General features: G+C 38.9%; 7 protein-coding genes and 6 pseudogenes across 8 annotated transcripts; 7 read left to right on the top strand and 6 right to left on the bottom strand.

The window, feature by feature from the left end:
- The first annotated feature begins 6,959 nt into the window (after positions 1–6,959).
- On the top strand, positions 6,960–8,232 carry LOC120294538 (annotated as a pseudogene).
- Positions 8,233–11,505: 3,273 nt separating this feature from the next.
- LOC120294611 (transcription factor bHLH79-like) lies at positions 11,506–15,567 on the top strand. Its single transcript, XM_039314894.1, has 6 exons — positions 11,506–12,147; positions 12,857–13,060; positions 13,252–13,317; positions 13,444–13,512; positions 13,592–13,669; positions 14,985–15,567. Exons 1-6 carry the CDS (start codon positions 11,860–11,862, stop codon positions 15,111–15,113), a joined length of 834 nt encoding a protein of 277 aa, XP_039170828.1. The 5' UTR covers positions 11,506–11,859; the 3' UTR covers positions 15,114–15,567.
- A 21,478-nt stretch (positions 15,568–37,045) lies between these two features.
- On the top strand, positions 37,046–41,424 carry LOC120294730 (annotated as a pseudogene).
- A 2,081-nt stretch (positions 41,425–43,505) lies between these two features.
- On the bottom strand, positions 43,506–44,331 carry LOC120294750 (annotated as a pseudogene).
- Positions 44,332–49,510: 5,179 nt separating this feature from the next.
- Positions 49,511–56,321, top strand: LOC104431106 (carboxypeptidase SOL1-like). The gene is made up of 15 exons (XM_018867351.2): positions 49,511–49,694; positions 49,802–49,865; positions 50,000–50,095; positions 50,243–50,273; positions 50,376–50,432; positions 51,502–51,597; positions 52,014–52,136; positions 53,116–53,220; positions 53,440–53,486; positions 53,981–54,106; positions 54,315–54,417; positions 54,813–54,875; positions 55,065–55,148; positions 55,373–55,436; positions 55,660–56,321. The coding sequence occupies exons 1-15, from the start codon at positions 49,589–49,591 to the stop codon at positions 55,968–55,970; spliced, it is 1,476 nt and encodes a 491-aa protein (XP_018722896.2). The 5' UTR covers positions 49,511–49,588; the 3' UTR covers positions 55,971–56,321.
- Positions 56,322–57,779: 1,458 nt separating this feature from the next.
- On the bottom strand, positions 57,780–60,699 carry LOC104431105 (annotated as a pseudogene).
- A 13,794-nt stretch (positions 60,700–74,493) lies between these two features.
- Positions 74,494–78,115, bottom strand: LOC120294537 (tryptophan aminotransferase-related protein 4-like). The gene is made up of 5 exons (XM_039314694.1): positions 78,085–78,115; positions 77,237–77,534; positions 76,153–76,444; positions 75,737–76,031; positions 74,494–74,705 (listed from the first exon to the last, which is right to left on the bottom strand). The coding sequence occupies exons 1-5, from the start codon at positions 78,113–78,115 to the stop codon at positions 74,494–74,496; spliced, it is 1,128 nt and encodes a 375-aa protein (XP_039170628.1).
- A 5,918-nt stretch (positions 78,116–84,033) lies between these two features.
- On the bottom strand, positions 84,034–88,137 carry LOC104430560 (annotated as a pseudogene).
- A 7,176-nt stretch (positions 88,138–95,313) lies between these two features.
- On the bottom strand, positions 95,314–98,638 carry LOC120294665 (annotated as a pseudogene).
- Positions 98,639–101,830: 3,192 nt separating this feature from the next.
- LOC104450818 (hypothetical protein) lies at positions 101,831–104,040 on the top strand. The gene is made up of 4 exons (XM_010065517.3): positions 101,831–102,020; positions 102,620–102,713; positions 103,135–103,207; positions 103,638–104,040. The coding sequence occupies exons 2-4, from the start codon at positions 102,629–102,631 to the stop codon at positions 103,717–103,719; spliced, it is 240 nt and encodes a 79-aa protein (XP_010063819.2). The 5' UTR covers positions 101,831–102,020; positions 102,620–102,628; the 3' UTR covers positions 103,720–104,040.
- A 1,006-nt stretch (positions 104,041–105,046) lies between these two features.
- On the bottom strand, positions 105,047–112,873 carry LOC104450817 (S-adenosylmethionine carrier 1, chloroplastic/mitochondrial). Of its 2 annotated transcripts, XM_010065516.3 has the most exons (12): positions 112,602–112,853; positions 112,292–112,390; positions 111,695–111,777; positions 110,771–110,847; positions 109,005–109,095; positions 108,438–108,491; positions 108,269–108,364; positions 107,913–108,002; positions 107,431–107,482; positions 106,310–106,371; positions 106,114–106,194; positions 105,047–105,511 (listed from the first exon to the last, which is right to left on the bottom strand). In XM_010065516.3, exons 1-12 carry the CDS (start codon positions 112,651–112,653, stop codon positions 105,404–105,406), a joined length of 945 nt encoding a protein of 314 aa, XP_010063818.2. In that variant the 5' UTR covers positions 112,654–112,853; the 3' UTR covers positions 105,047–105,403. The 2 variants fall into 2 exon arrangements, 1 of the variants encoding a protein (XP_010063818.2); XR_005551820.1 differs by lacking the exon at positions 105,047–105,511 and having other exon boundaries at positions 106,122–106,194; positions 106,526–107,482; positions 112,602–112,873.
- Positions 112,874–116,435: 3,562 nt separating this feature from the next.
- Positions 116,436–123,130, top strand: LOC104452301 (probable LRR receptor-like serine/threonine-protein kinase At1g53440). Its single transcript, XM_039314451.1, has 23 exons — positions 116,436–116,715; positions 116,809–116,880; positions 117,214–117,282; positions 117,381–117,449; positions 117,529–117,600; positions 117,876–117,947; positions 118,028–118,099; positions 118,202–118,273; positions 118,357–118,428; positions 118,519–118,595; positions 118,847–118,910; positions 119,040–119,105; positions 119,303–119,362; positions 119,463–119,501; positions 119,593–119,639; positions 119,739–120,118; positions 120,276–120,474; positions 120,574–120,711; positions 121,031–121,132; positions 121,307–121,519; positions 121,608–121,845; positions 121,990–122,140; positions 122,580–123,130. The coding sequence occupies exons 1-23, from the start codon at positions 116,570–116,572 to the stop codon at positions 122,991–122,993; spliced, it is 2,904 nt and encodes a 967-aa protein (XP_039170385.1). The 5' UTR covers positions 116,436–116,569; the 3' UTR covers positions 122,994–123,130.
- Positions 123,131–130,833: 7,703 nt separating this feature from the next.
- Positions 130,834–138,142, top strand: LOC104452300 (probable LRR receptor-like serine/threonine-protein kinase At1g53430). The gene is made up of 24 exons (XM_010066787.3): positions 130,834–131,070; positions 131,287–131,458; positions 131,555–131,626; positions 131,967–132,035; positions 132,132–132,200; positions 132,280–132,351; positions 132,574–132,645; positions 132,726–132,797; positions 132,900–132,971; positions 133,098–133,169; positions 133,262–133,333; positions 133,558–133,623; positions 133,753–133,818; positions 134,017–134,076; positions 134,177–134,215; positions 134,310–134,356; positions 134,457–134,836; positions 134,987–135,185; positions 135,284–135,421; positions 136,061–136,164; positions 136,338–136,548; positions 136,620–136,857; positions 137,002–137,152; positions 137,594–138,142. Exons 1-24 carry the CDS (start codon positions 130,962–130,964, stop codon positions 138,005–138,007), a joined length of 3,036 nt encoding a protein of 1,011 aa, XP_010065089.2. The 5' UTR covers positions 130,834–130,961; the 3' UTR covers positions 138,008–138,142.
- The last annotated feature ends 5,652 nt before the right edge of the window (positions 138,143–143,794 follow it).

Below are 143,794 nucleotides of genomic sequence, written 5' to 3'. Positions count from 1 at the left end.
TGATTAAGGTGGGCCCGGTCACTTTATTCATCTCCTCCTTATGTGGCCGCGGCCTATTTAAAGAGCGGTCAGTTTTTTCTTTTTCTTTTTCTTTTTGTGTTTTGGTGTTAAATATTGAACGATGGTGATCGCATTTTATAATCCAGAAAATGCTTTACCTTCATGCGTAAGTCTCTTGGTTAAATGTATCTTCGATTATACGTGAAAAGAGCAAGGATGGTGGAGTGCAACGTGGATGGAGCACCCCGTCCACTTGAAGATTCGATGCAAACAAAAAACTTATTTTGCATAGTTAGCCAACGAGAAAAAATTGAGCATTAGGATTAATTAGTTTTTATTTTCATTTTTAATTTGTGAAATTTTGTAGGATCATGATGACTACTAACTACGTGAAGTTCTATTAGATTAATACGTGATTTAATATTTAATTATTCTACTATAATTCTTAAAATTCGTCATGTTTAATTGAAAGGAATGCTTTATTCAGAAGTAAAGTGCACCGTTGAACCACATCTGTCTTTCTTTTTTTTTTTTCCAAAACAACCAAACTTATCCTATTAATTTCCAAACTTAGGATATTCCTTACTACATGTCGAATATTATCTGATTTTTGGTCATTTAGTGAGTTTACTTCCGGGATGAGGATTCCTACGCTGGACCATTACTAAGGACCCACGTTGATATTTTCTTGTGCGATGAGTTTTCAGGTCGAGGATATCTTTAACAAATATATCTATTATTGCAAATGTTTAGTCATGATTTTAATGATTAAAAAAAGGGTAATTGCTGCAAATGTTGAGTAAAGGTCTTGTGTTATGGTAGAAAGAGAGAGAGAGAGAGAGAATAGGGTTTGGAAGGAGATGGAACTTACAACTGAGGCAGCGTTATATCAGATTAAGGAGTTGGTATCGCGCAGAGACGACAGGAGTTTAATGCAACCGATCAAATAGTTGCTGCCCTTGCGAAACCGGCAAAGGCCTTCTTCCCCTTGTCCGCTCCCACCCATGCATGCTCTACAACACCTCCACGTGTCCAGCCTTTCTGGCACCTTTGCAAATTGCTAACCCTCTCTTGTTTCCTTCTTTGTCGTTGGCTTTCTGAGATTTCGTTCGGATACGGAAGTCTTTATTCTTATCGATGCACTTATTTTATTTTTTTTCCCGTGTTTATTTAGATCCCATAAGCACTGCCGGATACGAGAAATCTTTTGACAAAATCAACTTTGGTCTTTTGCTCGAAAAGTCAGCGAACTCGCTGAATTCATTCGCGCCCCCTTCGCAATCGCGGAATTCGCAAGAAGGAAAATGAGAGGCGAGATGATAGTGATGCCCAAATGGCCATAGAGCCCCTTGACCCGACGCCCACGACCAGAATTTTTCATTCTATCTGATTGATTTGGCATGTTTTGACTTCACTAATCTTACGACGACACGTAGAATCTTCAATTTATGTAACCGCATTGACCCCCAAGGCTGTAGCTATAATTTATATGCACGTGCGCTCTGATCGCGCAACTCAAACATTGAACGATTCGATTAATTTGCGGCGTTGAACGCCACAGAGAAAGCAAGGTAAATCAAAGAGTTAGGCTGACGTCTCTTTTAGCTGAATTCACGAGGAAAGCGAGGTGCGTTCTAGAGACCTGCCCGAATTTTAGTATGCGCGGGTCGAAATTCCATGGATTATGCGAATTTCTGGGGCTAGATTCGTTGAACACCAGGCGCAGAATCATGCGAGATTTCAGGGGGTTCTGTTCTATTTTCCCGATGCACATGATAGGTGTCTTCTCCATGCGAGGCCATAAGACAGGTGTTGTATCATTTGGGTTCCTCGTCTTTTCATGAACCTTGAAGTCATCGAGCTTCGAATCCTTGTCCTCTGGTGTCTTCTCCTTCACTACCCGTGTTTCATGGTGCGAAAATGTGACGGATCGAATAGAGAAGAAAATAAATGGACATCGGATTTACATTGATTATTCAAGTATTAAAGACTACGTTGCGAAGAGAGATCGAATTTCACTATAGACAAGAATATAAGGATATTACACATTCGAATCACTCAAACACTTGACATGTTTCCTAAATCCTAATTACACCCAATAACGCATGCAATGTTTACCCCCGAAATTCCTCAAGAAATAATGTCTCAATCTCACAAATGAATTACACGCAAATCTTATCACAACTTTAATTGGCTTAAACACTAAACTTTCTTGGATGTAATTCACAAGAAACGACAAAAAAAAAAAAAATCCCTCCCAAGCACTCAACAACGAGACGACGCTTCCAGACCAATTCTTCATAATCAACCTCCTTTCATCCATAGCCAAATCTATATATATAAGCGAGACATTTATTTCTTTGCCAACTTCTCATAGGATTTTGTTTCCTCGCTTGCTATTTTAACCAAAATATATCTCTATATATTTTAAACAAAATCCAAATCCAAGTGAAAGTTAGACTTTCCTATTTCAGTTGCCAAACTCTCCAACGCAAATTCAAACCTTAGGAAGTTGATCTTCGGATTTCTTTACTCAATTTCGAACGTCCGATATATCCAATTCGGAATATTCGGAATTTCATATTGGATTTAAACTTGAGACATATTTTAACATTTCAAATGACGCCCCCATCAAGATCGCCATCTTCATCACACCATGCTCGCTCTTAGAATACGAGAGCGGTGAAACGATTAGCTTTTTCCATTGCCCAAAGACAGAAAAATCATAATTCGATTATTCGCTCATTGGAAATAATGACATAAATAATCTCTGAACTTTGATTTAATATGTAATATAATATCTAAATTGCATCCTAATATGCAATATAATATCTAATTTTTTAATTTTTAAATATGATCATGAATTTTTTGTATTATTCAATTTAATCCATGAATTATATGAAAATATAAACTATTATTCTTCCATTAATTCAAATATAGGAACAACATCAAATATTATCATATAATTTAAAAAATAAATTGAATATATATGAAAAGTTTAAGGATCCAATTGAATAATTTAAAATTTTAAGAATCACATTGTATATTAGATCAAACTTCATAGATAACATTGTGATAAAACTAGCATAAACATCTATAAGGGGTTGAATAGAGGTTAAAATAAAAACATTAAGTCAAGATCAAAGTCTGAACTAAGATCAAAACCGTTATGTGATACAACAACTTTTTGAAATAACCTGAAAGTGTGCAACAAACTTAAGTAAGATAAGTTGAGGAAATAAAAAATTGCACATGAAATTTATAGTAGTTTGGTTTAGATCAGCTTATATCCACACGCTTTCATGTTAACAATCTATTGGCTAAATTCTTTTATAAGATCAACAAGAGATTACAATTATGAGTGCAAATACTAGTTATAGATCGCATTAACTCATTAAGTTACTCTTATTAGTGTTTCTCTTTCGATCACAACTTGTAAAACTCACAAAAGAAGACAGGTAATATTGAAATTAGTTTTAGACTTCGTAATTTTAGGTTTATGTCTCTATTTCTTAACTAATTAATCTCTTAGATACTCATCCATGCTTCACTAGCTGTTTAGCTAGTCATTGGAGAATTTTCTTCTAATCTACCTATTGGATGGAATGATTCAAAGAGATCTTGTGACCCTTGAAGACAAAGAGAGAATCTCCACTTGACTTTGGTAGCTCAAACAATCAGAATCTTTGTTTCCATAAGTGTAACTTTCTCATTTAGCACTTGTCTTTAGGATTGATTTCATCAATCAATATATATTTTTGGAAAGTGAAATCTTTAATTAGATTATTAGCCGTTATTGATTATATTCTGAATTTGTCTCGTTCTATTCCCATCGAGTGACTTATTCACTTGGATTGTATATGTGTCTCTCGGAATATAATAGACTTTGCATAAAGTCCTTGAAAGTTGCTCAGAATGATATATGCTTGTCCCAACACTTGTTCTAACATAAACATTAGAAAATAGAAAGTTTTATCAACTTTAAGATATGAATGGAGTTTTCTCAACACATCGAACAAATTAAAAATTAAGGGAGTATATTGTATATTTAGTTAAAGTTTAGAGATTATTTGTATCATTTTCTCACTAGTGGATCATAAAAATGCACCTATAGTTTTGCGAGAGGTCACAATTTTTAGGAAAATTAGTGATTTTTCGTCGCAATTGAAAAGCTAATTAATTTGCACCATACAGAAGACCGATATAAGAGATCGTAGACAAGCCGAGCACGGGAATTTGGAAGGAGAAAAGTATGAAATCAAGGAAAATTCGAAAACCAAGTCAGAAACGGAATTATAACTCAGGGGGAGAAAAGAGAATATTCAAAGGAAATCCGGGATTTGAATGATTCACTATTAGGTGGGAATTGAAATTAAAGTTTTGAGAAGGTCAATTAAAACGTTCCTCACGTTAATAATTAGGATCCCCGAACGCGGACCGATGACGCCGACTTCCATGCTGCTGAGTGCTGACCACCACCCAAATTTTTCCAAATTTTTATTATTAGGGAAACTATATTATATTATCTTTATATTACTTAAATCAGCTGGATTAAAGATTCCCATTTTCGATTCCAATCTCGATCGTTCCAGTCTTGCTTCCGTGAATAATGCCTCTTTCTTTTTATTCTTTTTGTGTGGTCAAACATTTTACATATAATTTACATTTGACTTTGCCACCATCAAAACTGGTGGATTCTGTTAGTTGATGGCGGAGTTCGACCGACCTTTCTAATGTGAAAACAATTGACCTGTTCAGACATCAATTCTTTAGGCCGCAGTGTAAATTCTCTTTGTCGTCGTTTTATTGAATTAATTTGAATTAACTTGTGCCGGAGCAATAATTCATGATGTGACACGTTGAAAATTCCAGCAACCTGTTGAGCATCTTGTAAATTTACAAGGTACTTTACAAGGGTGTGGTAAAATCCGTAAGATTAGTACTTGCTTTGCTATTGCAATGGGAAATTGATTATCATAATTTCTCTAAAAGAAAAGGAAAATGCCCTTCAAATCAGTCGGACCCATCGAAGAACGATAGACATAGACATGGCCCTAGCATCACCACCAGAATATATGGGACATTAGTTAATTAAATGGTCTAACCATATGGACCCACCATAAATTAATACAGCTCGTGGAATAATAATAATAATATTATATTAATAATAATAATAAATGGAAGTGTCTATAGTTAGAATATGGGGCCAGGTGAAATGTAGTTTGGTTGGATATACCTGTCGCTTACTCTGGAAAAGTCTCAGAATTTATATTATTCCGTAGGGCACAAAAATGTTGGTATTAGCTGTGTACCCACATGTTATGCGAATTCTGCCAACGAGAATAAGCATATGAAAATGACATTTGGTGTAGATCATATTTCTTATTCCACTTATGAACATACTCTAATTGTCAAACTAAGCTTTAATTTCGTCTGCCTCCCTCAATTGGCGCAGCCTTCACAAATCATCTTGATCTGTGTGTAAAGGCCCTAGAATAATGCTAGAAATCCTATGGAGAATGATCAAAGTTTGTTTGTTAAAATGACATGACTATCATTCAATTAAAATACTTAATAGGGAACTCAAGTACTTGGATCCAAAACTGTGGCATTTCCTAAAAAATTACATTTAAGTTATCTAAGTTGCTTTAAAACTAGTTACGATACCAAAAGGGAATTGAACCTCAATTTTGATGCTTCTTAAAACGTGAGATCCAACTTTTTAGTTTTAGGCCCTTATGCACGGTAATGCTGAAATTGAGGAGAGACCCATGATTTTTGAAACTTTATATTATTAAAGTACAACGCATATGAAGGATAAAATGAAAAAAGCCTCTTGGTTCTGTGGCTCTCTCTTGAATGGAAAACTAGAAATTGAGGTGGCAATTCAAGCCAAGACTGCCTTGGAATCTTTTGAGCCAATAGAAGCCAGAAGTGGCAATCTTGTGGGCTTTATTCTATTGTAAAGAGCTTTCACCTACCTGGATGACTTGAGAGCCCGCAAAAGCATCTGTACTTCTCATGTTTCTTCAAACCGGGTGAATCAAATACGCAGTTCTCCAGCCGCTTTAAACTTTTGTGTCCATGACAATGATTCTGATTTTGATTGAACTCATGTGCTGTTCGTAGCTTTATCGCTCCTGCCTGCTGCTCCGATGGCTTCGAATCATTCTGATTAACAATCACAAAAATTCGTGCTTGTGCATCATTGATGAGAATGTTCGATTCTCTTGCTTAAGCATCCGGATCGCTCCAAGGATGTGCATTATGCTTACCCTTGTTTGTGCGTTCCCCCTGTTTCTTTATGCACGAGATTTGACTCCTGGTTTGGTAGTTGACAGTTCAATCGCAACTTAACATGTCACATTTGGAGAGAGAACCGCAAGATCATGTATGATGGGAGAAGATGAACATAACTTCTAATCAAGTCCACTTGTAAAGAGCGCAATGAGCATTTCTTTGGTGTCTCCGATTAGTTAACTATTCTTGTTTAGAATAGTTGTTACTCATCAAAGTTGTGATTTATCAGTAGTTAACTTGAAAGAAAGTCACTTGCTTTGAACAACAAGAACACTTAAATCCAATCTAATGTTCAACCACAGGCATTCACCCGCTTCGAACCTAATCCATCTTCTTGAAAACCATGCACCAGCACCAGCACCAGCAGGAGAAGAAGGGCACACTTTTCGTGCCTCCTTTGCTCTTATACATGTTAGCCTAATCACAAATCAAAGTACCTGCAGGAGAAGAAGGGCACACTTTTCGTGCCTCCTTTGCTCTTATACATGTTAGCCTAATCACAAATCAAACTTTCTCTGAAAGAGCAAAAAGAAGATTGAAGCTTGCATCAACATGCTCTCTATTACTCGTCTATAGATGATTTCATGATACTTTTTGTCGTTTTCATTCTGCTTTTTCCTCCCCTTTTCATCATCAGTATATGTTTTTGGATTTAGCAGATGAGACCCCCTTGCACTGACAAGACGAACAATAGACGGGGTCCTTGGGCTACTGAAGAAGACCCAAGGACGATCGTTCAAGGGACCGGAAATTGGGGCCTTGCCCCCCGAAAAGCAGGTAACGTTGGCATAGTGTTTCGTAACATTAATCAAAAGTTGGATCTAGAGATTGCGGACCCAATTGTGAGACCACTTTTCACGCATCTCACAATGTCTGATTGCTATGCCTGACTAAATTGTGCAGGTCTTAGAAGATGTGGGGAAAAGTTGCAAGCCCAGATGGAGCAATTACCATCAACCAGATTCGAAGCATGAGGTCTTCACACCACAGGAAGAGGAGCTCATAATCAGGCTCCATGTAATCATAGGCAGCAGGTGCATCGCCAAGAATTGAAAATTTGTACTTTGCGAAATTCTCATCAATCTTTGACTGCTATTGAAAATGTTCCAACTATTTTCATTTAACTTGGTTTATGGATGATTTTATAAGATAAAGTTTATTTGAGACTGATTTAAAAGCAGTAAGGTGTCTCTCTTCACAGATATATAAACAATGGTTTGGTTTTAGGTGGTCCATCATCGCCCAGCAACTTCCAGGAGGACTGACAACGATGTGAAGAACCACTGGAATACCAAGCTCCGGAAGAAGCTGAAAGAGATGGGGATTGACCCGGTTACGCACAAGCCTTTCTCTCAAGTCCTGAGAGACTATGGAAACATAGACGGCACCACGAGAGAAAGCCAAATCGGGTCCATGGATCCACCCCAAGCATTTTCAGACCTAAACACCCACCAAACACCACCAAACGTAACAAGTAGAACTGACACAGACACTGCCCAAAACAATCACTCCCTAGACCTTCTTGCCCAGCTTCATGCCATAAAGTTGGTCACAGAAGCCTCAACTTGCTCTGCACATGGCAAAGCGACATTCATGCCTTTGAATACCTCGTCCTTGCCTCCCACTTCTTCCTCTTCCACCCGGTCCGCAGCACTGCAGAGCTTCAGATGGAGTGATTTTCTTATTGAAGACCCAACTTTGCCAGCTGAACTTTCGAAGGAAGGGATCAGGATGAGACCACAGAGTGAGATCAAGAATGAGGGCAGAGAGGAAGGTAATGAGACAGGAGGTTTTCATCAGAATGGCACAAGCAATGGCCATAAAGGGTCATCAATTCCATCCTCAGATGGTTCATTTGTGGAATCCATTTTGAACCAGAACGAGGAGATGTTCATGGAGTTTCCTGAACTATGGGAGGAGCCACTCTACTAATTAAACTAAGGCACTGAACTGCTAAATTTCCTAACTAGAATTGAGATGGGATTTCTGCTAAAGAAGTACAAAATAATGGAGTTCCAAAGTGTTCAGCACCTGCTAAACATCTTCTTATGTGGTGGGTTCATACTTTTGTCATAGACAGAATGGTATGCGCTGATAATGTATTCCAGCACCTGCTAAACATCTTCTTATGTGGTGGGTTCATACTTTTGTCATAGACAGAATGGTATGCGCTGATAATGTATTCCATTTCATAAAGTTGACATCAGAACTGGGGGAATCGGTCTCCACGCTTGAATCGCCAAGAGGAAGCCCATTTCTGCTGCAACATAGAAGCCCAACATTAATTTACTCATCGGCCCTCTCAGCACTACCTGAGCTCATTGCTGTGACCCAAAAGCTCATCAAAATGGGCCTGCTTCATGGGTTTCACTCCAAAATAGTGGGTAGGCAACAGACGCTCTTCTTCCAATGTGAAATAGCACTCATCATACCCAAAAGAGGAAATTCCAAAATAAAAGACGAAAATATGGCATTCTTTTTGGGCTAATGAAAATAGGTAGGCATGCGAGAGGTGTGAGCCATTGCTCTACGCTGCGTAAGAGCAGTTACCTAATTTAGCAATCTTATCCTAGAGGAACCTCAGTTGTCCTTCCTCGAATTGAAAGAGATGCTCTTAACCTTTTGGTAAAAGCTTGTGGGAAAAATTGACATTTCATGCGCACACTTGTCGATCTAGGAAAGGTCAACTTTCATTTTGGTGACTCGATACCTTGGCTTTATAGTGACGAGATTGTTGGGTAATCCCTTTCGTATCATATGTAACATCATTTGCCATATATAATAATAATAATTAATTAATAGAAATAATTAAAATAATCCTATCAATATCAATGAAGTTCGTTTTTAGACATTTCTCGGCTGATAATAAGGAATTAGAAATGCAAACGTAGAATCATTTTCCAAAGCCTCTTTCCTTGTAGTGAACAATCAAGTTTCTTGCTTGACATTATTCTAGTTTAATAAAAACCGGGTAATTGGTTTCTTGATTAATGTCCAAGTTCTTTCACAGAAGAAAATTTTAGTGGGATATAATAAGAAATTTGAAGTTGTAGCAAGTATAAAAATGTGTACAGTGCATGCGACTAGTCCATCCTTGAACGATGAAGTGAGTGTAAACATCTTTGCGTGGAGCCTTTGAAATGTAATCTTCAAGCGCTTGGGGTTTTGACACGTCCTGGAATCCACTGCAGCTCGATAACGTGCACAGGACATCCCTTCATCTTCTTAAGTTCTTTGCTTTCATCAGCTACCACCTTCTTTATCTGGCAAGGCACATACTTTTAAACATCACATGCATCTTGCCCAACAAACCAATAGTCCCATCTCCTTTTCTTTTTTGTTGGGTATGTAACAGTGAAGTGTGATATTGACATGAGGAACATCACTTCATATTCTTATGTAGCATGTGCAGGTTTTAGATGACGTAGGATTGGACACTTGTTAGAGAGAGAGAAAGAGAGAGAGAGGCACATGAAGAAAACAGCCACTTTAGGGACTGTCCAAAGAGACTTTATAGGGCGTATGATGGCTGCTGATCTGCACAGCAGATTTCTGCTAAGCAAGTTAGGCAAGAGCTTGTGGAGGGAGGCCAATACGAACATCGACAGCTTATTCTGACATGCAATAATTCCACCAGACCAACCGAGAAAGAATTGACGAGTAACGAATAGGAATTCTAAATCTAAGATAGCGATTGCGATCTTTCTAAGCCGTTCGGGCGAAGAACGAGCGAGTACTTTTATTTTTTCGTCGTGTTCTTGCTGTGACATATACGAAGTGCAGAAAACATCCGTCCACTCTACTCATATGCGCGAAACGAACACCGCTTTTAAGTATTGGTGTCGAGATATCAGATTCTTCATACTGATTAAAGTAGGTGTCTGATTGTTCTTATCCGCAGCAAAAAAATTTCACGGGTCCACGCAATGTATCTTGGCACATATTTTGCATGTATGGCCCTGTTTCTGAATCCTTGATACTGCAAGAGAGAGAAAAAGGCCGATACCATCCAGGTACCTTCTCTCTCCCGGAGTCCAGAAAGGGCAAGAGCTCAAAGACTAGTTTGACAAATTTTAAGTCTGGAAATATTTGAACTCGGGAGCAACATCACAGCTTTAATGGATCTTCTTTGACTTTTCTTGCTCTGGCCCTTTCTATTTTGTTCCAACTCCTCGTGGAGTGTGTACCCTACAACTTGTGTGGCTTGGCATGACTCACACAAATTAAAAGTGGTCAGGATTACACACTTCTCAGATATATAATTTTTGTCTAGGGTTTACAAGTTCTTGTATGCACACGCCTTTTTTAGTTAACGTGATTCATCTATGTATGTGAACCCGGAAAATAAAGAAGGTCGAATGATATCTTCCATTGCAAGACTAGGGGCCTCCAAAGTGAGGAGATGACTGCACGATGAAGTTTCTCTTCACTTTTGACTCCAACAGGACCCATCGAGATTTTATTTGTCTTATGTCTCCATTCCTTTTACTAGCAAAAGATGACACCTTTTTATTTCAACCTCGCTTAAGTAACTGCTATTCCAATACAAATGCAATTTTTCAAGCTCTATAGATAGAAATCTAGATAAACGAGAGAATATTTAGAATTATTATTAAGTCCATCGTAGTGCAAGTATCTTTTATCTTACATTACATGCGAAATGAGTATATCGCAAGGACCGGATCTTTATCTGTATCCTTTAATATCTCAAAAGAAATGTTCTATCAACAAGGGTAAAAACACGTCGTTGCTTTAACAGAGCTACCTAGAGTATGTTCATTTATTTACATGGGGAAGGAGGGAACATAATGGCTTGACATTCATATCGTTTGGGCAGAAAAAAAAAAAAAACAATTTTCAGCTAAAGAGTGAAAAATTGGTGGGTCAGATTCAGAGGGTAGAAGGCACTAGAGAAATCTCATGCTCAGCTTTACCCGCTGCTGCTTCTGCACCTCTTTCTTCCAGAGTAAATTTCCTCTTCACCCAACTAATGAATGGCAATAATAATTGAAAAAAAAAGCTTGCAGCTTTCACTGCATGCGTAACATCACACAAACATGGGACGCAGTCTCACCAGCTTTCGGGGTCCCCACTCGCTCTCCCTCCCTCCCTCCCTCTCTCTCTCTCTGTCTCTGTGCGTTTCACAGTTCGTTCTCAACGTTAGAAAAGGCAATGTGCGCAGTGCCCACCACTTTCCTCTACCTGCAGGCAGAAACTCTCTCTCTCTCTCTCTAACACATACACACTATGATCACCCACTAATGTCCCTATCTCAACCTCTAGTGTCCACACTCTGTTTCTCCTAATCACTACATAAACAGCCCTGTCAGCCTGCAAAGCTAGACCTCCCCAACCTCCATCACTCACTTGACTCGCTCTCTCACTCCTTCAAAAGCTTCAGAACCAACTCTCATCAGTCATGGCCGAGGGAGAAGATTATAAGCTGTAAAAAAAAGAGAAAAAAGAAAGGATGAAACAAGGAAAGTTTCCGCCTTTTTGTTAGCTGAGCTCTCGGATCAGATTCCTGTACGGCGGTTGATTCTGGGTCCGTGTCAAAAGATGGATCCTCCAATTGTCAATGAATCTTCGTTCTCCGCTGCGAACCCATCTTCCTACAGTTTGGCTGAGATTTGGCCGTTCAATGGGGAGCCGGGTAATGGCGGGTTGGGGCTCCGAATGGGGAATTTGAGCGGGTTCTTGGATGGTCAGATGAACCGGGACGGGTCGGCGGAGGTGTCCACCGTGACGGAGCAAAGCGGTGGTGGAGGAATTGGGAGGAAGAGGAAGGATGTGAGTTCGGAGGACGAGTCCTCCAAAATGGTGTCCACTAGTAGTGCCAATGATCTGGTTCGTTACTCTGTTTTTCTTTTGCTTCTTATATGAAGGTTCTGTCTTGTGCGTGCGTGTTTCCTTTTCCTTCTTTGAAACTGGGAATTCTCTGTTTCGTTGGCGAGAAAATGGAAGGCAGAAAAAAGGGAACATTTTGTCTAGAGTTTGTGGTGTGTTAAATTGGATGTATGACCTTCTGAGCTGCCGCTTTGCTCATCTGGCAAAAAAAAAAAAAAAAAAAAACTGGAAATTCGATAGTCCGGGTGTTATTTTCTTCACTGGTTTAGTTGCTGGAAATGAAGAACTCTGTTAGCTTTGAATTGTGTTCCTTTTGGTTCCATGAATTGGATCATAGATGTGAATTTACTTAAAGCTAGCAAATTATAAAGTCGATGATGTGGCCAGTTCATTGAGATTCGGCTGCTGCAAAAGCACAAATTGTCTTACTCTTGTGATCTTGGGGAGCAAATTCAAAATTCAGTGTCATTGATCAGTAATATCATATTCTTTGCTGGGAATTTCAGTTGTGACACCGCAATATCACTGTCAAAATTCATATTTTTCAGCCAGTTAGAAAATATTGAAGAGGATCAACTTATAGACGGAAGTGTTCAAGGCCCCATCTTCATCCAAAGTGTGTTCAAAGAATTACGGAGTAATTTAACACATCGCAGTTGATCTTTGGGTTATATTTCTGGGAATGATGGTTTGTGCTTTATTTCTATAGAACATGTCAAATGGAAAGCGCATAAAGTCACTGGTTTCAAGGCATGACAATGGTGGATCAAGAGCTGAAGGAGAATCAAGTTCTGCTGCTGGTGATAAGCAGGCTGGACAGATTGCAAAGCCCTCTGAACCACCAAAGAAGGATTATATTCATGTCAGAGCACGAAGAGGCCAAGCTACAGATAGTCATAGCCTAGCTGAGAGAGTAAGTCAAATTCTTCGATTCACTAAAATACTCTCAAAGTTTCAGAGGAGTCAATAAAACTGTGTCATATGTGCTCTATAATTCATTTTCCAATTTCATCTCACATGGTCTATTTGGCTGAGCATAAGGCACAAGCGATTCGGTTTAAGTGCTTTTTACAAGCTCTTTCGGTGTCCCATCTTATTTGGCAGGCAAGGAGAGAAAAGATCAGTGAGCGGATGAAGATTCTTCAAGACTTAGTCCCTGGATGCAACAAGGTGTCTCATGATTTTCAAATTTTATAATGATGTTTTAGTATTTAGATAATTTGCGATTATCACTTGCAAGATTTCCAGCTTTTGATCGGGTCATCCGAGTTGTTCTTAATATTTCCTTTTGATCAGGTTATTGGAAAAGCACTCATCCTTGATGAGATTATCAACTACATTCAGTCACTGCAGAATCAGGTCGAGGTAATTTTCCATCTTAAGCATTTCATCAACACTATGACTTTGGATTTTTTGTGCTAACAAACTGATATGATTGTTGTAGTTCTTATCAATGAAGCTTGAAGCAGTCAATTCAAGGATGAACATCAATCCTACTATTGATGGATTTCCAGCAAAAGATGTGAGTTTTAGTTGAACAACTTCTAAAATATTCAGATAGCCTTTGAACATAAAAGTATGAAGTACCTTCTGAGACTTGATAATGAAGACTGGTGTTCCTGTATGTTGTTTTCATTGTGCTCCAGTTTGCATGATAATTTTAAACGGCTGAATTGGCCAGGTAAGCAAAATTTCTTGCATGATGTGACTTGTGGATGCCATTAGAACTTGGTAGGGTTTTTTTCTAGTCTATCGAGGGGAACCAATAGTGCCATCTGGGGGGCCTGTGAGAGAGGGCAAGCCCTCTCAGAGTAGAGTATACGTGATGCATGCCCTTCAGAATGGAGGAGGACCATGGTAGCTCAGATCTTGGAAAGCATGCGTCACGTTTGGGAACGAGGAGGAGGACTATGGTAGCTCAGATCTTGATATGCGTCGCATTTGGGAATGAGAAGCAACTATCTTTAATGAAGTACCATTTAAGCTTTGTTACTGGTTTAGAAGAATTATGGTGTGATAGAGAAATGTTGTGCCTTAAAATTCAAAACAACTAGGTATAGGTTGAGGTCAAAGAAGCTCGTCTTAGATTTGCTAAAAGCAAGTATTAGAATGATCATATTCACTTTTCTGATGGTATTACCATGGTGAGAAGGTGCATTATTGACCAAATAGGAAAAGCTGTATATTATATTAGATGAGTCAGCCACATTATGAAGGGGTTACATTGAGAGATGAGAGTTAGAGATAGAGAGTTCATGTATGATCTTTGTATCCTTAAAATTGTTGGCACTCTAAAAGCTTTGCCCACAATACCGGAAGATCAATGGGAACGTCTTGAAGTTTGCTCTCATTTTGGACACGCAGAATAACCTAGGCAGAACCACATGCAACAAGCCCAGATGGAGTAACTGCTACTTACGGATGAGGCAGTCTCCAACTCTCCTACTCTATCAAAGCACAAGCTCCTTCCCTACAAATATGGAACTTAGGTTTCTGTTTTAGGGTTTCATCCACTGTTCTCTTTTTGGATCTGCTCATTACAAAGTGGATGTGTGTTTCATTAATGAGTCTTGTATGTCACTATAATGGGTCCAGTCAGTGATCTTCAGTGATTTTCATCTAACACTCACTGATTTTGCCCTCCTGCTTATATTGACAGTCAGTATTTTTGGTGCACTTTTTACTCATTTTTTTTTCCTACTGCTTAATACTGCCTCTCACTTTGGTACCCTGCACGGTAGATCTGTGAATATAGAACAAAATCTCTTGGAAGCTATGCATTAAGTTCAGTAGCAGGTTCCGTGTTCTTCTAAATCAAGTGGCCTTTTGGATTTCAGCTTGGTGGGCAGCCATTTGATGCAACTGGGGTGATGCATGCTTCGCAAGCAGCAAGACAGTACAGTCAAGGATCGCAATCAGAATGGTTGCATATGCAGTTAGGTGGGGGTTTCGAGAGGCCGATGTGATCTCAAGAAGCACGGCACACTGGATCTAAAAGCACTGTGGAATAAGATGGCTGTGAGAGATTATTCACCAAAGAGAAATTACATCCTGCGCATGAATTATTACACACGCCCCATTGATTTATAATGTCGTAGATCCATCTCTTTGTAGAAAGCGCATCTGGTTCCATACAACATCTTAAGTGTATTTAATGTGATTACTTTTTGATTTTCTTTTGCACTCAGAAGGTCAATTTCTAGTGGAAATTCTGAACATCATTAGTTAGATGATTAAAGGATCGTGCTTTGTGAGATCAGTAGTGAAATATAGTTCTGCTAGCTTTCCTCCAATCACTGGTGCCGATAGATGACTTGGAATTACATATGCATATTAAGTGTATTTGATGTGATTACTTTTTGATTTCCTTTTGCACTCAGAAGGTAAATTTCTAGTGGAAATTCTGAACATCATTAGTTAGATGATTAAAGGATCGTGCTTTGTGAGATCAGTAGTGAAATGTAGTTCTGCTAGCTTTCCTCCAATCTCTATTGTGGAACCGACCAAAAAAAAAAATCTCTATCGTGGATCAAGTAATGACTTTCCAGTACAGGTGTTAAATGGGTGGGTCGAGTCGGGTCAGGTTTGGGTTGGATCATTAATGATCCGATCCAAATTGATCCATTAATCCATTTATAATCCATTTATTCTTAATGTAAATTTTCCGACCCATGTCCGACCCATTTAACTAAACTTAAAAAAAACTTACTTCTTATATATATGTTTAAAAAAATGATATTGCTAAAATAGTTTTATACAACACAAATTTAATGGACAATTTTTATAATTTTTAAAATAATTATTTTCAAAAATCGAATTTTAATTATTTTTTAAAATTAAATTTTTAATTATTTTTTTAAATATAATCTTTAATTTTAATTTTCTTTTTTCTTTTTTTGTTCTTCTTCTTCTTCTTTGGCCGGCCATCGGGCCTCGAGCTCGCTAGATCCGGTGAGCTAGAGCCTCTTTAGCCGTAGGCAAGGCCTCCACCTCACCAAATCGGGCGAGCTCAAGGCTCATCGGCATCGGGCGAGCTCGAGCTCCCCTCGTCGGATCGGGCGAGCGAGCTCAAGCTCGCCGGACATCGGTGAGCTCGAGGCTCGCCGGCCATTACCGTGTTGGCGACTGGAGGAAAAAGAAAGAAAAGAAAAGAAAAGAAAATTAAAAAAAATAATTATAATTTTGATTTTTATAAAAAAATATTTTTGTAAAGTTAAATAGAGAAGATAGTCTCTCTCTATAAATTGGTTCACTTTTAATGGGTTGATAAATTGGTCTAAGCAGACCTATTCAAGACTCATATATTTTAAAATAGCCTCTTTATTTTTAAAACCCATTATGAATGCTTTGAGAAATAAGACTTGACCTATTAACGACTCATTTTGACACCTCTCCTTTCTAGCAAGCCACCGCTATATTCATTTCATTAGGATTTGATAACCTTTAATGACATCTTCTATAGGGTGGTTAGTCAAGATGCGAAACAACAATCTAAATTTTGGAAAAACATCATAATTACAATGAACAACGTACAAATATTAGCATATAAAGTCACCGCAAACAATATTCTAATTTTGGCAGAAAAGTCAACTCGGACTTATTAAGAGGATTCTTGCCAACCAAGAAGGCAGGAATTCTAACCTCGAGAGGGGTAAGCAGACACGGACAACTTGGGCAGAAGCACGTTCGACAGATAGAGAATGGCTTAAGCTCCTGGCAACTACTTAAAAATCAAGGATTGAACCCAATAGGGGACCTTCACGCCAGATCGTGAAAAACGACGCCGTCCTTTGAAGATCAACCCGGTCGTCCTTGATCCTATCCGGCTTGTTCAATGCCACATACCTTCCCAAATGCTCTCGTGAAACCTTCTGTCTTAGAGGCACCAAATAGGTTTATGAGGCGAAGAGAACTTCTGGGATTGATTTGTAAGGCCTTAGTCTCTTTGGCGATGGAAAGTAGATTTCTTGCCATAAGGTTAATTTGAGAAATTATTTCAGTAGCTTCCATCACTTCTATCTTTTTCTGTTCCGTATCCACACGAAATACTATTCCATCCACTCATAAAAGTTAAAGTTTCTTGGCAGATCATACCCATATTACTTGCTAGGGTAACCTTAAAATGAAAGATAGGATTACGGTGCATACACTAACATAAATGTAGATCTCCGGACTAACAAATTACGTATGAACAGCATGTAATATGTTTCAATGGACCCTCAATAGAAGTCGATTTATCTCCATTAACCTTAAAGACCATTATAATATGTTTTAATGGACCCTCCACCTTGTATCATTCTAGTCAAACGTCTTTTCAAATCATACATTTGAGAAGTGTTAGTTCCATAAAAAGGAAATTGTTGTAATAAAATCCCATATCATTTTTGCAGTTGGAAAATGAATAAAATTGCTTATCAGGGTCAGGTCCATGGAATTAATCAACTATCCATTCACATCTGCATTCTTAGTTCTCCATTTCCTAAAGGTTGGATCCGTCAATTGAGCATGTGGAAAGTACCCATTGATATATCCCAATCGGTCTTTGTCAAGAATAGACTTCTCAACAACTTGGGACCATAAGGTATAATTGGTGTTGTCCAACTTAACGCCAATCTATGCAGCGAAAGAATCGTTGTTTGATGTTTGGGTTAGAGTGTGATTTTGGGTCAAGACTTGTATCATCTAGGTCGCTAAGTCATTAAGGATGGCAATTGTAGAAAGACTCTCGTCATGTTGTTGGCGCGCAAATCGGCTTTTTCTCACATGGTATTTGATCAGGTCTAGTTACTTCCTTTTTTAGTTCTTGGATCGAGGTTTGTCATAGCAGAAAACCATAGGATCTTTCCTCTGATACTATGATGATTAGAGATGTTTTTCTGTCTTCAATATCTTTTCTGAATAGATACAAAAACATATATAGTTATATAGAGAAATAACTACCAAAAGCTATTTTAGGCTATGCACTATCTTGGTTAAGAATCTACTTAATCCTCAAAATAAGAACATTATACAACACAAATTTAGCAATTTCTCCATTAGTCGTAATTGGCGATTCATGCTTACCCTCCCCCTCAAGTTGGTGTATAGATATCACCAATGCCTAACTTGTCAAATGAGTTGTAGAAAATCTTACCAGGGACAACTTTGGTGAGTATATCTCTCGGTTTTCAGATTTAAATGAGAATCATACTATCTTGGCACCTAGATTTTGTTTGATCAAATGTTAATCCATCTCACTGTGTTTAGTATAGTCATGTTGGACTGAAAAAATATATTGTAACCAGAAAATAATAACTCGAAAAAATGATAACAAAATAAATAAATAAGAGGTGAGGTATGACTAATCTTGAATCTCCTTAAAACAATTACTTCTTACCAATGATGCTACTTAGCATCATGAACTATGCATCCCAAGATAAAATACATTGAACCTGTTTTAATTAGCACTATACAAGTAGAACACACTTAAAGAAAAATTGAAGTGAGAAGAGGCGGGTGATTGAAGGAATGAAGAATAGTTCAAATCTACTAATAGAGTTTGAGAAGTCATGTACTAAAGAGATACATGAATTAATGATGTTAAATAAATACATAAATTCAAGAGATACATGAATTGAAGAGATACATGAATTGGGGAGATTAAGTCCTTACAAAAAGTGTAATCAAGTTGTAGAAATTATCAAATTGGTATGATCGACTCCTTTTGTTAATTTTGTCCAACTTGGCTAACAAAAAATATTGACATGGCTTATTCTTATTATTTTAGCATAAAGCTAGAATGACGTTATTTCAGTCCAAATCTTTTTTTTTTTTTAATCCAAGTTTCATGTAAATTAAATTAGAAAATCATCTAAATTTAAAATAAAAAAAGCCGAGAAACCAAGCTTGATTTTTCCCTATTTATTTTTTAAAAAAGATTAGCTTATTTGTTAATATAATTTAAAAATAAATTCTTATAAAAAATCAAATTTGGATCGAGACAGACATTATTTTAGCCACATCATTCCTAGTTGGATAGAAAAAATAATAAGAACAACCAAGGTTAATCGAGTTAGACAAAATTAATAGAAAAATTTGACTACATAAATCTGAAAATTTTGGTGACTTAATTATAAGTTTTGAGATTTAATTACAATTTCTAAATAAACTTCATGACCTTCCATGCATGCAATCCTTAAAACATTTTCGCAAGACGCAGCCCACATTGTCCTATAAAATAATGGAGTGTGCTTGCATGACGGCACCGTTACTTTTGATAAGTAACGGTGCAACCTAAACCATCCATTTTATCTTATCTACTATGGGCAACCAGAACAAAAAATCACGGTTTTGTATTTGTGTAAGAAACAAATCTAATGACATTATTCAAGAAAAGGAAGTCTAAGAGGTAATTGACTACAAGTTTTAGATGTTGGAATATTGTCCGAAATAAAATAAATGATATTTAATAATTCATAAATGAAGAATGCTAAATACCCAATGTGCACATAACATAGATAAATTGGACTCTCAATTTTTTTTTTTTAAAGTTTATTTCTTTTACCAAACAATTAGCCATGGACTTGATTTTTCTCCGGTGTCACTTCATTACCCTAATATGTTGTCATCGAATATTTGTAAATAAAAATACACCATAAAATATATGTAGAAAAGGAAAAATATTTTAGGATACGAGCTCATAGCCATGAATGCTTAATTTGAGCTGCAACAAACAACAATGGATTTGAGTCGCAAAGCTTGCAACTGTCGTGTCCTATAGATCCTTTTGAGTCATGAAAGTTGAGATCATAGTTGCTCAATTTGAGCTCTTGATTATGGTAAAACTTAATTAGTGATCATGTAAATAATTACGAATCATAAATTTTATATTGTAATAGGTATTTATTGGTTTTATTCACTTTAATCATTTTCCTCATTTAATTTTTATCATATAAGGAATCTCACTATCATCCTTTTAAGGGATATTTCCGTCCTAATTTTCGAATGAAATCGGCTAAGCAATTTAACCGGTATCCTTGGGAAATCACTTGGCAGGGAAGGCACCGTCTCTTGTTTAAGGGGGACGGTGCCCTTACCCGAGCATTACTCTAAAATAATCGAACCCTGCCGTCGCTGTCGCCCGCTGAAACCTCCTCCGTCATGTCGGTGGCTGGGAGATGGCGACCGAAGAGAGAAGGAACCGCAAATCTTCCTTGCGAACGAGACGGGGCAGGCGAGGAAGAGGATCACGTTCAGGAGGATTTCATCAGCGAATTGCCCGACGCCAAAATCCACGAAATCTTATTCTTTCTCAGCTTTCAGGACGTCGTCAGGTCCCGCACTCTCTCCAGGCGATGGCGCTCCGTTTCCACCTCCACTCCCTACTTCAATCTCTCCCTCCCCTATTTCGACAGCCCTCAGAGTCGCAAGCAATTCGTCTCCTCCGTTAGTGAAGCGCTGAATCGCTCCACGGCACCGAAGGTAGAAAAATTCCACCTTGAAGCTTTCTCCCTTGACGACTGGCGTCGGCAAATTTATCCGGGGCTTCGATTTGCCATCAGAAACGGCGTGCTCGATGTTTCTTTGAAGACTAGTTGCTATGCTTACGTAAATTACCGCTTTTGGATGGGTGCACTTCACTAGTGAGTTTGCAGGTGGCTCGGTGTAAGTTCTGGTCAGCCGGTTTGTCTTCGCTGAAGATGCTGTGCATGAGAGACATGGACTTGGGCGATAATCTGATCGCGAAAATCTTGAGTGGGAGCCCTGTTCTAGAATCTCTTGTGATTGCTGGAGTATGGCTGACATCGACATAAAATCCATTACCTTGAGAGAGTTGGTGATTGATGATTGTTCTGTTTGTATTTGCAGATCATCAAAGTTTAAACTTTGGGCTCCTCGTTTGCTTGTGCTGCGTCTATTGGGTGGTTTCTCTTGCTCGAACTTCATCACATTCGAGGAAATACCTTCCCTGGTTGGAGTTGAGCTTGATCTTGTCCTGTGCCTTATTTATTGCCGTTCTTATTCAAAGTACGTCGGCCTGTTGTGGAATCTTCTCCATAAGCTGCGTCATGTTCCGAAAGTCACTATGGGAGCTGGTACCTTCAGTCACTATGGGGAGCTGGTACTGCGAAATTTTTCTTTCTCATCCTGCATTTAAGTTTTCTCATTCCCCTTCATGATAACATGCCCTTTTTCCCTAATGGCTGTTTTTGCGGTACCGGGAGTGTCTCATTATTTTCCTTTCGTGAGGAGGAAGATTAAGTCTCTTATGTTACGTAACCTATAATGCTGCGCATACAAATTAAAAAGGTTGGACTTTCCTACTACCACATATATATATTTTTTCCTCTGTGAAAGTAGAAGCTAAAAAATAGCCCTAACTCCGTGTGTTTATGCGTCTTTATTCACGTTCCATTTTTGTTGTAGGTTCTATCAGTTATGCGAGGGAATGGATGTTGGAATCAAAAGGACTTGGAGGGAGAGAGTGCACACACAAAGAGATATTATATTACACAATATGCCTTTGTAAAAGCTTAAGAGAGTACACACTAACTTTGCTAAGTTTAAAACTCTCTCTAAAATCTCACTCTCTCACAAAACACTCTCACACACAGCCAAAAACAATTAAAAAGACAAATAAGCTAGTCAAAACACAAAACCAATTTTACTATTTTCTAACAGCCTCCCTTAAAATTGATTTTGTAAGACTACGACACCAAGCATTGTCTTCAATTTCTCGAACAGATCCGCCTTCAATGGTTTTGTCAAAATATCTGCAATCTGGTCTTCGGATTTACAGAAATCAAGTTCAATCTCACATTCTTTAATCAGCTCACAAATATAATGATACTTGATGTCGATATGTTTGCTCCTGCCATGAAATACAGGATTCTTGGCCAATGCAATTGCTGACTTGTTATCACACATCAATTTAGTAGGACCTTTTTGTTCATGCATAAGCTCAAAAACATCCTTCGAAGCCACATCGCCCGACATGCTGCTGAAGATACGCAATGTATTCTCGCTTGGTTGTTGAGAGTGCAATAACTTGTTGTTTCTTTGATGACCAAGAAATTATTCCCGATCCAAGAAAGAACGCATATCCGAAGTGCTCTTTCGTGTTTCAAGTATCCCCGCCCAATCACCTTTCTCGTATACCCCACTAAAGCGAAGTTGTCGGTGTAAGAATATGAAATTCCATGATCACGAGTTCCACCGACATACCTTAAAATTCTTTTTGCTGCTTGCAAATGTGACTAGTATGGTTTCTCCATAAACCGACTAATAATTCCCACGCCATAAGTTATATCCGGCATAGTGGTAGCCAAATATCTTAAACGCCAACAATACTTTTGAAATAAGTGGGATTTACCAGTTCACCGGTTCCTTCTTTCTTCAACTCCAACCGTTCGCTACGGGAGTTCGAATTGATTTGAGCGTTTCCATATTGAATCGCTTCAAAATATCATTAGCATACTTCTGCTGTGAAACAAATATGCCTTCATTTGTCTGCTTCACTTCAAGGCCCAGAAAATAGGACATTAATCCCAAATCTGTCATCTCAAATTGACTTGTCATGGCCTCCCGAATTCAGCAAACATCTTCTCATGCTTCTGTAAATATCAAATCATCAACATAAAGGCAAATAATTATAATATCGCCGTTAGTATTTGATTTGATATACGATGTATGCTCATAAGGGCACTTTTGAAAGCCATGCTCCAAAGGTAAGTATCAATCCTCGTGTACCAAGCTCGAGGTGCCTGTTTTAGCCCATACAACGCTTTCTTCGGTTTATAAACTTGATTTTCACGCCCTTTCTTCACATAACCTTGTGGTTGCTCCACATATACTTCCTCATCAAGAAAACCATTAAGGAATGCCGATTTCACATCCATTTGATGGATTTTCCAACGGTTCTGAGCTGCAAGTGCCAAGATCATTCGAATGGTATCCATTCGAGCCACCGGTGCAAATACTTCAAAATAATCAATACCTGGCTTTTGCTTGTAGCCTTTCACCACCAGTCTAGCTTTGTAACGGTCCACCTGACCGTTGGGTTTGCACTTCGTTTTGTACACCCACTTGACACCTATAGGCTTCTTACTAGGTGGTAAAGAAGTTAGCACCCACGTGTCATTCTTTTCAATGGAGTGGATTTCTTCATCCATTGCTTGGTTCCACTTCTCATCTGCTGCTGCATCATCATAGGATATGGGGTCACATTCGGTAAATAAACAAAAGTTTACCATTGTTTCATCAGTGATTTCGTCACTGTCATTATGATCAACTATTGTGACCACATAATCCTTGAATTTTACTGGCGTCTTTTGCGGTCGTTGTGAACGACGAATCAATGGTTCTACAGTCGTTGCTGGTGAGGAGGATGAACTACCAGGTGAAAGTGATGGATCTTCAATTGAAGATTCTTCGGTCTCCCTCATCAATGGTTCATCTTCCATAGGAATGTCTTTCTGGTCAGCCTTTTGATTCCAGTCCCAGGCTTCATCTTCAAAAAATTGGACATCCCTGCTAATAATTACCTTCTCCGTGACAGGATTATATAGCTTATAACCCTTAGTCACATTACTATATCCAATGAAAATGCACTTCTCGCTTTTATCATCCAACTTTTTTCTTCGTTCGTCCGGTATATGGGGATATGCTACACACCCAAATACCCGTAGGAACGAAACATCTGGCTTGTTGCCGCTCCAAGCCTCTTCTGGAGTTCTTCCAAGAAGACTCCTTGTTGGACACCTATTCAACACAAATACAGCACAAGCAACGGCTTCCACCCAAAACTTCTTCGGTAATGCTTTAGCCTTTAGCATACTTCTTGCCATTTCAAAAATTGTTCTATTCTTTCTTTCTGCTATACCGTTTTCTTTGAGGAGTATAGCTAGCGATCAACCGACGTTTCACTCCATGAATTTTACAATAATTGTCAAATTCATTGGAAGTAAACTCTCCACCTCTATCCGATCTCAATGTCTTTAAATTAAAGCCACTATGTTTCTCAACATAGACTTTGAATTCTTTAAATTTGCCAAAAGCTTCGGATTTTTCTCTCAAAAAATAAGCCCATGTTCTTCTAGTAAAATCATCGACAAAAATTAGCGTGTACCTTTTTGTCCAAATGATTCCACCTCAATAGGGCCACGAGATATCTGTATGTACCAACTCCAGAGGTTGCTTGGCTCTTCTAGCTCTCCCAATTGGAAAAGATTTCCGATGTTGCTTTCCAACGAGACATCCTTCACATGAGCGGTCTGAGCGTCGATCAAGGGCATGCCAGTCACCATCTTTTTCTGGACTAGTAATTTAAGTCCACGAAAATTTAGATGACCGAACCAAAGATGCCATAGCCACTTGCTATCTTTTGTCGTTGCTTGGAAATTCAATAGAGTCTTCGTCTGAAGGGATAGAGGAAACATCCGGTTCTTCGTCATTCGTGTCGTTGTAATCAACTTATTGTTTGCGCCTCTAATGGTGCACACACCATTTTCAATGTTAACTTTGTGGCCTTTTTCAGATAGTTGCCCAACACTCAGCAAATTCCAAAAGAGTCCCGGCACAAAGTAAACGTCTGCAATAGTAACATTAGTACCATCTTTTGAGTTGATATCGATGTTACCTTTGCCCATCACGAGAATTTTGGATTTATTCCGAAGTTGACTTCACCACGAACCGTCTCATCTAACTTCGAAAATAGCTCCTTTTGACCACACATGTGATTGCTGCACCCAGTATCAAGGTACCAAGTTTTTGTGTCCATGGTACTTGAGTCATCCATTTGGCATGCTAACACCACGCCTTCATTTGCATCGACAGCGTGCACATATTCTGGCTGCTCTTGCCCCCTGTTTGCTCGACATTCGGATTTGTAATGTCCGAATTTGTTACAGCTAAAACACTTGACTTTTGATTTGTCACGTGTTTGATATCTTTTAGTGGAATTCAGATTTCCACCTCTACCTCAGGCACCTCCACGACCTCCACGACCTCGACCACCATGATGACCTCCTCGATTTGATTGAGTGACCCGACTCTGCGGTGCTTGCTCGGGTCGAAGCGATAGACTTCCGGTTCATTCTTTGCTCATGCGAACATAATGAACCCATCAACCTCTCCAACGTCATGGTTGATATATCTTGGCCTTCTTCGATCGCCGCAACCACGTAGTCAAATCTTTCAGTCAAAGACCTCAAGATTTTTTCTACGACTCGTACATCTTGGAGCTCTTCACCATTAGCCCTCAGTTGGTTAACGATGGTTTGTACACGATCAAAGTAAGCCGAGATAGATTCTGAGTCATTCATGCGTAAAGACTCAAAATCTCCTCGAAGTGTTTGGAGCCGCACCCCACGACACGATCATCACCTTTGTAGGATTTTTGCAATATATCCCACGCTTCTTTCGCTGTCTCCGCACTCGATATTTTCTCAAATATCGTCTCCTCCACAACTTGAAAGATCGCATATAATGCTTTCTGATCTTTCTTTCGAGATTCCACCAACGCTTCTTTCTCCTCCTTCCTCAAAGCATTGAATTCTTCAACATCAGCTACTTCGGTGTAGCCGTTCTCCACCAGGTTCCACAAATCTTGGGACTTGAATAGAACCTTCATCTGGACGGACCAGTTGTTGTAATTTTTTCCGTTCAACTTCGGAAGTTGCAACTGAACAGAACTAGTGGATGCCATTGCTAGCTCTGATACCAATTGTTGGAATCAAAAGGACTTGGAGGGAGAGAGTGCACACACAAAGAGAGATTATATTACACAATATGCCTTTGTAAAAGCTTAAGAGAGTACACACTAACTTTGCTAAGTTTAAAACTCTCTCTAAAATCTCACTCTCTCACAAAACACTCTCACACACACAGCCAAAAACAATTAAAAGACAAATAAGCTAGTCAAAACACAAAACCAATTTTACTATTTTCTAACAATGGACCGCCTCTTCAACTGCCTTCTTTAACATCAAAGTGGCAGAATCTTAAATTACGTACATCATTTAGTAATTTGGAGGTCCAGGGATTGCATACTTGCTAGAAAGTTCGCCCTGCTTGGATAAGTTTATGGTGCGCAGGACAAATATCTTTAGCTTTGAGGTAGGAATCGTCTTTAACTACTGCTTGTGCTTGAGTAAGATAGTGGATTTGTTCGTAGAAGGCAGCTCTAAACTTTCTCATTCGTGCTTTTTAACAAGAGAAATAGCAGCACTGTATTCAAGTTTTTCATACCGCATTGCCAGTTTTAGAAACAATTGCAATTTGCAATTCAACCGTTTCTCCCGGTTATCATACAAAAGTTGGGACACTAGTGAACACCAACCAATCCACCCACCTAGACTCATGCATTCACAAAGTGATAGTGAATAGATTATCCTAATGCTGACAATGAAATTGATTCATTCAATTTGTCAAAAATCTATCCCTAACTGTCGTGAGGTAGATAAGTAACTTTAGTGCTTTCCACCGAAGTTGCTCCGTCCATTTGCCATCTATGTTTAAGTGGGCTACATAACATGGTTGATGTTTATTTGCACTTCAGGTTGGCAACGAATTTCTGGACTGTTTTATCTTTGATGATGAGTTATTTTGGCGTTCATAAAGGAAGAGTTTTCCATGTGTGGCAAATCATCTCAAGAGTGTTGAAATAGTGGGTTCAGCTCTGATTGTTTTAGTTTGAAAAGTGTGCTTCCCCTGCTTATGTTTCTTCTTGAGGAGGCAGTTGCGCTAGAGAAGCAATTAGCTCTTGGGTTCTGCTTGGAGTGACTGAACTTTTAGCAGGCCACCCGAAAGCTTCAACAAAGGCTGAGCTTATAGTTAATGATCCTTTCAAGGGATGCCCTGTCGAAAGAGTACACAAGTGGTGAGTCTCATAGATTTTATTTGGATAGGTGCGGCTTGCCGAAGTGACAAATCTGGTTGTTCCTAGACAGCACAAGAGCTGTGGGAGTTATGGCGGTATACTGTGATTTGCAAAAATATTTATTTTACCTTTCTTTTTAAGTTGCCTAATTGGAATTCTTTGGACCACTGTGTAAGATTGCTGTCTTGGGTGATTTAACTTATGAAATGACTTGTCTTGCAAATTGTTCTGTGCATCTCATTTCTTAGGTTCGCTCTTATAACAGGAACGATGAATGGTGCATAGCTAGTGCCTATGCTTCTTCCCCGGAGAAGCAATTACGCAATCCCTACGAAGCAACCAGAAAATGGGAGCCAAATACGGTAGAAAATATTTGTCCCTGAAACTAGTAAGGCTCTCTCGTTTTCCGTTCCATATATATTTTCCGATCTCCAATAAGCAATCTTTCTCTTGATCTGTTCTTCACTCATCTAAAGATGGAATGCGTTAATATCCCTAAATACTTATCTTAAGGCTGAGGTGCCTCAGTTATTTTGAAGAACCGAAGAATATTGACAAAAGGAGTCCTGAAATTAAATTTTTGGGAAAAATAATTCAAAAGTTCTTAAATATTTATTGCAGGCATCCAATTTCATCTTAAACTTTTCAATTTTATCAATTTAAATGTAAACTTTTTAATGATTTATTGATATAGTCTTTTTGTTTGAATTTGACAAAAATTTTGACCGGAAATTTAGTTCTAAATTTTAGAACCTCCATGTATATAGTAAAGAATTGAAACCGGCGTTTAATGTCATATACTTATTCAAATGTATATTGTGTTAATTGAGATTAGGGGAAAATATGGTAGTTCTTTAATGCAGATAAATATGGGTGAAAGGGCTTTAATTGTTAGTCTTTCGCAAGCTTGTGCAGCACAATTCTACAGTCCAAAGTGGGCATCTAATAAAGTTTAGTGAGTTTTGAGTACGTAACGACATGTACATGTCATTCAAAAGCATGATCTTATTCGTGGACCAGTGCATCATTTTCTGAAACTAGAGACGGAAAACAGCAAAGAAATGCTCCACGCCATCTGTAGAAGATGTATGTGGCCATCATCCCTACTGATCCACGGGAGAATTACCAAAAAGTCTAAACCTATTGCAATTGTCAATTCAGTCCTTTTTTTTTTTGCCAATTTAGTCCTAAACCTTTTATAAATATGCCAATTCAGTCCTTAGGCCAAAATTGGCCGGCCGGAGCTGACGTGGACGCCGGGCCGGAGACAGCTGGCCGGCGAACCAATTTTTAAATAATTTTTAATTTTTTTCGATTTTTTTAATTTTTCGATTTTTTTTTCGATTTTTTTTTTTTTTTTGATTTTTACCTCCTTCTTCCTCCGGCCGGCGAGGCTGACCTCGCCGCCACCCGGCGAGGCTCGCCCCCGGCCACCGGGCGCGGCGAGCCTCGCCCGGCGACGGTGAGGGCCGCCGTCGCCCGGCCAAGCGAGGCTCGGCCTCGCCCGGCCATGGCGAGGCGAGCCTCGCGGATCAATTCTGGCCTTACTAGTGGCCGGCGAGGCCGCCGTCGCCAGATCCGGCGAGGCTCCTCGCCATGGCCGGGCGAGGCCGAGCCTCGCTTAGCGGGCGACGGCCGCCTCGCCGTCTGGGCGAGGCTCGCCCGCCTGCTCACCGGTGAAGGCGAGGCCGCCGTCGCCGGATCTCGGCGAGGCTCGACCTCGCCATGGCTGGGCGAGGCCGAGCCTCGCCTTGGTTGGGCGACGGCGGCCTCGCCACGTCGGGCGAGGCTCGCCTTCGCCGGCCGGCGAGGTCGCCCGCCGACCCTAAGCCGGCCGGCACCGGCAGGAAGAAGGAGGTAAAAATCAAAAAAAAAAAAAAAATTCGAAAAAATCGAAAAAAAATTATTAAAAAGTGGTTCACCGGCACTGTCTCCGGCCGGCGTCCACGTCAGCTCCGGTCGGCCAATTTTGGCCGGAAGGACTGAATTGGCACATTTATAAAAGGTTTATGACTAAATTGGCAAAAAAAAAAAGTTTTGGACTGAATTGGCACAATTACAATAAGTTTAGGACTTTTTTGGTAATTCTCCCTCTGATCCACTGCTGTCATCGCGCGCTCCTTTCGTCGGATACAGAACTAGTCGTCACGTGCCTCATGGGAAAAGCAGTAAATATGCAGGATAGACAGATAATTTTGTATCTTTCACAATTCTTCACAATTAAATTAAGTCAGACTCAATCATCCAGAACTTTAGTTAATCCTTTCGATGGAAAAATCTGACTGCCCACTCGGCTTCCTCTCGTGTCAATGCATTCTAAAAAGTAGGATTCCGTGTAGAAGGGCAAAGTGACATGGCGGCCGGAGAATTTCGCGTCGGTGGGCACCACCTGTCTACTAAGGCGCGCATGATAAAATTTATAGTTTGGAATGGAAATTTGTTTAGTAACGCAATTTGATTTCTCTATTTTCGAAACAGATTTCTATTCCAGAAATAGAGAAATTGAATAAATCAGAAACTGAAATTTTTAATTTCTCAGTTTTGAAATAGAAATAATTTTTTTTTTTTGGTAAGGTAAAAATAGAAATTATTTTTTTTTCTCCATTTGGGCATCCTTCTTTGTTCACGGGCTTTTCTATTTGGGCGTTGCTTCTCCTTCTCCTCTCAACGCTTCAACCAAACCCTAGTGCCATCAACTCCAAACAACCTTTCCATCCTCGCCGTCGACTCTGAATCCATCCTTCTTGCCACTGTTGACTCCGACGTTGTCGCCGTCCTCTTGCCGGTCAAATCGTCGCTCATCTTACCATCACCGTCCTCAGACTGTCCAATTTGCTTCAGTTGCCCCATTGGACTCACCTCCTCCGTTCGTGTCCCCGTTCGGATTTGGATTGCGCCTTCCTTCCTCTCCGATTCAAGGTCTTCCCCCTCCCCCTCTCTCTCTCTCTCTCTGTGCGCGATTTATTTGTTCTATTTTCCTTGGTTGGGGTTTCACTATTCTGAACTTACTTGTCTGAACCTACGTAAGATGAGCTTGCAAACGATACATTGACCGAGAAGGAAAACCAAATAAATACACTTAAAAAAACCATTGCCAATAAAATGGCAAGGGATAATAATAATCGTAAATTCCATGAAATTATATTTTTACCTTTTGTAATGTATTAGTATTATTTAGACTATTATTTTGTATTTGAGGATTTCCTATGTAGTATTAGTATTATTTGGACTATTATTTTGTATTTGAGGATTTCCTATGTTGTTATCTAATCAATTTATATTCCTAGAAATATAAATTTTATTCTGTTATCAAATGGATTTCTGTTCCAGAAATAGAAATTTTGAGTTGTTATCAAACGGGTTTTTTTGCTCAGAAGCTTGTCAGGGGAATAGAAATTGAGAAATCAATTTCTGGAACAGAAATTTTGTCATGCGCGCCCTAAATTAGCCAGACTGATAACATGGTACTAGAAGTTTTCTATTGCTTGAAACCATGTCGTGATGCTCTCTAAGGGAAGATGAGAACAGAAAATCATACACCGAAGTGGCACCGCTTCCTTCTTAGCCACGTCTTTCCTAGAATAGACGTAGCTTTAGCCTTGAGGAGGCAACCCTAAAGGCAAAGCCATTAGCAATAGAGTCGATAAACGCAATCATCTTGTGAAGTAGATGGAGAAAAAATAGAAACTAAAAAGAAATTTGGAGAGAGCAAGCCCCAGGTCTCTGAGCACAGCAAAGTGACGTTATCCGCGAATCGTAAAGTTCTTAGGAGCAATACTTCCTGTTTCCCGTCTCTTTATATCTTCATGTCGCATTTTTAACGTAGTGCATTAAATGATATCAAGAATGTCCAGAGCAAAGCTGTTCTCTAATCTCTAGATTATTAGGGCGCGTTTGGTAACATTTCTGTTCAAAAATTGTTTTCGGGAACAGAAATAGAAAAAACTATTTCTATTCCGGGGAACAATTTTTGAACAGAAGAACGCGTTTGGTAACTGCATAAAATTTATATTTCCAGAATAGAAAAAGAACAGAAATACATTTGGTAAACTTTTATAATTTTTTTGTTTATTTTAATTTTTTAATATTTTATTTTCTTTTCCTTTCTTCCTTTTGGCCGGCCCTCGTCGGTCGGCCATTGGCCCTTGTCGGCCTTTCATCGGCGTGGTCAAGGCTGGCGACCGGCCAAAGAAAAAGGAAGAAAGAAAAAAAAAGAAAAGAAAAAGTAGAAGAAAAAGGAGAAAAAAATTATTTCTCGGAATTGTTCGGGAACAAGAAATAATTTTTTTCTACTTCTTGTTTCTATTCCAAATCTGTTCCGGGATCAGGAATAAAAGTGTAAACAAATGCATTTATGTTCTTTTTTTGTTCCCCCGGAACAAAAGAACATAAATTTTGTTCTGGGGACGAAAACACAATTAAACAAACAGGGCCTTAGTCGGCCAATCAGATATACCCTTGGATTTAACCACATCATCTTTGTCTAGTGATTCCAACCAGAATAAATCAACATCCATTGATCAATACCTTGAAACCGAGCTGGTGTATAATTCACTCGACTTGTTTCCTTTTCCTGCCTTAAAATAAATTAAAAAACAAGCATGCATCCACACGATTTGCGACGCAGTGCCTAATAAATAGACATGGCAATCTTCAGAAGTAAATAACAGAATCAGTAGTGCAATAGAAAGTCAATCGAAATAGTCTAAGTTTCATGGACTTCCTGAAAAGAAATTGATAAAAACAAGAGTGCCAAGATCTGCAACAGCTTTGCTATTATTCTTTTACTCCTTTCGGTACTAGTCTATAGGAGAATGATACCTACGATTCATGCATTTGTGTGGCTATACAAGTTCATGATAAGACGTGATATGTTAGGGTGCGCATGGTAACGCTTCTTGGCCGGGAATGGTTTATTTTCAAAAATAGTTTTTTTTTCTATTTCTACTCCGGAGAATAATTTCTGAGTAAAATAAGATGTTTGGTAACTATATAAAATTTATATTCTTAAAATAGAAAAAGAATATAAATGCGTTTTGTAAAATTTTGTATTTTTGTATTTTTTTTTTTTTTATTCTTGCTCACGGATTGTCAACCGCCGCCACCCGCTACCACACGATCGGCAGCCCGACCGTCACCGCCGCTCACAGCCCATCGGCTGCCCGTGCACCTCTGGCGGCTGGCGATCGGCGGTTGACGGCGGCCGATGAGCTGTAGGTGGCAATTGTGTAGCGGCGGTCGATGGTGACGGTGATGGTTGGCGGCCAGCGATCGTGCGGCGATGAGCGGCGGCGGCCGATGGTGGTGGCTCGGGCGGTTGGAGGTGGCCGCGGCAAGAAAGAGGAACAAAAGAAAAATAAAAAATAAAATTAGCTTATTTCTAGAAATTATTTCCAAGAACAAGAATCTACTTTTTTTGTTTCTTGTTTCTGTTTCAAATCTGTTCCGGAAACAAAAAAAATAGAGAAATTGTTTCCGGAACAAAAAAGTTTTACCAAACGGATTTTTGTTCTTTTTTGTTCTAGGGAACAAACGAACAAAAATCAGGAGGAACATAAATGTTACCATTCAGACACTTATTGATCCAAAGGGGTTCCTTAATTAATAGAAAATCTAGAATGGGCTTTGCTAACATAACAACTTTTGGGTTATTGTGAGGATAACAATGTATTATGAGCCACATATTCTCAAAAGAATTCACTCCAAAATAATTTCTAATTATTTGTTATTTATTTTTATGTGACCCAAAATATGCTATTTAATACCATAGAAGATTAAGAACAATTACATAAACATTCCTCGATCCAGAACATTTATTAATAACATCGCCCCTACAACCAATCGCTTGCTGAGATGACAACTCCACAACAGCGCCAAAAAAGAAATTCAAATCTTTAATTATTGATGAGATCTCAGCACGCAGTTCCCATGACGTGCATCATCCGAACGAGTATATTGCATGATTAATGTCACTTAAGAATAATTCATAGAGTCAATCGAATAAACATAGCCTGAATCAAAACAATTGAGCTGCTTGTTTCCATGCTCTTGATCAATTGATTAGGAATAAAATTAGTTTTATTTGGATTAATTTTATCTTTTGCTATTGATTCGTTCCTTAATCTGAATCTTGATCTTTACGCAAATCAATTTTCTTGATATTCATAACACTTGAAACTTCCACCACATACTAATATTCACGTATATTAACAGGAAATGTAAATCAAAATACTCCGTACTTTTGCGGCATCTTGAATAGCCTGTTTCGGCTTAAACAATACCTAGTTTTACATTTTTTTTTTTTTAATGTCACCAATGGGTTTCCTTCAAAAATGCTTTTACTATGTGAGGCCCTTAAGAAAATATATTACACCATCTATATTTGAGTGGAGATTGCTGCGTTTGAAGTTGGTTTAAAAAAAAAAAAAGTTGGTTTAAGGCGAAAGGGTATGATTTGAGTTCAAGAGTCGTCAGATGAACAAACTGTTTGTTGAAATGGTTCGGTATGGACTACCAAGCATAGCCTTTTGTACATCACGAAAATAGTTCGGGATAAGTTTGTTATAAATATAAGTTTAGAGTTTTTATGATCAAAAAATTATTTTTGATAAATTTGTTATAAATATACCTATTTAAGATTTTCATGGTATTTAACAAAAAAATTAATATTACATCTAAATTAATTGTTTGTAATATTTGATTATAATTTTTTTTAATATTGAAATGTCCATTTTCATCGATGGAGCCATGGAATTGCCATTAAACCTTGTTTGGTGGAACGCTCCTTCATTTGGAATGAGCAGCCCACCTCCTTTTGAAAACAAATTAAAGAAGATAAATTAATCATATACTCATACTTTATGAGGAATTTATTGATGCGTCCCATGAATAGCACGTGAAATATTCCACTACTTTACTATTTTCAAATGGAGGGTTCTGAAACTTGCTCAAGGGAGGGTAGTGAGGAGATGGAAAGACGGTGCATGTGCATGTGCATGTGCGTGTATTATTCAAATCCAACAAAAATTTTCTAAATTTTTTGTATATTAATTGCTCCCACTTTTCTTTTTCAGAAAAAAATTCTACGTTTCGTCTGTACTTTCTTTCCAATTAAGTGCATCTGCACCCAATTGGCTAACCAAATCCGTTCACATTTCACAAATTGTCTAATCAAATTCTTCTAACACAAATTGATTGAATCCAGCTGACGTTGCCTCATAACTTGACTTGGAAAAATTTCCTTCATGGTCATCCACATGGATGTCCACCTTGGCTACACTTTATTCACATCACATACACAAAAAAATTCCCATTTATGTCTGTATCTTTTATCCGTATCACATCTTGACGTCTTTCAATGACCATATAAGTTAAATTTGATTGGATTTGTGTATAAAACTTGATAAGAAACTTTATGAAAGTAGAAGAATTTGATTAGACAAATTTAAAGCACATGGAATTGATTGCAAAAATAAATAAATAAATGCAGGGATGAAAATTACAACTTTTCCTTTCCTCTTTTCCGTCATCCATGGGCACGAGTGGAAAACCTGGTTATTTGAAGACCTTGCAATCCTACAAATCAACTAAAACTAGCTCTTTTGGTTAAGCATAAGTGGCCCTGATTTAAGGCAGTTTGCAAGTAATTTATCATGAGATTTAGATAAGTGACTTCCCGAGCTAGAATTTTAAGAGTTTGTTACTTCTACTTTTACTTACGGAATGATTTATAAGCTCAATTACGAAGTAAACCCTTCCAGAATTGGCGTAGTTGATTGGGGCAAACTAAATGTCACCCATTCAAATCCATTCATCTGTGTGCAAAAACTGCTTCAAGTTAAGACTACCTGCATAGGCTAAACATTTGGACTTAAGCCATTCATGAAGTTTGTAGGGTGTTCCACAAACCTCCGGCAAATGAGTCTCACGCCACTACCTATCGATTATAAAAAGAATTGCAAAGTTTATTGAATATTAAATCTTTCAATCTAATTAATACATCGGGCCAAACTTTCTTCATTTGTATATCCAATAATATCCTTCACATGCACATTTTTCACACACATACCACTTTTGTATTAGAGGTGAGCATGTTTCGGGATAGAGATTGGGAATCGGAAAACACATGCGTCCTCTGTATTACCACAGTTGCCGGCACAAAGTTAGCTAATGCTTATCGCATAGACATCATCATTGAATTCTTCTTGGGAAAAGAAGTTCACAACCCATAGGCCTTTTATCTTCACACGGTATTGCTTTGTCAAGCTTTTCCCATTGTGAAAAATTCCCTACCGTTGCCTCTCATAGGAGTTTGGGTCATGTCTCTGTCCCAATATGGCCGATCATTCTCTCGGACTAGCTACTAATCATCGCCTCAGTACACTATAGCCTCGCTAACTAGCTAATTGGACGCAAACCCCTCCTTAGGCATATTCCTCCTTTTGCTCCTCAGCCTATGGGGTAGGTTATTACGCCTTATTCACTTGTTCGCCAGAGGAAACACTATTTCCCATTTGACTTGGATGTGTCAAGCATGCTACTATCATCCATCTGGAGCTAGGATATGGTCTAATTTCATATTCCAAGATATATAAGATAGGTTTAAGTTTCAAAATTGGGGAATCGATTCCGAGGTTTTAAGTTTCAAAAATTGGGGAATCGATTCCGACAGATAAGTTCCAAGTTCCAAATTCCAAATTCTTAGAATAAGTTTGTGTGTGTGTTTGATGTTTTTGCCCAATTTTATGGCATTTCATGGCGGTCAATTATGAGTGTGTAATTTGGAACTACTCATTCAAGTTTCCAATTTTGGCGATATCCTATGATTGAGATTTTTACTTTGTTTTTGCTTCATATTCTTTGTGTATGTAACTATGAGTTATAGTCAAATAAGGATTACTAAATGTGATGATTTCTTGCAATCATTTAATTAAAATATGAGTAAGACTTGAGTGTACCCTGGAATTAATATTGGAATCTATGATAGAATAAGTTCTAAGTTCTTATGTATGCAAAGTAGTTTTTAGATTCTGAAGGAATTGATTCTAATAAGTAAGTATATGGTGGAATCTTAACTTCTATTTCATAACCCTAGTTTCAAAAATACTTTTCTAGTACTGCTAGACCAATTCTTATAATGGAAAGACCACATGAGGAGGCGAGATCCTGAGTTCCATCTTTTATCTCTGATCACTCAAAATGTCCACCAACATCTGCTACTGCCACCCTTCATTGCACCTTGCCACTCCGACCATCGTCCCGCTTTGGCACCTTTGATTGATGTCACCTCTCCAAGCTATCTCTAAAATTCAACCTCGACGTCTCTCTCTCTCTCTCTCTCTCTCTCTCTCTCTCTACATCAAGTCATTTCCTGTCTCGAATGACCACAATGAAGTCGTCGACCAATGATGGTGGTTCGCGGCGACCTCAAATCAGGGTCGCCACTCAAAATTGACCAAGATTTGAAGTCGAGACTGCTATGACCAACCTCGGTCGAAGTCGTCCTTTGCTTCCGACCTCAATCCAAGGTCATGCGTCGTTGGATGTCTCGTGTATTCGCGTTTCCGCATATAACGCCACGATAATTTACCGAAATTTGAATAATATCATAAAGAAGGCCCCGCGTCCGCTAGCCAAAGTAGGAGCTGTGTGGAAAAGCCGGTACTTCATTTTGTATCCCAGCATTTTAATCGTCTCGTCTGCACGAAAAAAATTAAAAAAAAAAAAAAGAGGCTGCGCTATTAGCGTCACCGAAAATCATATATATTTTAAAAAAATAAATGCGAATTAATTGCGGTTATAAAAAGGGGCCAAAAAACACATCAGTGAAGCTATAATTGAAGGTTAATTAGAGCAACGTAAGCAATTAAAGCTCCTTAACGAGCGAAGGTTGCCGAACTTGGCGGCTCCGTCTCTTCTCCGGTTCGTTATTCGCATCTCCCCAGGTTCTCTCTCTCTCTCTCTCTTTCTCTTCCGCGCATCCCATCGCCGATCTCGATCCTCCTCGCATCTCCGGGTGCTCGCCCGCCCTCCGCTCGGCGATCTCCCTCCCTCGCCGGCCGTCCAGCGGAGCTCGCCGCCGGATCGGATCTAGGGTTTCTCGCGAGGTACATTCGCGCGGGGCTCATAGACTAGTGTCGCGCGTGTCGCATCCGGCTCGTTGTTGAGCTCGATCGGGCTCGATCGCCCCGACCGGCGGCTGAATTCCGTTCTGGATCGGCTTGCTCGCGATCTGTAGTCGTTCGGTTTCCGTGCGTTTTGTTCATCTCCCTATGCGCTGCTTGGATCGATGATCTTGAAGCTCGAGCGCAGTCTAGTGATCGGCCGCTCGAGGAGCGAGCTCTTGCTCAGCTCCCTGGTTTTTTTGTGTACTTTTTTTAAATCCGGAGCTTGATCGAGGCTGGCTTAGCTGGTTTGTTAGCAATTGTTGTGCAGAGTGTCCGTTGTTATGCTCGCTATCTTTTGAAATCGTGTTGGGTCTCAGTTGGGGAGAATACGTAGTGATCTGGTTCTGGTTTTGGTTGCGTGGACGCCCTGTAGAATTGTGGCATCTTTCCATGGAAAAAGCATGCTAGAGTTAGCTTGATTTCCTTAATAAGCTAGATATGACATATACTGCTAAATGGCGTCACGATCTTCAAATCAGTCTGCTGTCTATGGTGGAAAAAGCTTTTACGTAATTCCAATTTAGTGAAAGCCATACAACGTTACCCATTTTTCCAGGAAAGAATTCTGGAGATTCACTGAGAATTCTGTGCTTGTAGTAAAGATAAATTTACTATATCGAGACTTCTGTGAATACTTATCAGGCAGTTGGATGGAATGAGAAAGGGAAATTGCTAGGATAGGGATTCACAGAGTAGATTGTCCATCCACATTATATGTTAGTCTGGTAAAAATGCCCTTGGAGCAGCTAAATATGTCAATATCTCCTTTACATTAGAGTTGGGGTCCTTTCAAAGGTAAATAATTGTGAAGCACAACTTACTGAACAGGAAGAATTGTGATTTATACGCCCCTTATTAAGTCCATGTGGAGCTTTATTGCTTACAGAAACAAATCCCAGTTGAACAAAGGAGAAGAATAAGTTTCTTATCAATTTATAGTTTGCTAATTTAGATACTAAGGTTTGATTTCATCTTAAGCGTTTACACATCTCCAAAAGGTTGGTTTGGGCATACTGTAATGGCACTTGACAAAATTCAATTTTTCAGAGCAAAGCTAGTTAACTAGTGATCTTTAGATTCTAGTTCAGATTCTTCATAAGTTAGTTCATCATTTTAGTTGAGCTCTCTACAGAAAGAAGTGAGATGTAGTATAATTCTTGCTTCACTGTTACTATTTTCACTGTGATGGAGGTTGACTCTTATTTTGGCTTTTGAATATCCTAGAGGTTTTTATTTCAATAATTTCTGCATGGTGCAATTTGGTTGTGTAATTTTGTAGATGCTACAAATTTGATGTTTAAGATGCCAGCTTATTGAGTCGGACCTTTCTAACTCTTCTTTGTTGTTGTGATGTCTCTGCAGAAGCTTGTGTTGGCAAGTAACTCCCTCTTGGCTCTTCTTCCACGACTTTCTTTTATGGAGACTGAAAGATAGACTTTGGGGAGCATAGTTGTGAAATTGAAAGATGGCTCTATCTAGCAAAGCTGATCAAAAGGCAGCTGTAGATGTAGCTGCCTGGATGTTCAATGTTGTTACTTCAGTTGGTATTATCATTGTCAACAAAGCCTTGATGGCTACTTATGGTTTCAGCTTTGGTAAGCTAATGCTTTCTTATTGTTGGAGTATCCTTTCGTCTTACTTTGACCTAGCATAAAACTTAATACTTAAGCCGCAATTCCTAGCATTATGATCGTCACATGGGTGATTTCCTCCGGTAGTTTGTTCAACATAGTGGTTAAAGATCTCAATCTTAAGCTTATGCCTTGAGTTGCACCTGTCATCTGTAAGGTGGGAACAGGTAAGAGAGTTGCTGAGGGTTATTAACAATAAATGTCAAAGGAAAGGTGAAGCAATTGAATAGAGAGTGAAAAATTTTAAGTAGTTAAAATTGCAGAGAATGAGTGAAGTTTCTGCATGGCCAAAAACCAAATCTATTTTTGGGGAGTTTGATGTTAGGATACCATCAAAACAAATTTTGCAGTGATAGGAAGATTATCAATGGCACAGGACATATTCATGATTATCTAGAAACACTATATTTAACTGCTCTCTTGTTTCAGTAATACTTTTGAGCCCAAACAATGATGCCCCCTGCCAGGAAGCTCAAGAACTCTAAATTTACTAGAATTAAGTGCTGAGTAGTCTTGAAGTTCTTGTTCCTTGCCATACTTTACCTGTGAGATTTGGCTTACAGGAGTTGTTTGGTTCGTTTTTATTTGAGCAGCCTCCAATTTCAGATAAGAACTCGAAACAGTCCACTATGGTAGTAACTGAATAGATCTCTACAATCGTGAGAAGAAAGTGAACATGATATCTTATCTCAGATGGATTCTCCACAAATGTATAGTTTAGGGAGTAATTGGATAAAAGTAGTAGTATTCTTGAGGTGTGAGGACAACGGATTTTTCCTGAACCACTGGCCCATTTGCGGATAAAGTTAATCCAGTTGTAATATGAAACTATTGATACTTTACTGGCAATATACCCTTATTCCTGACATTAGTTCTCTTTCCTTTGCAGCTACAACATTGACTGGTTTACATTTTTGTTACCACGACCTTGATGACAGCCATCTTAAGGTGGTTGGGATACATCCAGTCCTCTCATCTGCCTTTCCAGGAGCTTCTGAAATTTGTCATTTTCGCCAATTTTTCTATTGTCGGAATGAATGTCAGTCTAATGTGGAACTCAGTGGGATTCTATCAGGTACATCTGATTCTTCAATTTAGTAAATAATTTTGCGAGATGCTTTACAATTTACACGTTTGCTTAATCCACTATCAGATTGCAAAGCTGAGCATGATCCCCTGTTTCCTGCTTTTTTGGAAGTGGTGTTGGACAAATGCGGTACTCCAGAGATACAAAGCTGAGCATAGGAGTTGTTCTTTTAGGAGTTGGTGTGTCTGTACTACTGTCACTGATGTGAGTGTTAATACTAAAGGGTTTGTTGCTGCTCTGATTGCAGTGTGGAGCACTGCGCTTCAACAATATGTAAGTAATCTTTGTTTCTTTTAATGTTAGTCTATGATTTACCCTATTTCAAGTATTTCTTAGGCATGCAAAGTCAATTATCCTGCATCCTAATTGTGCTTTTTGTGGCTATGGTATGCCTTTTGTGCACCTCCAGTTAATGTTCAAGCTTCTTATAGATGTACAGAATAGCTGCCTGAGTTCACCATCTGGGAACCTTGTTTTTCCTTGTGCAGTACGTACATTACCTTCAGCGAAAGTATTCATTAAGTTCTTTCAACTTGCTGGGACATACTGCTCCTGCCCAGGCTGGTTCGCTGCTCTTGGTAGGCCCATTTCTGGACTATTGGATGACAAGCAAGAGAGTTGTGCTTATGACTACACCCCAGTTGCTGTGGTAAGCCTACATATTCATAGTCTTTAAAGTAACATTTTAGTTGTCTGCACTGCAATGGACTGAGCCTCTGCTCTCTGAATCTTGTGCTAAAGTAATATATTTAATGTACAATTTCCTTGCTCGGTTAGATTCGTAGATGAGGCTAGCACTTTGTTGAGGTATATTCTGACAGTGTTTAACCTGATTGATTGGACATTCTAGGAATGTGCTTGCCTATATTTGATCTGTTGATGAGCCCACATGCACCTTCCTACTGTTGTTCTTGTTGGAGTTCAGAAACTGATGTTGGCCTCATACAGTTTTAATTACCAGGGACCAGATACTTTTATGACCAGTATGGATGCCGTGGATATCATACACTTAATATATGGGATTTTGATATTGCTTCTTTGATTTTGCTTCATCTTTGAGTTTCCTAGCCACAGAAAATTGATGTTTCATAGTAGGGACATAAAGACTCGAGTTGTGTTGAATGATACCATAAGAATGGGCAGTTACTCTATTAAAGCTTCTCAATTAGTTCTAATCATGAAGAGCAGTTACTCAACTCTTGCTTTTCTTGTTGGATTTTGCAGATGTTTATTATTCTATCCTGCACCATTGCTGTGGGGACTAATCTCAGCCAGTTCATCTGCATCGGTAGATTTACTGCTGTTTCTTTTTCCAAGTAATTGGCCATATGAAGACAATACTTGTCTTGATCATGGGCTTCCTCTTCTTTGGGAAGGAGGTCTCAATCTCAGTAGTCATCGGCATGATCATAGCTGTAGTTGGAATGATCTGGTATGGCAATGCGTCATCTAAGCCTGGGGGAAGGAGCGCGAAGCCATTCACTTCCTACCAGCAGACAACATAAACACAGTAGTTTGTCGGAGTCCACGAAGTAGATGGGAAAGTTTGAAATTAGTGATTGCCAGTGAGCGAACATACAAGATAGCTGATTCCAATTTATCATCTGAGATTAGAAAACCAGTGTTCCTTTTCTTCTCCATTGTTTTTCCTCATTGAGTTATTCTTTGTTGTCCCCAAGCCGCTCCAAGGAACAGATCTTGCTGAATAGGTTTAGCTGTGCTGCAAAATTTTCCCTGCTTGATCATATAAATTATAGTAATTAAATTGTTGTTCATTTCATAATTATAAAAAGGTTTGGTTTCTTCACTCTTCTTGGTGGAGCAAGCTTGTCCAGGCTATTCTCTGTTCTTTGGCTTAAAGGCAGCACTTCATGCATGCTGCAGCTTTCAGTCCCAGTCATTAGGGTTCCTACTTAGGTGAAGTGACTTTTTATTGAGGTCATCTATCTCCATTCTGAGTTGCCTTATTACTGCTTGGTAACGAACTGATGTGCATTTAAATTAAAATAATTATCAGAAATACCAAACCTACTGAATAAGGGTTCAAGCGTCATCAGGAAATTAGTTTTAGCCAATTAATTTTTGCCTGTGATTTACAAAATCTATCTTCAAATTTTATCTGTCAAGTACACTTTGCATCTTCTAATATTAAAACATACACTCGGCGTCATACTTTAAAATCTAGACATCGGATTCTGCATTTTCTGGACGAGACCTCAATACTTTTCACCTGGTATTTTCATAATTATTTCCTAGTTTTTCAAGTCTCAGTGCAATGTTAAATGTTCTAAAGTTAGTTTTCCAAAGGGTAAATAAGGGAAGAGGAGCATTATCATCTTGCATGGAAGTAGTGGGGAGGACTCCTGTCGCGTAGAATTGATCAAATTCATGCGGTCTGTTTCCCTCGTTTGAGGATAGAAATGTGTGGGTTCTCTTTTTTAACTGTTATTATGACGAAGCATGATGAAATCCGAGCGGCAGTTCTATGGTCTGTTTGAGGGGATGGACCATAACGGATGTTTCCTTTTTCCCACAACTCTTATGTAAAATTGTTGTAAAGCACAAAATGGTAAGCTTTATCAATTAACGGACAAGATTTATTTCTTTTTTCCTTTTTTTCCCCTATTCGATGGTGATCGAAGAGTTGGGATCGATCACCCAACACCCGAGACGAAGATTCAGACAGCAGAGGCTAAAAAAGAGAATAGCCTCTTTCTCTCGTCTGCTAACCCGAGAATGACAGTGAAACAAAAATGTGCAATAAGCAAAACGTGCGATGAGCAAAGGAAGGTGAATATGTCCCCTAGTCAGTTCATGTGGCACAATAAGGGTTGAAGATTCTAATACACGCATAACATTACCTCAACAGGACAATCTGGTGGACCAAGCAAATATCGAGTAAATGAGACAAGGATGCCAGATAGATGAAGGTCCACGCCTTCGTGGCTGTCAATGAAAGATTCAAAGGTAGAGGCTAGTTATGTATAAGCAAAAAGCGAAAAAGACTGGAATGCGAATCTTGGACTTGTCGATTGGTATCAAAATTTAACATCTCAATGGCTTCCACGGAAGGAATGTAAGAGGATAAAGAAGATAAAGCCCCTCGTCACCGCAAAACGCCCAAACAACCAGTGTACTTTCCCCCCACGATTTGAAGTATTATCCACGATTTGAAGTATTATCGTCTAGCATTAAAGTAGTTCAGACCTTTGCAAATCCATTTTAGATGGCGACAATTATATGCAAGTTGGGTACTTAACATTCATCTATTGATCCGCGAAGTTTCATATGCCTGAGTGAGCCGAATTTTGATGGCAACACCTGATATACCATCACATCCCATAAAATGACACAGAATACATGTCAATTTACTTGCAAGCCGTATGGAATCCATGACATCGTTAGTTATGGTATAAGTTTCAGTAGCTGTTGGCGAATGTGCTTCAAAGGCCTAAAATTTGTTAAAAAGGAAAACACGAGGCCCCCAATAGTTAGCCAAGGCTCAAAATTAGCATCAGAAGCCAAGGCAGTCATCTAATCCTAGGTGAATTCAGCATAGACCATATCAAGTTATCAACTACATGATCATTTGCCATTGAAAATAACAAACAGCAGGCTTGACGAGAAACAGCATTCTTTCAAAAATTTGATTCATGTAATTGCACTACCACTTCAGCAAAACCGGGCAAAACACATCATACAACTGAAAGGAAAAAAAATATCGAGTTTCAAATCTACTAAGTCCATGCAAGGAACTTAAACTCAGAGATCAAGCGGAAGAACTCCTCTGAAGGCATTCCATGTAATGCCAACAATTGAAAGGAATAAAACTCAACGCTTCTTGGAGACACCAACAGTTTTTTTCCCTCTACGGCCAGTAGTCTTTGTGTGCTGGCCACGGACACTACAGGCCCCAGTAGTGCCTCAGACCACGGTGGTTCCTGCATTGCAGTTTTAATGTCAGCTACTTACATCATCATGTTCAGATTCCTCTGACTAAGGGATGATACCAAAATAAAGTAAGTTATGTCTAACAAATATGTCAACAAAACTAGCAGAGAGGCTACTAGCAAAGCTAGCTTTGCAATCAGGAAAAAATCAATTTGGAAGAACATATGCTCAAGAAGTGACGATACACATGCAGGTCTCCCAACCACATACTTGTACAGAATGAAAAAAAGTGACAAATTGTCTTAATCATGGGACAGCACTAAAACCAATACACAGCAAGAAAATGGGCAAATGTTGTAGTCACCTGATCTTCTTCAACCTCTCCAAATCATCCCTCAGCTTCATGTCCAGGGCATTTTGAGACAACCTGGGGAATACTTTCCATCTTTGTAGTCCTTCTTTCTGTTTAAAAACCAATCTGGAATCTTAAACTGGAGCGGGGGGTTGGCGACAATAACCATGAGGTTGTCTAGCTCTGCAGCAGACAATTCACCAGCCTGGCAGCAAGAAAATTCCGCATTAGATGCATCTTATAGCAGAAATGCCTATCATTTTGCAAGGAATTCAAAGACAAATCATTCACTAGACAATTATTTCACATGCTAGAACTAGCAATGTATTAAACCAGTAGATAAAACAGAAGATTAAACCAATCATATAGACTATCTTCCAGTGCTGTAATTCAGTTTAGAAAAAAAGTAATGAGCACCGAATCTCCTAATTCCTACTCCGTCCACAAGACAAAACACTACAATTCATCATGTTTCCCAGGTTTTCCATAAAATTCACGATGACTACAAAATCAGTAGCTACTTCATTTCGCATGTGACCAGTGCCCAAGTAGTTGGGTGAGTAGCCAACCGAAAAAACAGTGCTCCAAGATCACCGAAGACCCACACAACTATCCTCCAAAATGCGACAGAAACTATCCGACCCAGATGCCTGTATGAGTGGAGACGTACCACTTGCACATCAAACAGCCAGAAAGCACGAAACTTTCTTACTCGGAAGATTAATCCTAGCGCCCACAAATAAAGAACCAATTTTTTTCCGAACTATCCTAGCCGCACACACATGATATTCGATTCTCCGAAGCAACGCAAGCTTCGTACCAGCGGGAGCGAAAGGAAGCCAGACCTTTGTTCATGTCGACGTCGGCCTTCTTGCAGACGATGTTGGCGAAGCGGCGGCCGATACCCTTGATGGAGGTGAGGGCGAACATGATCTTCTAGCTTCCCATCGACGTTGGTGTTCAGCACACGCAGGATGTGCTGGAACTCCTCGTTCGCCACCAGCGACTGCCCATTTTTCACACCGTAAAGAATCACGAATTCGCACGCGTCCATCTCCAAACCACTCCCGAAACCAGGGAGGGAGAAAAAGGAAGAAGAAGGAAGAAAAATAGAGCTGGACGGAGGTACCGCCGGCGGTTCTTACCATCGCGGTTGACACGGGCTTCGGAGGCGCGGCGGCGGCGGGCGGCGGGCGGCGGCGAGGCGGGAGGGGGCGCGAGAACTCTCTTTCCTTTCGTTGGCCGTGTAGAGAAGAGCTAGGGTTTGGAGCGAATTATATATGCCTGTTTACGGCGTGCAATGACGCTTTTGCCCTCCCCCTCCCCTACTGGTGTTTCTCTGCCATTAAAAACGTTCCAATTTTTTTCTTTCTATTTTTATTTAATCTATTTTCCAGAATAAAAATAGAAGTAAAAAAGAGCAATTTCTTGTTTTTATAATAATATCTGAAATAAATCATTTCTTTTCTTTTTTTCTCCTTTCTTTTCTAAGAGGCTCACCGACTCCAAGCAATAACGGAAGTACCGCCGGCGGTACATATTTAATTTATAGGGTCATACTTAATACATAGGTTTTTACAAGTCTAGCTCGTGATGCAATGGAATTGAAAATGGAATTCAACAAAAATGAGTCTGTTTTTTTTTTTTTTTAATTCTCAATTTCAGCTATGATAAGGTAACAATGCTTAGGCCCTTGTTTGGTAAGCATCAAACATAGTCAATTTTTGATTTTGTTAAAAGAATCGTTTGCGCAGAATCGCGTTTGATAAAATTTTGTTCTAGATAATAGATTGAGAGTAGAATCAAGAATTAAAAAATTTAATTCTTGTTTCAAAATCAGAAAAAGAATCTAAATTTGAACTATTTTCTTCTCTTTTTTCTTCTTCAATTCTTGTGGTTGCGATTCGTCACCATCCGCCGTAGTCGATCCTAAGAACCGGTTCGGCAAGCTCGTAGGAGGCTCACCACCAAGGCGAAATCCAATAAGTTCACCAAGGCAGAAGCCCACCACCGACGCAGGCTTAGCCTTGCATTTGGCGAGGCCGAACCTCACTGGGGCTAGGCAAGCCTCGTGACGCCTAGCCCCATCGGTGGCTAGGAGTGGGCCTCACCCACCACAGCAGAGCTCGCCCGGCCTCGCGGCCAGCGATCCTCGCCTGGCCCGGCGGCGGTCGAGCCTCGGTTGGGGTGGGCAAGCCTCACCCGGTTGCTAGTAGGCTCGGCGATGAGGGCCGGCCTCACCGTAGGGCCGATGACACTCGGTGACCGGCTTGAAGAAGAAGAAGAAGAAGAAGAATAGGAGAAAAAGAAAGAAAAAAAGAAAAGAAAATAGGAAAAAGTATAAAAGTATAAAAATATTTAAAAATTAAAAAAATTAGTTTGGAATGTAATCAATGAACAACGATTTCAAATGCAATTTTATTCTAAAATTAGAAATTTTAGACAATTACCAAACGGCTTAAAAGCTTAAAATTTATTCTTGGGAATAGAATAAAAAAATCATTTTTAATTAGAGTTTGTTCAGGAACAAAATAAAAAATCATTTTCGATCGAATCTACTTAGGAATGTAATCGTTACAAAATGCGCCCTTAAATTACAACCTCCCATCCACATCTCTTTCTTTTTGTTCCAAAAGTCTTTGATCCAACTTTTAAACTTTTCTTGAAAGGGTCGTTTTTGGGATTTCTCCTAAAAATAAATAAATCATAATTGTCCTTTCTTCTTCTTCTTTTTCCGTCTTTAAGCAATAGGAAGTTACTAGTCATACCACATGTGCTTTACGCAAATTCATTTACCTGTAACTGTTACACATGGGAGAAGAAATTCTTGAAAGATAGTTCATATTATAAACATTCTAAGTCAAAATTCTCCAGGCCCTTAATATTATATCTCCCGAAAGGGAAAATCGCTATTTTTCAAACAAAAATTACCTCGATCTAAAAAATAGATTTTTCTTCCTTTTTCTCTTACAATATCACTTGATTAGAATAACATAATTAACATATGTACAAAAATTTATGTTGGGATAAGGATACAAATGACTTTTGAATTTTAACAAATATGCAATGTAGTTTATGAACTATAATCGGTAATATGGTTACTCAATTTTTAATTTATTCAACATGGTCTTTAAACTTTAACATAACGTGCAATATCGTTCATAAACTTTTTATTTTGATCTTTGAATTTTTTTGTCAATGTTCAAACTAATCCTTTAACAATATGAAAATATCTCATGTTATCCTTCCATTAATTTATGTTTAGAGACAAAATAGTTTAAAGACTAGTTTGAACATGAACAAAAAATGCAAGGGCCACATTAAAGAAATTGTAAGTTTGGAGATTACATCACACTCCGAGTTAAAGTTCATGGACTCATTCAAAGCTTTAGACAAAAGTGCCATTGAGATATTGGGCTCTTATGGTATCTCGTACACATTTCGACGATTGGCCGAGCAAATAAGTCAACTTCAAAGTGGATTTGTTGTGCGAAGAGTACGTTATGACCCATGGCCGCCTGCCTGGTGGGGGCAGCTCCTCCGTTGTGGGTAAATGGGAAACCCAACTCTACGAACCCGAGGAAAGGCTGCACAGCGGTAGTAAGGGCGTTAAGATTGGAGCTTTTTTAGTGTTGGCAGGAGTGAATGAATCCCATCCCTAGCGAGTGAAGTGCTTAAGCCCATTTAGAGATAGACATTGAACAAATTAAGAAGGCATAACAAATTGTTTGTTTCTCTATTTATTTGTTTTTCTATTTTCCGAAAGAAACTCGGAACAAAAATTCGTTTGGTAATCTGAATTTGATTTTTCTATTTTTAGAACAAATTTTAGTCTAGAAATAGATTTGGAGTATAAATTAGAAACTAAAATTTTTAACTTTTTAATTTCTGCAATAAAAGTGAAAAATAAAAACTCTCGTCATCATTCACTCTTGTCACTACTCACCGCCCGCTCGTCGTTTTGTGGGGAAAAGTGCCAAAAAAGTCATAAACCTTTTGTCTTTGTGCCGATTTAGTCCTAAACCTTTTTTGGTGCTAATTCGGACTAAACCTTTTAAGTTGTGCCAATTCAGTTATTTTTGGCCAATTTTGGCCGGATTTTCTTGACGGACCGCCGACGACGTGGCCTGTCAGCGCCGACATGGACAACTTTTAATAATATTTTAAATTTTTTTTTTTTGTCTTTTCCTTTTTCCCAAGCCGGCAAGAGCGAGGCCGGCCTCGCCAGATCTGGGCGAGGTCGAGCTCGGCCCTCGCCCGACCTCGCCAGAGATCGGGCCATGGGCGAGCCTCGCCCATGGGTCGACGAGGCTCGACCTCGCCGGATCCGGCGAGGTCGGGCCCGCCCTCGCCCGGTGGTGGCCTCGTCGCTGGCCGCGACCTCAGCGGACGTAATACTGGAGGAAAAAGACAAAAGAAAAAGAAAATAAAAGAAAATATAAAAAATATAAAAATATAAAAAATTATTAAAAGTTGTAACGTCGGCCTTGGAATTAGATACGTCAGGGGCGGTGTCAGGTCGGTAAAATCCGGCAAAAGGACCGAATCGGCACTAAAAAAAGGTTTAGGGAAAGAAAGCGGCCTTGTGCCGTTTAGGACTTTGGCACTTTTCCCCTCGTTTGTGAGACATCGACTGTTGGATGCTAACCATTCCCTAAAAATAGAAATTTTATTCTTTTATCAAACGAATTTGTGTTTCAGAAATAGAATTTTGACCAAGCATAAAATATATTTTTACCTTAGAAACTTGTTTAGGAAATAGAAATTGATTTTTGCTTCTAGAAATTTTGTCATGCGTCTTCATGATGGCGCAATTGCACCAAAGAAGACGACGAAAGGATAAAAGAAACATCCAACTCTCCTCCAAATGTGTCGAGGCGCAATACTTGTATCAGACTACTTGTGATCTTGTAGTTGGATCTCCAAGTTTTACCATAGCTATATTTTATTTGTTCAAGTTATCGGTATCTATGGATTGATCACGAATCGTAAAAAATAAGAAACTAAAACTGATTTTCTATAATTCTAGATATTCAAGGACTAAGTATGTTCTTCCACTTCGTCCTAAAGAGTAATTAGGACCAGTTCAGGGATCGCCATTACACATCGAAAGATCCCCTGTATCACTTTCCAATTCAAGGAGGGTGGATCCTACGAGAGAGAGAGAGTCCGAGTTCGGCAAGAAAAGGCCACCCCACCTGGGATTCGGACCCAGGTCAACGCATTTCCGAATCGCGTGTCTCGATCGGGCATCGATCTGCGTGCGGCGCCGCGTTACGTTCATCTTCAGTTTCTCTTGCACTTTCTCTGTCCGCGCGACGATGCCAAACGGACCCTGCTCCAGCTGAAACTGCCCCCGCGGCGTCCCCAGCGAATGATTCCGATCCCGGAGCTCGTCGCGCGATCTTGTTCCGGAGAAGAACGAGCGCCATCAATCCGCGAAGAAGCGAGGGAAAGATGAAGCTCGTCTTGTGTTCGTGCCTCCTCCATCTCGTTCTCTCCTCGTCGTTGTTCGGTCACGCGGGAGCCAGAGGCGGCGAGAGTCGATCCCTCCCTTCATCAGGTCCCTTACCCATTACGGGATTTCCTCTCTACGAATTTCGGGTGAAATGGGTTTTCATTTTCTTCATCTGGGTTCGCTTCACTTTGGTTGTTTGATGCTGCTCGCAGGCTCTGCGACCGATGGTTATGCTGGGGCCGCGAGGCACTTGTTCGGGGAGCGGCCGGCGGTGAGGTATGCTATCTCTCGGGCTTTCTGCTTCTTGGCTTGTGCAACGTTTCTTCTTCTCTGTATTCAGCTGTTAGGCGTATAAAGTCTTAAAGTCCAAATCTTTGGCTTTTCTTTGTAATTGTTTTTTTTTTTGGCAGTCCTGATGTGGCTCGTGGGTACATGACCAATTCTGATCTTGAAAAGGCCGTCAAAGCTTTCGGCCGGAGATGTGGCAATATCTCTAGGATATACAGGTGATTCTGTCAACTTCTGTTATTGCTTTTGTGATTGTATCAGTGCGTTACGAGATTTTTCTCTCATAATCGAAGTTCAGACTATGTGTGGTGATGCTGACTCGTTTTTTGCTTCTCTCTTTGAGGATTCGTTGTGATGGACATCAGTATTGGCAAGAGTGTTAATGGAGTTCCCCTGGTATTGAATTTGTCAGTTTTAGCCTGCGATGTCTTTTTTTCCTTTTTTCATATGGCTCTCTGACTGATTGCTGAACCGGGCTTTCTGATAAATTGGCAACAGTGGGTTATAGAGATCTCGGACAAGCCTGGAATAGAAGAGGCTGAACCTGCATTTAAAGTAAATCTCTTTTCCCTGCTTCTCTTAATTTCATCCTTAAACAAAGGTTTTTAAGTGTGTCGTTATGCCATCATTGTGGAACAATTATTTGACTTACCCTTTGTCCCTTTGTTCCTGCAATCTTATTTAACTCTGATGGACGGAATTTAGCAAGTTTGTTTGTGGGTTATGATATATTCAAGTGAAAGATAGAGCGATTCACCAATGGGCCATTGTGAGTGTAATGGTCTCTGCTATTCAAACCCTTTTGATGTGTATCGTTTCTTACCATTACATTAATTAAAGCATTAATCTTCATATAAGTTTTCCTTTTCCTTCATGCCATTCACTATGCCATCACCTTCTTCTTAGGAGTAAGTTTCCTCCAAATTAGCGTACATCTTATTTTGCCCTTTAAAGGCCTAGGCCACCTAAATGTGTCTTTGTCTGGAGTTCATCTATTCCAACATTTTTTTTAGAGGTTCTTGAGGAACTGAGCACCATTCTCATCACTTATTACAACTTCCCTCATTCTTTATGGGTTCTTTCTTATCTTCATGGAATCAGCTACTTGATGATTGCTGCTTGATCAGAATTTGCAATTATTTAATGTTGCACTGTGCTTTTCTTTTGGTTCATAGATCTGTCATCATACATGGCATCTGATTAAGTACCATTTTCTCGCATATGTGGCTAAGTCAATTAGTTGGATGCTATTCTCTTCTGGTACTTTCATGTCGAAAATGCATGTCGTTTACAATCAGGAGACTCAGAGCCTTGTGGCACATGCATTTCTTATAAATGACTTACCATATTTTTCTTTGCTTTGGAGGTCGGAACTTAGGGTCTGAAGGTTGAATCCTGAACTGTTAATTTTTTACTTCCTCGGGAAACCCTTCTTTTGACTAATTCATAAATAACTTGTAGATATTTCCTGTGCTTTGTGTTTCTTTACAAGAAATGGCTTTTGCTCTTAGTTTCCTTCTCTCGAGGTGAATTGAGATCACCTTTCTCGATCTTTCAATATCTTTCATCATTTAATCACAAAATAATATAATTTGAAATTTCCCATTTTGTCAAATTCTTGCAGTTCATAGGAAATGTGCATGGGGATGAACCTGTCGGTCGTGAACTTCTGATGCTTCTAGCGAATTGGATTTGTGATAATTACCTGAAGGATCCGTTGGTAATTCCCTCCTCCCTCCCTCTTTCTCTCTCTCTCTCTCTCTCTCTCTTTCCTTAATATCATCAGTGTAGAGGATTGGCTTCATTTTCATTCTTCGACGGTACTCATCAAGCTAATTGTCAGCATTCCTGCATATCCATTCAAATTGAGGAAGTCCAGATTCACTAAAAACATTCCAGATATCAACATGACTTGATTGGCTTTTAGCTTGTTCTTACGACTTGCGTCGTTGGTCATGTTTGGCCTCTAACTGATCAATCTATATCTGTGCATTTGTATGGATGGTGCGCTATGTAAATCTTATGTCTCGCAATGTATCTTAAGAAGTAGCATTCTGCTCATTACAGTCTTGTCCATTCAGTTGTAGATATAATTAAGCATTCTTGATGTTTTATCGCCCAATATTGGTGTTGCAGGCAAAATTAATTGTGGAGAATGTTCACCTTCATTTGCTTCCATCAATGAACCCAGATGGGTTCACACTTAGAAGGCGCGGAAATGCCAATAACATTGATTTAAATCGAGATTTTCCTGATCAGGTAGTTTATTACTGCTGCAATCTGTAGTTTTCTAAAGATTATAGCTCCAGCCCCATGCATGGCTTTAATGTTAACGAACAAAGTTGTCTGTGTAGTCCATCTGCACGAAACAAGTTTTATCCATGGACCAGGTTTCCTTATATGAAATGGACTCCCTTTTCATCGTTAAAAAAAAAAAAAAATTGATTATAATGTGCATTCGAATGTTGTGATTTAAAAATTAACCATATATTTCTTGACTGAAGTTTTAACTATCTAGTTAGACTGAACTAAGAATTGAAAGATGATAAATGAAAAAATTTACAAATTGGGAACTCTAGGATCATCGTGAAGATTTGTTCCTAGAATTTAAAAGAGGATAGTAAGCCTTTGCAAGAAGGGAGAGTAGTTTCCCTTGGAGGATATGGTGAAAAGCTTAATATTGGAAGTCTGGAGCTTTCCCTAACATGCTTGGGTATTGCTTTTTTCACCTTTTATGAATGATAACTCCTAATCTGACATTTTCACAGGTGTCTTTTCTTTCATCAAATATTGCCATGCTTTATATCAAGGCTCATGTCTAATGATTTTCTCTTCAATTTCTTGTTCTCCTTGTCAAATAATGTTAATAATTGCTTCCTTCATCTATAGCCCAATAATGGAACAAGTCTTTGGGTCTTGCAATTGATTCCAACTTTGATGGCTTGCATTAATTTAAGATCTTTTTCAAGAGTCACGGTGGAATTTAACAATTGTTCTCCTTTTCTCTTCATCTTTTCTAGTGGAGAAGATCTTATCATGTATGCTTTCTTCCTTTGAGGATTTGTCGTGTATTCATATATGATTCTTGCATTTTTGCAGTTGTTAGCAAAGCATTTTCCTTCTTGCTTAATATGAATAAAGAAAAGACTTCTCTCTTTCCATGATTTATGATCAATTTTCCCTTTACTTTTAGTTTTGTTGTATTATCTTATGCTGTGTGTATTTCATGAAAGGGCAGTTCTTTCCAATGAATGGAGACATAAGTTCACGACAGCCAGAAACAAGGGCAATTATGAAATGGTTGAGAGGGATTCGTTTCACAGCATCTGCTTCCTTGCACGGGGTACTTAATTTAGCTACTTTTTTTTTTTGTGCTAGATCCTGTCATGCTGGCTGGGCCTTTGATGACAACGCCTGATTATATACTTGTTTATTGATGCATGATTTACACTTGTTTATCATCCCCCCCCTCCCTCCCATGTGTAATGTGATTAAAATTTTAAATATGAAGAATTATTTGAACAATAAACATAACAATGTGCATCCTCTTATAATTTCTCAGGGCGCACTAGTTGCAAATTATCCATGGGATGGAACGGAGGACAAGAGGTGATTGTGTGACGTTCTGGTTCATATGTTGAATTCATGGGCCACTTCTCTTGATAATTTGCTTGATTTCCCAGCCTGCATGTAGTGCCTATTGTCACTTTGATCTGTGTTGTCCTGCATCTTCTTTGCCAGATGTACTAGGCATTATTACTTTTTCATTGATTGGTTGTTCTTTCTCTATGTTCATGAATTAAATCTCCAGCTAATATGTAAGTCTGCTTTGATCTCCAGTTTGCAGCGTGTCCCAAACCTTTTCTGTATTACTCCTATGCTAAGTTAAGTCATCCTTTTATAGCGATGAAAAAGTTGAAATCTTTAAGTTTTAGAGGGACAGCAGAAGATAGAAAGGTGCTGCACATTAATTGAAGTTTACATGTGATCTTTTATTGGCCTACTTGATTTGTTGTTGATAACTTTTCATAAATTACTGCAGTATTTATACTTTTCTTTCATATCTTGTATTCTTAGTGACTATTGGCAATCCTAAATTGCAGGAGATATTACTTTGCCAGCCCTGATGATGAAGCCTTTCGGTTCATGGCAAGTATATATAGTCGTTCTCACCGTAACATGTCATTGAGTAAAGAATTTGAAGGAGGAATTACGAATGGAGCAGCTTGGTATGACGGTTTTGAGGCTAATCCATTGTAGCTCATAATATAGGAAGTGCTGATCTTTCCAGTGTTTTAATCTAATACCTTTGTGAAGTGAACTGCTGGACTTTGCAAAAGAGAAATAGTTCCATTCTATAATGGAGTGCTTTAGTGCTTTACCTGGCATTTGACTATTTAAAAAGTTTCATTAATAATACCGCTTAACTTGTTCTAGGTATCCGATATATGGTGGCATGCAAGACTGGAACTATATCCATGGTGGCTGTTTCGAATTGACATTGGAAGTTAGCGACAATAAATGGCCAAATGCTAGTGAGGTCTGCTCCCAAAAGAGTCAATTTGTATGCTTTACTTATTGCGACCATCATTTACATGGTTTGGAGCTTGCATTGTGCTGTTGACATAAATATCTTCACTCCGCCAAATAATTTCTCCAGAAAATGGATGGACATGATTAACCAAATCTGGTAAATTAGAAAATTGAGTTAAAAACATTTGCAATCCAGATAGGTTCTAATAACCGTAAGGATCTGGTTCTGTATTTCGACCCTTAGCTGCTTCCCTAGTTTAAATAAGAGCCAAATTTGATGCTGAAACTGACTAATATTTTAATTTCATATGGCTCTGACTCATCACTTGCATGTGCTAATCTATTATTTTTGTATTCGGGAAGTGATCGATTTGCTTGAGCTTTCTCTGTGTAAATTTGCAGCTTCCCACTCTATGGGAGTACAACAAAATGAGCATGCTTAATCTTGTTGCCAGTGTTAGTAAGGTAAGTGGTCTGCACAGAGTTTTATATTGCAGATAGTAAAATATCCAGAAAATCTCTAGCAAGAAATTAAAAAAAGAAAAGAAAAGAAACTACCCTGATGAAAAAAAAATTAATTTTACATGTACTAAAGCTTTTCTAGTTAACTATGCAAAGTTGTGTAATCGGTTTTTCCCCTAAAACTTCTTACAGACTGGAGTTCATGGAAGAATCTACTCTTCGGATAGTGGAAGGCCATTGCCTGGCTTTGTCCTGATCAAGGGAATAAATAGCACCGTATGTCCCAGCATTTGTTTGTGTCCTAATTGTTTGCATGCAGTAGCCATTTGTTGTCTTGTTCATTTATTTTCACCGCCTAGTAGTGATCTCTGTGGTTTAATAATGTATAAGCTGTTTGAAGTACAGCTATTCTTTCTGTTAGGGGTATATAGCTGTTTTGGTAGTTTCATTTATTTTTCCTTTCTTTCTAAGATGCTATATGGTCCTAAATTACTTATCAGATTCAAGCTAGTAGAGGACTCGCTGATTACCATAGGGTGCTTGCCCCTGGAGCAAAGTATGAAGGTACTTCATTATTTGCTGTTTTGTTATTAGAGTATCTAGTGATCTTACTGGTGATTATTGAACTTTAACAGCAACAAGCATTTTTTAAATACATCACGTGCTTGTTAGATAATACATATAATATCTTAACTTTCGTCTAAGAAATGTGGTGTTTATCAATGTTCTTGTCAGTATTCCGGTTAGAATAATTTCTCATTGTGACTTAAAAGTATCTTCACTGCAGTTGTGGCATCTATGCCTGGGTACAAACCAAAGACCACGACCATCTGGTTGGAAGAGGGAGCTATGACTCTGGATTTTATCCTGGATCCCGTTGCTACACCAGTTGATAATCAGTTAAAAAGTATATGTGATTGTAGCTGCAGTGGCAAGAGCAGTATTGAATTACTGGGCTTTGTTTGGAATGCTCACTTGGGAGTGTACTTTCTTTTAATTCTTATTGTCCTTGCACTTATCTGCATACTCTTTAGGCGGAGAATGCCTGTTTTAAAGCATAGACAAACTGGAGCACTGAAAAAGTCAGTCGTTGTATAGGGCTTCTGGAGCTGGTTGATCAGAAGCAAATTTTGCTCTGTATTTTATTCATCAGCGCTGTACTTCCTATGGCAGCTACATATATCAGACCATCTGAGACAGTCCTGTTGGCGAGTGCAGCAAAGGTTGAATCGGATGGTTGTCATAGACGTAATGAAGAATGGAAAAATGCAGAAACAAGAGAGGTGGTGGCAGAAGGGGAAAAAGCACATTTGTAGAGGGAACCTGATTGTTTTGCATTGTCTTCTGACAAGTGAGCAATGCTAAAGCTAAATTATATTTAGGACACTCAGAGTCAATACATCACAGAATTTTACATGAATAAAAGTTCACAGTTTTGAGCATTATTCAGATCTTGGCGCTCTGGGAGGGGCACTCTATTTCTTTTGAATTATGTTGTCATTTATAGACAGGTGAACATACAGAAAAATTCCTCACCATCGACATTTGTGGGCTTTGCATGCGTTCATGCGTTTGAAATGGATTTATTCTCTTATACCATGCTGATATGAAACTCCTATGCCCCTCCACTTTAGGGTTGCCCTGTGGAGCCTTCAGCCACAAACTCCATTGTCTGGACTTTGGAGCTATCTGCTGTGCCGGGTACCTCATGGTTTCTTCTTCATTTGGAGCTATCTGCAGTGCTTTTTGAACGAGGTGTAGATAGTTAAGTTGTTTCCGCAATCTATGGCCAAAAAGAAAGAGTTGTTTGATATAATTAACTAGGAACCGATCAGAGTTGCAGAGTGCATACAAGAGCAGACCGAGTGCGGTGTGTCTGCACAGCTCCAGGCTACATGATTTATTCACTTTGTCTAGAATCACGCATATTAACATGAGATTGACTGCTTTTCTTTCTTCACAATCACATGGTAGACTCCATCTTATAAATTAAGGCCTACTGCATTACTCCTTCATAAAGAGTTCAATAGTCATGACCCTTACTCTTATTTACAAAAAATATACTCATGATTTAATCACTTTGTTTATAATCACTGATCAACACGAGATTGACTGCGTTTCTTTCATAGTTTTGTCTCCATCTTACAAACTAAGACCTATCATATTACTCTTTCCTAAAGAGGTCAATAGTCATGACTCCCATTCTAGTTCACAAGAAATATACTTATGATTTATTCTTTTTGTCTAGAATTACGAATCAACGCGAAACTGACTTTTTTTTTCTCCTCTTCACAGTCACATGGTTTCGTATCTCTCTCACAAACTAAGACCTATCATATTACTCTTTCTTAAGGAGGTCAATAGTCATGACCTTCACTTTAGTTCACACAAAATATACCTATGATTTAATCACTTTGTTCATGATTACAAATCAACGCAAGATTGATTGTTTTTCTTTCTTCACAATCACATGGCTCCAACTTATAAACTAAGAACCATTGCATTACTATTTCTTAAATAGGTCAATAGTCATGACCCTCACTCAAGTTCATAAGAAATATATATATGATTTAATCACTTTATCCGAATCACGGATAAAACGTGAAATTGACTGTTTTTCTTTCTTCATAATCATATTATTGTGGCTCCGGTTTATAAACTAAGATAACCGCATTACTCTTTTTTAAAGAGGTCAATAGTTATGACCCTCACTCTAGTTCACAAGAAATATACCTATGATTTAATTACTTTGTCCATAATCACAAATCAACGTGAGATTGACTACTTTTCTTTCTTCGCAATCACATGATTTTGTCTCTATCTTACGAACTAAAACCTATTGCATTGTTTTTTTTTTTTAAAAGAGAGGCCAATATTTATAACCCTCACTCTAATTCACAAGAAGTATACTTATGATTTAATCACTTTATCCAGAATCACAGATTAGAGCAAAATTAACTACTTTTCTTTCTTGACAATCAAATGGGTTTGTCTCAACCTTACAAACTAAGACCTATCACATTTCTCTTTCTTAAAGAGGTCAATAGTCATGACTCTCACTCTATTTCACATGATTATATACCTATGATTTAATTACTTTGTCTGGAATCAATGCGAAATTGACCGTTCTTCTTTCTTCACAATCACATGATTTTGGCTCCATCTTCCCCGGAGACTAGGCCCTCTCAATGGCTTATTAGCACGTCAAAATCGTCGTCGCTCTTAATGAGGCTGAGCCTCACGTATCTGTCGTCGTCATGGAAGATGCTCCCTCCTCTACCAAGGATTTTGGCCGCATTTAGGATCTCAATGCAGTTCGTGTCTTCCTCCCACTCACATTTCACCCATGCATAAGCTGCCATAAATGCTCGAGTTAATTTGTGAAAAGAACTCAGCTAAAACGTGAGAGAGAACTCACATCGACACCCCTTGGAATTTGGCTTCAGTTTTGCTGATGCGTAACATAAGAGAGATCCTCTTCTAAATACATGTCTATAAGACTGCAAAGGGCATTCCTGGGGTATTTTTCAGACAAAGCTGTGTGCCACATGTTGATAGAGAAACTCGGTCCACATTTTGAAAAGAATGCTACTGATGAATCATCATAAAATTATATGGATCTGTCATCTTATCGCATTTTCTCCTAGCGTCGTAACTAAGTTATAGGGTTGCGGATTCTCACCTGGAGTTGGTTCCCTAACTTTCTGGAAATAGGTGCAGTTTTCAGGTGGTACTTTCTGGAGAGAGAATCTGTTTGACATGGACAATGTCTTCCTCAGTCTGTCCCAACGTTTGGTCATGGTTTTGTATCCGAACTCAAATATTTCCCTGCCCCATCTTTGATGATTACTTTCAGAAGCTTCAGAGCTCTTAACTGAGTGTCCCTCGAGACGCCCATCGTGTTCAATTCCAGGTACATGTTCATCCTTTGGTACACCTCTTCGTTCCTTATGAATGCCCATCTGCTTTAAGCAACGTTAACAATGAAATAAAATGATTCCCACTGGGTAAGCTAGAAGATTTTACTGAAAGCTATGATACTGTCAGCTGAATCAGCAACATCAAACTACAATTTGAACCGTGAATATATAGCAGGAAACATCAGAATCTCGGGAAAAGTTGAGGGTTTTGGCATATTTACCCGAATCTGCTTCCAGCATGACCAGTGAGCTTTGAGATGGTGAAGATAGTGAGGTCCTCATCTGCTGGGAAGGAATCCCTGTGAAATGCGGCCAGTAATAAGCACGGTCGTAAATAGTTTTAATATTAGGGCCATGGAGAACGGCTTCATTCAACTGTCCATTAGGATTGTTCGGTGCAGTCACGAACTCGATGATGTCTCCAGTGGTGTTGGTTGTGTTCTTCCAACGCGCCGGGTCTCCCTGAAAGCTGCAGTCTGCTGAGTTGAAGAACTCTGTTTGTTCTCGATAAAGCTGTGAAGAAGAAGAAAAACACCGATACCCGAAATGTAAAATTATGTCAAGATTGAGCACAAGGATAGAGCAGGACGAATCACAGGGTCATGACAAGCTCATAAAAGGAAAGATGCTGACCGAATAGTAGGGGATTGAGGCCACAACTGAAGCAGGAAGTGAAGAGTTGTGAGGGAGAGAGAGCATGGACAGCAGCACTGAGGAGTTGGGTAGAGCCAGCACCAAACAAAATGTATTTGCCGTCTGTGATGGCATTCCCAACCAGGGAGTGCAGCTTCCTGAGGAGAGACTCAAGCTCTTGGGACAAGGTGGTTTGGTCACTGAAGGAGTAGCTCATCCTGTGCCACCCCGCCACCATTACGGCACTGCTCTCTGCATGCTGCTTCCAGAACGGCTCCAAGAACAATGGATCTCCCCTGCAACCAAACAATAAAATAAAATTTATGGACTGTGAATTAAGGAAATTTCGAAAGAGTGGAAAATGCCGCTCCTTGTTCTAAAACCTTAAACTATTACCAACACGAGGTGGTTTAAATTTATGAGTTATCACTCGCATACCCGAAGTGTGATAGCCTGACAGACCATGAAAGCCTGAAACATAAACCCCTATACGTGCCCAGTGGAAGAACGGTTCCGATCCATAAGGGACATGTGCAGGTGCATCACTGATCCATGAATTTTCGTGAAAGTGAATAGGAACAAAGAATCACGCTCGAGGCCTATAATTTGATATCGTATTGAATATGGTGATACTACAGGTGAACATGCCAATTTTCACTACTCGAATGATAAACTGAGGTGAAAAGTTACGCATCTAACTCAGGCCTTGGATATTCACATTGGCATTCCCGAGCGACGGGGAATGTTTTAAAGGACCATTAGAAATACTGATTCAGTGAATTCCTCAGGAAAACCTTCTATTTTGAATCTAATTCGGGATGAGACTGTCAGCTATCATTATTACAGTAACAATTCAGTGAATTCTGCGCGTGTTCCAACGACGTAAGAAAGGAAAGAAAGGCTTTCATGTCCTATACCAAATGATTGACACGAGACGCGGAAACTAACTCGTCGGCATCGGCAAAGCAAGAGGGCAAGAAGAGGGAGCAGTCTGGACCCCGTAGCAATTGTTGCACTCACAGGCAGGCCTCCGTCGACCACCACCCCGTCGAGGTACGCCCTCCCGTGGCCTGAGCACTCCCGTGCCGCCGCTGACTCGGCCTCGGCCGCAGCCCTCCGCTCCAGCTCAGGCCTTGGATGCTCACCTCATCGATGCTCCAGTTCCGCCCGCACAGGCCACGGCGACCCCGGTAAAGATTCACCCCGAAGAAGAGATTCGCGATCACGGAACACACCAAGCACAGCTTACAGATTGAGCCCTCTGATCTGGCCATGCTCTCATCACCAAGACTCTCTACCTCTCTCTGTATCTCCAACCAAGAAGATTTTCACAGAGAGAGGGAGAGAGAGAATGAGGGAATCAAGGAGAACAGAGCATAGAGAACGACGGGTGAAATAGTGTACTGAAGTTGGTGAAAGGAAAAGCGAGAGAATATGACATGAAGGCTACGGATTTAAGTCTTCCTCCTGCCTCCTCAACGAAGTTCCAAAGCTCCAACCAATGGGAGATCGGCCACGTGGACCGTTGTATGAAAAATGGATTCACCTGACGTTCGCAAGAAAATTCGAATTCGTGCCTAAAGTTAAAGAACAGAACGCACCACCTGCGATTTTTCTGGTGCCACGACATCATGATACACTTGTGTGGACGTGAACTTGTTTCTCTGTTTTTTTCTTCTTCTTTTTAATTACTTGATCGAGGATTTTCCACATGCATTAGGATTTTCGAGTATAATTTTGAGCGGTATAAGCTGATTTATGGAAGCCCACGAATTCATTCTCTACACCAACGGGGCATGTGCTCATAAACTTTTCCCCCCCGTGAGGGAACCGGAGTATGCTTCAACCATGATCGATCATATCGGTCGGCCTTGAAAACGACGATCACGTTCTAACTTTTTTGTGTGTGGTTGGTGCTGGATTCCCTTCCCTCGATTCTCTCTATCAGGGTGGATAAGGTTCTGACTTCTCTTTTGTCATATGAAAATAAAAAATAAAAGGGAGAAGAATTTTCAAAGCAATGTTTTGCTCGGAAGAAAGTCTCTACTAATTCTGAATTTATGACTCTTTTTATTTTATTTTATGCGGAATAACAAGCAAGATATAAAATCAAAATTAGAAATTAGATATAGGAAGCCCTTGAATAAATCTTGAAATTGATCCCACTTTAAGTCAATTATTTAAATTCAACTTGCTAGAGTTTATATATCTACTTACATCGTTATTTTTCTTGATAAGTTTTAGGATTTTGTATTGTTATTTTTACTTTAAAATAGTCGAAGGTATTTTCTTGTCGAGGCACGCGAAGCAAACTCTCCAATAAAAATAATAAAGAAATTGATTGATCAAGACACTAGCCAAACTAAAAATGCCTTGCATGAATCAAAGCAAGATAATTAATAGCCGTGAGGAGGATTTGCATTACAACGTGGCGTCCCACAAGCATCGCTATGCCCTTACAGAGCTTTGTGAACTAGCAAGCGAGCTTGTTCCTCGCCATTCATTTACTTCACATTCACGTCATACAAATAACCATTAAACCCTAAGGAGAAAGTAGATGATGTGGGAATAATTGTGTTGCCATGCCATGTTTGATTCATGAGCTTTTAGGGATTGTGAGTGTACTCTACAGAGAGAACTCGTGTGGTTCAAGATTAGATGGAGCAGATCGTTCATCGAAGACGACGAAGAACTAATCCCAATCCCGTGAGAATCTTGTTTGTATTGGTTGGGTTGGGGCTAAGTGAAATAAATTGCAGAGACTTTCTGATTCGAGAGGTAGGGCTTTGTCTTAAAAAGTGGAGAAAATGATTTTCACGAAAGATTCGAAAGGTATTTTTCTGGAAAAATGTTTTTTGTGAAACAAATGGAGTTTTAACATATATAAAAAAATAAAACAGAAAAAAATGACAAAAAAATGGATAAGTGCATTGGAAGTCCTAAAAAACATGTCATGAAAGTATAATTGAATTTTAAAACTTTCAAAAAGTACAATTGAATTTCAAAACTTATATCAAAAGTATGATTAAGTTCTAAAACTTTTAAAAAGTGCAATCAAGTCTCAAAACTTATCAAGTTGGTGCAATTAACCCTAAAAATTGCTATCATTTTATATTTATCAAGCTGGATGGAATTAATAAAATGATTTGATTCCACAAACTTTATAATTTTTTGAATTTGATTGTACTTTTTGAAAATTTTAGAAATTTATTGTAATTTTATGATGATTTTTTCAGGATTTAGTTGTACTTTTTGACTGTTTTAAGATTTAATTACATATTTGTGACAACTTTTAAGACTTGCAATACACTTATAAAAAAAAAACAAATGGTCCTCAAATTGATCATTGCTTCGGGCTTCATATTGAGCAAACCCAATCGGCTGACTTTCATGGGCCTCTGTTTAGAGCTAAAGAAATTCAGAGGAAGCCCATTTTCATTTAAGTAAAAAAACTCATTTCAGAAAAATACATTTTAAGAAAATTCAATCAAAGAAATTAAACCCTTGGAGAAAGCCGCCCGTTTTGTTTTCCGACATCCCCTTCCGTGCCTCATCCTCTCTCTCTCTCTCCCTCTAAATTCGGCTTAAAGTCTTTAGAACTTGAGATATGACTTTTATTTGGCATAAGTATATTAGAATTCATGAAATTGATCATAAAGTGCAATTGAGTCCTAAATTTTCAAAAAGTGAAATTAAGTCTTAAAATTTGTCACAAAGTGTAGTTGAATCATAAAACTTTAAAAAAGTGAAATTAAGTTTTAAAATTTATTACAAAGTACAATTAAGTCCTAAAACTTTCAAAAATGCAATTATATCTTAAAACTTATCAAATTAATTCAATCTAAGTTCTTTTATTGATTGCACTTTTTGAAAATTTTAAGACTTAATTGCACTTTCATGACAAGTTTTAAGATGTGATTAAACCTTTTAAAATTTTTAGGAAGGACTAAATTGAATTTTCATGATAGGTGTTAGGATTTAAATATTTTTTTTGAAAGTTTTAGGACTCAATTATACTTTCTTGACAAGTTTTAAGATATCTAATGCACTTATTCCTTTTTATTTCATACTAAAATTACATTCTCATTAGACTTGTGCATTAACAAATAAACTCTCTTCTTCTTCTTCTTCTTCTTCTTCTTCTTCTTCTTCTTCTTCTTAAGATATCTAATGCACTTATTCCTTTTTTATTTCATACTAAAATTACATTCTCATTAGACTTGTGCATTAACAAAGAAGAAACCTTTTTATTTCTAATGCACTTATTCCTTTTTATTTCATACTAAAATTACATTCTCATTAGACTTGTGCATTAACAAAGAAGAAACCTTTTTATTTCATACTAAAATTACATTCTCATTAGACTTGTGCATTAACAAAGATGATGATGATGATGATGATGAATTATTATTATTATTATTATTATTATTATTATTATTATTATTATTATTATTATTATTATTATTATTATTATTATTGTTGTTGTTGTTGTTGATGATGATGATGATGATGATGATGATGATGATGATGATGAATTATTATTATTATTATTATTATTATTATGATGATGATGATGATGAATTATTATTATTATTATTATTATTATTATTATTATTATTATTATTATTATTATTATTGTTGTTGTTGTTGTTGATGATGATGATGATGATGATGATGATGATGATGATGATGAATTATTATTATTATTATTATTATTATTATGATGATGATGATGATGAATTATTATTATTATTATTATTATTATTATTATTATTATTATTATTATTATTATTATTATTATTATTATTACTATTATTACTATTATTACTATTATTACTATTATTACTATTACTAGTATTATTATTACTATTATTACTATTATTACTATTATTACTATTATTACTATTACTACTATTACTATTATTACTACTATTATTACTATTACTATTATTACTATTACTATTATTATTATTATTATTATTATTATTATTATTATTATTATTATTATTATTATTATTATTATTATTATTATTCAAAGACAAGAAAGTTATATTTCATTTCAATGGAAAATGCCAAAAGTTCGTGGGAGGAGCTTTGAGTCCAGCCAAACATTCTCTCGCTCTCCCAAAGATGATGCGATCTCTTCATTAACTTCATTGCAAATGTGGAGTTGATTTCTTCATCCATCTTTCACCCTGCAGTCCGCCATCCAATGCTTTTTCATTCTTATCACCAGTGCACCCGCTTGGCTCAGATTTCTCATCATTTAGCTCTAGCCATCTTTCTTTAGTTCCTCCGTGGCATCGAAAAGTCACTGGACTTCGCTTCAGACGTCTTCGGCTTTGTACAGAGTGATTGTAGCTCTGGTATACTGAACTCTCAAAAATGTCCAGAAACGTTAGAATACTGAAAAATGACTTTAGAATGGCGAAAAAAAGGGCTAAAGTTCCAGACATGTATCTCATTTTCATGTAGTTTTATTGTATTATATTGTATTTTACTGCCTGGATTTGCTAGGTTGCGTACTCAACCCTACCAACGATAGAGGGTGCGTTTGGGAAGACTTTTGGGGAAAGTCTTTAGGAAAATGCAAAGACCTTTGAGTTGAAGGTGTTTTCTAAAATGCAAACTGTGTTTGGTAAATTGTAATTTAAAAGCCCTTTGTGAAGTAGCTTTGAGCAAAATAGTGTTTGGGAGATAAATGACTTTTGTAAAAAAAAAAAATTATCAAAAAAATAAAAAATGAAAACCGGCAAGGGCGGGCGGCATCCGGCGGCGGCGGCGACCCTCAGCGACTCCGCGACCTCGGATGGGCCGGCGAGGTCGCCGCGTCGCGCCACGCCGGTGCAACCTCCGGCGACCCCGTCATCGGGGCCCGCGAGGTCTTGCGACGCCCCGTCGCGACCTCCCGCGACCCCGGATGGGGCGGCGAGATCGCGCGACGCCGTCGCGACCTCCGGCGACCCCAGACTGGGCGGCAAGGTTGCGCGACGCCGCCGCGACCTTCGGCGACCCGGACTGGGCGGCAAGGCCGCGCGCGTCGCGCGACGTCACCCGGACCTTCGAGAACGGTCCGTTGGCCGTCGCGAGGCTCGCAACCCTCGCCGGAGGTCGGGGGACCTCGGCGAGGGCCGCGCCCGAGTCGCACGATCTCGGCGAGGGTCGGGCTGTGTCGCGCGACCCCGATCGGCCGTCGCCAACGCTACGCAACCCTCGCCCGAGGTCACGCGATCTCGGCGAGGGCTGCGCTGGTCGCGCGACCTCGCCAGGTGGTCGCGCGACTCGGCACGCCCGGCGCCACCTCGGGAGAAGATGAGCCCCGCCCCGAGCAGCGCGGCCGGTGCCACCTCGACGGAGAAGATGAACAGTACTCCTCGCAAGGGCAAAACACGGGGAAAACAAAATGTTCGTAAGGATAATTTTGGAAAGAAAAAATGAACAGTACCCCGAGCGGGCATGCCGAAAAGCCCGAAAGCCCAAGGCAGTCCTCCCTCGCTTGGGCTTTCGGCCTTCACAAGGCTGGCCTTCTCCAAATGGGGCTTCAAATGTTTTTGCCAAACACCCCCACTTTAGCCTAAACATCTTTAGGGGCTCAAAGATACTTGGCAAAGTGGTTGCCAAACGCAGCCAGAGTATTTCATTCTAACTCCTAGACTATATATAATGCCTTAACTTTCGTCTCAAAACTGTGGTGTTACATCAACGTTCTTGTGAGTACTCGGTTAGAATAATTTCTCATTGTGACTTAAACTGTCTTCATCGCAGTTGTGGCATCTATGCCTTTATTCATCAGCTCTGTATTTTCTATGGTAGCCAAATATGTCCAACCATATGAGACAATCCTATTAGTGAGTGTGGCAGAGGTTAAATCAGACGGTTATTAAAGAAGAAATGAAGAAGAAAGAAATGCAGAAACAGGAGAGGAGGGGGAAGAAGGGGAAAAGAGCCCATTTGTGGAGGGTACTTGATTTTGTAATTCTGTCTTATGACAAATGATCAATGCTAAACCTAAATTATTTATGACATTCAGAATCAACACATTACAGAATTTTATACGAATAAAAGTTCACAGTTTTGAGTATTATTTCAATTCAGATCCTGGCACTATGGGAGGCACTCCTTGTTTCATTTGAACTATTTTGTCATTTATAAACAGGTGAACATATAAAAAACTATTCCCCATTGACATGTGTGGGCTTTTCGCATGCATTCATGAGTTCGAAATGGATTAATTCTCTTATCCCTTGTTGATATGAAACTCCAATGCCCCTCCATTTTAGGGTTGCACTGTGGAGCCTCCGACCATACTCATTATTGTCTTGACTTTGGAGCTCTCTGCTATGTTGTGTACACATGGTTTCTTCTTCATTTTCAACTTTAAAGTACTTTTTGAAGGAAGGGTAGATAGTTAAGTTGTTTTAGCAATCCATGGCCAAAAAGATAGAGTTGTTTGATATAATTAATTGGGCACAGATCAGACTTACAAAGTGCTTACATGGGTAGACTGAGTGCAATGTGTCTGCAGAACTCCAGTAGGAAGACAGTGTCGAGGAGGGTGATCATCAATCATAGCGTATGATTTGTACAAATAAGAAGAAGACTACTGTTGCGACTTACCTCTCGAGGGGAGAGAATATGTTTAGGGGTATTACCTAAAGGACGGGTCTATGATCCATGATCAAGCTTGGGCTTTCCCCAAGCCCATACCTCACGTAACATTGGGATGTTCTCAAGAATTTCCTTATTGGGACGTTCTCAAGAATTTCGCAATAAAGAGTCACCACTAGCCTATTAGGATCGGCTAGAAACCAAGTGAGGTATGAAAGTGTATCTCACTTTCTACGTAGCCGGAAAATCTAGGGTCGGGGACTTGATTACACTAATTAACTAATTAGTGCCCTTTCGTTACCTAATCTTGTTCATTTTAAAAGAAAAGATTTTTTTTTTTTTCAGACAATTTGGATTGATTTTATACATATACATTAACATGTGAAGTAATCATGCGGGTGCGCAATTATTAAAATAATAATTGGGCCTGTTTGTTAAAATGTGTTTCTGTTCCCCGGGAACACAAATTTTTTTTTTTGTTCCTAGGAACAAAAGGAACAAAAACGCGTTTGTTTGCGTTTTTGTTTCAAAATTATTTTTGTGTTCCCGAAACACATCGGAACGGAAACAAGAAAAAACAAACTTTTTTCGCCCATTTTCTTCTCTCTTTTTCTTCTTCTTTTTCTTTGGCCGGTCGCCGGCCTCGGCCATGGCCGGCAACGCCGGGTCGAGGGTCGGCGACCTCGCTGGAGCGTCGCCGGCTCCCGCGAGGCCGGCCTCGCCGGATCTGTCACATCCTCGATCCTCGCACGTGCACATCCCTTACCTTTGGTTGATTTTATAATGCAATATCTCAAGACTATGTATCGCCGACCCTTTCATATATTAAGCACATGCGGAAGCAGTTATAAATCTCCATACAATAAATCGATGGGATAGAAAAGCAGGGCCATATTTTTCATATTGAAATTTATAACCAAATTTTTATACAAAACACAAACCAAAGTACTTCACAACTTCCTACTCTATCTCTATTCACATCAAAATGGAGATCTCAAAAGAAGATGGAATCTCGGTCCATCTAGGTCGTACGCAAGATTCCTTTCGGTATTATCTTCTTCTTCCAAAAATCCTTCTCCTCAGGTTTCACCTCAGAGATCTCATTCTTAGATTCCTCCTCCTTAGCTCCTCATTGGGGTCCTGAAATGTTTTCCCCAAACCAGAATGAGACTATGTCTCAGCGAGTTCTACCCCACTAAGGCCCGATTAGTAAACCATTATACTATATGCTGCCTAAACACGCACAAGCCAGATGACTTACCTTGGCCTCAAATTCTACATGCATATTAGTATAGATCAAATAGGCATTCAAGCAATCACATCACTGATCAAAGCATCGATCAAATCGACCAAATCGATTACACGTCAATCAGACCATTCAAAGTCACTTCCACTCAATCAGTCAATTCACGACAACGGATCAAATCATTGATCAATCGACCTAATCGATTACATGTCAGTCGAATCATTTCCAGGTCAAATCACTTCTCAATATAAAACCTCTCATTTGCACTCTCAGTCACAGAGCTACAGTAATGCTCTCGGGCGTCGTTTTCGCCAAGGTGACGTACAATAAACACTTTATGTGCATACTCTTAGGCATTCCAATTACCTTCAGCCACACATGCACGATACTCGACACACAGAAATACGGCCACGCAGGCACGATCTACGCCACACAGGCATGATCAATATTCAACAATTTATGTGCATTCTCTAAGGCATCCTATATGCCAAAGCGATGTAACAATCGGCGAGCCAAGTCATACAGCATTTATTCTCATCTTTTATCATCATCGATAAAATATCGTACGTGAGTACATGATTAGCTTTAGCCAAAATATAATAATTTCGTTTCCACAAATCCCACCACTATTTGCATCCATCAAAACACTTTTGGTGCTGTCAATGACACCCGATTATTTTCCAATTAATTATCCAAATTAACTAATCCAGAAAATAATCTTATAATCACAATTAATTCATTTCAGCACAAAATAAAGCTCGATTAAATAAATAGACTGCACCACGATGATTCTCACGAAATTCCGATCGTCGGATAACCCAGCCTTAATTTCAGAAAAATAAATAAATAATTAATTAATTTCGAAAATTAATAATTAATTACAATAAATCCAATTTAGCTCAAATTAAAGCCCATTTAAATAAAAGGACTGCATCATAATCATCAGCATAAAATTTCAGTCACCGGCCATCTCAAACTTAATTTCCGAAAAATAAATAAATAATTAATTAGTTTCGAAAATTAATTAATAAATATTAAAAATTCAATTTAGCTCAAAATAAAGCCCGATTAAATAAACGGACTTCACCACGGTCATCAACATAAAATTTCGGTCACGGATCATCCCAGTTGAATTTTCGAAAAATAAATAATTATTTAATTTAATTCTGAAAAATAATATTTAAATACCAAAAATTCCACTTAGGCCCGAAAAGCCTAATTGAAGCCCACTAAGGGTCGGGAAAAATCCCGAGATACTTTCAATAAATAGTACTTGCTAATTGCACACTTAATTGTCTAATTCGCATCACAATTGACTAATATATATTAATCCATTCTAATTTAACAACTTAATTACATTTAATTAAACCTAACCAACCCCTGAGCATAATTAGCCAACTAAGCGGGGATTAGTGAGATTCCTTACCAGAATCGCGCGCAAGTTGGACCAATCTGACGGGGACGATGTGAGAAATGATAAACTCCAAAGTGGGCCTCGGGTTCGGGGCCCGGAAACGGCCCAAAACGAGCCCGAAGGGGGTTGGAAACCCACTCTGTGGGTTGCTACCCTTGGCTAGCCGGAGCTGGTCCGGCAGCTAGGACGGCGAGGGGAGGCCAGTAGAGGGTGAGGGGAGCTCCGGCGGTTCGAACGGTGGCCGGAGATGAAGTTAGGTGGCAGCCGGAGGTGGCTGGACGAGCTGGGCAGAGGCGGAGTAGGGTTGGATCGCGCGGGGAGGGACGCCTGGGCGCGAGGGGCGGCGGCTGAACGCGGCGTCTCGCGGGTGGTGCGGACAGCGCCCCAGCAGCGTGCGGCGGCGACGGCGAGCTGCAACTTATGCTCCGGCGTACTTCCAGATCTGCTGGGACGTCGGGCAGAAGGCCGAGGGGAGAAAGAAGGTGTCGTCGGCGGCTGAGGAGGGTGAGGGAGAGGCGAAGGCGGGCGGTGAGCGGCGGACGGCAAGCGCGGGCGTGGGCGGCGGGATGAGCGGCGACGGCTTTGGCGAGCTACTGCTGCTCGGCTTCTTCCGCTTCTGGTTCGCTGGGTGTCGAGCGAACAGGGAAGGAGAGAGAGAGAGTCGAGAGGGAGAGAGAGAGAGAGAGAGAGAAGATACGGGTTGACCGGTCAAAAGAAGAGGGAGAGAAGAAGAGAAAAGTGAGTCGGTGGGGAATTCGCACGAGGGGAGGGGAGAGGAGAGATAAGAGAGAGAGAAAAAGAGAGAAAAGAGAGAGAGAGAAAACGAAAATAATTAATATCATTATTTATATTTTCCTTTCTCATCTCCTTTTCCTTTCTATTCATTTGGTCTTTGATTTTTCCGATAATTTTTTTCTTGAAATTTCGGGACTCTTAATAAATTGATAGATGATGAGACGGTTTTAAAAATGAATTGTGACGTCTTTCGAATATTCGATTCTCGGAAACCAATTTAAATCTTATGGTTAGAATCAATCGACGCGATTTTAGTCCAATCCAACCAATTGAGTAGCTTTTATGGATTTTACTCACAGACATTCCTTCCTTGCGGCTTCACCCAATAGGTTAGTTAACCTCGTAAGTGATCGCCAGGTAAAAAAAGGACCATAGGCACGTTGACGACATGCCCATTTCACTTTATCGAAACGGGGTGGGTGAAGATATATAGGATCCGGGCCAGCTCAAGCTCGCCCGGCCAAGGTAAAGGGCGCGAGCCTCGACCGGCTACGGCGAGGTCGGCTCTCGGGGCCGCGAGCCTCGCCGTGGCTTGGCGAGGCCGCCGCCCTCATCGGCCGGTCGACCATGGCCAAGGCCAACGACAAAAAAAGAAAAAAGAAAAAAGGAAAAAGGAAAAAGGAAAAAGGAAAAAGGAAAAAGGAAATAAGAAAATAATAAAGAAAATAGAAAAAATAAAATAAAAATATTAACAAATTAAAAGAAATAAAAAAAATTATACAAATTTACCAAACGTGTTTCTATTCTTTTTATATTTTTAAAGCATTTACCAAACGTGTTTTTGTTCAAAATTGTTTCCGACAGAAATACTTTTTCTATTTATGTTATTTCTAAACGAAATATTACCAAACGCACCCATTATAACTACCAAGATCCTAATTGCGGTAAAATCAAGCATGTGCAATTAAACATTCGCAAACATAATTGAATATACAAATTAAACATGCGATATAATCAATATACAAAGCCTAATTATACTAAGAAGGTAATACATGATAATTCCAAACCAAACCTTGCATTTTTTTTGGATTTTGGATTTTTTTAAATTTCAGAAAAATATTATATTTTTTTTGGCCAGAGTTCGTGCGGACCTCTTGGGTCCGGCTCGGTTGGGGCGGGCGTGACCCGCCTAAATGGGCTAGGCCCGACCAGCCATGATCGGGTCTTTGTTTAATTGCGAGTTGGGCTCGACCGACATGCCCAACCCCTTTTGCAAAAGGGCTACGCACGAGCCCACAACCCAAATCGTCTCTAGGCCGTGTTCTTCGGGAAAGAAGGGGCCGAGCTAGCTAGATCCACGATTTGGCCTCGTTTGGCACTCGCCCTCTTCTAGTCTACAACTTCCTAGTTGCGACCCGCAGGAGGTGATGCCATGCCCAGGCGGTTCTCCGGCTTGGGCACGATGGTGTTGCCTCGGATGGGGGGAAGGACGACGCTCGACCTTTGACCAGACGATGGTGTCCCTTCCGGTAGCCTATTGATCGCACTAGATCTTTAAATGAGGGAAACAAAAACCAACTTTCGGCTGGGCATTTTGGCGAGCAAGTGGTGGGCACGATCGGACTGAGAGATTTCCGACTTGATCGAGACTCGAGCGTGAGCTAAAAGGGTTAGCGAGGCATATCGGAATAGCAGGAAATGCAAAGGGGGACAAGAGGAGAGCCGGAGGAAATGGTGGCGATCGGCAATTGATGGGCAGCTCTCCGGCGGTGGCAAGGTATCCTGGGGGGCTCTTGGCTCCTTGGTCCACCTCCAAACACTCGTCTTCCTCCTTTTTTTTTTTTCTTGTTTCTCCTCTTCTCCCTTGCCGTTCTCCCTCTCGTTTCCTCTCTCTTGCTCTCTATGTTCTCCCTCCCCTTCTTGCCTCTCTACCCTCGCGTTCCCCTCCCTCGATTGTGTGCTATCCCCTCCTCCTTCTGCTCTGCTCCTATCTTTTCCCCGCCCCTATCTTCTGCTCCTCCTTTGCTCCCCTACTCCTGTTGCTATCTTTTCTCTTATGTTCCTTCTTCTTTCGTAGGTTTTGGGTGCGAAGATGGCTGGAGGAGGGAGAAGGCTGAGGTGTGGGCCGGGTTGAAGGGAGAGGGAAGGCCGGGCCAGCCGTGCGTCCGTGAGAGAAGAATAGGAGAGGCAAGTTGGGCCAAGGCCGAATTTGGCCCAACGCGGCCCCCTTCGAGTTCTCTCTTTTTTTTCCCCTTTTTTCTTTCTTTCTTTTTTGTTGTTGTTTTATTTTATTTTTTGTTTTTGTTTAAAAATAGGTGTCAACAACTACAATTAAAAGTGGCTCCTCATGAAAAGAGAAACGTATAGTCTTGCTTTATTGTGCGGTGTTATACCAATGTTTGCAATGTATTACAAACTAAAATATATCACATTACTCTTTCTTAAAAGGATCAAAAGTAGTAATGACCTCACTCTAATTCACAAGAAATATGCCTATGAATTAATCACTTTGTCAGAATCACGATCAACGCGAGATTGACTGTTTTCTTTCTTCACAATCATCTTACAAACTAAGATTTACCACATTGCATAAAGAGGTTTAATAGTCATGATCCTCTCTCTAGTTTGCAGGAAATATACCTAAAATTTAATCACTTTGTCTACAATCACATATCAACGTGAGATTGGCTACTTTTTTACTTTCACAATCACATGGTTTTGGCTCCATCTTACAAACTAAGACCTATCGCATTGCGCTTTCTTAAAGAGGTCAAAGTCATGATCCTCACTCTAGTTCATAGGAAATATACTATGATTTAATCATTTTATCCAAAATCACAAATCAATGTGAGATTGATTGCTTTTATTTCTTCACAATCATATGATTTTGGCTCTATCTTACAAACTAAGGCTTATCACATTATCTTTCTTAAAGAGGTCAGTAGTCATGACTCTTACTCTAGTTCATAAAAATATATTTATGATTTAATCACTTTGTTCATAATCACAAATAAACGCGAAAATTGACTTTTTTTCTTTTTCCTTTCACAATCACATGGTTTTGTCTCCATCTACAAACTAAGACTCGTCACATTACTCTTTTGAAAGAGGTCAATGGTCACTCTAGTTCATTGGAAATATACATATGATTTAATTACTTTATCCATAATCACAAATCAACGAGAGATGATTGTTTTTTTTTCTCTCCATAACAATTACATGGTTTTGGAATTATCTTATGAACTAAGACCTATCACATTACTTTTTTCTTAAAGAGGTCAATAGTCACGACCCTCACTCTAGTTCATAGGAAACATACTTATGATATAATCATTTTGTCTAGAATCACAGATCAACGTGAGATTGGCTATTTTTCTCTCTTCACAATCACATGATTTTGGCTCTATCTTGCAAACTATGACCTGTCACATTACCATTTCTTAAAGAGGTCGGTAGTCATGACCATCACTCTAGTCCACAAGAAACATGCCTATGATTAAATCCCTTTGTCCAAGAATCACATAGTTCAATGTGAGATTGATTGTTTTTTTTTCTTCGTAATCACATGATTTCTTTCAATACTAAGACCTATCACATTACTCTTTCTTAAAGAGGTCAATCATCATCATTTCTCACTTTAGTTCACAGTAAATATATTTATGATTTAATAACTTTGTCCACAATCACAAATCAATGCGAAATTGACTATTTTTCTTTCTTCACCATCACATGGTTTTGGTTCCATCTTACATACTAAGACCTATCACATTACTCTTTCTTAAAGAGATCAATAGTCCTGGCCCTCACTCTAATTTACACGACATATATCTATGATTTAATCACTTTGTCCAGAATCGCAAATCAACGCGAGATTTCTTGTTCTTCTTTCTTCACAATCACATGGTCTTGTCTCTATCTTACAAACTAAGACCTATCACATTACTCTTTCTTAAATAGGTCAATAGTCATGACCTCACTCTAGTTCACACGATATATACCTATGATTTAATCACTTTATCCTAATCACGCATCAACACAAGATTGACCGTTCTTCTTTCTTCACAATCACATGATTTTGGCTCCATCTTCCCCGGAGACTAGGCTCTCTAAACGGCTTATCAACATGTCAAAATTGTCGTCGCTCCTAATGAGGCTGAGCCTTGTGTATCTATTGTCATCATGGAAGATGCTCCCTCCTCTGCCGAGAATTTTGGCTGCATTTAGGATCTCAATGCAGTTCCTGTCTTCCTCCCTCTCACATTTCACCCGTGCATAAGCTGCCATGAATGCTCGAGTTAATTTGTGTAAAAGAATACAGCCAAAACGGGAAAGAGAGCACTCACATCGACACCCCTTGGAATTTGGCTACAGTTTTGCTGATGCGTAACATAAGAGATATCCTCTTCTAAATACATGTCTATAAGACTGCAAAGGGCATTACTGGGCGAGAAAATATTGGGTGGTCCGGGACCGCCACGTCAGCGTGGTCCCGGACCACTCATATGGCGCCACATAGGAGGGGAGGGGGACAAAAGAGAGAAAGAGGAGAGAGAGCGTCAGAAAAGTGGGCCCGATTTTCGTCCTTTTTCCGGCTTCCCCATACACGTGGCGCCGTGTGATTGGTCCGGGACCACGCTGACGTGGTGGTCCCGGACCACCCAATATTTTTTCATTACTGGGCTATTTTTCAGACAAAAGCTGTGTGACACGTGTTGTCGATAGAGAAACTCGGTCCACATTTCGAAAAGATTGCTACTGACGAATCATTGTACAATTATATCGATCTGTCATCTTATTCACATTTGCTCCTCCCGTTGTAAAGAAGTTATAGGGTTGTGGCAAGTTCTCACCTGGAGTTGGTTCCCTAACTTTCTGGAAATAGGTGCAGTTTTCAGGTGCTACTTCTGGAGAGAGAATCTGTTTGACGTGGACAGTGTCTTCCTCAGTCTGTCCCAACGTCTGGCCATGGTTTTGTATCCGAACTTGAATATTTCCCTCCCTCCATCTTCGATGATTACTTTCAGAAGCTTCAGAGCTCTTAACTGGGTGTCCTCGAGACGCCCATCGTGTTCAATTGCAGGAATGTGTTCATCCTTTGGTACACCTCTTCATTCCTTATGAATGCCCATCTATTGATAGCCAATGTAAACAATGAAAGAATTGATCTCCAATGGGCAAGCTAGAAGACTTTACCGAAAGCAATGATACAGTCAGCTGAATCAGCAACATCAAAGTACAATTTGAACCGTGATATATAGCAGGAAACATCGGAATCTGGGGAAAAAGTTAAGGGCTTTGGCATATTTACCTTTGAATCTGCTACCGGCATGACCAGTGAGCTTAGAGATAGTGAAGATAGTGAGGTCCTCGTCCGCTGGGGAAGGAATTCCGGTGAAATGTGGCCAGTAATAAGCGCGGTCGTGAATAGTTTTAACATTAGGGCCATGGAGAATGGCCTCATTCAACTGTCCATCGGGATTGTTCGGTGCTGTCACGAACTCGATGATGTCTCCAGTTGTGTTGGTCACGTTCTTCCAACGCACCGGGTCTCCCTGAAAGCTGCAGTCTGCTGAGTCGAAGAGCTCTGTTTGCATTTGATAAAGCTGTGAAGAAGAAGAAAAACACCGATACCCAAAAGGTGAAATTACGTCAAAATGGAGCGTAAGGATGGAGCAGGACGAAACACAGGGTCCATGACAAGCTCGTGAAAGAAAAAATGCTGACCGCATAATAGGGGATTGAGGCCACAACTGAAGCAGGAAGTGAAGAGTTGAGAGGAGAGAGAGCATGGACAGCAGCACTGAGTTGGGTAGAGCCAACACCAAACAAAATGTATTTGCCGTCTGTGATGGCATTCCCAACCAGGGAGTGCAGCTTCCTGAGGAGAGACTCAAGCTCTTTGGACAAGGTGGTCTGGTCACTGAAGGAGTAGCTCATTCTGTGCCACCCCGCCACCACTACTGCACTGCTCTCTGCATGCTGCTTCCAGAATGGCTCCAAGAACAATGGATCTCCGCTGCAACCAAACAATAAAATAAAATTGAAGGACTGTGAATTAAGGAAATTTGGAAAGAATGGAAAATGCCGTTCGCTGTTCTAAAACCTTAAACCATTACCAACACAAGGTGGTTTAGACTTAATGAGTTAACACTCGCATACCCAAGGTGTCATAGCCTGACAGGACCATGAAAGCCTGAAACATAAAAACCCCAATACGTGCCGAGTGGAAGATTGGTTCCGATCCATAAGGGGCACATGCAGGTGCACCACTGATCCATGAATTTTCACAAAATGTGAATAGGAACAAAGAATCACGCTCAAGGCTTCTAATTTGAGTATCATACTGAAGATGGTGATACTACAGGTGAACATGCCAACTTTCACTACTCGAATAATAAACTGAGGTGAAAAGTTACATGTTCGCATCTAACTAAGGCCTTGGATATTCACATTGGCATTCCACGAGTGACGGAGAATCTTTCAAAGGGCAATTAGTAACACTGATTCAGTGAATTCCTCAGGAAAACCTTTTATTTCGAATCTAATTCGGGATGGGACTGTCAGCTATCCTTATTACAGTAACAATTTAGTGATATCTGCGCATGTTCCAACGACGTAAATAAGGAACGAAAGGCTTTCATGTCCTGTAGTTAATGATTGACATGAGTTCAACTTAAAACGACAGATCATTGAGAATTGTCAGTGTTCTTCCCCAAGGGGGTAGTTATGCGGTCGTTGTCGTGATCTGACGAGATTAGTTTGACCATTTGTTCGGGATTGATCGAGAGTTCGAGACGCAGAAACTAACTCGTCGGCATCGGCAGAGCAAGAGGGCAAGAAGAGGGAGCACTCTGGACCGCCGTAGCAAGTGTTGCACTCACAGGCCGGCCTCCCGTCGACCACCACCCCGTCGAGGTACGCCCTCCCGTGGCCCGAGCACTCCCGCGCCGCCGCCAACTCGGCCTCCGCCGCTGCCCTCCCGCTCCAACTCAGGCCTTGGATGCTCACCTCATCGCCGCGCCACTTCCACCCCACACGCCACGGCGACCCACGTAGAGATTCACCCCGAAGAAGAGATTCGCAATCACGGAACACAAGAAGCACAGCTTAAAGATTGAGCCCTCTGATCTGGCCATGCTCTCATCACCAAAACTCTCTCCCTCCCTCTGTATCTCCAACCAAGAATATTTTCAGTGAGAGAGAGAGAGAGAGAGGGAATCAAGGAGAAGAACAGAGCACAGTGAACGACGGGTGGAATAGTCTAACGTAGTTGGTGAAAGGAAAAGCCAATTAGCCAAGAGTATGAGATGGAGATGAAGGTGATGGGATTTAGCTCGTCCTCCTGCGTCCTCAATGACGTTCCAACGCTCCAACCAATGGGAGATCGGTCACGTGGACCGTTGTATGAAAAATTGATCCACCTGACGTTCGCAAGAAATTTCAAATTCGAGCCTAAAGTTAAAGAACACAGCGCACCACCTGCGATTCTAGTGCCATGACATCATGATACACGTGTGTGGACGTGAACTAGTTTCTCTGTTTTTTTTTGTTAATTACTTGATTGAGGATTTTCCATATGAATTAGGATTTTCAAGTATAATTTTGAGCGGTAGAAACTGATTTACGGAAACTCACGACTTCATTCTCTACACCAACGGGACATGTGCCCATAAACCTTTTCCCCCATAAGCGAACGGAGTATGTTTAACCGTGATCGATCATATCGGTCGGCCTTGAAAACGACGGAGCACGAAGCAAAATCAATCCTATAAGAAGTCAGAACAGTTTAGAGAGTAGGACATCATTTCCTTTCTGTAAAACTTGAACTTTTATGAGTGCTATTCTCTTAGAGATTAGGTCTTCTAGAGGTGCCCCTTCCGTGCATCACATTCTGTACTTTTTGTGTGTGGTTGGTGCTGGATTCACTTTCTCGATTTTCCCTAGCAGGGTGGATATGGTTCTGAATTTTGTTTTGTCATATGTAAAAAAAAGGGAGAAGAATTTTCAAAGCAATGTTTAGCTCAGAAGAAAGTCTCTACTAATTCTAAATTTTATGAATCACTTTTTTATGCGGAATAACAAGCAAGATATAAAATCAAAATTATAAGTTAAAAATAGGAAGCCCTTGAGTAACTCTTGAAATTGATCCCACTTTGAGTCAATTATTTAAATTCAACCGGCTGGAGTTTATATATCTATTTTACATCATTGTTTTTCTCAATAAGTTTTAGGACTTATATTATCGATTTCTACTTTAAAATTAATGGAAGGATATTTTCTTGTCAAGGCATGCGAAGCAGACCCTCCAATCAAAAATAATAAAAAAAATGAAAAAAGAAATTGATTGATCGAGACACTAGCGGAACTAACAAAGCGTTGCGTGAATCAAAGCAAGATAATTGATAGCCGTAAGAAGGATTTGCATTGCAATGTGGCCTCCCACAAGCATCGCTATGCCCTTACAGAGCTTCGTGAACTAGCAACCCAGCTCGTTCCTTGCCATACATTTACTTCAAATTCACATCATACAAATAACAATTGAACCCTAAGGAGAAAGTAGATGATGTGGAAAGAATTGTGTTGCCATGCCATGTTGATCATGTGGTTCAAGATTAGATGGCGTAGATCGTTCATTGAGACGACGAAGAACTAATCCCAATCCCGTGAGAATCTTGTTCGTGTTGGCTGGGTTGGGGCTAAGTGAAATGAATTGTAGAGACTTTTGATTCGAGCTAGGATTTTGTCTTAAAAAGTGGGGACAACGATTTTCATGAAAAATTCGAAAGGTATTTTCCCGGAAAATATTTTACGCGGAAACAAACGAAGTTTTAATATATATAGAGAAAAATAAAACATAAAAATAAGAAAAAGAATAAATGCAAGTCTATCAAAAAAACTTGTCACGAAAGTCTTGTCACGAAAAGATGCAATTGAATTCTAAATTTTTCATAAAATGTAATTGAATCTGGAAATTTATTTTAAAAGTATAATTAAGTTCTAAAATTTTAAAAAGTGCAATCAAGTCTCAAAACTTATCAAGTTGGTGCAATCAATCCTAAAAACTGCTATAATTTTACATTTATCAAGTTGGATGAGTTAATGAAATGATTTGATCACCAACTTTATAATATTTTGGATTTGATTGCACTTTTTGGAAATTTTAGAAATCCATTGTACTTTTATGATGAGTTTTTAGGACTTAGTTGTACTTTTTGACTATTTTAGGATTCAATTGTACATTTGTGACAACTTTTAAGACTTGTAATACACTTAAAAAAAAAAAAAACCAAATGGTCCTCAAGTCGACCATTGATTTGGGCTTCATATTGAGCAAACCCAATCGGGCTGACTTTCATGGGCCTCTCTGTTTAGAGCTAAAGAAATTCAAAGGAAGCCCGTTTTTATTTAAGTAAAAAAAAAAAAAACTCATTTTAGAAAAATACATTTTAAGAAAATTCAATCAAGAAATTAAACCCTGGAGAAAGCCTGTTTTGTTTTCCGACATCACCTTCCTTCCATCTCTCTCTCTCTCTCTCTCTCTCTCTCTCAATTCAGCTTAAGTCCTTAGAACTTGAGATATGACTTTTATTTGGAATAAATGCATTGGAATTTCTAAAATTGGTCATAAAGTGTAATTGAGTCCTAAAATTTCAAAAAGTGAAATTAAGTCTTAAAATTTGTCACAAAGTGCAATTGAATCTTAAAATTTTCAAAAAGTGAAATTAAGTCTTAAAACTCGTCACAAAGTACAATTGAGTTCTAAAACTTTTAAAGAAATGCAATCAAGTCCTAAAACTTATGAAATTAGCTAGGTCCTTCCAATGATCGTATTTTTGAAAGTTTTAAGATTTAATTGTACTTTCATTACAAATTTTAAGACTTGATTGAAATTTTTGAAAATTTTAGGACTCAAGTGAACTTTCATAACAAGTTTTAGGACTTGATTGCTTTTTTTGAAAGTTTTATGACTCAATTGCACTCTTGTGACAAGTTTTAAAATATCCAATGTACTTATTCCATTTTATTTGATGCTAAATTACATTCTCATAAGACGTATGCATTAACAAACAAACTCTATTATTATTATTATTATTATTATTATTATTATTATTATTATTATTATTATTATTATTATTATTATTATTATTATTATTTAAAGATAAGAAAGTTATATTTCATTTCAGTGGAAAATGCCAAAAGTTCGCGGGAGGAGCTTCGAGTCTAGCGAAACATTCTCTCGCTCTCCCAAAGATGATGCGATCTCTTTATTAACTTCATTGCAAATATGGAGTTGATTTCTTCATCCATCTTTCACCTTGCAGTCCACCATCCAATGCTTTTTCATTCTCATCGCCAGTGCACCCGCTTGGCTCAGATTTCTCGTCATTTAGCTCTAGCCATCTTTCTTTAGTTCGTCCGTGGCATCGAAAGGTCACTGGACTTTGCTTCAGACATCTTCGGCTTTGTACAAGGTGATTGTAGCTCTGGTATACTAAACTCTAAAAAAATGTCCAGAAACGTTAGAATACTGAAAAATGACTTTAAAATGGCGAAAATGGCTAAAGTTCCAGAAATGTATCTCATTTTCATGTAGTTTTATTGTATTATACTGTATTTTACTACATGGATTTGCTAGGTTGCGCTCTCAACCCTACCAACCTGTGATAGAGTATTTCATTCTAACTCCTAGACTATATATAATACCTTAACTTTCGTCTCAAAGCTGTGATGTTACACCAACGTTCTTGTGAGTACTCCGGTTAGAATAATTTCTCATCGTGACTTAAACTGTCTTCACCGTAGTTGTGGCATCTATGCCTTTATTCATCAGCTCTATATTTTCTATGGCAGCTAAATATGTCGAACCATCTGAGACAATCCTAGTAGTGAGTGTGGCAGAGGTTAAACCAGACGATTGTTAAAGAAGAAATGAAGAAGAAAGAAATGCAGAAACTGGAGAGGAGGGGGAAGAAAGGAAAAAGAGCCCATTTGTGGAGGGTACCTGATTTTGTAACTCTGTCTTCTAATGAGCAATGCTAAACCTAAATTATTTAGGACATTCAGAATTAACACATTACAGAATTTTACACGAATAAAAGTTCACAGTTTTGAGTATTATTTCAATTCAAATCCTAGCACTATGGGAGGCACTCCTTGTTTCTTTTGAGCTATTTTGTCATTTATAAACAGGTGAACATATAAAAAAAACTATTCCCCATTGATATGTGTGGGCTTTTCGTCATGTGTGGGCTTTTGGCATGATGAGTTCTAAATGGATTTATTCTCTTATCCCTTGCTGATATGAAACTCTTATGCCCCTCCATTTTAGGGTTGCACTGTGAAGCCTCCGACCAAGGACTCATTATTGTCTTGACTTTGGAGCTCTCTGCTGTGCTATGTGCACATGGTTTCTTCTTCATTTTCAACTTTATAGTACTTTTTGAAGGAAGGGTAGATAGTTTAGTTGTTTTAGCAATCTATGGCCAAAAAGAAAGAGTTGTTTGATATAATTATCTAGGCACAGATCAGACTTACAAAGTTCTTACAAGGGCAGACTAAGTGCAATGTGTCTGCAAAACTCCAGTAGGATGACAGTGTCAAGGAGGGTGATCATCAAGCATGGCGTATGATTTGTACAAATAAGAAGAAGACCATAATTAAAAGTGGCTCCTCATGAAAAGAGAAATGTATAGTCTTGCTTTATTGTATTGTGTTATACCAATGTTTGCAATATATTACAAACTAAAATATATCACATTACTCTTTCTTAAAAAGGTCAGTAGTAATGACCCTCACTCTAATTCACAAGAAATATACCTATGATTTAATCACTTTGTCCAAAATCACAGATCAACGTGACATTGACCCTTTTTCTTTCTTTACAATCATCTTACAAACTAAGATTTACCACATTGCGCTTTCTTAAAGAGGTTAATAGCCATGATCCTCTCTCTAGTTCACAGGAAATATACCTAAGATTTAATCACTTCGTTTACAATCACATATCAATGTGAGATTGGCTACTTTTTTACCTTCACAATCACATGGTTTTGGCTCCATCTTACAAATTAAGGCCTATTGCATTGTGCTTTCTTAAAGAGGTCAAAGTCAAGATCCTCACTCTAGTTCATGGGAAATATACTATGATTTAATCACTTTATCCAAAATCACAAATCAACGCGAGATCGACTGCCTTTCTTTCTTTATAATCATATGATTTTGGCTCCATCTTACAAACTAAGGCTTATCACATTATCTTTCTTGAAGAGGTCAATAGTCATGACCCCATGACCCTTACTTTGGTTCACAAAAAATATATTTATGATTTAATCACTTTGTTTAGAATCATAAATTAATGCGAAATTGACTTTTTTCCCCTTCACAATCATATGGTTTTGTCTCCATCTTACAAACTAACACCTATCACGTTACTCTTTCTTAAGGAGGTCAATGGTCACTCTAATTCACGGGAAATATACATATGATTTAACTACTTATCAACGTGAGATGATTGCTTTTTTTCCCCCTTAACAATTACATGGTTTTGGTATTATCTTACAAACTAAGACCTATCGCATTGCTTTTTCTTAAAGAGGTCAATAGTCATGACCCTCACTCTAGTTCACACGAAATATACGTATGATTTAATCATTTTATCCATAATCGTGAGATTGACCGTTTTTCTTTCTTTACAATCACATGGTTTTGCCTCTATCTTGTAAACTAAGACCTGTCACATTACTATTTCTTAAAGAGGTTGGTAGTCATGATCCTCACTCTAGTCCACAAGAAACATACCTATGATTAAATCCCTTTGTCCAGAATCATATAGATCAATGTGAGATTGACTGTTATTTTTCTTCACAATCACATGATTTTGGTTTCATCTTTTCATACTAAGACCTACCACATTACTCTTTCTTAAAGAGGTCAATCGTCATGACCCTCACTCTAGTTCACAATAAATATACTTATGGTTTAATAACTTCATCCACAATTACAAATCAACGCGAGATTGACTATTTTTCTTTCTTCACAACCACATGGTTTTGGTTCCATCTTACATACTAAGACCTATCACATTACTCTTTCTTAAAGAGGCTAATAGTCATGACCCTCACTCTAATTCACACAGTAAATACCTATGATTTAATCACTTCGAGCAACGCGGGATTAACTATCTTTCTTTCTTTACAATCACATGGGATTGTCTCGACCTTACAAACTAAGACCTATCACATTACTCTTTCTTAAAGAGGTCAATAGTCATGACATTCACTCTAATTCACACGATATATATCTATGATTTAACCACTTTGTCTAGAATCACATATCAACGCGAGATTAATCATTCTTCTTTCTTCACAATCACATGATCTTGTCTCAATCTTACAAACTAAGACCTATCACATTACTCTTTCTTAAAGAGGTCAATAGTCATGACCCTCGCTCTAGTTCACAAGAAATATACCTATGATTTAATATCTTTGTCCACAATACTGTTTTTCTTTCTTTCTAATCACATGACTCAGTTCCATCTTACTTACTAAGACCTATCACATTACTCTTTCTTAAAGAGGTCAATAGTCATGACCTTCGCTCTAATTCACATGATATGTACCTATGATTTAATCACTTTATTTAGAGTCACATATCAACACGAGATTGACTGTTCTTCTTTCTTCACAATCACATGGTCTTGTCTCCATCTGACAAACTAAGACCTATCACATTACTCTTTCTTAAATAGGTCAATAGTCATGACCTTCACTTTAGTTCACACGATATATACCTATAATTCAATCACTTTGTCCAGAATCATAGATCAATGCGAGATTGACCGTTCTTCTTTCTTCACAATTACATGATTTTGGCTCCATCTTCCTTGGAGACTAGGCTCTCTAAACGGCTTATCAGCATGTCAAAATCGTCGTCACTCCTAATGAGGCTGAGCCGTACGTATCTATCGTCGTCATGGAAGATGCTCCCTCCTCTACCAAGGATTTTGGCCGCATTTAGGATCTCAATGCAGTTCCTGTCTTCCTCCCTCTCACATTTCACCCATGCATAAGCTGCCATAAATGCTCGAGTTAATTTGTGAAAAATAATACAGCCAAAACGGGAAGAGAGAACTCACATCGACACCCCTTGGAATTTGGCTACAGTTTGCTGATGCGTAACATAAGAGAGAGATCCTCTTCTAAATACATGTCTATAAGACTGCAAAGGGCATTACTGGGGTATTTTTCAGACAAAAGCTGTGTAACACATGTTGATAGAGAAACTCGGTCCACATTTTGAAAAGAATGCTACTGATGAATCATCATAAAATTATATTGATCTGTCATCTTATCACATTTGCTCCTCGCGTTGTAAATAAGTTATAGGGTTGTGGCAAATTCTCACCTGGAGTTGGTTCCCTAACTTTCTGGAAATAGGTGCAGTTTTCAGGTGCTACTTTCTGGAGAGAGAATCTGTTTGATATGGACAATGTCTTCCTCAGTCTGTCCCAACGTTTGGTCATGGTTTTGTATCCGAACTCAAATATTTCCCTGCCCCCATCTTCGATGATTACTTTCAGAAGCTTCAGAGCTCTTAACTGAGTGTCCCTTGAGACGCCCATCGTGTTCAATTCCAGGTACATGTGCATCCTTTGGTACACCTCTTCGTTCCTTATGAATGCCCATCTGTTTTAAGCCAACGTTAACAATAAAAGAAATGATTCCCACTGGGTAAGCTAGAAGATTTTACTGAAAGCTATGATACTGTCATCTGAATCAGCAACATCAAAGTACAATTTGAACCGTGAATATATAGCAGGAAACATCAGAATCTGGGGAAAAAGTTAAGGGTTTTGGCATATTTACCCGAATCTGCTACCAGCATGACCAGTGAGCTTAGAGATAGTGAAGATAGTGAGGTCCTCGTCTGCTGGGGAAGGAATCCCGGTGAAATGTGGCCAGTAATAAGCGCGGTCGTGAATAGTTTTAACATTAGGGCCATGGAGAATGGCCTCATTCAACTGTCCATTGGGATTGTTCGGTGCAGTCACGAACCTCGATGATGTCTCCAGTGGTGTTGGTTGCGTTCTTCCAACGTGCCGGGTCTCCCTGAAAGCTGCAGTCTGCTGAGTCGAAGAACTCTGTTTGCATTTGATAAAGCTGTGAAGAAGAAGAAAAACACCGATACCCGAATGGAGAAATTACGTCAAAATTGAGCGTAAGGATGGAGCAGGACGAAACACAGGGTCCATTACAAGCTCGCGAAAGGAAAAATGCTGACCGCATAATAGGGGATTGAGGCAACAACTGATGCAGGAAATGAAGAGTTGAGATGAGAGAGGGCATGGACAGCAGCATTGAGAAGTTGGGTAGAGCCAGCACCAAACAAAATGTATTTGTCGTCTGTGATGGCATTCCCAACCTGGGAGTGCAGCTTCCTGAGGAGAGACTCAAGTTCTTGGGACAAGGTGGTCTGGTCACTGAAGGAGTAGCTCATCCTGTGCCACCCCGCCACCACTACTGCACTGCTCTCTGCATGCTGCTTCCAGAATGGCTCCAAGAACAATGGATCTCCCCTGCGACCAAACAATAAAATAAAATTAAAGGACCGTGAATTAAGGAGATTTCAAAAGAGTGGAAAATGCCGCCCCAACCTTAAACTATTACCAACACAAGGTGGTTTAAATTTTACGAGTTAACTCTCGCATACCCCAAGTGTGATAGCCTGACAGACCATGAAAGCCTGAAACATAAAAGCCCAATACGTGCCGAGTGGAAGAATGGTTCCGATCCATAAGGGACATGTGCAGGTAAACCGCTGATCCATGAATTTTCAGAAAATGTGAAAGAACAAAGAATCGCGCTCAAGGCATATGACTTGTTTATTGTATTGAAGATGGGGATCCCATAGGTGAACATGTCAATGTTCACAGCTGGAATGATAAACTGGGATGAAAAGTTACATGCAGGCATCGAAATTCTATCTGCGGAAGACATATTAATCAAAAGTTACATGTTCGTACCATGTGTGCATCCTTAAAGAAGCACCCCTAATACGATAGGATATAGGACACCGATCTTGTACCCCACAAACGGAGAAAATTGTGGAGTTTCAGCGCCGAAATTGTATTCTCCCAGAACAGATAAAAAAACAAGAATCAATGAAGTCCTCATCCATCACATTGGCATCTCACAAATGACAGAGAATGTCTCAAAGGGCCATTGGGAATACTGATTCAGTGAAACCTCATTGAAACCTTTAATTTCGAATCCAATTCGGGATGAGACCATCAGCTATCCTTATTACAGTAACAATTCAGTGAATTCTGTGCATATTCGATAAAATATTCAGTGGTTTGTAAGCGCCACATCAACAGCTGACGTGGCGTGCGCTTATTTATTGATACCCAATTAGATTTTGACACGTGGATGTTGATAGGGAAATTTAAAAAATTAAGTTTTTTCTCTTTTCCCCTCCATCTTCGACCTCCGCTCCGCCTGGGCTCGGCCATCTCCGCCGCCGCCGCCGCCGCCGCCGCCGTCGCCGCCATCCCTGAACCACCGCTCCACCGTGGCCGCCACAGTCTGCGGCAAAGCTGTTGAGCTCGTCGCCGGCAGCCATGGAGGAGCCAAGACTCGAGCTCGAAGCTTTTGAGCAGCAAACCAGATCTGGAGATGCAGAGGAGTGGTCGGCCATGGACAGCTTCTCGGTCTACCGCAAAGTTGTTGAGCTCTTCGCCGGCAGCCATGGACGAGCCAAGATCTGGAGCAGCGAACCAGACCCGGAGGTGCAGAGGAGCGTTGCAGCAAACCAAATCTGGAGATAACCTCCGCGTCCACCCTCTCCGTCATCCCGCCGGATTTGGAACTGAGGCACAGGCGGAGGAGACGGCCAAACTGGTTTGACACGGCGCCGGCAACTCCCACTCCGCAGGTGGCGATGGCGGAAGGAGGGGCGGCGGTTGGGCTTGTGCGTGCAGATGGAAGAGGAGGAAAAAGAGAAATCCAGGTGGATTAAGGGATTTTTAATTTATCGTTTGCTGACACGTTTCAGTTTTTAATTGGCCAATAGCACATTAACGCACGCCACGTCAGCTGTTGACGTGGCGCTTTAGAAAACCACTGAATATTTTCTCGTTTGTTGGGGAATGAATGATCGAGACGTAGATTCTTACCTTACCAAAAAAAAAAAAAAAAAAAAATTGATCGAGACGTAGAAAGTCGAAACTAACCCGTCGGCATTGGCAGAGCAAGAGGGCAAGAAGAGGGAGCAGTCCGGACCGCCGTAGCACGTGTTGCACTCGCAGGCCGGCCTCCCGTCGGCGACCGCCCCGTCGAGGAACGCCCTCCCGTGGCCCGAGCACTCCCGCGCCGCCGCCGACTCGGCCTCCGCCGCCGCCCTCCCGCTCCAGCTCAGGCCTTGGACGTTCACCTCGTCGCTGCTCCACTTCCACCCCCCCACGCCACGGCGACCCAGGTAGAGATTCACCCCGAAGAAGAGATTCGCGATCAAGGAACACAGGAAGCACAGCTTAAAGATCGAGCCCTCTGGTCTGGCCATCATGCTCTCGTCACCAAAACCCTCTCCCTCTCTCTGTATCTCCAACCGAGAATATTTTCAGAGAGAGAGAGAGAGAGAGAGAGGGAATCGAGGAGAAGAACAGAGCACAGAGAACGACGGCTGAAATAGTCTAATGAAGTTGGCGAAAGGAAAGGCGAAAGGATAATGACATTTAAGATTTTAACTCTTTCGCCTGCGTGCTCAATGACGTTCCAACGCTCCAACCAATGGAAGGCGGGCCACGTGGACCATCGTATGAATAATTGATCCACCTGACGTTCGCTGGAAAATTCAACTCGTGCCCAGAGCAAAGTAAAAGCACAAAACGTACCGTCTGCGATTATTCCAGTGCCATGACGTCATGATACACGTCTATGGACGTGGATTTGTTTCCTTTTTTTTTTTTTTTTTTTTTTTTAAATTGCTCGATTGAGCATTTTCCATGTGAGTTAGGATTTTCGAGAATAATTTTTAGTAGTGAAAGGTGATTTACGAAAACCCTCTAGTTCTTTCTCTACATCGACGGTATAAGTGCTCGTAAACTTTTTTCTCTTGTGAACGATTGGGAGCACGCTCTAAGCAGGATCGATCACATCGGTTAGTCTTTAAAATGACGATCAAAAACCAAAATCAATTCGATGGAAATTAGAACAGTTTAGAGAATAGGACACCATTTTTTTTTTTTTTTGTAAAGCTTAGACTTTTATGGGTGCTACTCTCTTAGAGATTAGGTCTTCTAGAGAATCCGGACAGATAAGATTGCGCATTTTCTTCTGTTATATTAAAAAATGACAAGAATTTTCAAAGTAATGTTTAGCTAGAAGAAAGTCTCTACCAACTCTGATTTTGGACTAACTTTCTTTTACGTGGAACAACAAGCAAGAAATAAAATCAAAATTAAAAGTTAAAATAGGAAGTCCTTAAATAACTCTCCAAATTGGTCCCACTTTGAGTCAATTATTAAAATTCAAACCCCTAGTTGAAAGGTATTTTCTTGGTGAGGTACGCGAAGCTGCTTGACCCTCCAATAATTAGGGGTGATCGGTTCCTGGTTCGGTCCGGTTCCAAGGTGGGGCGAACCGGATCGAAAACCGGTTCCCAATTTTGGGAACCGTGGACCGGACCATCGGTTCCGGTTCGATCCGGTTCGGTTCGGTCCAATAAGATCGGCACTTTCTTTTTTCACTAAATAACAACCATTCATTAAAGAACAACCATGCTTCGAACCAATCAATCCAATTCGGGTTCTCTGACGATCTAATAAAACTACTTTCACACATGTTTTCACGTGCAAAATATTCAAACTTCACTTGCGTGAATATTAATCATAATTTATGTGTTTCACTCTTAATTTTAAACATAAAATGCATGAACAATTTAAATAAAATCTGTGCTTGGCTTAGGTTTTATAGATAATCTCTCTTCTATGCTTTGAATGTTTAGTCGATGCCGGACTCTTTGAGACTTGAAGTGTCTTATCGTTTGCAAGTGAGGGGAGCAAGAGAGAGTGAGCATGAGGAACTCCTAGAGTCTTATCTCACATCGAGTAAAAGATAAAACTAACAAATAAATTTTCTAAGAGCTTTGGTGATCTCTTGGTCACAAGAGGTTGTTACCTCAATTGCAATTCCGATTGCAATAAGTTTCATACATAATATTCATATATTATATGTGTTTATATATTATATGTATATAAATTATATATAAAAAAAATTTGGTCCTTTAGCGGTCTAGTTGGTTAGGTTCACCTGGAACCGGGAACCGGACCGTCGACGGTGGGAACCGCCTAAAATCGGCCGGTCCAGTCCGGTTTGGTTTGGTCTAGTCTCGGTTCGGGCGGTTTCCGTTGCACACCTCTACTAATAATGATCCTCCAATAATGATAAAAAAAAAAAGGAAAAAGAAATTGATTGATCAAGACACTACAACAATTACGATGGCGTAGTTGTTAGCTTATCGAACGAGTCGTAGCTTGAGAAAATGACGAAGGCAACACATTTTCCTTTTTCCTTTTGTTTTTTTGTTTTTTTTTTTTTGTTTCTAGTGGGTAAGATTCCGATGCCATATATTTTCATTTTTTTCCAATAAACGAGATTCAGATTCTGTGGCCATAATAAACTAGACGAAACGTGATTCTTCTATCACTCACATTGTGATATTTTGGTGTACGATAACACAATGAATAATCCCACTTGAGTTGAAAATAAAAATCAATTGGGAAAACTTGAACTGATGTAAAATTTTAAATAAAAAGATAATAACCAAATTATAATCGAAATAATTAATCATTTAGAAGAGTAGAAATAAAGTTTTAGATTCCATTTTTTTCACGAAAAAAATGTGACATTTCGGAAAGTATTTTCTACAAAGTCATTTCCTAAGAAAAAATGTAATTTTTTTCAGTATTTGATTGAAACTTGAAAATAAACTAGAAAATGTAATTAGTTACTTGGTAAGTTGCTCATTCCATTATTTTTCCTGTATACTTAAACATGGTAAACCAAAACTTAACAAAACTCCAAACTAAACTGAGTACTCCTCAACACAATACATATAATATAATGTATTCTTATACCAACCAAATATTTGTATGTATTTACACAAATTGAACAATAGAGCTCTCGTACGTGAGAACCATACATGCGCCATTCATATTAAGAACATCAGACACACATTTTAGTTTGCATTTTTGGCCACCACAAAATTTCATCATTAATTACTAGCCAACACATATATGACCAAAGCCATTTTAAGTGTTCACAATACAAAAGTAGCAAAAACAGAGAGAAATTCACATCATACAAATAAATAACCTTTAAACCCTAAGGAGAGAGTAGATGATGTGTTTGCCACGCCATGTTCGTTCGCGAGTTTTTAGGGATTGTGAGCGTACTCTGCAGAGAGAACTCATACGGTTTGAGATTGGATGGAGCAGATCTTTTATCGAGGACAACGGAGAACTATTCTGCGCCGTGTGAGAATCTTGTTTGTGTTGGTTGGGTTGGTGCCTAAGTGAAATGAATTGCAGACTTTTTGGCTTGAGAGCTAGGGGCTTTGTCTTAAAAAGTGAGGAAATTGATTTTCGCGAAAATTTTTAAAAGTATTTTCTCGGAAAACATTTTTCATGAAATATATATATATATATATATATATAGAAAAATAAAAAATAAGAAGCAAAAAAAAAAAAAAAGATAAGTGCATTGGAAGTCTTAAAAACTTATTAGAAAAATGCAATTGGGTCATAAAAAATTTTAAAAATAAAATTGAATTTGAAAACTTATTTTATAAGTATAATTGAGTTTTAAAACTTTCAAAAGTACAATCAAATCTTAAAACTTATCAAGTTGGTGTAATAAGTCCCAAAAATTATTAGCATATTGCATTTATCAAGTTGAACAAAGTTTATAGAATAACTTGATTTCACCAAATAGATAATTTTAAGGATTTGATTGTACTTTTTGAAAATTTTAGAACTCAATTACACTTATAAAATAAGTTTTCAGATTCAATATATATATATATATATATATATATATATATATATTTAAATTTTAGGATTCAATTACACGTTTGTGATAAATTTTGAGATTTGCAATACATAAGCGGGAGAGAGAGAGAGAGAGAGAGAGAGAGAGAGAACAAATGGTCCTTAAATCCACCATTGCTTTGGGCTTTATATTGAGCAAACCCAATTGGCTCTCTCTCATGGGCCTCTGTTCAAAGCTAAAGAAATTAAGAGAAAGCCATTTTTATTTAAGTAAAGAAAAAAAGTCATTTTAGAAAAATACTTTTTAAGAAAATTCAAACAAAGAAATTAAACCCTGGATAAAATTTGCTTGTTTTGATTTCCAATATCACATTACTCTTTCTTAAAAGGTCAGTAGTAACGGCCCTCACTCTAATTCACAAAGAAATATACGTATGATTTAATCACTTTGTCGAATCACAGATCAATGCGAGATTGACTGTTTTTCTTTCTTCACAATCATCTTACAAACTAAAATTTACCACATTGCACTTTCTTAAAGAGGTTTAAAAAGTCATGATCCTCTCTCTAGTTTGTAGGAAATATACCTAAGATTTAATCACTTTGTCTACCATCACAATCAACGTGAGATTGACTACTTTTTTTACCTTCACAATCGCATGGTTTTGGCTCCATCTTACAAACTAAAACCTATTGCATTGCGCTTTCTTAAAGAGGTCAAAGTCATGATGCTCACTCTAGTTCATAGGAAATATACTATGATTTAATCACTTCATCCAAAATCACAAATCAATGTGAGATTGATTGCTTTTCTTTCTTCATAATCATATGATTTTTGCTCCATCTTACAAACTAAGGCTTATCACATTATCTTTCTTAAAGAGGTCAATAGTCATGACCGTTACTCTAGTTCACAAAAAATATATTTATGATTTAATCACTTTGTTCACAATCACAAATCAACGCGAAATTGACTTTTTTTTTTTTTTTCTTTTTCCCTTCACAATCACATGGTTTTGTCTCCATCTTACAAACTAAGACCTATCACATTACTCTTTTTTAAAGAGGTCAATGGTCACTCTAGTTCAGAGGAAATATACATATGATTTAATTACTTTTGTCCATAATCACAAATCAACAGGAGATGATTGCCTTTTTTTTTTCTCGCTTAACAATTACATGGTTTTGGTATTATCTTACAAACTAAGACCTATCACATTACTTTTTCTTAAAGAGGTCAATAGTCATGACCCCCACTCTAGTTCACACGAAACATACCTATGATTTAATCATTTTGTCCAGAATCATAGATTAATGAGAGATTGATTAATTTTCTTTTTTCACAATCACATGGTTTTAGCTCTATCTTGCAAACTAAGACCTATCACATTACTATTTCTTAAAGAGGTCGGTAGTCATGACCCTCACTCTAGTGTCACAAGCTGACAGTTCCCTTGACCACGAAATGACTCGTGCGACGCCTGATGAGCAGAATTTGCCAGGCTAGCCTTCCTTCTTGGTTGTTCTAGTGAACAATACGATGAATGCTTTTTCGTACGAGATCCTACCACACCTAACTTCGCTCCGACATCTAGTCCATCAAGTGAGATAGTGGATCTCTTTAGGCTCAATAACTGGTTTCGGTTTGCCATGGCCTCGTCAAGAGAGCGGCATTAGCTCCTGACCAGTTTGTGTATGGGAGGGCAACTCAGCTTCAGAGCTCCTAAGTGATATAATTTTTCTATCCTAAAACTCCTAGCACCAACCGTCTTGCCACTCCCACAGACTAGTTGTATTTGTCCCATTTGCATTCTCACTCTTCACTTGATAACCTCACGCACCGCTCACAAGTGTCGCGAGTACGGGAGGATTCATGGACTATGACATTCTCCCCCACTCAAATTTACAATGCCCTCGTTGCGATCTATTTTGTCGCTTCCTTGCATCCCTTAACAATTGATGCAGCACTTTTGGGATTTTACATCGAATGGTCATGCTCACCCAACAAAACAGGTTTTGCTTCATCGGTAGCCTCTTTTAATCTCAGCTGCTCGGCCCTTCTTGGTTACTTGTGCTTTTTTTGGCAAGTGTGACATTTTTGGCCAACCGCATCTTTTGGCAGCACCATTTTTGCCTACTAAGCATCTTTGATCCCAGCCAACCAAATGGAGGTTATTTCCTTGTTGAAAATGTGGCAATAGACCTCTTTTTCGAATTCACTGATCGATCCAGGAAAGTTATCAATATTCAGTGAAGATTTGGTTCTTCTCCAACTCCCTATCAGCTCGGCAAGAAACCGACTCGTCCTAGCATCCATTGCCATCCTAAGAGCAGAGAGCTATGCTTCGTTTGAGCATCTTTTGCCCTAGCGATTCACTTTCCACCCACTAGGATTGATACCATTAGTACTTATCAATTCGACCCGCACTAAAGCGAGAAGTTCGATTCTCCGACTCACCCATTTACCGGAGGGATTCCTGCTCTGATACAATTTGTCACGGGCCGACAGTTCCCTTGGCCGTGAAACGACCCATGTGGCGCTTGGCGAGCGGAATTCGCCAGGCCAACCTTCCTTCTTGGTTGTTCCAATGAACAATATGGTGAATGCTTCTTCGTACAAGATTCTACCATGCCTAGCTTCACTCGGGTGTATAGTCCATTGAGTGAGATAACAGATCTCTTTAGGCTCAACAACTGGTTTTGGTCTGTTATGGTCTCGTCAGGAGAGCGGCATCAGCTCCCGACCAGTTTGTGCACGGGAGGCCAACCTCGCCTTCAAACCTCTTAAGTGATATAATCTTTTTATTCTAGAACTCTTAGCACTAACCATTCTGACGCCATTCCCACGGACCGGTTGTATTCGTCCCCTCTACATCCTCATTCTTCACTCTATAACCATAAGCACCGCTCACAAGTGTCATGAGTACGGAAGGATTCATGGACCGTGATACTAGTCCACAAGAAACATGCCTATGATTAAATCCCTTTGCCTGGAACCACATTGACTTTTTTTTTTTTTGTTCATGATCACATGATTTCTTTTCATACTAAGACCTACCACATTACTCTTTCTTAAAGAGGTCAATTGTCATAATCGCCACTCTAGTTCACAATAAATATACTTATGATTTAATAAATTCGTCAACAATCACAAATCAACACGAGATTGACTATTTTTTTCTTCACCATCACAATATTTTGGTTCCATCTTACATACTAAGACCTATCACATTACTTTTTCTTAAAGAGGTCAATAGTAATGACCCTCACTCCAATTCAAATGATATATACCTATGATTTAATCACTTCGTCTTGAATCATAGAGCAACGCGAGATTAACTATTCTTCTTTCTTCACAATCACATGGTCTTGTCTCCATCTTACAAACTAAGACCTATCACATTACTCTTTCTTAAAGAGGTCAATAGTCATCACCCTCACTCTAATTCACACGATCTATATCTATGATTTAATCACTTTGTCTGGAATCACATATTAACGCGAGATTGATTGTTCTTCTTTCTTCACAATCACATGATCTTGTTTCTATCTTACAAACTAAGACCTATCACATTACTCTTTCTTAAAAGGTCATTAGTCATGACCCTCACTCTAGTCCACAAGAAATATACCTATGATTTAATAGCTTTGTCCACAATCACAAGTCAACGCGAGATTGACTGTTTTTCTTTCTTCCTAATCACATGACTTTGGTTCCATCTTACATACTAAGACCTATCACATCGCTCTTTCTTAAAGAGGTCAATAGTCATGACCTTCGCTCTAATTCACACAATATGTACCTATGATTTAATCACTTTATTTAGAGTCATAGATCAAGGCGAGATTGATTGTTCTTCTTTCTTCACAATCACATGGTCTTGTCTCCATCTTACAAACTAAGGCCTATCATATTACTCTTTCTTAAATAGGTCAATAGTCATGACCTTCACTCTAGTTCACATGATATATACCTATGATTCAATCACTTTGTCCAGAATCATAGATCAACGCAAGATTGACCGTTCTTCTTTCTTCACAATTACATGATTTTGGCTCCATCTTCCTTGGAGACTAGGCTCTCTAAGCGGCTTATCAGCATGTCAAAATCGTCTTCGCTCCTAATGAGGCTGAGCCTTGCGTACCTATCATCGTCATGGAAGATGCTCCCCCCTCTGCCGAGGATTTTGGCTGCATTTAGGATCTCAATGCAGTTCCTGTCTTCCTTCCTCTCACATTTCACCCATGCATAAGCTGCCATAAATGCTCGAGTTAATTTGTGAAAAAGAAAACAGTCAAAACGGGAAAGATAGAACTCACATCGACACCCCTTGGAATTTGGCTAAAGTTTTGCTGATGCGTAACATAAGAGAGATCCTCTTCTAAATATATGTCTATAAGATTGCAAAGGGCATTACTGGGCTATTTTTCAGACAAAAGCCGTGTGACACATGTTGTCGATAGAGAAACTCGGTCCACATTTTGAAATGATAGCTACTGACGAATCATTGTACAATAATATCGATCTGTCATCTTATCACATTTGCTCCTCGCGTTGTAAATAAGTTATAGGGTTGTGGCAAGTTCTCACCTGGAGTTGGTTCCCTAACTTTCTGGAAATAGGTGCAGTTTTCAGGTGCTACTTTCTGGAGAGAGAATCTGTTCGACATAGACAGTGTCTTCCTCAGTCTGTCCCAACGTTTGGTCATGGTTTTGTATCCGAACTTGAATATTTCCCTCCCTCCATCTTCGACGATTACTTTCAGAAGCTTCATAGCTCTTAACTGAGTGTCCCTCGAGACGCCCATCGTGTTCAATTGCAGGAATGTGTTCATCCTTTGGTACACCTCTTCATTCCTTATGAATGCCCACCTGTTTATAGCCAATGTAAACAATGAAAGAATTGATCTCCACTGGGCAAGCTAGAAGACTTTACCGAAAGCAATGATACAGTCTGCTGAATCAGCCACATCAAAGTACAATTTGAACCGTGAATATATAGCAGGAAACATCAGAATCTGGGGAAAAAGTTAAGGGTTTTGGCATATTTACCCGAATCTGCTACCGGCATGACCAGTGAGCTTAGAGATAGTGAAGATAATGAGGTCCTCATCTGCTGGGGAAGGAATTCCGGTGAAATGTGGCCAGTAATAAGCGCGGTCGTGAATAGTTTTAACATTAGGGCCATGGAGAATGGCCTCATTCAACTGTCCATTGGGATTGTTCGGTGCAGTCACGAACTCGATGATGTCTCCAGTGGTGTTGGTTGCGTTCTTCCAACGTGCCGGGTCTCCCTGAAAGCTGCAGTCTGCTGAGTCGAAGAACTCTGTTTGCATTTGATAAAGCTGTGAAGAAGAAGAAAAACACCGATACCCGAACGGTGAAATTACGTCAAAATTGAGCGTAAGGATGGAGCAGGACGAAACACAGGGTCCATTACAAGCTCGCGAAAGGACAAATGCTGACCGCATAATAGGGGATTGAGGCAACAGCTGAAGCAGGAAATGAAGAGTTGAGATGAGAGAGAGCATGGACAGCAGCATTGAGGAGTTGGGTAGAGCCAGCACCAAACAGAATGTATTTGTCGTCTGTGATGGCATTCCCAACCTGGGAGTGCAGCTTCCTGAGGAGAGACTCAAGTTCTTGGGACAAGGTGGTCTGGTCACTGAAGGAGTAGCTCATCCTGTGCCACCCCGCCACCACTACTGCACTGCTCTCTGCATGCTGCTTCCAGAATGGCTCCAAGAACAATGGATCTCCCCTGCAACCAAACAATAAAATAAAATTAAAGGACCGTGAATTAAGGAGATTTCCAAAGAGTGGAAAATGCCGCTCCAAGCTTATACTATTACCAACACAAGGTGGTTTAAATTTTACGAGTTAACTCTCGCATAACCGAAGTGTGATAGCCTGACAGACCATGAAAGCCTGAAACGTAAAAGCCCAATACGTGCCGAGTGGAAGAATGGTTCCGACCAGAAGGGACATGTGCAGGTAAACCGCTGATCCATGAATTTTCAGAAAATGTGAAAGAACAAAGAATCGCGCTCAAGGCGAATGATAAACTGAGGTGAAAAGTTACATGTTTGTACCGTGTGTGCATCCCTAAAGAAGCACCCCTCTCATGAAAGGATATAGAACAACGATCTTTTACCCCATGAAAAGATGGAGAAAATTGTGGAGTTTCGGCGCCGGAATTGTATTCTCCCAGAATAGAAAAAAACAAGAATCAATTGAGTCCTCATCCATCACATTGGCATCCCACAAATGACAGAGAATGTTTCAAAGGGTCATTAGGAATACTGATTCAGTGAAACCTCATAAAATCCTTTTGTTTCAAATCCAATTCGGGATGAGACCATCAGCTATCCTTATTATAGTAAGAGTTCAGTGAATTCTGCGCATGTTCCAACGACGTAGAAAAGGAAATAAAGGATTTCATGTCCTGTAGTAAATGATTGCCACGAGTTCAAATTAAAACAACAGATAATTGAGAATTGTCAGAGTCTTTCTTCCCCAAGGGGGTAGTCATGTGGCCGTTGTCGTGACCCGACGAGATTAATTTTCTCGTTTGTTGGGGATTGATCGAAACGTAGAAAGTCGAAACTAACCCGTCGGCATTGGCAGAGCAAGAGGGCAAGAAGAGGGAGCAGTCCGGACCGCCGTAGCACGTGTTGCACTCGCAGGCCGGCCTCCGTCGGCGACCGCCCCGTCGAGGAACGCCCTCCCGTGGCCCGAGCACTCCCGCGCCGCCGCCGACTCGGCCTCCGCCGCCGCCCTCCCGCTCCAGCTCAGGCCTTGGACGTTCACCTCGTCGCTGCTCCACTTCCACCTCCCCACGCCACGGCGACCCACGTAGAGATTCACCCCGAAGAAGAGATTCGCGATCACGGAACACAAGAAGCACAGCTTAAAGATTGAGCCCTCTGATCTGGCCATGCTCTCGTCACCAAAACTCTCTCCCTCTCTGTATCTCCAAGCTCCAACCAAGAATATTTTCACACAGAGAGAGACAAAGGGTGGTGTGGGAGAATGAGGGAATCAAGGAGAAGAACAGAGCACAGAGAACGATGGGGGAAATAGTTTAACTCTTCCTCCTGCTGCGTGCTCACTGCTCAATGACGTTCCAACGCTCCAACCAATGGAAGACCGGCCTCGTGGACCATCTTATGAATAATTGATCCTCCTGACGCTCGTTGGAAAATTCAATTTGTGCCCAAAGAAAAAGAACAAAACGTACCATCTGCGATTTTTCTAATGCCATGTCGTCATGATACACGTCTGTAGACGTGGATTTGTTCCTTTTTTTTTTTTCTTTCCCCTCTAATTGATTGATTGAGCATTTTCCATGCGAGTTAGGATTTTCGAGTATAATTTTTAGTGATGGTAGGTGATTCACGAAAACCCACGAGTTCTTTCTCTAAATCAACGTGGATTTGTTCCTTTTTTCCTCTTGTGAGCGAATGGGAGAACCCTTTAACCATAATCAATCACATTGGTTGGCCTTAAAATGACGATGATGAACCAAAATCAGTTCGATAAAAGTTAGAACAGTTTAGAAAATAGGACACCATTTCTTTTTGTAAAGCTTAAACTTTTATGGGTGCTACTCTCTTAGGGGTCAGGTCTTCTAGAGGGGCCACTTTTGTGCATCACATTCTGTACTTTTTTATGTGTGGGTTGGTGCTGGATAGACATTCCTTGATTCTCTCGGTCTCTTTGATGGTAACGCAATAGAGAATCAGGGCAGGTAAGATTGTGCCTTTTCTTCTGTCATATAAAAAAAAGGACAAGAATTTTCAAAGTAATGTTTAGCTCAGAAGAAAGTCTCTACTAACTCTGATTTTTGGACTAACTTTCTTTTATGTGGAATAACAAGCAAGAAATAAAATCAAAATTAAAAATTAAAAATAGGAAGTCCTTGAATCACTCTATAAATTGATCCCACTTTGAGTCAATTATTAGGATACCGTAGTTTATTCATTTGTTTCATTGCTTTTCTCGATAAGTTTTTGAGGTTTGGTATCATCGGTTTCTAAGTTGAAAAGTATTTTCCTGTCGAAGCACGTGAAGCTGACCCTCCATAAAAAAATAACAAAAAAGGAAAAAGAAATTGATTGATCAAGATGCGATGACGGTGTCATATTTGTTAGCTCATCGAACAAGTCACAGCTTGAGAAAATGACATGAAGGCGACACATTTTCCTTTTTCCTTTTGTTTTGTTTTTTTGTCTCTCTAGTGAGTAAGATTCCGATGCCATATATTTTCATTTTTTACAATAAACGAGATTCCGACTCCGTGGCCATAATAAACTAGTTTCTTCTATCACTCACGTCATGATATTTTGGTGTACGATAACACAATGAATAATCCCACTTGAGTTGAAATTAAAAATTAATTGGGAAAACTTGATCTAATGTAAAATTTTAAATAAAAAGGTAATAACCGAATTATGATCGAAGTAATTAATCATTTATATAGCATAAGAAGAGTAGAAATAGAGTTTTAGACTCATTTTTTTTCGTGTAAAGTGTGACATTTCTAGATTTCTAAAAAGTCATTTTCTAAGAAAATGATGATTTTTTTGGTATTTGATTGAAACCTAAAAATAAATTAGAAAATGTAATTAGTTATTTGGTAAGGAAAGCATTTTCCTTCGCTCATTCCATTATTTTTCCTATATACTTAAACACTGTAAATCAAAACTTAACAAAACTCCAGACTACACTCAATCTTCATCAACACCATACATATATTATCATGTATTCTTATACCAATTAAATACTCGTAATTATTTACACGAATTGAACGATAGAGCTTGCGTATTCGAGAACCATATACGCCGTTCTTACTGAGAACATCGGACACACATTTTAGTTTGTGTTTTCGGCCACCGCAAAATTTCATCATCAATTGCTAGCCAACACATACATTACCAAAGCCATTATGAGTATTCACAATACAAAAGTAGTAAGGGAATCAAAACAGAGAGAAATCATAACAAAAGCGAATATACAAATGACGATTTGGACACCCAATTTTGTTAAAAAAATCTGCCAATGCAACAACAATCATGCATTGGACCACAAAAATCCACCTCTTGGACTTCCACTGCCAAACATTAAGCAACTTAAGCCACTAATCTTAATAAACGAAGCAGCCAAGTACAACAAACAAGCTCGACTAACAATACCTTGGGTGAATCAAAGCAAGATAATTAATAACCGTCGGAAGGATCTGCACTGCAATGTGGCCTCCGACAAGCACCATCGCTATGCCCTTAACAAAGCTTCATGAACCAGCAAGCAAGCTCGTCCCTTGTCATTCATTCACTTCGAATTCACATCATACAAATAAATAACCATTAAACCCTAAGGAGAGAGCAGACGATGTGGAAACAATTGCTTCGCCACGCCATGTTCATTCGCGAGTTTTTAGGGATTGTGAGCGTACCCCATAGAGAGAACACATGTGGTTCGAGATTGGATGGAGTAGATCTTTTATAGAGGACGACAGAGAACTACTCCGAGCCTTGTGAGAATCTTGTTCGTGTTGGTTGGGTTGGCACCTAAGTGAAATGAATTGCAGAGACTTTTTGGCTTGAGAGCTCGGGCTTTGTCTTAAAAAGTGGGGAAAATGATTTTCACGATAAATTTAAAAAGTATTTTATAGAAACATTTTTCATGAAACAAATGAAACCTTGATATATATATAGAAAAGTGAAGAAAAGATAAGTACGCTGAAAGTCCTAAAAAACTTATCACAAAAATGCAATTGAATCCTAAAAATTTTAAAAATATAATTGAATTTGAAAACTTATTTTATAAGTGTAATTGAGTTTTAAAAATTTCAAAAAGTGTAGTCAAATTTTTAAACTTGTCAAGTTGGTGCAATTAGTCCCAAAAATTGTCGGCATTTTTCATTTATCAAGTTGAATAGAGTTTACGGAAGAACTTGATTCCACCGACTTGATAATTTTAAGAATTTGATTGTATTTTTGAAAATTTTAAAACTCAATTATACATATAAAATAATTTTTCAGATTCAATTATATATTTTTAAAAATTTTATGTTTCAATTGTACTTTCGTGACAAATTTTAAGATTTGCAATACACTTATCCCCAATAAAAGAAGGAGAGAGAACGAATGGTCCTAAAATCCACTATTGCTTTGGGCTTTATATTGAGCAAACCCAATCGGCTCTCTCTTGTGGGCCTCTGTTCAAAGCTAAAGAAATTCAGAGAAAGCCCATTTTTTTATTTAAGTAAAGAAGAAAAGTCATTTCAGAAAAATACTTTTTAAGAAAATTCAAACAAAGAAATTAAACCCCGGAGAAAAGCTGCTTGTTTTGATTTCCGACATCAACCTTCCTTCTCGTCCTCTCTCTCTCTCTCTCTCTCCTCTCTCTCCGAATTCGGGTTTGACCGAGCCGACGGCCGGCGCCCACCGCGCCGACGACGACCAGCCGCCGAACGCCGCCCGTTTTCGGGGTTCTCGTTCCATTTGGAGCGGCGAAGTCGAAGTGAAGCAATTGGCATTCGGTAAGAATCTCCTGCGGTCGTTCTGTCGCCTCGAATCTCTCTTCTCCTTTTAGATTGCTGGCCGATTCGCGGCTCAAGATCGCCGGCGTCCACCTCGCGAGCTCGTTAAACCTTAGTTCCGATTCAGCTCTTGCGTTGATCAGGAAATTTGGACGGATTTGCTGTCGCGGGGGCTAATCGGTCTCTGGAATTCGACTTCAGTTTTTGTGGGCACGCTTGTTCTTGTTCTGGATTCGTGCTCGTCTTATAATCGCATGGTCTTCGTTTGACTGGGATGCCAGCATCTTTAAATTTCTGGTCTTTCTATATTTTCGAATGATGGGTAACTGATGAATTTTCGAATGAATGATGATCTGACCCGATCAATGAGTTTTTGGGCTAAGCCAGGCTCGATCTTTTTCGTGAACCCCTTCTTTATCATTTGACTAGAGAGTTATCTACGGATCCGAATCGATTTTTTGTTTGGGGGATAGCATTTTGCTCTTCTATTCATTCTTTTTTCCTGGAATTTAGAAAGTTTTAGCTTGTTTGATGACCGATGCTAGAAAATCTTCATACCTTGCTGATGGCTACGTTTTGGCATGTCGTTTTGGTGGCAGGTGAAAGCCATGAATTGGATTCAACGTAAGATCTACCTTTACAATGTCACCTTCGGTCTCTTCATGTTGGATTGGTGGGAGCGCTATTTGTTCAGTATCCTAAAAATTTCTTTCACCTCGATCACATGTGGTGCTTCATGTATCTCTTTGTTTGTGAATGCAGTCAATGTGCTCTCATGGTATTATGCCGTTAGTTTATCAATGAAACTTATGGAGTTCTACATGAAGCTTAATTAGGACTAGATGTATACAAGAATTTTCTTGCTTGCTATGACTTCCATGCTGCACCTTATCAAGAATTTTAGGCCGTTCAAATGAGTCATGTTCTTTTATGTCATTGTCAAGGCAAGCATGCTGATTTAGTTAGGATTGTGAATCTCCTACCCGTCGAAGTTGATTATGTAAGTCATTTTTGAGATACGTGGTATAGTTGTTATTGTTGCTTATAATTATATTTTCATCTCTGCATCTTACATTTCTTCATGTTCATCTCGGGGTTTCCTAAACGTCCACAGATACTCTGGTAATTGTCTTGATGTGGTTCCTTATTTACAACACTTCACGTTATGTAACTACGTTCTGCAAAAGGTAAATGAACAGTCTGATCCTTATAATCTCTCTCTCTCTCTCTCTCTCTCTCTCTCTTGCACGCGCACGCACGCGCACAGGCACAGAGCGTGGCAGTAATGGACCATCATGTATGGAGGGTTATCTCCCCTATTTCTGGATCGTGTCTCATGCAAATTTCTAATTTCTGAATTTCCTTTGATAAGTCACCTACTTCCTATTTAACTCTAATTGGGACATTTTACTCCTTTGCTTTTGCTGTTAGGAGATTCTTAGGTACTTCCATGAAAGTTCTTATGTTGATTATTTCCTGAGCTCTGATAGTGCAAAAGAAAAATACTAAACTTTAAAGAGCGTAGATTGATTTATCACAACACTTGTCCTCTGTTGCAATTAAATTAATGAAAAAAGAGCTGATAATATGAAATTTCTCTTTGTAATGATGTTTCAGCATATATGGTGAAGCGCATCAATTTGAGGGAGCAAAATGGGCGTGGCAGTTTAAAAGAACTGATCAACCCCATAGGACGTGATGGCTCCCTGTTTCATACTTAGGCTTGGGAAGTGTGGATGCTTCTCATTCACATATCTAGCAAGAATTTTGTAATTGCGGTCTGATCGACAATGGTTTTATTGAGTGGGGACCAATTCCTGGCATGTGAACTTTAAATGATCTGCATTACCTGCAAGACATTCTTACTGCTAGTCCCAAATGCCTTGCCTTGTCCTTTCCTCAAGTACTGTATTCATTTTGTATTTTTACCTTGACTATTTTTGGTGTACCACTACTTTCAAACAAGCTTAGAACGTTGAAATTTTGAAGGCTGTGCTGTCAATTCACTTGAAAGCAAAAACACGGTAACCTTGATTGCATAGAAGACCTGAGGCTTAAATGTACTCGCCTGTTGTGCTTCCAATAGATGCTTATGTGGCATGCTTTATTGCCTCTTTCACGTTGGATGTGTAGGGGGTGTAGACTTGTAGTCTAATCGTTCATGATATGGTTTAGTTCTTATCAACGTTGATTTGGGGTGAAAAGAGGCTCTCCTACGTGTAATTGGATGTGTACTTTCTAAGTTTTTATGGTTTGATTGCTCTACTTTCTGGTTCTGAAAGATCCGACTAAAGATTGACAGTCCGGCTCTCGGTTTCAGCACTTGTGTAATTTCAGAATTATCAAGGTGTTATCTGACAGGAATCAAATTTGTATGGTTCCACGTTGCAATTTGTATTAAGAAGTAAAAAATTATCTTACGGAATTTATCTTATGGCTATAGGATATTTTTAATCCAAAGGAAGGAATGCATAATCATGAGATCTATTGGCTGGGTATATGGTTTAGAAAAAAATCAAGCCAAAATGCAACGAATATAAACCAATAATCTAAGAACTTTGGTTTAGTTATCGGCCTGTCATCTTGAATACCCATGATAGGGAAAGATATTTGTACTCAATATGGAGCGACTCTGGATGGCATGTCGGGGTTCTGTCATCCCTTTTAACTGTTAACTTATAGAATCCATGATGATTGGTGATGATGTTCTGAATGTTGCTGCAAACGTCCTCACATTCTTACGCTTTCAGAAGTAGAATTGTCAGTGACAGTTCTTCATTAATCACGTTTAAACGTGAATTATGATCGACTCACCAGTATTTTACATTGTTGTTTTGAGAGCTGTATATTACTATTTTGGGATTTGGTCACTTATTCTTACCATCACTATGAGCCCGGTGTAAAAAAATTTCACGTCTTTGTTCTTAAGAAACTCAAAACGAGGGCCTCTCTATCGGGCTTGGTGGTGCATGGGTCATCAACAAACCCGGATTATACAGAGCACAAAAACATTGCAAAATCAAATAGAATGGTAAGCTGACAGATTGTCTGGATTCATTAAGGGATGTCGACATATGGACGCACGTCCATATGCATGTGTACTACTTTCAAAAGTACAAGGAAGAAAATAAATTCCTCGGGGAAAAAATCAGTGTTCATATTAGATCTCCATTACCAAAGGCATCTGAATGCTTATCAATATGGCCCAGCTCAAAAAGGAAATGGCCGCCTTCTCTCAACTCGATCGGTCATATTGTCAATATGACTAATTATACATAAACTACATGCATGAAAATAGATGGCCTAAACTTCCAAAACTAGTCGGCCTAAACTTCCAAAACTAGTCTTGCTTTGCAAGGATCATTAAAAACAAACAAAGATGACTATTGAGACTTAGAGTGCCTATCAGCTAGTATCTGCTTTGTTCTTTCAAGTATACTGAAAAATATTGAACCTCCAATACCGATCCAGAGTACCCTTGGTCCCACTCCCTGCAGCACATGATATGAAACATGTCATTAGCTATGTCCAGTCAATAACTCTTCCTCATATGTACAACAATGGTTATATTTCAACAGAAGAAAGTTCTCCATGATCCGAAAATTTCTGATTACTTAAAACAAGTCCATCTCTCCATAGATCCAAACTTAAACTTAGTTTTGTCCAGACACCTAGTATAACTTCAAGATGTATACAAGACTCAATGGTAGTTCATCTATTTCCACTCTAACTGAAATTTGATTTGACATGATGTTAGAGTGACTTCTGTGGAATTGAGGACATACTAGCAGAACTCGGAAATGCTGGGATAGCATGGTACGATTACTTCAAAAAGTAGACAATAACGCAAGGCTAGTATGGATATATCTATATTGCCTCAGATTATTCCTTAAATTAACAGGACAATAGGCAATACCCGAGAAGCTTACATGGCCTGAAGCAAGTGGTGAGACATATTGAAACCCTCAACCAAATAAAAAATAGATGAATCAACCAGCACTCATGCTAATTTTTCTTCTTGTGGTATAAGACATGAAGAAGGCAGTAATCTAAACTTCTATGATGTGAATGCACTCATGTAAAGTGGTCAAACCTTCATAAGAGCAGCAGGTCCTTCTTCTTGGATAATGTTCTTGACACAATGGGAAATACTTCTATACTGTTTTGTTGCTCCCTATATACTCGAAGAACAAATAAAACAAACATCAAGAATGACCGAGGACCAAAATGCAGCTATAAAACAATAAAGGAACCAAAACAAAGAAGATAAGAATAAACACACCCACTACCTGAATCATCAATCTAGTCTTTATCACATCAAGAGGAGTTGTTATGGCTCCAGTAATCGCACCTACAAGCATGACAATCTCAATTAAGAAGTCCACATTGAGAGCAAACTTGTCATTTGCCAATTATCCAGCCACTTTAAGCAGGCTTTTTCTAACAATAAATCTAAAGTTTAGGCTCATGAATTCGGAAGGAATGAGCCAAGGAGAGAGTGATACTCCATAATGGGCAGGCCCCAATCGATGCTGTTTACGAACTAAGATATCTTCATATTGTGGTTAGCCTCTCAGCTAATAGGACGGACATGAATTTTACCAACAAGGTTGCCTCATTGGAACTGAAACCAAGAGGAGGTGTTATAAAACAAAGTAGCAGTACATTTCTACTGAAAGTAAATGACAAATTCTTTGCCAGGTGTTAGGATATTTTAGGACAGTGATTACAGTGATTACAGTAACAGCTAGTCATGCATCACAGATGGATTGGAGCTCCGACAGAATATCTGAATTTTAGACCGTTGATATAAATCAAATAAGTAGCAGTATCTAGAGCAGATGCAGTACCCCTACAAAAACTATAGTCAAGTATAAACCTAATAGATGGTAATTCTAATTTTGGTGTATTCCCTTATGTCACAGAAATTCTGAACTCTATGGAGGGAGTAAATTTTTTTTCCATCCCTCCAGTTCACAAGACATTACTACTTACATACAGTATAGAGGTTTCATCATTTTAATCTTTTACATGTATCTCTCTTTAAATCGATCTGGTTTTTGATGGTAAGCAACATCAACCACTTATCAACAGCCAAAAGTTCTACATTTTCAGTTAGTAACAATATAGGCCATTGGTTATCTGTTGATAACCTTGATTAAGGGTTGTACATCTGCAATTCAACATGAAGGCATAGGTTACTGCTATTTTATTTTTTACCATGACAATAGTTTGCACTTGCATTCTACATGTGTAGCTTAACTCTAAGATCAAACTTTTCAAATAAAATAGTCAGCCAGATTGCAACCCAGTCTATGAGAACAAAAAAGATATAACCTTGATTGATAGCCAAGAATATCAGGTATTTCATCAAAAAGAAAAGAAAAGAAAGCACAGGCATAAACTTTACCAGCAAAAGCACCAATCATAGCATTTTCATGATCTTTCAATTCTCTCCTGGCCTGCAACGAATCAAAAGAATTATCACATCACGGGAACAATATGTTGCCCATGTACGAGAAATGTCTTTGGTTTTGACATGTTTTTATTAATTTAAAGCATACAAAACTTAGTTTTCTTTTAATAAAAACATTACAACATCCAAGACCATAGCATGTCCTCTGAATGCATGATGACAACAACAAACTGCTCTTTAATGACACATATAAATGTTTCATTTATTAAAGCTAATGACAAGAAAATGTTTTCCTCATTCACTTGCTTGTGATACAAAAGGAGAACTTGTAAACCATGGACCACAATTAATTGGTGAATTATTATTAACTTGGGTTGGCTGATTGTAAACCTTAATTAAACTAGAACTCTCCAAAAGTAAATTGCTGAAATCCATTATATGTACGTAGTACAGAAAAAGAGAGGAGAAAAACTTACCACAATCCTGTAGCCTATGCGAAGCTGCTCATAAATGCAAAACTGAACGGCGTCAAATGGCAAATCTCGCAATAAAAAGGACCCGTATCCCTAGGTTGGGAAGTAAAAATTAACATACATCATCTTGAATTTTTCAAGACAAACAAAATAGATAATTTGCAGACCTCAGAAATTACAAGCTTTTCAGCTCACCTATATTTCTGTATAGGCAAATTACTATGCATTGTTTGCTTCGTTTCAAATTATACTTACGGAGTAAAAATGAAGACAGAAGACTACATTATCGACAATGATGAATAAGTGATGAGTAGTAAAAAATTTGAATGATCTTCCAAAATACATTGAGGTCTACATACTGCGTAAAGGCCCCTAAAACCCTCTCTGGCAATAATGAGACGGACAGCACTAGGGGCAGAAGCAAATTCCCGAGTCTGCATTCTTTGTTTAACCACCTGGAAATACACAGTTATATACAACCTGACTCAGAAGGAGCCGAAATGAAAATGTCAAAAAGACATTTTATACCTCAGTGGGTACACGAACAAGAGAAGAAGCAAGCCCCCCAAGTGCACCTGCAGTCTGAAGAATATTCAAGGATATCTCAATACAGTATACAGCCTTATCTAGATAATCGAAATAAAAATTTATACAAAAAGAAGGTTAAACGAATGCATCAAACCCAAAAATATACCCCATCTACGGCAAATTTGTAACCAAACCATATGATCCTAATGACAAACCCCATAAGTTTCTAGATGACAGGTATGGCATATATAACTTGCCAAAAAGGAGGTACAAATTGGTGTTGCCTGGTGATGAGAAAGAACTAGAATATACCAAGACATGTAAAAGACTATCATCAAGGAAAATGTGTTCTTTTTGGTGATTTGTATATCTCTCTCTTTCTTTTTTTCCTTTTGTAATTGGTTTTTTCTCTTGGGGTTGCAGTGCGATGAAAGCAAATCTCACAAAAGTTTCATGCACAAGCAATGAATTCTAATGTACCAGAACTGAGGAACCTACCAACAATGAAAATATTTGAGGAAGCTTAAATTGGAAGAGAAATGATTAATGAAGGGTTTCAACAATTACCAAATGAGCAAGCGCACTTAAGTTATCTGGAAAGGCTCTTAGCAATTTCTGTTTTGTTGGTTCATAGACACCAACGAATATTGCAGAAGCCCTGCACAGATCTTCAGTTATTCCACAATACATGATTTCGAAGACAGCCAGCTAAAAAAACTTAAAACTGCCAATACAATGTCAAAGAAAATGGAAATTTTCTTATGCTGTAAAGTAGGTGTACATAAACCAGGGCAACTTCTGCTTTTATTATGTACATGCCTGTTTTACAGCCCAAAGATGGCACATTAAAATGCCCCTTAATCCATCATACAAATAGAGAAGTCAAACAGGAAGCATTCTGTCCCTCATCATATTAATAGGACACTTATGAAAGTCATATGAGCAGCTCCTGTAATGCAGTCAGCAAACAAGCAAAGCTACAAAACCAGCTCATCTTCTTACCAACTTCTCAGCCAATTGTTCCATCATATAGGATAACCACTAACATAAGAGAAAGTACAGGAAACTATATGCATCCATTTATGAACAAAATGCAAAGAGAGAAAATGCCACATTCGATTGTACAAGTAATAAACTATGAGGTCATGCCACGATTTCTTTTGAAACATATTTAACAACAATAAGTACTCTGAATACCATGTATCCTCCATCTGAAAACTAGAGGACAATGATTAAAAGTCGAATAATCCGGCGAATGAAAATTTTCACTTCATACCCAGTTGGTTGTGGTATAACCAAAAGGACCTCAGCCTAGATTAGTTGCTCCAGGATTTCTCAGGTCATTTCTCTCAATTCGGGCGAGAGCAGAGAGCCTACCCATTTTTCCTGTTTATAATCTAGGTAGGGAGGTACAATTTTACATTTATATGAGTGCAAATACAGTTCAAAGTTCTGGATCACCTATTATAAAAGAGAAGAGAGAGAGAGAGAGAGAGAGAGAGCCTACCCATTTTTCTTGTTTATAATCTAGGGAGGTACAATTTACATTTATGGGAGTGCAAATACAGTTCAAAGTTCTGGATCACCTATTATAAAACCAAAGCCTCATCGGAAGCATATGCAAGAAAATAACTTACTATAGCAATAACATAATAAGGCTCAACCCACTACTGGGGTGGGCTACTTTCTTCATAACATCCTTTATGAATGATAATTCCTTGTTGAGCCTAATGTGTTGTTTGGAAACTAGGGAGAAGAGGAAGAAAATTGAGGGGTAGAGAATGAACGGTACTGAAAAACTAAAATTTTCCCTCCATCTGCATCCCCTAATAAGTGTCGTCATGATTCAGTAATATGTGCAACTCAGAAACAGTAAACTGGGGGATTTTGTGTGCAAAAAAGCCATGCTCTTTAACCCTAGCTCCTAATGGGGTACCTACAGGTTAGCAACCAATATTTCTCTGCAGTTTTAGAAGGACAATATTGCATTTTTTAACATAAGTTTTCCTACATTAGACTACACAGAAAACTATCATCTTCATCTCAGTGATGTAATTTTACTGAGTCTCGGTGCAGATACTGGACCCTTTCTCCCATAGCTTCTGTCAAAGGATTGTTATTTCCTTTGATATGCAGCTTCAGAAGGTCAGAATTGACTGTCAATTCAATTTGATAAGGAAATATTGCTTTCATCATTTAATACTTCATAGCCAAATGATGAGAAGATAGAGGAGACAATAGTCACATAACAAGCTTCATGGAAAGCTTATCCTAGCTATTTGCTCTTTGCTCCAAGAATAATCTGAGGCAGTATTACAACTATGAATACTTACGGTAAAACACCAGCAAGATTCCCAGCCAGGCCAGAGTAAAGGCCCCTCAATGCAATTTTTCCACCGCCATGAGCTGCCTTAACATCAGAGTCATTTGCAGCCAATGAACATAATGCAAAGAGCCAAAGTTAAGCTACCACGGTAAAGTAATGACCAATTCAAGAAGGAGAGCGAAAGAAGTTATGCAATGATATAAAATAAAGTAAAAAGTTGCAATCCAATACATTTTCCAAACAACTCTTCCGGCTAAAACACCTACAATTTGTCAAATGTTGAACTTTTAAGTAATTGAGTGTTACATTTTGCACATCCAGATTCTCTACATATATTAGACAATGGGGTTATGGTGCACAAAATCAACTCATATACGGCCCAAAACAAGATGAATCACAAACTTCATGCAATGATAGCTTTAAAAGGGGTGAAGTATATATTTTTCAATCAAAGAGGTCATCTAAACGATTTGCCAAAAATACAGGGGATGAAATTATAACTTCCTGTCGGTTCAAAAGGTTTCAGCTGAAATTCTAGCTGTTTCGTTGAGATTATTGACATAGAAGGGCTTTGAGTGTTAAGAAACTTGAAGTGACCAGCAGTATTCAAACAAAATAAATTGCATATGTCTGAAGTTAACATTGCTTTAATGTCTGGTCATACAACAATTAGATAAGGAGAACAATGGCAATAAAAAGGCAGTATTCCAGATAAAAATATGCTGCTTGGTCGGTGGTGGCAAACAGCCCAATATTCATCAAAAGAAAATTAACTTCCAGTCACTAGAGTTGCAGCAGTAAGAGCTAAACAACACTATCTGTTGCAACAACCTCCCAACTACCAATTCACACTCAAGAAGTTTGTGCAGTGTGCCAATTGGGGAACAGGCAAACAAAAGGATCGGTTGAGCACTTAAGGATTTAATCTTGCCTGAAGTCTAGTTTTGATGGTGTCAATTGGGTAAAGTGCTGCTTCAACAACGACACCAGCAGTACCTCCAGCAACAACGCCCTCTGTAGAGTCAATGAAACACAATTAGACAATCAAAGAAAACTCTGCTTGCCTTCTGCGAGATTTACTAGCAATTAGTTCGCTGTTCTTTTAAAAGAAATAGTGCCAAAGTTTTCCTGGCAAATTAATACAAGAGGAATGTCTTCCTAAGGTCAAGAAAAACACACAGAGAGTGTGATGTCTTTTACCAAATGGGCAATACAAAAAGAAGAGGAAGTGCATAAAAGAAGGGAGAAACTTGATCAAAATCACTGAAAAAGAGTCCTCCTTTATCATTTATGATGCTACAGTTGAAGGAAGTAGCAAGAGAAAATGAATCAAAAACATTTTGTCAATAAAACTTTCGCCTACCCAATTCAACAGAAACATTTTCACTCATTATTCAGCGAAGAATTCAAGATGCAACCAAAATATAAATATATATCGACAAATTACATATTCACCAGCAGCTTCGATATCAATACCCGGCTTTGAGAACCGAAAAACCGGAGCTCGAGATCCAGCAAAAGTACATACCACACACTATTCGCCAAAAATCCAAAGGCCGGTCATCCCGGACGCTAACTTGGAAAGGCTTCCTTTTCCCGTATCCACCCAAATCGCGGTCCACCCCATCTGTTGCAATGCATTCACCGAAATCAATCGAATGCGCACGAGCACAACCCGAAACGAACCCGTTCGGTCCCGCACCGAAAAACCGCCGGACATTCACATCAAACCACAATGCGGTTCAGATAACACGAGCTCATGCATGCCAGCCAGCGGGACCGAGCGAGGCTTCGACCGACACCACAGTAAACGGAGACCCCGAAGCTCGGATTTTTACCGGGTTTGGCAGCGGCCGCCTTCGCTGAGCTTTTGGCGTCGGAAGAATCCATGAATCCGCTGGGCTGCCCTCCCTTTCCGAGCTCGAGCTCGACACGAGACGGATTGAAGTGGAACGACGCTGTGATCGCGAGCTTGAAATGAAGCGGGAAGCAGCAGCAGCTGATCAAGGAGGAGCCTTTCGATCCCTTCGGCTTTGTCCCAGCTTTGCTTCGGGTCGGGTCGCCTCTGGTCGGCCCGTGGAATCGGGTCAAATTTGGGCTCTAGGTCAGCCCAAATCCACACCCTGCGATCGAGTTATGGGCCCCGGCCTTGTCGGACGGGCTTCACGTCTCGTAAACGCTAGTAGGAGTATATATATAATCCGACTGGAATATTTGCTCAATTTGCTCGATTCAAATCTTTGACTTTCGTCCACTTTGGTCTTTTCCGACCAAGGCATCTTTTGGATTTTCCCACCATGGGACGTGTGGAAAACGTCCTGGACTTTGAAAGTACAGAGGAATGCGATCCTCGCGTGACAAGCGCGCAAACTTTATCGCCTCCTGTTAACATCATGCCAGCGCTCTTGCGGGAGACGCGGCAATGTCGTCTCGTAACCGTACCTTACCCCGATCATGTCCATACAAATGTTCTTGTTTGTTAGCGCAACGCTCATACACATCTCCACATTGCTCCCGTGTTATGTGAATTTCTAGCCTGCGACCCGACCCAAGCTTCCTCACTAATTGGACAAGTCGGTCCATAAAATTGATTGTTAATCGAAGGCAACAATTTAAGAAGAAAAATTGCTAAAAAGGGGGTTTGGGTAGGGTTGAGTCGTGTATGGATCACTAAATTCGTATTTGCGTACAAAAGGGATCAATTTGGGTCTAGCCATTTTCAACCCGACCCGATACACCCATTTGACAGGCCTATTGGTAGCTTGTACAAAAAACTAGAGGGAAGTTCGATCAAGGGTATCCAGGATTTTCGACTTAGGGACTTTTGGAAAACGTATGGTAGCTTGTATAGAAAAATTTGAGTCGTCCCAATTTGTGAAATTCAAGGACGCGTAGGAAACGTTACATTATATGCTTGTTTGGGTTTTTCCATCCCAGAGGCATGACATGAAAAACCAGGTCCCACAAAACATGTCCCCACTTACACCATTTGATGTAGTGATTTATTTACTATCAATATATATTTTCTCATGTAAAGAAAAGAAAAAGAACTTCAATGTTAACTTTCATTTTTTTTCCTGAAATTTGAAGTATTTAATATTTATATTTGATCTCGCTATATCCTAGCTTTATTATTTTTTGCCTAACAACAATTGCTTTAGGACATTTTTCTAATGTTCAATCTCCACTTGACGTTCAGCACGAACTTGACGCTGAAAGGCAAGTCTCCACATGAATTATGTTCCAAAGTGAGGACCACATATTAAAAGACAATGTGAATAGATGATCTCCTCACCCCCCAAATCAAGTCTAAACCTCCCTACGTCCTATAACAAAAATCTAAACCTTCTGATGCCTTCCCATTACCAAATACCTCGTTGGTAACCCTTCGAAAATTTGCCCATTTTATGAGCTATGGAGAAAGTATCTCACCTATAAAATATACACTGTGCCGCCAATCTTATCTTAACTTAAAGTTTGAGTTCATTTTTTTTTTCATAACGAGAGTTAATCATTAAACCAACGATAATTATAGAATTAAAAAAAAGCACCTACCCCGATATCACTAGTCAAAATAAAATTATGCTATTGGTGGCATTTATCATCATGAATTGAACCTAAACCTGTGATCTAAGAAATATCGTTAGATGGAAAAATGAATCATTTCATCTTATGGTGATCGTCCATTACATCGGGTCAATAACTAAAAAAATTCAATCCGACTGAATGGGCCGCATGGCCCACTCACTGAGTGTCAGTTCATCTAGCTTTGACTGACCCACCCAGGTTGCTAGGTCCGAACCAAAAGACACGGTCGGTTCCACAGTAGTGTTGACTTAACTTTTAGTTCCCAAAGAATTTAATGCTTTGCAGCATGCATGTACTAAATTTTCATTAAATTTTAAATACAGATTTAGAAAAATAATTAAGTGAATAATTTTTTCAATCCGATCAATAACCCAACACTGCCCATTCTACTGTCGAACTCTGATTATTAATTCAATATTAGAGTTAAATAACTTGAACCGCTTTTAGATAAAGTTTAGGATATCTCCAGTACTATTTCTGTATTTAATGAAAAATATTTCAAGGCAGGCTGCTTGTATATAATGCAGAAAAAGAAATATATTTTGAGAGTTATGAGTTGTTTAGTTTTTGTCGTTGGACGAACGTGTTGAACATGCTCGACGAGATAGTCTTACTACGTTAATCATTAATTGCAATTTAAAACTTAAATAATTCAGGACCACTTTTTTAATAGGCACGAGTATTTTGAACGTGGAAGAGCCACCGGAAGACAAAAGTCTCACCAAAAATGATGTTGAGGAAACTGTTTAGTCCTTGTAGTCGATAAATATTCAGTTGTCGCTCTCTTTCGGACAAACACAAAGCGCTCGAAAAATCTCATCTCCCGTCCTCTCCAAAAAATCACTCCTTTCCGTCCGGTGTCTCTTCGCGCTGTTCTGGTCGTGGTCGCGGCAGCATTCCCGTGTCGTTTTGCGCTTGCAAACAGTTCTTCCGAGATCGAGGTTTGGTGTTTGGGTCGGTGTCGCGCGCGTTAACGATGGTGATGCCTCTGGGTTCAGTTTACAGAGCGGCTGTCTGCGTCGTTCTTGCCATGATTTGCTCTGCGGTCTTCGAGGGTGATGCTCGACCCTTGCCGCAAGATGAAGGTACGCGAGAATGACTAGAACCTTTCCTTTAATGGCAGTTAAGAAGTTCTCTGTGGCCCTATGATTTTGGGATACTTGCTTTCCGAGCTCTGATCCTAAATCTCTCTCGGGCTCTTCTCTGTTGAGGTCTGCAAATTGAACTTATTCTAAGTATGGGTGAGCATTGTTCTAAAGTAGAACTAAGAACTGAAGAACCGGATCAATGGAAACAGGTCCAATTCTAGGTTCTAGGGAGATATGATTCGGTTCCCAATTCCACTTTTATTGGAATCGCTCGTTACCAATTCTATTCTTGGTTCCATAGGAACTAAATCAGAATCGGGAATAGAACTGGGACTGGGAACTAGAACCGGACTAGGAACCTAAAGTAAAATATCTGATTTTTCTCCTAAACCGGAACCTAAAGTGATGTTTATATTTTTATATATTGTAATTTATTTTATATATCTAATGATTGAATGCTTTATTTAATATCTTTTTTTTTATTATCTTAATGAGGAGATTATCATTAGTAAATAAAATTTACTAGTTGAAGTGGGATGAATATATGTGGTGAGGCTCTCTAATAATTATTTTGGTTTATTTAATAGTAATTTTAATTATCATTGGTAAAACTATTATTAAGTGATTAACTATGATTGTTGTTTCTTTAGATTTCAAGTGGTTAGAATATTGAGGATTGAAATTCTATAATTTAGGTTATATGTTACATGTTTTGAACCTTTACTGTTCATTTTATTTTATGTGTTCATCTTTTATGGATCATTGTTATTGATAGATGAGACGCTTTCATTTTGTTGTAGCATTCACTCTCGTTTTTCTTAACTAAAAAAGAAAAAAAGAAAAAAAGAAAAAGAAAGAAGAATTTGTTAGGCATTGGAATTGACTCTGGAATCTATGATAAGGTGGGTTTCAAGTTCTAAGTTCCGATTGATAGGTTATAGATTCTAAAAAATGAGGAACCTGCATCGACAGGCAAGTTCTAAGTTCCAGGTGGAATCTATAAAAAACTTGGAACTGCTTACCCTTAGTTTTTAGTCATTTTTACTTCTCCAACAATGGACATTAGTAATTGATTTTTCAACTTCTGGTTTGTCCTTGCAGTTGATACACTAAAAACAATTGCCACGAAAATGCGAAACAAATACTGGAATGTAACCAAAACATCATGTAATGATGATATAGGTCTAAACGTGACGACCTTGCCTTCAGGAATGACAAGCATCGTGAGTTGCGATTGTTCCTTCATTAACATCACGGTTTGTCATGTCACGAAAATGTATGTTTGAACCGACCTTTTTTTTTTTTCCATCTCGGTATCCTTCTTCAACGTGCATCAATTGCGATTTACCTATGCTTCTTCATTTCTTAGCCAGCTGAAGGGACTTGATTTGATAGGGATATTTCCTGATGAATTCGGCAACCTCACTTACCTAAGAGTCATGTAAGTTATACTCAAACTACATGAGATCTTGAAGATAATTAGGCCAAAGAACTTGAGTGTACTTGATGGGCCATGGTTCTTTATTTCCATGGGGAAGTCAAGGAAATGCACGTTATGAGTTAGGTGAAAACTATTATGGTTCCACATTACCTTATTATTGACAATTTTTTCCGTTATTCTCGATTGGTCTTTCTTAAGCAACAAGTTATCAATTTTTTCAAGCATGTACTTGTCAGCAATCATGGAAAACTAAATCAACTTATTTTTCTGAAGTTTAGAAAGCTATTATTTGCGAATTGTAAAAGTTTTAAAGTGAGCATTCTTTGCAAGCAGAAATCTCAATCTTAACTGCATCAGTGGATCACTCCCCACAACTCTTACTCGGATACCACTTAAAATTTTGTAAGTTAATCTTACCATACATCGAATAAACATTATAACAATTTAATTAGGAGTCTTTTTAAAAGAAGCATAATTTTGTTTTTGATTTGGTACTTCAGGTCAGCACTTGGAAATCAAATAAGTGGCATTCCTAAGGAAATTGGCAACATTAGCACGCTAGAGGAGTTGTAAGACTTGCTATAAATCATTTAACTTCGTATTGAGAATTTGTTATATCTTATGATGATAATTTTATGCCTATCCCAGCATATTGGAGGATAACTTGCTTGAAGGCACTCTTGAGCCAAACATCGGCAACTTGAGCCGATTAAGTAAGCTGTAAGTAAATTGAGTAGATTAATTAGCACACTTTTGCCTTTTGCTTGGATAACACATTTTAGAAGTCTTTTCTTCATGTTTGTGAGCTCTCTCGATTGTGAGATTATCAAATGAACGATTTTACTTTAGTGTTTCCACTTAGACTAGAATATAGTTCCTATTTGTTTGGGGAGATGAAGATCTAGTTTATTCCATGTTATGTACATTTATACATTGATATTTGATCCTTCAATGTTCCTTATTCTTAGACTTTTTTTTTTTTTTTTTTAAAGCAGTGAGTTGTCTTCTAACAATTTTACGGGAACGATAATCGAATCCTTTGGCAATCTGAAGAACTTACGAACTTTGTAAGTGGCTTCATAATACCTTTTATTTCTCAAGATACTAAATTTCCTTTGAAGGATTTTGATTTATGGATCACTTGCAGTCGTATAGATGGAAGCACATTATCAGGAAAGATACCCAATTTTATTGGGAATTGGACCAAAATTACAAGATTGTGCGTATCCTAATCCCTCTTAATTAGGGCCAAAAATATTTATTTATATGATTTATGAGATACTGAAAAGTTGTTCTTATATTACGGCATTAATTTCTTTAGGGATATGCAAGGCACATCTATGGAGGGACCTATTCCTTCAAGCATATCTTTGTTATCAAACTTGATTGAGTTGTGAGCATTTGATCCCGTGCAATTGTTCTCTTGTAGAATGGATGTTAATGTTATGTGATGGAGTAATTTTTATATGCATTCAGGAGAATATCTTATTTGAAAGGTTCAAGTTCGAATTTTCCTAATTTGCAAGGCATGACCATGATGCAGACTTTGTGAGCTCAATATAATGAATATTTCATTTGTTTCTTTTGTCTCTTTTTATTATAGCTAATCACCATTAACTATTGTTTTTCACATCTTAGGATTATGAGAAATTGCTTGCTTACTGGCTCTATTCCAAGTTACATTAGGAAAACGGACAAGTATGAGAACATTGTAAGTTGCTATAATGAGGTGGATATCTCGTTTTGTCCCAACATGTTTGTGTGCTATATCCTCTTTCCTTTGCAAAGTCTAGCGGGCTGATTGTTAAGCATCAACAGATTTTGGATCATTGCATTTTCTAAGAAGTGATTTGTTTCATATATGAGAAAGCCCTCAAACTGAGGATCAAATTACATGTACTTCTACAAGTTTTCTCGAGACAACTATCTGATTTATCTCCTTTTTTTTTCCCATCTTTGGGTAGAGACCTGAGTGTCAACAGATTAACCGGTCAAGTTCCTGAGATGATGGGACATGCTCTGGATTACATGTAATTACAAATTCTCTTGACGTCTCCGAATATCTTAGCAAATATGTAGCTGACTTTCCTTCCTCATTAGTATCATATATGGATCGATTCTTTAGACAAGTGTTGCATAACTTTTATTTGTGAATGTAGGTTCCTAGCAAACAACTCCCTTACTGGAGCAGTACCTGGTTGGGTAACAAGTAGCAAGCATTATCTGTTAGTCTCCTATGAACATATCCTGTTCTCTGTTCTTGGTTTTTCATACAATTGTCATAGATTGCAGGATTCAATCCATAATTCTTAGTACGATAGTCATGGGGTTGACATCCCATATATCACTCTTCGATTGTTCATACTATTATTATTTACGGGGATGAGTATGTACAATAACTAGGTCAAGGTATGAATTGCAGCGACTTATCTTACAATAATTTCAACGGTTCTTCTCCTATCAGTTGTCAGGAATCACAAGTGTGAGTCAATGCACATTCTCCCTTAAGGCAAAAAATTTATAGTTTCATCTCGTCCCCACATTTCTAGAGTTATTATCTAACACATTGTGTTGCTTTGCAGTAATTTGGTTTCCAGTTATGCATCTAACGGAAACAACTCGTAAGTCTCTTTGACTAAGAATTATACCAATTGTTGATAATTGCATGTAAAAATGATCTTACCAACAATCTTTCTGGTTTATCCCATTAAGGCTGTGGTGCATGGAGAAGGATCTTCCTTGCAGTGGGAAAGCACAGTGTGAGTTCTACTATGTCTGAATTGTCGTTGAACATAAACCGTCAAGCTACTTTTCTCTCCTATCGTGTCTTATGCATTATGATCCAACGACATATGCAGACCATTCCTTGTTTATCAATTGTGGAGGAACCAAAACAACTTTTGAGGGGAATGAATATGAAGAGGACACTAGTCCAAATGGCCCATCGATTTTTTCCTCTTCTTCTTCTGCTTCTTCAGAAAAGTGGGCATACAGCAGCACCGGGCTTTATATGGGAAAAGCCAACGCTAGTTACATAGCGAATAACCCATTTTCTATAAATGCGAATGGTTCAGAATTTTACCAAACGGCTCGCCTTTCCCCCTGGTCGATCAGATACTATGGCCTTTGCATGATGAAAGGAAATTACAAAGTGCGGCTCCATTTTGCTGAAATTCAATATTCCAATGATAAAACGTTTAGAAGCCTTGGGAGACGTATATTCGATGTATCGATACAGGTCAGTGAAGTGAAATTTGACACCCAATCATCTTTTAAAGTTCATATGTTATGCTGAGTTATCGTCTTCTGTAGAGGCACTTGACAAGCCGGCTGCACACAACAATTTGAAAAGAGCACGACCTATTCTTACCAGAATTCTTGTTTTATCCCTGCAGGGCAATCAAGTGTTAAAGGATTTTAATATTGCAGAGGAAGCAGGGGGTGTTGGGAAGGGCATATACAGAGATTTTGATAACATTTACGTGAATGGTAGTACTTTAGATATTCATCTATATTGGTCAGGAAAGGGAACCACGGACGTTCCTGATAGAGGTGTCTATGGACCACTTATTTCCGCTATTGCAGTGACACCAAGTAAGTCAATGCTGAACGTACTAATCTCTATCAATTTTTTTCCCTATGTGGTCATTGAAGCATTCATGGATAAATCCATCATTTTTTTCCTGCTCGTAGACTTTGATGTTGGAAGCACTGGACTATCAGCTGGAGAAATCATTGGAATCACAGTAGCTTTAGTGGTTCTCCTTGTATTGATATTACTAGTCCTTTGGCTAACAGGATTCTTTGGCGGTAAAGAAGTTAAAGATCCAGGTGAGATTATCATATCGACATGTTTGCTCATGTAGAAATATGTCACTCTTTGATTCATCGCACAAATATGATGCCTAATTTAAGACCGTATTTATTTGTTTTCTTCGTACTTTTTGTGGAATTCTTATCAGTAAACTATGACACCTTCAAAGCTGGCCCTTTTTCTTTTAACTAGGATTGCATGTGTATGAGACCATGTAGATGGATCATTCCTCCGTTTGTTGTCAAATTGTACTTTTCCTTTAGTTTTTTTTTTTTTTTTTTTTGATTGCACTCTTGATATACACCTCCGTTTTTGTTTTCGCATTGCATGGGTTAGATCTTCAAACTGGCCATTTCACTTTAAGGCAAATCAAAGTTGCTACGGACAACTTCGACTCTGTGAATAAGATTGGTGAAGGAGGGTTTGGGCCAGTTTACAAGGTAATTTACATTATGTTCATAAATTCATCCTTCATTCCATGTGAAGGAAATGTCTGATAAATTCATCATGTGTCTTTGTTTTGGACTCAGATCTTTTCGAGCTAACCTTTTTTTTTTTTTAATGAAATAACATATGATCAGTTATGAGTTTTAAATTCATATGATTAATCTTAAGGAATACTGTTGGATGGAATTATAATTGCCGTGAAGCAGCATTCTCCTAAATCAAAGCAAGGCAATCGTGAATTTCTCAATGAGATAGGCATGATATCTGCTCTCCAACACCCAAATCTCATAAAACTTTATGGTTGCTGCATTGAAGGAAATCAATTATTGCTGGTTTACGAATATCTGGAGAACAATAGTCTTGCCCGTGCACTTTTTGGTAAAAGATGCTTTCCCTAAACTGACTAATATGCTATTAATGAGCATTCAATTGAAAAAAAAAAAACACACGCTCTCTCTCTTCCTAGGATTAGATGAGCAGCAGATTGAGTTGGACTGGGCCACAAGAAAGAAAATAGTTTTGGGAATAGCAAGGGGATTGGCTTACCTTCATGAGGAATCTGGGTTGAAAATTGTTCATAGGGACATAAAAGCGACAAATGTGCTACTTGATAAGGAACTAAATGCCAAGATCTCAGATTTTGGTTTGGCCAAACTCAATGAAGAAGAGGATACGCATATCAGCACAAGGGTAGCTGGAACAATGTAAGTCTTCTATTATTCTGGCTAATTCTCTTCTTTTAATTAGCTCTATCTAATGAACTTTTGATTGCTACATATTTGTAATAGTTTGCCCAATTGTCCTCCTTCTACGATCATATTCACCATTACTATTTTGCCTTGCCTTAGAGGTTATATGGCTCCTGAATATGCGATGAGGGGCTACTTGACAGACAAAGCTGATGTCTATAGCTTTGGAGTTGTTGCTTTGGAAATTGTCAGCGGAAAGAGCAACACCAATTACAGGCCAAAGGATGAATTTGTTTATCTCCTTGACTGGGTAAAGTATAGCGACTTTAAGTTTGATGAGAACCATGCAGCCAAGCTTTTACTGGACTTAAAGCTCTCTTTCTCTACTTTCTGTGGGTTTGTTTGGAGGACTAGCGAGTAGAATGATGGCATGTGACTTCATAATTAAATGGTGGAACAAGCTATTGGGGACAGATTCAATCAGATTAAATAAACATATGAAGGGATAATTTCTTTGAAGGACTTCATAAAAAGAAAAAGAAAGAGAAAAGATGGGCTAGAAGCTTAGAACATTGTCATATTGATATGTATGCATGAGCATGCTCAGCGGTGGAGAACATGAATGCATGAATATGATGAGATTCCATCTATCAGCAACCTACTCCCCTTGATTGTTCGTAAAACTGTTTTTTGTTTCTAAAAGCAAAATAACCGGCTAAACTTCTATATCTATTTGTACATGATGAAAGGCCTATGTGTTACAAGAGCAAGGGAACGTTCTTGAACTCGTGGATCCGCGCCTTGGCTCCGATTACTTTGAGGAAGAGGCAATGAGAATGCTAAACCTGGCACTACTATGCACCAATCCTTCACCAACTCTCAGGCCACCAATGTCATCTGTGGTGAGCATGCTTGAAGGAAAGAGCGCAATTCAAGCACCGATAATCAAGTGCGCCGCAACAAATCCAGATCCTAGATTCAGAGCTTTTGAGAGGCTAGGTAATAACAACCAATCAAACGTCTCGACATTCTATCAGGACGCTCACCCGGTGCTCGGAAGCATGTCCATCGAAGGTCCATGGATTAATTCTTCAGCTTCTTCTAGGAGTGAGGATAAGACCCACGGCCGTTCTTCAGAGAGCGAGCTTTTACCAGATTTTTAGGTCTCGGATTAGTTCAGTAATTATTATGGATTTCCAGCCAATAGTGTAAAGGAATTCGACGGTGGAAATATAGGTAATAAGACTACTGTTGAAGACTGTTACATAAGCACGTTAGGGTGCGCATGGCAATGTTTATATTCTGGGGAACTATTTCTTTTCAGAAAAGGTTTTTCTTTTTTTCTTTTTCTACTACGAGAACAATTTCTGAGTAAAATAAGATATTTGGTAATTATATAAAATTTTTATTCTTGGAATAGAAAAATAATAGAAATGTGTTTGGTAAAAATTTATAAATTTTTGCATTTATTTGTCTTTTCTTTTTACTACCGCCGCCAGCCGTTGCACGATCGCCGCATGATTGCCGCCTGCCACCGCACGACCGCAACACGATGGTTGCACGACCGTCGCGCGACCATCGCACGACCGCCGCACGACCGTCGACCGTAGTCGTCAACCGCCGTGCAAGGTTGCCGCCCACAGCCCACCGGCCGCGAGAGGGGGCGGTGGCCAGTGAGCTATGGGCAGCAGTCTTGTGGCGGTGATCGGCAAAGACGGTTGGTGGTCGTGTGGCGGTCATGCGGGGTTGGTGACAGAGGTTGCCAGCAAATGGTGGTGGTCGTCGGCCGATGGGCTACAGGTGGCGGCAATTGTCGCCGGCAATCAATCGCCAACGGTGGCCACGGGTGGCGTGAGGTGGCCGACAGTTGGTAGGCGGCTTGCGGTGGCCACAACAAGGAAGAAGAACAAAATAAAAGAAAAAAAGAACTTATTTCTAGAAATTGTTCTCGAAAATAAGAAGTTATTTTTTTTTTTTTTTTAATTTCTTGTTTTTGTTTCAAATCTATTTCATAGTCACTTTTATATTCCGGAGAATAGAACAATAAGTTGGCGTTACCAAATAGATTTCTGTTCTTTTTTTTTTTTTGTCTGGGGAACAAAAAAAAGAAATCGAGAGAAATATAAACGTTATTATGTAGGCCGTTATTGTCCATCCAATTCCTCGCATGAGAATTAAGCACGTGCTGGCCTTTAGCCACAAGGTCTAGCTTCATTTGGGTTACTCTCAAATCTCAATGGTATGAAGATCTTACTTTGAATTTTTAGGTACAGTATGCGCGACATTTATTCACCCATTTCTTAAAAAGATAGTATTGTAATTTGAGGTTTGTGGCATTCTTGATTTCTTCTATGAAAAATCCAAGTTCTTTGGGAGAGTGCTTCGTTTCCTTTTCCATTTTAACTCGATTTGATATGACAAAAGAACCAAAAATCTATTTATTTTTGGGCATTGTCTATGGTGTGGCCCCATCAAAAGTACAGTAATAGAGGATGACCTCTTAAAAATTCTCACCAACACGACTTCATGTAATCTTTAACTCATCTTTATCATCTTGAAGACTTGAAATTCCTCATTTTCACATTTTTATCGAAGCTCAGGAAAAATACAAAACTCTGATGAGCCCATTATCTTCTTATTAGAATGATTCCGTGGGGTTGTAGTACGGTTCATTTCAAATAGGATGAAAAGGTTCATACACGCATGCAGGTGATGCCCATCAAGTTCACAGAAAAGCAGAAAAGATAATAAAGTAAAAGGTCATGGGAACGTGTGCCTAGGAGAAACCGGACAGCTTCTCTCCACGAATGCACATGCTTTTAGGTTGGATAAGGAGACAGAAAAGCAGAATCACGATTTTGAAATGTGCGCCGAGTTGAAACGACGGCTTATCTTGAACCTTTCTAGGTGAAAGATAACACCAAGTTCATGATTTTGGCAAATTCTTATGGAACCAATCTTAATGGTTCATCGACCAAGATGACATGAACAACCTACTCTTTTAGCTTCCCTAAACAATTGATAGTTGTCCAATGTTTATCTTATGTTTTCCCGTATAACATAATTTCTCCAATTGGCACTTAATGAAGAGTGAAATACTTCTCCAGCGGTTTTCCTTGTATTAATATTACTAGCCCTCTGGCCAACAAGATTCTTAGACAATAAAAAAGTTGAAGATCGACATGAGATTATTATATTAACATGTCTACTCACATAAGAATCTGTCAGTCTTAATTCATCACACAAGTATGATGACTATTTCAAGATTATATTTACCTGTTTTCTTTGTACTTTTTGTGGAATTCTTATGAGTAAATTACTACACTACAAAAGTTGGCTTTTTTTCTTTTAACTAGGATGGCATGTCTACGGGGCATGACCATATAGGCGAATCACTCATATGCAAGAGAATAACTTACTACAACAATAACATAATATGGCTCAATCCACTAGTGGGGTGGACTACTTTCTCCATGATCTTTTATGAATAATCAATACCTTGTCAAACCTAATGTGTTGTTTGGAAACTAGGGAGGAGACGAAAATTGAGGGGCAAAGAACGGAAGTTACTGAAAAACTAAAATTTTCCCTCCATCTGCTTCCCCTAATGATTGTCATTATGATTCAGTGATACGTGCTACTCAGAAACGCTAATCCAGGGGATTTCGAATGCAAAAAAGCCATGCTCTTTACCCTAGCTCCTAAAGGGGTACCTACAGGTTAGCAACTAATATTTCTCTGCAGTTTTAGAAGGACAACATTGAATTTTTTGAAATAACTTCTCAAACATTTGACTATACAGAGAACTATATCTTCACCTCAGTGATGTAATTTTACTGATTCTCAGTGTGGATATACTGGCCCTTTCCCCCATAGCTTCCGTACTAGGATTGTTCTTTCCTTTGATTTGCAGCTTCAGAAGGTCAGACTTCTCTGTCAATTCAATTTGATAAGGAAAATGTTGCTTTCATCATTGATTACTTCATAGCCAAATGATGAGAAAATAGAGGAGATAGAGAGCCTATTTGATAATTGGCCAGCTATTTCTATTCTTTTGAAATTTAGAACCCAAAAAAAAAAAAATGGAATTTTGTTTGATAACATCGGCTAATTTTTCTACTCTTGGGAACAAATTTGTTCATGAGAATAAATTTAGAATAGAATGAAGAAGTAGAAAAAAAATACTTCTTTATTTTCAAGAACAATTCTTAAAATTAAGATTTTTTTTCCTCTTTTATCTTTTATTTTCTTCTTCTTCCTCCTCTCGCTAGTTGCTAGGCTAGGTAATGGTTGGTAATCGGCTAGAGACGAGGTCCGGCGACCTTAGTAGAACCTTGCCAGCCCTTGGCAAGACTCCCCCAAGGTTGGTAAGGTTGCCGGCAATCGGCTAGAGGAGGAGGAAGAAGAAGAGAAGGAAAAAAAGAAAAGAAAAGAAAAATCATATAAAATTATTATTATTATTATTTTTAAATTCTTACTCACAAAAAAATTTGATGATCATATTAGATGTATTCTTGTTCTTTTTCTATTTCGAGAATAGAAATTTTGTGTAGTTACTAAACGCGTATGAATGCCAGAAAATTGTCCATAAAATGAATTCAAGAAAAACTATTTCTGAACTGTGTTTTTGGAAACATAATGGTTACCAAATACTCATAGTCACACAACAAGCTTTGCGGAAAGCTAATCTAGCTATTTGCTCTTTGCTCCTCCGAAAATAAAATAAGCCATTGTTAGGACTATGACTACTTATGGTAAAACGCCAGCAAGATTTCCAGCCAGGCCAAAATACAGGCCCTTCAATACGATTTTTCCACCACCATGAGCTGCCTTAACATCAGAGTAATTTGCAGCCAATTTAATATAATGCAAAGAACCAAAGTTAAGCTATTATGGTAAAGTACCAATTCAAGAAGGAAAGTGAAAGAAGATATGCAACGATATAAAATAAAGTAAAAAATTGCAATTCAAACCACATTTTCCAAACAACTCTTATGGCTAAAACACCTAAAATTTGCCAAATGTGGAACTTTTAAGTAATTGAGTGTTACATTTTGCATATCCAGATTCTCTACATATATTATGCAATGGGGTAATGGTGCACTAAATTATCTTATATATGCTCCAAAACAAGATGAATTACAAACTTTGTGCATTGATAGCTTTAAAAGGGACGAAGCATATATTTTCCAATCAAAGAGGTTATCCATATGATTTGCCAAATATACAGAGGATTAAATTATAACTTCCAACGGTTCATAGCTGTTTCTGTCGAGATTATTGACATAGAAAGGCTTCAAGAGTTAAAGAAACTTGAAGCACACAGCTGTAATCAAACAAAATGTATTGTATATGTCTGAAGCTACCATAGCATTAATGTGTGGCCAAACAACAGTAAAATAGGGAGAAAAATGGCAATAAAAGGCAGTATTCAAGATAAACATATGCTGCCTGGGCGGTGGCAGCAAACAATATTCATTGAAAGAAAATTCATTTCTAGTCACTATGGTCGCAGCAGTAAGAGCTAAACAACATTATTTGTTGCAACAGCCTCCCAACAACCAATTTGCACTCGAAGTTTGTGCAGCGCGACAATCGGAGGACAGAGGAACAAAAGGATTGGTTGAGCACACAAGGATTGAATCTTGCCTGAAGTCTAGTTTTCATGGTGTTAATTGGGTAAAGTGCTGCTTCAACAACACCACCAGCAGCAGTACCACCAGCAACAATGCCCTCTGCAGGGTCAACGAAACATAATCAGACAACCAAAGAAGACTAGTCTTCCCTTCTGCGAGTTCGCCATTCTTTTTAAAGGAATAAAGTGAAAGCTCTACTAGCAAATGCATAAAAGAGGAACTATCTATCCAGTGACAAGAAAAACACACAGAGAGTAGGAGGTCTTTTACCAAATGGGATAAGGCAAAAAAAAGAGGCGATGCATATAAAAAGGGAGAAAATTGATCAAACGATCGCTGTAAGAAAAAAACATGCTTTACCATTAACGACGGTACAGTCGAAAGAATTCGTAAGAGGAAATGAATCATTAACATTCTGTCGAAAAATTTCAGCATACCAATACAAGACGGACATTTTCACTTATTATTCAATGAAGAATTCAGGATGCACCCTAAACAATCGTCGAGTTACATATTCCAGCAGAGAACTAAACACCAGAACTCAAGATCCATCAAAAGGTCATACCATACACTATTCGCCAAAAATCAAAAGGCCGGTCTTCCGGGATGCTAATTTGCAGAGACTTCCTTCTCTAGTATCTGCCCAAATCGCGGTCCGCCCCATCTGTAACAATGCATTCATCGAAATAAATCGAACCGCACAAGCACAAGCCGAAATGAACTCGTTCAGTCCCGAACCCAGGAAAAAAAAAAAGCGCCGAACATTCACATCAAACCACAACCCGATTCAGATAACACGAGCTCACGCCAGGCGCCAGCCAGCGAGAGCGAGCAAGGTTTCGACCGACACCACAGTAAATGGGGACCCCGAAACTTTCGGTGTCGAAAGAATCCATGAATCGGCAGGGCCGCCCTTCCTTTCCGAGCTGAGATTGAATCGACTCCAAGCTCGATACGAGACGGATTGAAGTGTCGAACCGCGGCGTGACCGCGAGCTTGAATTGAAGCGGGAAGCAGCTGATAAAGGAGCAGCCTTTTTTGACCCTTCAGGCTTCGTCTCAGTTTCGTTTCGGAAGACGGACCGGCTTTTTCCGATCGGTCGGGTCATTTCGGGCCGTGGAGACGGGTCAAATTTGGGCTCTCGATCAGCCCAAATCCATAACCTGTGATCGATTAGGGCCCTGGCTTTGTCGGACGGGCCAATCCGATTGAATTTTAAGGTTATTTTTATCTTTTTTTTTTTTTTTTTGCTCAATTCAAATATTTGAGTTTCGTCCATCTTGACTTTTCTGACCAGGGCATCTTTTGATTTTTCGATCTAGGAGCTCTGGAAAACGTCCGGGAAACGTCTTGGACTTTGACATAAAGGAATGCGATCCTTACGGCGACAAACATGCAAAACTTTGTCGCCCTGTTAACATAACGCAAGCGCTCTTGGGGGAGATGCGACAAAATCGTCTTACCCCGACCTCGACCCCCTCTACGCAGGTCTTCTTATTTGTCAGAGTGACGCTCATACACATCTCCACGTTAGTCATGTGCTACGTAAAATTTCTAGCTCACAACCCAATCCACGCTTTCTCATTAACTTGACAAGTCGGTCAGTGAAACTAACTATTCTTCAAAGACAATAATTTAAGAAGAAAGATTACTAAAAATGGAGCATGGATCGGATCGAATATGGATTGCTAAATTTACATTGCATACAAAATGGATTGAGTCTAGCCATTTTCCATCTAATCTAACACACCCATTTGATGAGCCTATCGGTGGCTTGTACATAAAACTAGAAGGACGTTCATCAAGGGCGCCTCTGATTTTCAACTTAGGGACTTCTGGAAAACGTCCTAGTGGCCGGTATAGAAAACTCTTTGTCAATGTCGTCCCAATTTGCGAAATTCAAGGACGTCTAGGTAACGTTATATGATGCTTGTTTGGGCTTTTGTCCCCCCACAGAAGGCGCGATGTGAAAAAGACGTGCTCATACCACATGGTCTTAGGACATTTAAAAAAGCGTCCCTAGGTTGGGACATAATTTCTATGTCATCCCATAATATATGTCCCCACTTACACCATTTGTTGCGGTGTTTGTTAGTAATTCTCATTTAAAAAAAAATGACTACTTTCATTTTTTTTTTGAAATTTAAAGTATTTAATATTTATATCTGATCTCGATATTTCTTAACTTTATTATTTTTAACCTATGAAAGCAACAATCGCCTCAGGCTATTCTTTTAATGTTCAGTATCCACTCAATGTTTAACATGGGTTTGACGCTGAAAGACAAGTCTCCATATGCATTGTCTTCCAAAGTAAGGCACACAATTTAAAAGACAACGTGAATAGATGATTTCCTTACCCCCTTAAATCAAGTCTAAACCTTTCTACATCCTATAAGAAAAGTCTAAACTTTTCGCTCACTTCCCATTACCAAATCTGTCATTGGTAATCATTTGAAGACCTGCCCCTTTGATGAGCCACGGAGAAAGTATCTTACCAATAGAATATACAGCAAGCCACCAATCTTATTTTAATATAAAGTTTGAGTTTATTTCTTTTTGTAATGACACTCAATCATTAAACCGATGATAGATATACATTTAAGAAAATAAAAAGAGAGCACCTATCCCGATATCGCTAATTAAATAAAATTATACTTACGGTTGCATTATCATCATCAATTGAACCTAAACCTAAGTGATTTAAGAAATATACTTAGATGGAAAAATGAATCACTTCACCTTATAGTGATTGCCCAATGCATCGGGTCAATAATTAAAAATTCTATCTGAAATTTAATGCTTTGCTTAGTTCCCAAAAAATTTAATGCTTTGCATTGCATGCATATACTAAATTTTCACTAAATTATAAATACAAAGTTAAAAAAATAATAAGTAAATAATTTGTTTTCGATCTTATCAATAACCCAACACCGCCCATTATATCGTTGAACTCTGATTGTTAATTTAATATTAAAGTAAAATAACTCGAACCACTCACAGATAGAGTTTAGGGGTATCTCAAGTACTGTTTCTGTATTTAATGAAAAACATTTTGAGATCGATTGTATATAATGCAGGAAAAGAATTAAATTTTGAGAATTATGAGTTTTCTTTTTCTAACGTTTCGAACACGCCCGATGGGATACTCTCGCTATATCATCATTGATTGCAAGAAAGTATGAAAACAGCCGGTCCCAATTTTGAACGTGGAAGAGCCACCGGTAGACAAACTTTCACTGAAAATGACAACGAGGAAATTGTTAAATCCATTTTGTCGATAACTCTTCAGTTGTCGCTCTCTCTCGGACAAACACAAAGCGCTCGAGAAACCTCATCTCACGTCCTCTCCAGAAATCACGGTGTATCTTCGTGCTGTTTTGGTCGTGGTCGCGGCAGCATTCCCGCATTGTTTTGCGCTCCCAAACGGTTTTTAAGAGATCGAGGTACGAGTTTGGTCGTTGCTGCGTGCACGGGGAAGCAGAGGAAGTTAACGATGGCGGTGCTTCGGGGTTCGGTTTACAGAGTAGCTGTCCCCGTTGTTCTTGTTGTGATTTGCTCGGCGGTCTTCGAGTGTGATGCTCGACTCTTGCCGCAAGATGAAGGTACGCAAGAATGAATAGAACCTTTCCTCCAACGGCAGTTAAGCAGTTCTCTGTGGCCCTCTGTTCTTGGGTTAATTGCTTTCCGAGCTCTGTTTTTGAATCTCTCTCTGGCTCTTCTCTGTTGAGGTCTGCAAGTTGAGCTCATTCTATGTCTCTTTTATATCTCCAGCAATGGACAATGGTGACTGGTTTTCAACTTCTGGTTTGTGCTTGCAGTTGATACACTCAATACAATCGCCACGAAAATGCGAAACAATTACTGGAACGTAACGGAGACATCATGCAGTGATGGTATCGGTCTAAACGTGACCTTGGCTACAGGAATGACAAGCAACGTGAGTTGCACTTGTTCCTTCGCTGACGGCACCATTTGCCATGTCACGAAAATGTATGTATGAACCAACAGTTTTATTTTCCCTCTCGGTATCCTTCTTTCAAATGCATCAATTGCAATTTACCTATTCTTTTTCGTTTCGTTTCTCAGCCAGCTGAAGAGACTTAATTTGACAGGGATTTTTCCTGATGAATTCGGCAACCTCACTTGCCTAAGAGAAATGTAAGTTAGACTCAACTACATGAGATGTTCCCTTCCAGAAGGTAATTAGGCCAAAGATACTTGCTGAGCCATGGTTCTTTATTTCCGTGGAGAAGTCACGGAAATGCACACTATGAGTTGGGTGAAGACTATTTTGGTTCCACCTTATCTTATTATTGACAAAGCATCTATACTTCTTGATTGATCTTTCTCAAGCACCTGGTTATCAATTTTCTTAAGCATGTATTCGTATAATAAATGTAGTAATTGTGGGAATCTAAATCAACTTATTTATCGGAAGTTTAGCAAACTATTACTTGAGAAATGTAAAAAAATTTAAGTGAGATTTTTTTGCAAGCAGAGACCTCACTCTTAACTACATTAGTGGATCGCTCCCCACAACTCTTTCTCGGATACAACTTAAAATTCTGTAAGTTAATCTTATCATATATCAGATATCATCATAACAATTTCATTAGCAGTATTTTAAAAGAAGCATAATTTTGTTTTCGATTTGATACTTTAGGACAGCACTTGGAAATCGCATAAGTGGTATTCCCAAGGAAATTGGCAATATCAGCACACTGGAGGAGCTGTAAGACTTGCAATAAATCATTTACCTTTGCATTGTGAAATTATTAGACCTTTTTGTGATAATCTTATGCCTACGCTAGTGAATTGGAGGACAACCTGCTTGAAGGCACTCTTGAGCCAAACATTGGCAACTTGATTAACTTAAAGAAACTGTAAGTAGATTGAATACATTAATTAGCACACTTTTGCCTTTTGCTTGGATAGCACATTTTAGAAGTCCTTTCTTCATGTTTGTGAGCGGAGTTTCCGCTTAAACTGAAACGTAGTTCCTATTTATTTGGGGAGATGAAGATTAGTTTAATCTATGTTATGTACATTTATACATTGACACTTGATCCTTTAGTGTTCCTAATTCTTACATTTTTTTTAAGCAGCCAGTTGTCTGCTAATAATTTTACAGGAACGATACCCGAATCCTTTGGCAATTTGAAGAACTTACAAACTTTGTAAGTGGCTTCATAATACCTTTTATTTCTCAAGATACCAAATTTCCTTTGAGGGATTTTGATTTATGGACCACTTGCAGTCGTATAGATGGAAGCACATTATCAGGAAAGATACCCAATTTTATTGGGAATTGGACCAAAATTAGAAGATTGTGCGTATCCCAATCCCTCTCAATTAGGGCAAAAAATATTTATTTATATGATTTATGAAATACTGAAAAGTTGTTCTTGTATTACGGCATTAATTTCTTCAGGGATATGCAAGGCACATCTATGGAGGGACCTATTCCTTCAAGCATATCTTTGTTGTCAAACTTGATTGAGTTGTGAGCATTCAATCTCGTGCAATTGTTCTCTTGTGTCTTGTAATCTTGTAAGCTTGTGTTTTATCACGAAAATGTAGAATGGATGTTTTTGCTATATGATGGAGTGGTTTTTTTTTATGTGTCCAGGAGAATATCCGATTTGAAAGGTCCAAGCTCGAATTTTCCTAATTTGCGGGGCATGAAAATGATGAAGACTTTGTAAGCTCAATATAATGAATATCTGATTTGTTTCTTTATGTCTCTTTTTTATTATAGCTGATCACCATTAACTATTTTTTTTCACATCTCAGGATTTTGAGAAATTGCTTGCTTACTGGCTCAATTCCTTATTACATTGGGGAATGGACAAATTTGACAACATTGTAAGTTGTCATAATGAAGTGGATATTTCATTTGATCCCAACATTTTCGTGTGCTATATCTTCTTTCCTTTGCAAAGTCTAGTGGACTGGTTGTTGCATTTTTTAAGAAGAGATTTTTCTCATGAATGAGAAAGGCCTCGAACTAAAGATCAAATTACATGCACTTTTTCAAGTTTTCTCGAGAAAACTGTCTAATCCGTCTCATTTTTTTCATCTTTGGGTAGAGACCTGAGCGTCAACAAATTGACTGGTCAAGTTCCTAACACGATGGGAGATGCTCTAGATTACATGTAATTACAAATTTTCTCGACTTCTCCTCATGTCCCAGCAAATTTGTAGCTGACTTTCCTTCCTCGTTATTATCATATATGGAACAATTCTTTGGACAAGCGTTGCATAACTTTTATTTGTGAATGTAGGTTCCTAGCAAACAACTCCCTTACTGGAGCAGTACCCAGTTGGGTAACAAGCAGCAATCATTATCTGTTAGTGTCCTATGAACATATCTTGTCTTTTGTTCTTGGTTTTCCATGCCATCGTCATAGATTGTAGGATTCGACTCATAATTCTTAGTATGAGGCTCGTGGGGTGACATCCAATATACAACTCTTTGACCGTTGTACTATTGTTATTATTTATGGGGGTGAGTATGCCCAATAACTAGATCAAGGTATGAACTGCAGCGACTTATCTTACAACAGTTTCGAAGGTTCTTCTCCTATCAGTTGTCAGGAATCACAAGTGTGAGTTAATGCACATTCTCTCTTAAGGCAGAAATTTTATAGTTACGTCTTGTCTCCACATTTCTAGAGTTAATATCTAACACATTGTGTTGCTTTGTAGTAATTTGGTTTCCAGCTATTCATCTAACGAAAATAACTCGTAAGTTTCTTTGACACCTCATAAACTACACAAATTGTTGATAATTGCACGTAAAAATTATCTTACCAACAATCTTTTTGGTTTATCCCATTAGGCTCTGGTGCATGGAGAAGGATCTTCCTTGTAGCGGGAAAGCACAGTGTGAGTTCTACTATGTTTGAATCGTTGTTAAGCATAAACTGTCTGAGCTACTTTTGTCCCTTGTCATGTCTTATGCAATATCACCCAACGACACATGCAGACCATTCCTTGTTTATCAATTGCGGAGGAACCAAAATGATTTTTGAGGGGAATGAATATGAAGAGGACACCAGTCTGAAGGGCCCATCGAAATTCTCCTCTTTTTCTTCTGCTTCTTCGGAAAAGTGGGCTTACAGCAGCACCGGGCTTTACATGGGAAATGCTGACGCTGCTTACATAGCAAATAACCCACTTTCTATGAATGTGAACGGCTCAAGATTTTACGAAACGGCTCGCCTTTCCCCTTGGTCGATTAGATACTATGGCCTTTGCATGATGAAAGGAAGTTACAAAGTGCGGCTCCATTTTGCTGAAATTCAATATTCCAATGAAAAAACATTTAGCAGCCTTGGGAGACGTATATTCGATATATCGATACAGGTGAGTGAAGTGATCACCCGATCATCATTTTAAGTTCATATGTTATGCTGAGTTATGGTCTTTTGTTGAGGCACTTGACAGGGCCGCTGCACACAACAATCCGATAAGAGCACGATCTTTTGTTACTGAAGTTCTTGTTAATTCTTGCAGGGCAATCAAGTGTTGAAGGATTTTAATATTGCAGAGGAAGCCGGGGGTGTGGGGAAGGGCATATACAGAGATTTCGATAACATTTACGTGAATGGTAGTACTTTGGAGATTCACCTATATTGGTCAGGGAAGGGAACCACGGGCATTCCTGATAGAGGTGTATATGGACCACTTATTTCTGCTATTGCAGTGACACCGAGTAAGTTAATATTGAATGTACCGATTCCTAACATTCTTTTCTCTTGTGGTCATTGAAACATTCACGTATAAATCTATCATTTTTTTTCTTGCTTGTAGACTTCGATGTTAGAAGCGCTGGACTATCAATTGGAGCAATCACTGGAATCGCAGTAGCTTCAGTGGTTCTCATTGTATTGATATTACTAGTCCTTCGGCTAACAAGATTTTTAGGCAGCGGAGAAGTTAAAGATTTAGGTGAGATTATCATACTGTCATGTCTGCTCACACTTTTTGATTCATTGCACAAGTATGATGCCTAATTTAAGACCATATTTGTCTACTTTCTTCATACCTGTTGTGGAATTTTTATTAAGGGTGAGTGGTTCAAGATTTTACATAGGTTCTACTTGAAACTTGGAACATATCCATTGGAACAAGTTTTTTTTTTTTTTTTTTTGAACTTGAAACCTTCCTTACATATCATAGAACCTAGAACCCACCCTGTTAGAATTTTAAGGGTGGGTTCTAGGTTCTACTTAGGTTCTACATATAGTATTAATTGCATTTAATGACAACCATTGCTGTTATAATACACTAGTCACAACTTATATTTAGACACGTGAAGAATATGAAATATTAACAAAGTAAAAATCTCATACATAAAATGGAAGCTTACGATTTCAAATTATTTACTTATCATCACCTATTACTTATGAGTAAGCTGTGACACCACAAAAGTTGGCATTTTTTCTTTTAACTGGGATCGCATGTCTATGAGACCATATGTGTGGATCACTCTTCAGTTTGTTGTAGAACTATGTTTTTCCTTTGGTTATTTTTACCGCACTCCTGATATACACCTTCATTTTTTTTTCCTCGAATAATGTGGGCTAGATCTCCAAACTGGCCATTTCACTTTAAGGCAAATCAAAGCTGCTACAGACAACTTCAACTCTGTGAATAAGATAGGTGAAGGAGGGTTTGGGTCAGTTTACAAGGTAATTCACAATATGTTCAGAACTTCATCCTCCATTCAATGAGGAAGTGTCTAATAAATTCAGTATGTGTCTTTGTTTTAGACTTACCAACCAGATCTTGTCTAGCTAACCAATTTTTTTAATGAAATAACATATGGTTAGTTATGAGTCTTAAATTTTGTGATAAATCTCAGGGAATACTGTTGGATGGAACTATGATTGCTGTGAAGCAACAATCTCCTAAATCAAAGCAAGGCAATCGTGAATTTCTCAACGAGATAAGCATGATATTTGCTCTCAAACACCCAAATCTCATAAAGCTTTATGGTTGCTGCATTGAAGGAAATCAGTTGTTGTTAGTTTACGAATATTTGGAGAACAATAGTCTTGCCCGTGCACTTTTTGGTAAAAGATTTCCCTAAGCTGACTAATATGCTATTAATGAGTATTCAACTGAATTTTCTCTCTCTTCCCAGGACCAGATGAGCAGCAGATTGAGTTGGATTGGGCCATAAGAAAGAAAATAGTTTTGGGAACAGCAAGGGGATTGGCTTACCTTCATGAGGAATCTGGGTTGAAAATTGTTCATAGGGACATAAAAGCGACAAATGTGTTGCTTGATAAGGAACTAAATGCCAAGATCTCAGATTTTGGTTTGGCCAAACTCAATGAAGAAGAGAATACGCATATAAGCACAAGGATAGTTGGAACAATGTAAGTCTTTTGTTATTCTGGTTAATTCTCTTCTTTTAATTAGCTTTATCTATTGAACTTTTGATTGCTACATATTTGTAATGTTTTCCCCAAATGTCCTCATTCTATGGCCACATTCATCATTACTATTTTGCCTTGCCTCAGAGGTTATATGGCTCCTGAATATGCGATGAGGGGCTACTTGACAGACAAAGCTGATGTCTATAGCTTTGGAGTAGTCGCTTTGGAAATTGTCAGCGGAAAGAGCAACACAAATTACAGGCCAAAGGAAGAATTTGTTTATCTCCTTGACTGGGTAATGCATAGTGACTTTAAGTTTGATAGAAATGATGCAGCCAACCTTTTATTGGACTTGAAGCTCTCTTTCTCTACTTTGTGCGGGTTTGCTTGGAGGACTTGCAAGTAGAATGATGGCATGTGACTTCAAAATTAGATGACGGAACAAGCTAGTAGGGACAAATTTGATCAGAGTAAATAAATATATCAAGGGATAATTTTTTTGAGGGCCTTCTCCCTAAAAAGGAAAAAGAAAAAAAGATGGGTTAGAAGCTTAGAATATCGTCATATTTATGTGTATGCATGAGCATGCTCAGCCGGTAGAGAATATGAAGGCATGAACATGATGAGATTCCATCTATCAGTAACCTATTCCCCTTAATTGTTCCTAAAACTGTTTTCTGTTTCTAAAAGAAAGACAACCGACTAAACTTCTATTTTTATTTGTACATGATGAAAGGCCTATGTGTTACAAGAGCAAGGGAACGTTCTTGAACTCGTGGATTCACGCCTTGGCTCAAATTACTCCAAGGAAGAGGCAATGAGATTGCTAAACCTGGCACTACTATGCACCAATCCTTCACCAACTCTCAGGCCGCCAATGTCATCTGTGGTAAGCATGCTAGAAGGAAACAGTGCGATTCAATCACCGATAATCAAGCGAACTGCAACGAATCCAGATTCTAGGTTCAGAGCCTTCGAGAGGCGAGCTAATGATAGCCAAACAAATGCCTTGACATTCTCTCGGGACTCTCACCAGGTGCCGGGAAGCATGTCCAGGGAAGGTCTATGGATTGATTCTTCAGCTTCTTTCACGAGTAAGGATGAGACCCACGGCCACTCTTCAAAGAGCAAGCTTCTATCACATTTTTAGGACTCGGATTTGTTTAGTAATTATTATGTGCTTCTGGCCAATAGTGTAAAGGAATTAGATGGTGGAAATATAGGAAATAAGACTACCGCCGACGGATGTTATATAACCACGTTATTGTCCGTCCAATTCCTCGCATGAGAATTGAGCATGTGCGGGCCTTTATGCACAAGGTCTGGCTTCATCTGGGTGACTCTCAAATCTCAATGGTATGAAATTTGTACTTTGAATTTTTCGGTACAGTATGGTCAACAAAAATTCGCCCATTTCTTAAAAAGCGCATTCTCAATTTCTTCCATGAAAAATCCAACTTCCACAGGAGATTGTTCTGTTTCCTTTTTGGTTATGACTAGATTTGGAATATGACAAAAGAACCTAAGACCTCGAACTAAGTTTTAGGAATGTCTAGTTGCTAAGCTCATGGTTTGGGAAGTATAGGTCTCTTGATTTCCGGCATTATCTATGGTGTGCCTCCATCAAAAGTACACTAATAGTGGTCGACCTCTTAAAAACTCTCACCAGCATGACTTCACGTAACCTTTAACTCATCTTTATCATTGACTCATTGAGGACTCAGAATTCCTCATTTTCACATTTTACAGGAAGCTCGGTTGTTCTCCTTGGATTGATATTACTAGTCCTTTAGCTAATGGGATTTTTAGGCGGTAGAGAAGTTGAGATCAAGTTGAGATTGTCATACTGTCATGTTTGCTTACACGTGAATCTGTCACTTGTCAATTCACCGCACAAATATGATGCCTATTTCAAAACTGCATTTATTTGCTTTCTTTGTACTTTTTGTGGAATTCTTATGAATAAATTGTGACACCACAAAAGTTGGCCTTTTTTCTTTTAACTAGGATTGCACGTCTATGAGACATGACCATATTGGCGAATCACTAATATGCAAGAGAATAACTTACTACAGCGATAACATAATAAGCCTCAATCCACTAGTGGGGTGGGCTACTTTCTTCATAGTCCTTTATTGTCAAGCCTAATGTGTTGTTTGGAAACTGGGGAGGAGAGGAAAATTGAGGGGCAAAGAGCGAAAGTTAATGAAAAACTAAAATTTTCCCTCCATCTGCTTGCCCTAATAAATGCCATACTTAATCAGTAATAAGTGCAACTCAGAAACGCTAATTAGGGGGATTTCGAGTACAAAAAAGCCATGCTCCTAAAGGGGTACCTTCAGGTTAGCAACTAATATTTATCTGCAGTTCTAGAAGGATAGCATTGCACTTTTTGACATAACTTTTCCAACATTTGACTATACAGAGAACCATCGACTTCATCTCAGTGATTTAATTTTACTGATTCTTAGTGTGGATATACTGGCCCTTTTCCCCCTTAGCTTCTATTATAGGATTGTTCCTTCCTTTGATATGCAGCTTCGAAAGGTCAGAATTGCCTGTCAATTCAATTTGATAAGGAAAATGTTGCTTTCATCATCGATTACTTACATAGCCAAATGATGAGAAGATAGAGGAGATAGAATCACATAACAAGTTTTGTGGAAAGCTAATCTAGCTATTTGCTCTTTGCTCCTCCAAGAATATACTGAGCCACTATTACGACTATGAATACTTACGGTAAAACACCAGCAAGATTTCCAGCCAGGCCAGAGTACATGCCCTTCAATACGATTTTTCCACCACCATGAGCTGCTTTAACATCAGAGTCATTTACAGCCAATCAATATAATGCAAAGAACCAAAGTTAAGCTAATACGGTAAAGTAATGACCAATTCAAGAAGGAAAGTGAAAGAAGATGTGCAACGATATAAGATAAAGTAAAAAATTGCAATTCCGCCCACATTTTCCAAACAACCGTACCGGCTAAAACACCTACAATTTGCCAAATGTCGAACATTTAAGTAATTGAATGGTTACATTTTGCAAATCCAGATTCTTTACATTATTACGCAATGGGGTAATGGTGTACAAAATTAGCTTATATATGCTCCAAAACAAGATGAGTCACAATCTTCGTGCATCAATGGCTTTAAAAAGGAGGAAGCATATATTTTTTTCAATCAAAGAGGTTATCTCTAATTATAACTTCCCATCAGTTCAAAAGGTTTCAGCTCAAATCCTCGCTGTTTCTGTTGAGATTATTGACATAAAAAGGCTTCAAGAGTTAAGAAACTCGAAGCACACAGCTGTAACGAAACAAAATGAATTGTATATGTCTGAAGCTGCCATAGCTTAAATGTATGGTCATACAACAGTAAAATAGGGAGCTGAAGGGAAATAAAAGCAGTATTCCAGATAAAATACGCTGCTTGGTTGGTGGCAGCAAAGCTAGCAGACAGCCCAATATTCATCAAAAGAAAATTCATTACCAGTCACTAGAGTTGCGGCAATGAGAACTAAACAACATTATTCGTTGCAACGGCCACCCAACTACCAATTTACACTCGAAGTTTGTGCAGTGTGACATTTGGAGGACAGGCAAACAAAAGGATTGTTTGAGCACACAAGGATTCAATCTTGTCTGAAAGTCTAGTTTTGATGATGTCAATTGGGTAAAGTGCTGCTTCAACAACACCGCCAGCAGCAGTACCTCCAGTATCAACGCCCTCTGCAGAGTCTATGAAACATAATCAAACAACCAAAGAAAACTAGTCTTCCCTTCTGCGAGTTTTACTAGCAATTAGTTTGCCGTCCCTAAAAGTAATAAAGTGAAAGCTTTACTAGCAAATGCATACAGAGAGTGTGAGGTCTTTTACTAAATGGGATAAGACAAAAAGAAGAGGTGGTGCATATAAAAAGGGAAAAATTGATCAAACTATGTCTGGAAAAAAAAGTCATGGTTTACCATTAAAAATGGTACAGTTGAAGGAAGTAATAAGAGAAAATGAATCAGAAACATTTTGTCAATAAAATTTTCGCTTACCCAATTCAAGACGAACATTTTCATTTATTATTCAGACAATAATCCAAGATGCACCAAAAAAATATTGACAGATTACATATTCACCACCAGCTTTGATATCAATACGCAGTCAGAGAACCAAAAGCCGGAACTCAAGATCCAGCAAAGGAACATACCATACACTATACGCCAAAAATCAAAAGGCTGGTCTTGCATAGACTTCCTTTTCTGGAATCCGCCCAAATTGCGCTCCATCCCGTCTGTTACAATGCATTCATTGAAATCATTCGATTCACACGAGCACAACCCAAAATGAACTTGTTCAGTCTCACACCAAAAACCGCCGGACATTTGCGTCAAACCACAATGCGGTTCAAATAACAAGAGTTCATGCCAGCCAGCGAGAGCGAGCAAGATTTCGACCGATACTACAGTAAACGGAGACCCCAAAGCTCGGAATTTTCCCGAAAAAGCACAAGCATTTTTTTGGTGTCGAAATAATTTATGAATTCGCGGGGCCGAGCTAAGATTTGAATCGACCCCAAGCTCAATACGAGACGGATTGGAAGTGTCGAACCCCGGCGTGATCGCGAGCTTGAATTGAAGCGGGAAGCAGCTGATAAAGGAGGATCCTTTTTTGATCCCTTCGGCCTTCGTCTCGGTCTCGTTCTGGAAGACGGACTGGCTTTTCGCTGATCGGGTTAGGTCGTTTCGGCCAGTTGAATCGGGTCAAATTTGGGTTCTCGATCAGCCCAAATCCATACCCTTTGATCGCTAGTTATGGGCCCCGACATTGTCGGACGGGCTTCACACCTCGTAAACGCTAGTAGTAGTGTCCAATCCAATTGAATTTTAAGGTTATTTTTTTGCTTAATTCAAATATTTGAGTTTCGTACATTTTGACTTTTCTGACCAGGGCATCTTTAGGTTTTCCACCTAGGAACGTCTGGAAAACGTCCCGGACTTTGAAATAGAATCCTCACGGGACAAACACGCAAAACTTTGTCGCCCTTGTTAACATCATGGGGAGACGCGACAAAATCGTCTCATAACGTTATCCCAACCCCGTACATGGAGATGCTTTTTTTTTTTTTGTTTCTCCACATTGGTGATGGGCTACATGAATTCCTAGCCCGCGACCCAATCCACGCTTCCTCACTAACTTGACAAGTGGGTCCATAGAGCTGACTATTCTTCACAAGCAATAATTTAAGAAGTAAAATTACTAAAAATGGAGCTTGAGTTGAATCGGGTATGTATCGCTAAATCTACATTGCATGCAAAATGGGTCAATTTGGATTTGACCATTTTTGACCCAATTCGACATACTCATTTGATGGGCTATTAGTTACTCGTACAAAAAAGAAGAAGCTAGAGGGACATTCGATCAAGGGCGTCCTGGATTCCCGACTAAGGAACTCCTAGAAACCGTCTTAATGGCTTGTACAGAAAACTCGAGGGATGCTTCTTTAGCGTTGTCCCAATTTGAGAAATTTTAAAGACATCTACGAAACGTCACTTGATGCTTGTTGGGCTTCGTCCCCATGCAAAAGGCATGATGTAAAAAAGAGGTGGTTGTACTACAAGATCTCATGACATTTAAAAAGGCGTCCCTAGGTTGGGATGTGATTATGATCCCATAAAACATGTCCCATTTACATTGTTCGTTATGGTATGTTAACTTCAATTTGCTTTCTTTCTTCTTTTATAAAAAAATTAAAGAATTTAATTGCTTCAGGCTATTCATTCTTCTAACGTTTAGTCTCCACTCGACGTTCAACACAAGCTACAAGATCTCATGACATTTAGAAAGGCGTCCCTAGGTTGGGATGTGATTATGATCCCATAAAACATATCCCACTTACATTGTTCACTGCTGTGCTTTATTTGCTATCAACATATATTTTTCTCATTCAAATAAAAAAAGAACTTCTATGTTAACCTCCATTTACTTTCTTTCTTCTTAAAAAAAAAAAACAATTAAAGAATTCAATCGCTTCAGGCTAGTCTTCTAACAATCAGTCTCCACTTGACGTTCAGCATGGGCTTGACGCCGAAAGGCAAGTCTCCATATGCATTATCTTCCAAAGTGAGGACCACATATTAAAAGACAAGGTGAATAGATGATCTCCTTACCCCTTAAATCATGTCTAAACCTTCCTACATCCTAGAAGAAAAGTCTAAAACTTTCCATGCCTTCCCATTACCAAATTCATCGCTGGTAATCATTTGAAGATCTACCCCTTTTATGAGCCACAGAGAGAGTATCTTACCTATAAAATATACAGTGTGCCACCAATCTTATCTTAATTGAAAGTTTGAGTTCATTTCTTTTCGTAACAACACTCAATCATTAAACCGAGAATTGTTACAGAGTCAACAGAAAAGAAAAAGAAAAAAGAAAGCACCTACCCCGATATCACTAATTAAAAAAATTATACCAACAGTTGCAGTCATCGTCATAAATTGAACCTAAACCTAACTGATTTAAGAAATATAATTAGATGGAAAAATGAATCATTTCACCTAATAATGATTGTCCATTGCATGGATCAATATTCACAAAATTCTATCCGACGCAATGGGCCCCGTGGTCCACTCACTGAATGCAGTCCAACTTGCGATCTCCGACCCACCCAGGGTGCAAGTTCGAACCAAAAGGAACGGTCGACTCCACAGTGGTGTTGACTCTAATTAGTTCCTAAATAATTTGATGCTTTGCATTGCATGTACATACTAAAATTTCACTAAATTTTAAATACAGAGTTAAAAGAATAATTAAGTAAATAATTTTTCTGATGCGATCAGTAGCCCAACACAGCCCATTATATCGTCGAACTCTGATTATTAATTCGATATCAAAGTAAAATAACTCGAACCACTCTTAAATAGAGGTTAGGGGTATCTCAAGT

This window comes from Eucalyptus grandis, chromosome 6 (genome assembly GCF_016545825.1).
Source record: "Eucalyptus grandis isolate ANBG69807.140 chromosome 6, ASM1654582v1, whole genome shotgun sequence".
Taxonomy (NCBI): Eukaryota; Viridiplantae; Streptophyta; class Magnoliopsida; order Myrtales; family Myrtaceae; genus Eucalyptus; species Eucalyptus grandis.
Note: the sequence above shows the minus strand (reverse complement) of the source record. Positions and strands in the feature narration are given on the sequence as shown.

Excerpts from the sequence above, each read along its gene's own strand:
- LOC120294611 (XM_039314894.1), top strand. The coding sequence starts at position 11,860 with ATGGATCCTCCAATTGTCAATGAATCTTCGTTCTCCGCTGCGAACCCA. Across the intron at positions 13,513-13,591 it reads CACTGCAGAATCAGGTCGAG|TTCTTATCAATGAAGCTTGA; the intron begins GTAATTTTCCAT and ends TGATTGTTGTAG. Across the intron at positions 13,670-14,984 it reads ATGGATTTCCAGCAAAAGAT|CTTGGTGGGCAGCCATTTGA; the intron begins GTGAGTTTTAGT and ends TTTGGATTTCAG.
- LOC104431106 (XM_018867351.2), top strand. The coding sequence starts at position 49,589 with ATGAAGCTCGTCTTGTGTTCGTGCCTCCTCCATCTCGTTCTCTCCTCG. Across the intron at positions 52,137-53,115 it reads ATCGAGATTTTCCTGATCAG|TTCTTTCCAATGAATGGAGA; the intron begins GTAGTTTATTAC and ends ATGAAAGGGCAG. Across the intron at positions 54,107-54,314 it reads ATTACGAATGGAGCAGCTTG|GTATCCGATATATGGTGGCA; the intron begins GTATGACGGTTT and ends AACTTGTTCTAG.
- LOC120294537 (XM_039314694.1), bottom strand. The coding sequence starts at position 78,115 with ATGGGGGAAAAGGTTTATGGGCACATGTCCC. Across the intron at positions 76,445-77,236 it reads TGCTCTGCCGATGCCGACGA|CGGAGATCCATTGTTCTTGG; the intron begins GTTAGTTTCTGC and ends GTTTGGTTGCAG. Across the intron at positions 76,032-76,152 it reads CCTCAATCCCCTATTATGCG|CTTTATCAAATGCAAACAGA; the intron begins GTCAGCATTTTT and ends TCTTCTTCACAG.
- LOC104450818 (XM_010065517.3), top strand. The coding sequence starts at position 102,629 with ATGAATTGGATTCAACGTAAGATCTACCTTTACAATGTCACCTTCGGT. Across the intron at positions 102,714-103,134 it reads GTGGGAGCGCTATTTGTTCA|ATACTCTGGTAATTGTCTTG; the intron begins GTATCCTAAAAA and ends AAACGTCCACAG. Across the intron at positions 103,208-103,637 it reads GTAACTACGTTCTGCAAAAG|CATATATGGTGAAGCGCATC; the intron begins GTAAATGAACAG and ends ATGATGTTTCAG.
- LOC104450817 (XM_010065516.3), bottom strand. The coding sequence starts at position 112,653 with ATGGATTCTTCCGACGCCAAAAGCTCAGCGAAGGCGGCCGCTGCCAAA. Across the intron at positions 108,492-109,004 it reads TAAGTGCGCTTGCTCATTTG|ACTGCAGGTGCACTTGGGGG; the intron begins GTAATTGTTGAA and ends AATATTCTTCAG. Across the intron at positions 106,195-106,309 it reads AGACTAGATTGATGATTCAG|GGAGCAACAAAACAGTATAG; the intron begins GTAGTGGGTGTG and ends TCGAGTATATAG.
- LOC104452301 (XM_039314451.1), top strand. The coding sequence starts at position 116,570 with ATGCGAAACAAATACTGGAATGTAACCAAAACATCATGTAATGATGAT. Across the intron at positions 119,640-119,738 it reads TTGCAGTGGGAAAGCACAGT|ACCATTCCTTGTTTATCAAT; the intron begins GTGAGTTCTACT and ends CGACATATGCAG. Across the intron at positions 121,520-121,607 it reads TCTTGCCCGTGCACTTTTTG|GATTAGATGAGCAGCAGATT; the intron begins GTAAAAGATGCT and ends CTCTCTTCCTAG.
- LOC104452300 (XM_010066787.3), top strand. The coding sequence starts at position 130,962 with ATGGCGGTGCTTCGGGGTTCGGTTTACAGAGTAGCTGTCCCCGTTGTT. Across the intron at positions 132,036-132,131 it reads CGGATACAACTTAAAATTCT|GACAGCACTTGGAAATCGCA; the intron begins GTAAGTTAATCT and ends TTGATACTTTAG. Across the intron at positions 132,798-132,899 it reads TGGACCAAAATTAGAAGATT|GGATATGCAAGGCACATCTA; the intron begins GTGCGTATCCCA and ends TAATTTCTTCAG.